The 144,179-nt window shown below is 44.9% G+C and overlaps 2 protein-coding genes and 2 non-coding genes across 8 annotated transcripts; 2 read left to right on the plus strand and 2 right to left on the minus strand.

The window, feature by feature from the left end:
* Nucleotides 1-710: 710 nt before the first annotated feature.
* Nucleotides 711-84,905, minus strand: CX1H3orf20 (chromosome X1 C3orf20 homolog). Of its 5 annotated transcripts, XM_029049877.2 has the most exons (18): nt 84,508-84,905; nt 82,725-82,853; nt 81,357-81,394; nt 76,140-76,590; nt 73,753-73,866; nt 72,084-72,206; nt 71,342-71,495; nt 69,311-69,499; nt 62,784-62,936; nt 59,684-59,804; nt 59,217-59,348; nt 46,158-46,281; nt 44,254-44,467; nt 42,952-43,264; nt 39,781-39,888; nt 25,229-25,371; nt 1,631-1,801; nt 711-999 (listed from the first exon to the last, which is right to left on the minus strand). In XM_029049877.2, exons 4-18 carry the CDS (start codon nt 76,546-76,548, stop codon nt 849-851), a joined length of 2,619 nt encoding a protein of 872 aa, XP_028905710.1. In that variant the 5' UTR covers nt 76,549-76,590; nt 81,357-81,394; nt 82,725-82,853; nt 84,508-84,905; the 3' UTR covers nt 711-848. The 5 variants fall into 5 exon arrangements, with proteins under 5 accessions (XP_028905710.1, XP_028905711.1, XP_039766336.1 ...); XM_029049878.2 differs by lacking the exon at nt 81,357-81,394; XM_039910402.1 differs by lacking the exons at nt 82,725-82,853; nt 84,508-84,905 and adding an exon at nt 82,094-82,428.
* On the plus strand, nt 76,662-76,799 carry LOC114806664. Its single transcript, XR_003754726.1, has one exon. It is a non-coding gene; the product is annotated as a small nucleolar RNA SNORA7 (small nucleolar RNA).
* Nucleotides 84,906-89,482: 4,577 nt separating the features above from the next.
* Nucleotides 89,483-89,625, plus strand: LOC114807246. The gene has a single exon (XR_003755298.1). It is a non-coding gene; the product is annotated as a small nucleolar RNA SNORA7 (small nucleolar RNA).
* A 3,204-nt stretch (nt 89,626-92,829) lies between these two features.
* CCDC174 (coiled-coil domain containing 174) lies at nt 92,830-118,324 on the minus strand. The gene is made up of 11 exons (XM_029051948.2): nt 118,191-118,324; nt 110,878-110,982; nt 110,097-110,197; nt 108,722-108,780; nt 106,227-106,407; nt 98,404-98,499; nt 98,006-98,139; nt 97,479-97,573; nt 96,663-96,795; nt 95,779-95,928; nt 92,830-93,436 (listed from the first exon to the last, which is right to left on the minus strand). Exons 1-11 carry the CDS (start codon nt 118,230-118,232, stop codon nt 93,150-93,152), a joined length of 1,383 nt encoding a protein of 460 aa, XP_028907781.1. The 5' UTR covers nt 118,233-118,324; the 3' UTR covers nt 92,830-93,149.
* Nucleotides 118,325-144,179: the final 25,855 nt, after the last annotated feature.

Below are 144,179 nucleotides of genomic sequence, written 5' to 3' on the forward strand. Positions count from 1 at the left end.
ATTTTGCCTCTTGATTTCTGTGGTTTTTTTGAAGTTTGACAGGAAGGATTTGCATCAATGAAGGGGATTGTTTCATTTCTCCAAATCTGCTTGCTTTGACTGATGTGTTCCTCTTTCCTTTCTCTGCCCTCTCCTCTTCTCTCATCCCCACTGTTCTCCTTCCCCTCTCTTCTACTTTCCTCTCATCCCCTCTCTTCCCCTCTTATCGCCTCTCCTCTCCTTTCTCCCTCCCCTCCCTCCCTCCTCCTCTCTCTTCCCTCATCTTCTCCTCCATTCTCCTCTCCTCCCAGAGAACTGTTCTAGGGCACCACAAAAGCAGTTAGCTTCCTATGTTCATTCCTCTTGGATGGGAGACTTCTCCATAAGCAGAATCCAAATTAGTCCCTTCACTTCTTCCAATAGATCTTTTTCAATGCAGTGTCACTTTTTACCTTGGGCCTTTGTGAGAACATGAAATGAAGCCCTAAGTGACATATTACAACCTTGAAAATTCATTACCAATGAGACTTTCTGCTAATCAATGGGCCTGGTCAGCAGGAAGCCTAGAATTCTCAGGGACTGTAATTTCCCCAATCAAACACTCTGGCTCCTTCAGTGAAATTCTTTCTCTTGGTGGCTGCTGCTAGTCTGAGAACTCTGGGACCCACCCTACAGGAGAATAACCTTGTTGAACCTTAGTGAAAGAGATCAAGATCAACCTAGCAAGGCTATTCATGGTTTTTATAAGCTTGAGTTTATTGCTAACAGCTGTCAGAAATTACAACTGCACAGTTTTGAGTTTCACCCAACCAACACTGATGATATGGATGGGAGAGCTGATGAAACAGCTCTTCCCAGAGGTGGTGGTCTTAAGATCTCTTTGAATGTCCTTTTTTCTTTCGAGCTTTTCCTGACTTTTTATGTTTCTTCTCTTGGAGAACAGGCTGGGTGGAGATCTCTGATGGGAGCTCCAGAGAAGGCTCTGGAAGGCACTTGGGTTCGGCTTCCAGCTCTTTCAGCCTAAAGGTGAAAACTCCAAAAAGTGTGTAATGGTGACTGAAAGAGACCTAGTTACTCTACAATGTAGCAGTACAACTTCCCTGGGGACTCGACACCCAGAAAAGGACAGCTCCAATGTAGCCCAGAACCATGAACAGAGCCCAGGGCCAACCTCACTGATCACCTTAGGCTTAAATGCCTAGGATAATAATAATAATAATAATAATGATGGTATTTGTTAAGCGCTTACTATGTGCCAAGCTCTGGTCTAAGCGCTGGATAGATACAAGGTTATCAGGTTGTTCCACATGGGGCTCACAGTCTTAATCCCCATTTTACAGATGAGGTAACTGAGGCACAGAGAAGTGAAGTGACTTGCCCAAAGTCACATAGCTGACAAATGACGGAGCCGGGATTAGAACTCATGACCTCTGACTCCCAAGCCTGTGCTCTTTCCACTAAGCCACGCTACTTCTCATATGATTGGGTTTTTTTTTTTATGGCTAGATGTATATTTCTTGCTTCCTCTGAAACTACCCCAAGCATGCGTTCCAGGGCTTTGCACACAGTAGGTGCATAATCAATGTTGTTGATTGCCTCTAAAGCCCTGATTTCTCACAACCAGGCTTGTGGGGAAATGGAGGTTACTTACGTGCTCATTCTTTTAAGACTTAAACTCTGTTCTAGAGGTCCCAAGGAAGACTTGCTCCACCCAATGGCTAAAGGCCTTTCTTGGTCAACTGTAGAATGCTGCTCTGAAATTGGTTTGATTCCTCTGAGGCGTTTCCATTTTCCATGGCGCTGGAAAAATGGGGAAAGGGTGCTAGAAAAGCAGCAGAGAACATATTGAGTTTGAGTGTCCTGCCTCCTACTGTGCAAAGCTTAAGGCAGAGGTGCCAGTCCTGGTGGAGAGCAGGTGGAGAGAGAACTTTCAAAATGTGCTAAGGGATTTGGCTACTAGAGGCAGCCTGAGGGAAAATAGGGAAAGTGAGGGAATTCTTGGTTCCTGGAGTATGGGTTAAGGTTATGCTGGAGTTTGCAGCTAGGAGAGTCCAGGGAACTAGACACTGGCTTGGGACTTCATGTTAGAGTCACCACCTCTCTGTACCTCATCTTTTCAATATGTAGACTGAGGAGACCAATATCTTTGATTACTACATTTCTTACAAAGAAGGTGTTTTATAATTCAGAATATTACTTCACTTAATGTGCCTGCCAATGCTGTTATATTGTACTCTCCCAAGCGCTTAGTACAGTGCACTGCACACAGTAAGCACTCAGGAAATACGATTGATTTGATAATAATGGTATTTGTTAAGTGTTTACTATGTGCAAAGCACCATAGGCTTACTAAAAGCTGGGGTAGGTACAAAACAATTAGGTCAGACCCAGTCACTGTCCCACAGTCTAAGAGGGAGGGAGAATAGGTATTTCATCTCCATTTTACAATTGAGGATAATGAGGCACAGAGAAGTCAAGTGACTTGTCCTGGGTCACACAGTGGTACCATGGCAAAGGTTCTCTGACTCTCAGGCCTGTGCGCTTTCCACTAGGTCACACTGCTTCCTTACTAGGCTATGCTTCCATACTGCTTCTCACTCAGTATACTCTCTTTGCCCTAGGGAATGTGCATTTCATGGGGAAAAAAAGGGGAAACAAACCTCTTCTATCCTACTCCCTATAGTTTTTACCAAGCCAAGGGAATAGTGAGCTGGCGGCCTCCAAGAGGCACTTTCCCAGCTCAGCCTTGAAACTGTCAGAGGGGTTCCTTCATCTCCACTGGCCCCATGGCTCTCTGTGGGGCAGCATATCATGCTGGGATAGGGTTGCTCTAAGTATGCCATCCCGAGTATAGGGTTCACATGCCCTCTGACCCTGCCCCCTCCCCCCCGACCTACGCACCCACCCCTCTTTGGCTGTGGGCAGCATGGATACAGAGTGGGTTAACCATTTTTTAAATGGGAACAAAATTTCTAGTGCAAAATATCTTCCCACCTTCAAATCAATTAATCAGTGGTATTTATTGAGCCCTTATGTGCAGAGCTCTATACTAAGCAGTTGGTAGAGTAAGATACAACAGAATTGGCAGACATCTCTCCGTCCATAAAGAATTTACGGCTTAGAGATGAGCTTCAAAGACTTTTTAAAATCACATATCCTCCAAGAGGCCTTCCCCCAACTAAGCCCAGAGGCTTTCCCCCAACTAAGCCCTCATTTCCCCTACTCCCTCTCCCTTCTGTGCAGCCCATGCACTTGGATCAGTACCCTTTCAACACTCGATATTCACCCCACCCTCAGCTCCACAGCTCATATGAACATAGCCATAATTTATTTTAACATCTGTCTCCCCCTCTGGACTGTAAGATCCTTGTGGGCAGGGAATGTGACTACTAGCTCTGTTGCATTGTACTCTCCCAAGTGCTTAGTACAATTCTCTACACACTGTAAGCATCCAATATATACCACCAATGGGTGGTGGTACAATCGGCAGACATCTCTCTGCCCATAAGCATTGACCATAATTGACCATTGACCATAATTGAACATTAATTGGACATACCAGATCACATTTTTTTGCCCCATATTTTACCTCATTATTAGTTGCATAACTATGGTAACCTCAAAGGATTTGGTAAATGGTCACACTGTACTTGGCCTTGAATACAGAACAGAAAGACAGGCACCCTTCATCAGCAAGTTCACATTTAAGAGATAATGGCTGGATTTGAATACTTGCTCTCAATTTTCCACGATCCAACAAGATAATCTTCACCATATGATGTAAAAGGTCTGAGTTGAAAACTAGGCCAAGTTGGACAGATGCTATAAATTGTTCGACTTAGGGAAACAGCTTGTAAGGCTTCTCAGTACACTAATTTTTCAAAGAGCAACTGCGGTTCTCAGAGTCCTTGATCTACAAAGGATGGCATCTGTTACCTGCCACTCCTGGGCTTGGCAGTTTAATTGTGAGGCTGATTCCTACGGACTCACCTAAGCCAAGGTTTGCCCAAAGTATTAAGTATGGGTTGGACCAAATTCAGAAATCCAAAGTGTGCCTAAAATATTAAGTGTGGGTAAGACTGAATTCAGAATTCTCCATGCTCCATGAAGATAGCATGGGTTGTGGTGGTCTGGCTCTGCATGGAGTAGTGGATAGAGCATAGGCCTGGAAGTCAGAAGGACCTGGGTTCTAATCCCGGCTCATACACTTGTCTGCTGTGTGGCCTCAGACAAGTCTCTTCACTTCTCTGTGTCTCAGTTACCTCATCTGTAAAAGGGGGACTAAGACTGTGAGTGCTATTCGGGACAGGGATTGTGTCCAATCTGATTTGGACACCTGCCCCCATAATAATTACAATTATTATTATCCCATATGATCATATGATCAATCTATTCAGGACAGTGTACTGCTTTAGGCATCAGCGTATGCCTGATGAGTTAGGACTCCAAAGAACTGCCAGCTCTCTGGGGGTGATGATAGGTCATGAATGAAAGCACTGATCTCGGATGAGAGAATAACATAACGGAAATTTGTTAGCTAAGCCCATCTGGGTTTGGCTTTCTTGAACAGGTGCACACCAACATCGTTTTATTTCCCATTTTGTTGTTTTCAACTACCCAGGATGGTCTCCAGGCAATACCTGATCCATTTAGATACCTATGCTGGAAGGGACTAAGATGTTCCATGCTGATAGCTCTTCCCCTCATCTTTAGGATAAGGTATCACAGAAGCAGCAACCCTAGTGGAAAAGATCTGCCTAGCAGATCAATGCATCTGCCTAGCTGGTATGACCACTCTGAAAATGAAGCACACACAAAACAAAGTCCACTAACCCCAGAGGCCTCTCAGGGTCACACCTGGAGAATTTCCAGTCACACCTGGAGAATTTCCAGTCCTCTACCAGTCTCAGCTACTGGAGGGAGGGTCAAGCAGAGGCATACCCATTACATTCCTAGCTTGGGCAGTGGCTAGCGAATGGAAGGCAATCTGCTACAAGTCAAAAGTCACCCACACTGGACAGCAGTGGTATGGGAGAGAGTCGAGGGCAGAGACCTGAGTTTACTGCGCGGAAGGCAGAAATGGTAAGCCACTTCTGGATTTTTACCAAGAAAACTCTATTGATACACTACCAGAACGATTGCAGATGGAGAGGGGGGCGTTATGCAAGAGATGTGTCCATGGTGTCGCCATGGGTCGGAAACTCCTCGACGGCATAAGACAACCCCAAGGGGAGCAGAACAATCCAACTTCCCTCCCCACACTGCCAAAGCATTGCCTGTGATTAGCCTCAGCAGCCAGCACTTACGCAGGTTAATTTGGAAATCATACGGCTGCAATGGTCTCACTGGCTTTGGTGGATGACAGGAGAAGGAGCTGCTCCCCTCAGGGCTGATTGTGCTGAAGCAAATGACTCTGACCAGAGACAGTGATAAAACTTAAACTAGAATAAATTGGGGAAGCATTTACTATTTGACCTCTGGGGACAGTTTGCCATTTTCAGAGAGAACAAACATGATCTCTGCTGGAAAAAGTCTAAGCAAACAGCCAGAATAGCAGCTTCAATCCTTCTGGAAAAAAGATTAGTGGCTTCGAGTGTCCTCAGCAAATGACCATCAGCAAAGTCCATTTGGGGTTAATCTGGGGATCTGTCAAAGGCACCACATCCCAGAGCATATATCTTCTCTGCAACTATTTTTATTTGAGGTTCCTTATAACCTCAAGGATAAACCAAATCACTGGGAGAGAAAGGACCACAAGAGGTCAACTAGTCCAATCTCCTGCCTCCAGGGCAGGGGTTGATTTTACGCCATCTCTCCTCTTCTTAAAGACCTCTAGTGAAGAGGATGGCATGATGCATATAGGACCAGTAAGGAAGATAGAGCTTGGAATCACAGCCACAGTCCTTGATTCTTTTTTATTAGGTCTCTTCAGGAAAACAGGGCTGAGTTCCCTGCTTGATTACAGGATTATCTTAGTGCTAAAGCAGTGGCATGTGTGTTGTTTTTTGTGTGTGGAGAGGGAGAGGTGTTCTTCAGATTCATAGAGATATTTTATCCATGTGTGCCCATGTGGCCACAAAGTTGTGGTTGAAAGGGCAAAGTGTCACTGGGGGCCCATTTCACATTGTGCATATGAACTGATTGTGCCTTGCTGTGCTGATGCACTTGTCCCTAGCTGGGCCTGGTATGGCTTTTACTTAAAAATATGTCTTGGTATCACAATCTTTCCAAAGTCTTGGCTTTAAAAGAGCCATTCCACTGCCACTGGCTGATGGCTATGTTTTCTGCTACTGAGGTTTGTTTGGTCACAGTTTTCAAACATTTCTTCTGTTGCTTCTCCTCACGTTTGGGTAGCCATTCTCCTCATAGGACCCTTTTCATGAAGAGGGTTGAACATGTTTTGCCATAAAAGAAACCCTAATGCACTCTTAAGGAACAAATGTCCAGGGGGCAACACAGATTTTTCCATCTTGAGAGGAGAATGGGACAGAGAAGCCATCAGCAACCTATGACTTTTGATTAGAGCTCTTTTTATTTGCAGCACTTGTTGCAGGACCAAACAATCCGGTATAAAAGAAATCCCATCTCCAGAGAGCTTGTTAGGGATGAAGGAAATAGCGGAACCTCATTACACTAAAGCAGGTTGATGGGTTTGGGTAATGGAGTGTCGAGGAGAGTCCATTAAAAAGTCCGGCTTCAGTCAGGCTCTCCTGCATTAGGGAAACTTCATGCACTTGCCTCTCTCCTGGACTACTTAATTAGCCCATCCTGGGTACATTTCCTGAATGAATTAAATCATAAGTGCTATTCCTCTTACAAAATTGTAGGCTGTCCAGTGTGTTATATGAAAATGCTAATGAAACATCACTTTTCTTAGAAAGGCAGAAAAAAACATGTGTAAACAGCATATGCTGCTCCAAGGCCTCATCGGAAAAGGCCCCTTGCCTATTTGTCCACTATTGGAAATACAGATAAAAATAAGGTGACTGGATTTCGGGAAGGTCAAAGTGGGAGGGAGGGCAGGACCAAAAAGGTAGAAAAAGTATAGGGGGGAAGGAGAGACAGAGAGAGATAACGAGAGAAAGAGACCCACGTAGGGACAGAGAGAGAAAGGCATAGACACAGATAGTTTGGGACAATGGTAAGACAAAGAGAGTGGGATGTGGTGGAGGTCAAGGACACCTGAAATAAAAATAATGATGATAATAACAACAACTATAGTGTTTATCAAGTACTTACTACTTAAGTAGTATGTGCCTAGCATCATACTAAATGTTGGGATAGATACAAGATAATCAGGTAGGATATAGTTCCTGCGCCATGTGGGGCATACAGTCTAAGTGGGAGGGAGTACAGCAGCTTAATCCCCATTTTACAGATGAGGAACCTAAGGCACAGAGAAGTAGAAGTGACTTGTCTAAGGTCACACAGCAAAGAAGTGGCAGAGCCAGGATTAGAACCCAGGTCCTCTGACTCCCAGGCCCATGCTCTACCCACTAGACCAAGCTGCTTACCTGAATGGTATTAACTGAGCACCTACTGGGCACAGAGCAATATACTAAGCACTGGGGAGAGTACAATCAAATTAACAGACACAGTCCCTGCCCTTGGGGAGTGAAGCAGGGGAGAAGGACACAAAAATAAAATGCAGGTAGGAGGAAAAAAGCAAAGGGGGCATGAATACAAATGACTGCTTAAGTAATAGGGTATGAACAAAAGTACTCTGGGAAGTTCAGGGTACTTTAATGATTAGATGGTGCAGAACTCATGAAGAGGCAGTTGGGGGGATAGAGCCCCTCCAGGGTTACCAACAGGCTCCTTCTTGACAAATCCAACAGCCTCTACTCCATCCTATTCCTTCTTGACTTCTCAGCTACCTTCGATACCGTGGGCCACCCCCTTCTCCAGGAAACATCTAACCTTGGTTTCACTGACACTATCCACTCCTGTTTCTTCTCCTATCTCTCTGGCTGCTCACTCTCAGTCTCTTTTCCAGGCTCTGCCTCCCACCTCCTAATTGTGGGAGTCACTCAAGGCTGAGTTCTGGGTCACCTTCTATTCTCCATCTACACCCACTCCCTCAGAGTACTCATTGACTCCCATGACTTCAACTACTATCACTATGCAGATGATTCCCAAATCCCCCTCTCCAGCATGATCTGTCTCCTTCTCTGTAGTCTCATATTCCTTCCTGTCTTCAGGACATCTCTACTTGGATATCCCACTGACACTTCAAACTGAACACATCCAAAAGAAAACTCTTCATATTTCCACCCTAACCCTGTCCTCCCCATGAGGACATCCATCACTGTAGACAGCACCACCATCCACCCTGTCTCACAAGCCTGCAACCTTGGCATTTTCCTTGACTCATCTCTTGTTCAACCCACATACTCGGGCTGTCTCCAAATCCCTCACACTGCTGCATGGATCGTTTAAAAAAAAAAGTCCATGTTTCCCCACTCAAGAACCTCCAGTAGTTGCCCATCCACCTCTACATCAACAGAAACTCCTTACCATTGGCTTTAAAGCACTCACTCTCCTTTCATTTTATGATAATAATAATAATGACGGTATTTGTTAAGCACTTACTATGTCCCTGGAATGAGGAATTTGAGGGAGCCAAAGCCAGTCTGGTGCCTGGATTTCCCCCAACGGTGCTTTGCAGCACGAACCCGGCAGTGGAGGAAGTGTACAGGAACACACATAAATACAGAAAAACACACACAAACATACGCACATACAGACAGAACTCACCCAGCAGCTACTTTCTTCTCTAGTAACAGACTGATGCTGCTCAGGCCATGGAAGCAGGCACCAGCAATGGAAAGGGAAAATAATGGCTGAGATGCAACTTTCCCCATTGCTTCCCTGCTGCCCACCATATTCTTTGGAGATCTCGATTCGGAGGCCATTTCCATCATGGTGGAATGACCTCGGCAGTAGAAGTCAATTGCAAATCCGGGGGCCAAGAGGTTGGGAGAAAGGGCCCTCTGCTGCCCTATGGCTTTCTTTTGTGCTGTAGGCACTTGGTTCCCAGGGCTTGAATGGTGATTTTCCAATTTTAAAATATGTCTTCCAGTTTCCTCAACTCACCATCACTTCCAAGCTCTCTTGGGACATGCTGACCCTGAGATTATTCTGATTATAGTGAAATTCATATGTGCAAAGACTTCAATAGTTTTCATGGACAATGTAAAAAGCCAAGTGTGGGTCTAGCAGTATCTGCTCCCGAGGAAGGCATGCAGAATTAACCCCAGCCAACTGTCTCATAATATATACTCTAGGGTGAACAGGCAATAGAATATGAATGGCTCAATGATCTGATCGGGGGGTGGGGTCAGGGTATATTTTAGGGAGGCTTTGAATTTGGAGAGGAATGTGGTTTGGCAGATTTGAGGGGAAGTAACTTCCACACCAAAGGAGCCTGCATAATGGGTTGGAGATGGGAGAGGTGGGAGTGAGGTAGAGCTAAGAGTTTAGTTTGGGATAAGTGATGCATGTGAGATGGCAAATAGTAATAGTAGCATTTTCTGAGCACCCACTTGATGCAGTGTTCTCTATTAGGTGCTTGGTAAGTACAGAATAAAGAAGTGACATATTCCCTCCCTATGAGGAGTGAACACTCTAGCAGGAAAGACAAACGTAAGGTAAGGAGACAGCCAGAAAAATAGGAAATAGGTACGGTAAAAATGTAAGGAGGCAATCAGATACAGGCAAATTGCAAGGGACAGCATCAAGATCTTCATTCAGGGTTCATCAAGACCTTCAGGAAGCATTTGATACCATCAGGGAATGGGGGTTATGGCAACTACTGAAAATGTTTGACTCCTGAAAAGTTTATCAGGATTTGTCTATTTTAGTCTTGTTAAAAGCACATCTCTTCCAAGACGCCTTTACTGACTAAGCCCTCATTTACTCTTCTCTTATTCCCTTTGTTGTCTCCTTTGCACTTGAATTTGTGCCCTTTATTGACCATCACCCCTCAGCCCCACAGCCCCTATGTATATATCCGTAATTTATTTATATCGACACCTCTCTCCCCCCTAGAATGTAAGTTCTTTTTGAGCAAGGAACATGTCTACCAGTTTTGTTATATTCTTCTCTCCCAAGCGCACAGCACAGTGCTCTGCACACAGAAAATGCTTAATAAATACGATTGATTGATTTTTAAGATTACTCCACAATGACATAGCAACCCTTGTCAGAGTTGGAAGAACCTTGTCGGATTCTTTCCCCATCCCCTGTGGAATTAAGTAGGCTCAGTCCTGTGCAATGTATTATAATTATGGTATTTGATAAGTGCTTACTATGTGCCAGGCACTGTACTAAGCGCTGGGGTGGATATAAGCAATTCGGGTTGGACGCAGTCCCTGTCCCACTTGGGGCTCACAGTCTCAACCCCCATTTTACAGATGAAGTAGCTGAGTGACAGAGAAGTGAAGTGAATTGCTCAAGGTCACACAGCAGACATGTGGTAGAGTCAGGATTAGAATTCATGACCTTCTGACTCCCAGGCCCTTGCTCTATCTACTATGCCATGAATGCTTGAGAACACAGTAAGGAATCTGATCCTCTGGGAAACTCAACAGGTGGAGAACATTATCAAAAGTCCTTGAATAACTCATCCTGGAACTTCTAGATGCTGATAACTGCACTTTCAGAGCGTATACCCCAAAACAACATGCAGATGATCACAAACTGCTTCTTAGAATCAGCGAAATGCTATGATCTGAAGAGGAGAACCCATGGACAAGCAAGAGGATCTGGATCAACAAACAGTAATTGAGGCATTTCTTAAGAGTTTACTGTGTTAGATAATAATCAGGTCAGATACAGCCCATGTCCCAGATGGGGTTCACAGCCTTAAGGGGGAAGGAGAACAGGTATCGAGTCCCCATGTTACAGATGAGAAAACTGAGGCCCAGAGAAGGTAAGTGACTTGCCCAAAGTCACACAGCAGACAAGTGGCAGAGCTGGGATTAGAACCCAGGTCTCCTGACTCCCAGACCATGCTCTTTCTACCAGGCCACTCGGGAGCCTGAATGAGGGAGGTGAAGGAAAGAGAAGCATCTGGATGCATCTGGGCAGCTGAAGGATCACAAAGTAAGAGAGATGCTGTTGCTCACTAAGCCATAAGAGCAGAAATAGTGGACAGCTGGTTACTGCTCAACTCCTCCACCCCGGCTGGGCTCAGCCGAGCTCAAATAGCAAATAGTCAAAGGAGGGTGGCTGTGTGACAGCACAATGGGGAGAGATGGAGGCCCCGCATGATACATGTCCCCAGGCCAGGCAAATCAACGGGACAGTGTTTTCATGCAGTAGGGAACCAATAGCTTGCCAGCCAGAAGGCTTGTATCGGGGTTGGTGGGAAGCAATCAACATTTTTGGTTGCGATTGAGATTGTGCCTAATCACACAATGAAAAGTGATAAATTAAAGGGAGACTTGGGAGAAGGATGTGCAACTGCTGCACTGCCTCTTGTCTATTTAGGAGGCACTTCACCTACTAGATTCAGGCCAGTTGGCAGAGGGGGCCAGGAAGAGTTGGAAAGCTGCTTAGCCCACACATCTAGGCTCAATACTTCAGGGTATTGCTCAAGCTCTGCCCAGTGCCATAAAAGGCAGGAAAACTCTTGGGGTGACAGTTGATTACGTGAAGAAAGAGAACTCTGTAAGCAGTCTCAGGTTAAAGAGAATCGCAGAGGCTTTGAGCTGAAAGTGAACTTGGAAGGTCACCTGGATCAAGGGTTTTGAACCAGTGGGTCTAGAACTATGCAGGGTACTTCCCAGGAGTGTTCCGCCTAAGCACAAGACCCCTAAGGAAGCCATAATAATCGATCAATCACATTTGCTTAGCATGTACTGTTTGCAGAGCACTGTAGTACTTGGGCGAGTACCATACAACAGATTTGGTGGCGATGTTCCCTCCCCACAAGGATCACTGTGGCCTTAGTCAGGGAAGGCTTCTTGGAGGAGATGTGATTTAAATAAATAAATAAATAAATAAATGAGCTTGAATCTGCAACCTTGAAATCTGGGCACTGGTCTCCCAGGTAACAGCTGTTAGCATCATCAACAGGCATTTAAGAGCCCAAATGTCCATGATGCTATAATGGGGGCTGAATCAATCAATCACTTGGATTTATTGAGCACTTTCTATGTGCAAAGCACTGTACAATATGACAGCTCTGGTAGACATGCTCTCTGCCCACGAGGAACTTTCAGACTAGAGGGGGAGATGTCTCAAAATAAATTACAGATATTTAGTTTAAGTGCTGTGGGGTTGAGGATGGGGTGAATGTCAAATGTTTTAAAGGGTACAAATTAAAGTGCCAGGGCAATACAGAAGGGACAGGGAGTAGGGGCAATGAGGGCTTAGTCGGGGAAGACCTCTTGGAGGAGTTGTGATTTTATTAAGGCCTTGTATGTGGGGAGAGTGATAGTCTGTCAGATTTGAAGGGTGAGGGGGTCCCAGGCCAGGGGGAGGACATGGATATGGGGTTGGTGGTGAGATAGATGAGACAGGTACAGTGAGTAGGTTGGCACTAGAGGAGCAACGTGAGTAGGCTGGGTTGTAGTAGGAAATCAGTGAGGTAAGATAGGAGCGGGGAAGGTGATTTAGCATTTTAAAGTAAATGGAAAGGAGTTTCTGTTTGATGCAGAGGTGGTTGGTCAACTACTGGAGGTTCTTGAGGAGTGGGGAAATATGGACTGAACAGTTTTGTAGAAAAATGATCTGGGCAGCAGAGTGAAGCATGGACTGGAGTGGGGAGAAACAAGAGGCAGGGAGGTCAGCAAGGTGGCTGATATGGTAGTCAAGGTGGGGATGAAGATAAGTGCTTGGAGCAGGATAGTAACAGTTAGGATGAAGAAGAATGGGCAGATTTTAGTGATGTGGTGAAGGTTGAATTGACAGGACTTGGAGACAGATTGACTATGTGAGTTGAAAGAAAGATAAGTGATGGACAGAGCCAAGGTTATGGGCTTGTGAGGTAGGGAGGAAGGTGGTGCTGTCTCCAGTGGTGGGAAAGTCACAGGGAGAACGGGGTTTGGATGGGAAGATGATGAGTTCTCTTTTGAACATGTTAAGTTTGAGGTGTTTGAAGTTTGAGGGTTAAGTAGAGATGTCCTGAAGGCAGGAAGCAATGCGAGACTGCAGAGAAGGAGAATAATCAGGGCCATGAGGGTGATTTGGGAATCATCCTCATAGAGACTGTTGTTGAAGCCATGTGAGCAAATGAGTTCTCCAAGGGAATGGGTGTAGATGGAGAATAGTATGCACAGTAAGCACTCAGTAAATATGGCTGAATGAATGAATGCCCCAGAACTGAGCCTCAAGAGACTCCCACAGCTAGGGGGTGGGAGGCAGAGGATGAGCCTAAGAAAGAGCCTGAGAATCAGCAATCAAAGAGATAGGAAAACCAGAAGAGGATAGCATCAGTGAAGCTAAGGTTAGATAATTTTTCCTGGCAAAGGGGGTGGTCAACAGTGTTGAAGGCAGCTGAGAGGTCAAGGAGGATTAGGATGGAGTAGAGGCCATCGGATTTGGCAAGGAGGAGGTCATTGGTGATCTTTGAGAGGGCAGTTTCCGTGAAGTGAAGGAGGCGGAAGCCAGATTGGAAGGGGTCAAGGAGAGAATTGGAGGAGAGGAAGTGGAGGCAGCGGATGTAGACAACTTACTCAAGGAATTAATCAACCAGACATGATCCCTGACTTCTAGGGACTTTCAGTGATGAGGAACTAAGAGCGTCTCACCCAGAAAGTGACAAATCTGAGATTAGATCTCAGGTTTCCAGGCCCTATTCTTGCCAACACTAATTATTAGACCTACAGACTGCAGGGTGAAATCCCCTTGGGAATATTTCCAAGTGACCCTTGGGAGTCTGGACCAATTTTCAGTTTGTCCAGAAATAGGCAGGTGTCATGTCTCATCAAAGGCTCGGTTGTTTTCCTAATCCTTCCCTGAGCAGAAAGGGGATACACACCTGTGATTGGGCCATGAGAGTGGGCAGAGGGGCTTTCTGACATTTATTCCCCTACCTACCCTAATAAGACCGCAATTTGACTGTGGCAAAAGCATCAGAAGACTGCAGGACTGACCCTGGCACTAGCATGCTCACCAGTATCATTGCTGTAACAATGAAGGCATGATTTGGAGAAAACTACTTTGGCCAGAGTCTTTTACCTAGCCTTCCTTTGAAGCCAGGCCCAAACACCCCTGTTCTGAAGCAAAACAAAACACGAGGTGAGACTGTACCTATGATTTACCAGGAGACACTTTCCTGCTTCCATTACTTGCCTTAATTCAAAAGCATTTTAACTATTAGCCGAGTTCCTGCCTGTGTCACCACACTCAATTATTCACAGCAATGGGCCCAGACATTGACAGACTACACGGGCATTAATGCAGTTTAAAACTGAGGGCGGCTGGTTCCTTGATAATTTATTGCAGCCGATTATGCAGACCAACAGAAAGTCAGGGACTTGACTTACAATAAATGGACAATACCTAATCCATCACCACCTGAAATATCAACTGGATAACTGAGTTCTCAAGTGTCAGTTGGATTAAAGGTGCCAGATGGGTTTGCCTGAAGAACCCTCTTGCGTGCAGGAAATAAATGTCTTGTTGCTCCTAACCTCGAACTGGAGAATACACCACCAGAGCCAGAGCTGAGGCAAGGGCTGGAAACAACAGGGACTCTGATGGCAGGCGAGTAGCATCTGTGAATGCCTTTGGCACTGTATTCCCCCCACTGAGCAGGGAGCCTTTAAAAAGATTCTGAGGCAGTCATCTTTATTGCATCTTTTTCTGAGGCGCTCAAAGAACTTTGTGGATGTAGGATCACAAAAACAACATGGCTAGGCGATAGCTCCAGGGTATCCAATATGACTACACCTTAGGGAGAAAAAGACAAACTAAACCAATCCCCACGGAAAGGCATCCTCCAGATCAAGGACTAATGATCACCTACTCTACTCTATTAAATTTCCAATGAGGAAAATTTCCAATTCTCTTCAGCTCTGCTGGTCCAGAGATGATCTATGCCATGATCAATCCTCACCATAACCCTGGGAGAAAGGCGGGAAGTCCATCCTGCTATTCCTATTTTAAGGAAAATGGGACTGATGATCAGTATCAATAATATTTATTGAGTGTTGACTCTTTGAAAAGCACTGCACTATAGTGCTTGGGACACATACACAAAAGTGAAAGATGCACTCCCTGCCCTTGAGGATCTAATGGAAATATGGGGAGAGAAATCAGGGAGTTCCTCCTAGAGGATGTGACTTTAAGTGGGTATTGAAGGAGGGGAAGGAAGTGGTTTTGTGAAGCTGAATGGGGAAAATGTTCCAGCCCAGGGTAAAAGGCATGAGCAAAAAGACAGAGGCAAGAGAGTTAAGAGCAAGGTTCATTTAAGAGGTTTGCTCTGGAGGAAGAGAAGAAGAGCGCCCAGGAGATAAAAGGGAGCCAGTTGGTAGAGAGACTTGAAGCTTGATAGTCAGGAGGCTGGTTTTGAAGAGAAGCAATAAGGAGCCATAGGGAAGGGGAACGGTGTGCTCCAATCTGCATTTAAAAAGATAATATGCACAGCTATATTGACTGAAGAAAGGGAAGCTAGAGTCCGGGGGGGCTGTTAGAGTAATCCGGAGGGGTTGATGAGAGCAGGTAGCGGGGTGGTAGTTGTAAGGTCAGAGAGGAAGGGGCAGACAGAGGTGGTCACTAGTACAAAAAGGCATCCATCAAATCAGGGGACTGACCTGGATCTTTATAGCCCCCATCCAGCCCCTTCCACACTACATCCACCTTCATCCTTGGGTAGAATGTGACTTGGGGTCATTTGGACAAAATACAGTGCTCCTCTGTAATGGGCAACTCATCAATGAATCCTCCTGTTTTGCCCTTTCATGAGTTCCCAACTATCAATCAATCAATGGTATTTATTGAGGGCTTAATGTTTGCAGAGTACTGGACTAAGCCCTTGGAAACATACAATAGGGTTGGTAGATGTGATCCCTGTCCACAAGGAGCTGAGAGTCTAGATGGGGAGACTGGCATGAAAATAAATTACATATAAGAGAAATGGCAGAGTATAAGGATTCATACGTAAGTGCTGCAGGGATGAGGGTGGGGTGAACCTCAAGTGCTTCTAAGGGATACAGAGCCGAGTACATAGGCAACTCAGTGGGGAGGGTGGGTATGGGAAATGAGGACTTAGTCAAGGAAGGCCTCTTGGAGGAGATATGATTTTTAGGAGGGCTTTGAAGGTGGGGACAGTGGCGGTCTAACGGATATGATGGGGGAGAATTGTTGCTCCTGGCTGCAACAGAGACCTATGGTACCTTCCCCCACCAGAGAATGTGTAGAGGAGGAGGGGAAAGTCCAGGCTAGGTCCTTGGGGAACAAGGGAACCCCCAAGTTCCTTATCTGCCTCACTAAGCAGGTGGCCTCCTGAGGCATCTGCATCATGCATCACAGGGTCCCACCAGACCCTTCCACAAATCAGAACCCAGTCAGAGGCACAGCCTCACCGATCTGTTCTACAATCCTCAGTCCCGACAAAAAGCCCTCTGCTTCCTAGAATGGTGAGAGGAGCAGGTGTGCACTCATCAGAATCTGCTGCCCACTGAGAGTTCTTCCTGCTCTTTTTGTCCCAGTGTGGAGATAGGACTCAGTCTCTTGATTCTCTTTCATCTCTTAATTTCTTCAATAATCAAATCCTGGCTTCTCATTAGAGGGCCATGGAGCTCTCATCTGTTACACTGGGAAATTTCTTAATTTTGACTTAATTACCTACTCATGTGCACAATGACCATGTACTGACTGATGCCAGTTTCCTCCTACCTACACAACCCCTCCCCCACTACAGAAGGGGTTTGAGGGTGGCTCCGGTCTGTGTTGGTGGCAGTCAGAGACTTAACACAAGGACTGGAAAACCACTTTAAGAAAATGTAGGCCTCAGACTGACCACTGAAGAGATTTTGGTGTAGCGCCAGTGGCAAGAGAGTTTAATTGATTTTTCCTTTGAACCCAGCTTCCTTTCCTTGTCTCTCCATTTCAAACAGTACCCCTGTTCCCTGGGGAGGGTTTGAAACTTGTTTGAAAACTTGTTTTCTTCTTCCCTTATCTCTGAGAGCCATATCCTTCAATCCTAACCTCCCTCAGCAGTGACATCAGCTGCTTCCTTCCCTGCAGAACTCTGACATCACCACCGCTCCTTATCAGTGGTCATGTCTGCATAGGATAAAAACTAAAGCAATGCTTACTCTACCCTCCCGCACCCCCAAAAGAAAATCTCAAACCATGCTTTTTCATAATGGGGCAAATGGGTCCTGGTCTCCTTCTACTCAAATCAAAAGGGGATTTGGAAATGGCATATGTTGTCCTAATATTTCAGAATCGGCCTAAAACCATTTGGTTCTGTCCAAGCAGATTTGTTGGGGGTTTTTCTTCTTTTTTTTTAACCACATAATTGTGTTCTCCTAAGTGCCTCCTGATTGGCCCCAGGAGGCTGCCTGATTGACATTATACACATCTGTCTCTTCTCATCCTCCTTTCCCTCTTAAAAAAGGAAATGCAGCAAAACTTGAAACGTGCTTCTATTATTCTTTCCTTTTTCAGAAGGAAACTGCTTTCATCCGCTTTCCATCTAAGCATGGGGTTTCTCAAACTGGTGTCTGTGTACCATCGCAGACACCAAGCTTATTCAGGCCAACCTGCTGATTTAGAAACCCAAACAGCGAGATGGGTACCTTTAGAGTTACTTTAAAGACTGATTATGCCCTCAGAAATATTAGGCCTTTGTGTTTACAATTCCCTACCTTAGGAAGTTTTCCACCTCTAACTTTACATTCTATTGTCATCTCTGTATTCATTCAGTTGTATCTACTGAGCCTTACTGTGCACAAAGAACTATACTAAGCACTTGGGAGAGTACAATACAATAATTAAGAGACACATTTCCTGTATGTTCCCTTGCACTAAGGAAAATAGCCAAAAACCAAAAACCTCCACATAAATATGAGGCTCAAAGACAAAGCAAGGACCCCCACACCAAGCCAAGTCACGGTTGTCTGTCACCAGCATTCAGTAGGTCAGGGATGATTTTCTCAAAGATTTCTGATGATTTAAATTGTCCATTGAGTTGGAAGAACTTTCTGATTGAAAATATAGTCTGGTTCAGCTTCCAGCTCCCTTGTCACCTCCTCAAGAAGGGCAACATAGATTAGGTTGAATAGAATCGGACCTACCACGTAGCCCTACTTCACTCTGACAGTGACGGGAAAGGTGTCAAACAGGGTGTCTTCAACACTGAATTCTCACTTGACACCTATTAAGCACTTAATAAATTCCATAATAATAATGACAATAATAGCTGACTATTCCACTGTGGAGAAGCCTAAGCATCTTGGTGAACTTCTCAGCGCAGCCAACTGACTTTAGCAATTGCCAGAGGTCACATCTGTTGTTGTTGGTTTTTTTTGATGGTATTTGTTAAGTGCTTACTATGTGTCAAATGCTGTTCTAAGTGGGTTAGACACAGTCTCGTCTCACACAGGGGTCAGTGTCTTAATCCTTATTTTGCAGATAAGGTATCTGTCACCCCCTCCTCAAAAGTCTCCAGTGGTTGTCTATCCACCTCCGTATCAAACAAAAACTCCTCACCACTGGCTTTAAAGCACTCCATCGCATCACCTTGCCCCCTCCTACCTCACCTCACTTTTCTCCTTCTACAACCCAGTTCGCACACTTCGCTCTTCTGGTGTTAACATTCTCACTGTGCCTCGATCTCGCCTGTCTCAACTGCCGACCCCTGGCCCAAGGCCTCTGGCCTGGGACGCCCTCCCTCCTCAAATCCTCCAGACAATTACTCTCCCCATCTTCAAAGCCTTTACTGAAGGTACATCTCCTCCAAGAGGCCTTCCCAGACTAAGCCCCATTTTTCCTCATCTCCCTCTCCCTTTTACGTCACCCTGACATGCCCCCTTTGCTCTTCCCCCCCTCCCCACCCCACAGCTCTTATGTATCTGTAATTTTATTTATTTATATTGTCTGTTTTTATTTGTATTGATGTCTGTCTCCCTCCCTCTAGATTGTGAGCTCATTGTGGGCAGGGATTGTCACTATGTATTGCTGTATCATACTTTCCCAAGTGCTTAGTACAGTGCTCTGCACACAGTAAGTGCTCAATAAATTCGATTGAATGAAATGAATGAAAGTAACTGAAGCACAGAGAAGAAGTGACTTGCCTAAGGTCTCACAGCAAACAAATGGCAGAGCTGGGATTAGAACCCAGGTCCTCTGACTCCCAGGCCCGTGCTCTTTCCACTGTCATGCCGCTTCTCGATGATGAGGTCAGTGGTTTTTTAAGTTCTACAGAAACAACATTCAAGTCTTGGTGTTGCTCCCTATACGTTTCCTGTATCTGATGTGCTGCATTGATCCCATTAGCAATGCTGCATTTTGGTCTGAAGTCACACTGTGATTTAGATAGCGTATAGTTGAGTTGTCTGTTGTCTCAGTTGTCTGTCCAGAAGGATTCTGGCTAGATTCATACTGGTCATGAAAAATAGGGAGATTCCCCCATAGTTTTCATGGGCAGCTCTGTTTCCTTTCTTCCTGAATATGGTAATTACGATGACACCTTTGGAGTCCCATGGCATTTTCTCAGCAATCCATATGTTGAGTAAAAGCTCAGGCAGGTGTCTGAGTATCAAGTCTCCTTCCTGCATGTTGATTTTTGCAGGATCATCTTCATATCTGGGTGTGTTTTCATTTTTTCACGGCTTTGACTGAGGAAGAGTTGGAGTTGAAGCCCCACCTTCACGCTTTGGCCAGTTTTCCATACTTTGAAGGGTCTCCTGCTCACAGTTGGAAGACATGCTCAGGAGTTCACTATGGCATCTTATGATCTGTGTAGGGTTATCTCTTCTAAAGTGTTGAGGGTGGCTCCATCAGTACTTTTTAACCATGCCATATTAATGTGAATGAGGATAGAAAGTGAAGCATGATTAGCACTCTCTATCCCTGCCACTCGTGTTCCTGCTTGGTCACAGAATGCTACAAGTACGTAGGTGGGTAAAGGGGCAGCACAGTGAAAAATGCCCATGAAGATTTTTGGGTTTTTTTTTTTCCATGAGGACCTATTTGTGGCTGAAATGACCTTAGTATAATGCTGATGCTTTGCCATAGCATCATCACCTGGCTGGTAGTTGCCTTGGTTACCACGGTTAGCACTGTGGTCACTGACACGCCTGTAAGCCAGCTGTTTTTCAAGATTCCTGCTGGGCCCGACCACTTGGCAGAACACCTTGGTTTGGTAAAACACCTTCAACACTGATCAAAGAGCCCCTAAAGGCAGAATCTGGCTCCCAGAACAGACCTCTTTCCACTAGACCAGTAACACAGAGGCCTCATGGACTTCAGATTCCCAATGGTAATTGTGCTATTCATTAACCGCTTACTCTGCACCGTGCACTGTACTAAGCACTGGGTCAGACACAAGATAATCAGGTTGGACAGAGTATCCCTGTCCCATAAGGGGCTCACAGTCTAAGTGGGAGGGAGAACAGATATTTAATCCCCATTTTCCAGATGAGGAAACTGAGGCACAGAGAGGTTAAGTGACTTGCCCAAGGTCACCGAGCAGGCAAGTGCCAGAGCCGGACCTAGAACCCAGTCATGGAGGGAGCAACTAAGTCTCCCTGGCCTCACACTGTTTCGACCCTTCCGTCCCTTCTCTACTTCTCAGGGAGGGGATGTCTTTTGACTCTGATTGGCCCTTCCCTACCCTCATACTCTCCCTGGGGCTTGAGGGCAAGAACACTGGGAATCTCTACAAGGAACCCAGAGTCCTTGGCTCTGTGCTGTCTTCATTCCTCCAGGCTCCTTGCTGAGTGGGATTCCCCAAAAAAGGCAGAAAGAATGCAACCCATCCTGGACCTAGGAAGCCTGAACTTGTTTATTCTCAGGGATAAATTGAAACTGGTGTCCTTCAGGAAGACTTTCACCTTCTTGTAGAAAGTGGATTAGTTGTGGGTGGCAGATCTAGAAGATGCACGTATGCACAGACTGCTCCACGCAAGATATAGAGTTGTAATACAGTGGGTTCTTGAAAACTCCAATTTAAGTTTAAGCCTTGTAATAAAAATAATAATAATAATGGTACTTGTTAAGCATTTACTATGTACCAAGCACTGTTCTAAACAATGGGGTAAAAACAAGTTAATCAGGTTGGGCACATTTCCTGCCCCACATGAGGTTCACACTCTTAATCCCCATTTTACAGTTGAGGTAACTGAGGCCTAGAGAAGTTAAGTGACTTGCCCAAGGTCACACACAGACATGTGGCGGAACTGGGTTTAGATCCCTGGTACTTCTGACCCTCAGGTCCGTGTTCTAGACACTAAGTCACACTGCTTCTTCTAAGCAGAACCTAATTTTCTCATAGGAGCAATAATAATTGTGGTATTTGTTAAGTGCTTACTGTGTGCCAGGCCCAGTACTAAGCACTGGGGTGGATACAAGCAAATCAGGTTGGACATAGTCCCTGTTCCGCATAGTGCTCAGAGTCTTAATCCCCATTTTACAGATGAGGTAACTGAGGCACAGAGAAGTGAAGTGACTTGCCCAAGGCCACACAGCAGACAAGTGGCGGAGCCGGGATTAAAATCCATGACCTTCTGACTCCCAGGCCCGTGCCCTATCCGCTTCGCCATGCTGCTTCCCAATGTCATGAACTGGGTACTGGATCCTGAACCCAAGTCATATACACTATTTTTTACCAAAATTACCCAGAATTGTGTACTCAATTGATTATAGATAAGTAATATAGCTCTATTCATGTGTTTCTATAGAGTCAGAGAGGTTCCACAGTAGGGAAGCCAACTTTTACTTCATCTGAAATAAAAGGAGCATGTTGCCCCTCCCTGGTAACTCTGCCTGATGTTCAAGTAACCTCACCCCATCCCTCTTTCCACTCTCCACTGCATGAACTACCAAAGCCATCAATGACGGCAATGTGGTAAAGCTGAAAGCAATGTGTCAAAAGGCAGGGTGTGAATATAAAAACCCAAGTGACATTCATTATACCCTGAAACATCTTAAGTTGAGGACCTACTGTATAAGTGATGCCTACACATTGAGATAGCAGTGTGGCTTGGTGGAAACCTCCATTTGTATGCTGTGTGACCTTGGGTAAGCCACTTAACTTCTCTGTGCCTCACTTACCGCATCTGTAAAATGGGGATTAAGACTGTGAGCCTCACGTGGGACACCCTGATTACCTTGTATCTACCCTAGTGCTTAGAACAGTGCTTGGCACATAGTAAGTGCTTAACAAGTACCATTATTATTATTATTATTACATTTCCCTGACTGCTGGCCTCATTTACCAAACATCCAACAGCTCTGGTTGTGAGACTCCAAAGATCAGGAAGTCCCATAATCCTTCCTATCCTGACCGTACTGCCAGTCACAGTGAGATTCAGGGGACAATTTGAAATCCACGCTTATCCAGTGATTGAATGCTCTGGGTATTATGCATCACTGTGAATCAGCGACTCCAGTCCCTTCCCGCACGATTACTACAAATACCATGGGTATGAATAAGGATTAATCACCAACAGGAAAAGCACCTACAAAGATGAAGTATAAGTTCAGATCATATCTGTACTAGATAGGGAGCTGGAGGTGTTTTCTCTGTCTCAACAGGCTTAAGGGAGAATCTGTAAAGCCTGTCAATATTAACTCCTGGGCTGCCAGGACACTGTAGCCCAGTGTTATAATGGCATGACAAATGAAGAGAAAAAAAGTTGTTGGAGTACTCCAGGTGGTGCTGGGCTGCCAGGACAGCTGACTGCAGGATGTGGCCATCTGTGTATTTAGGTGGTAGAGTTTGAAAGACTGAGTCCTGGCCTTTGGCCTTCTGGTGTTGCCCTAATTACCACTGAAAATTTTGAAGGCTGAAAGGCCTTCACACCCACAAACAGGCATGACGTGCAGGACTATGGGCTGCAAAGGCATTAAGATCTACTCACAAGGACTTTCTATCTAAAAAGTGATGTCACAGGGTTGCCAACCTGATGTCTAGCCTCTCTGAGTTCAGGTCAAGAAGTAAGGTCTGAGTATAAAGTACCTGGAGGTAAACCATGGCTGGGAGCGGAAGGAAACTAAACTTCTCGATAGAGTTGTAGTATGTTCCCAAAGATTGGCTTTCCTTTTTTCATTAGATGGATCCTGTACCAGCTCAGTAGAAGATAACAGCATTATTAAGGAATCCAACATGTTCTTTTCTACACCATTTATTCAGCCATAAGTTTATCTGTCTCCCCCGATTAGACTGTAAGCCCGTCAATGGGCAGGGACTGTCTCTATCTGTTGTCGATTTGTACATTCCAAGTGCTTAGTACAGTGCTCGGCACATAGTAAGCGCTCAATAAATACTATTGAATCTGTCTCAGTAGAACGCCTTCTCCTTGAGGGTTAACAAGGATGATGAATGAAGCGGTATGGCCTAGAGGATAAAGCTTAGGCCTGGAAGTCAGAGGACTTGGGTTCTGATTCCACTCTGCCACTTGCCTGCTGTGTGACCTTGGGTAAGTCACTTCACTTCTCTGTGCCTCAGTTTCCTCAACTGCAAAATGGGGATTCAATGCCTGTTCGCCATCGTCTTTAGACTGTGAGCCCCATGTGGGACAGGGACTCTGGCAGACCTGATTTCCTTGTATCTACCTCAGCACTTAGAACACTGCTTGACACATAGAGTAAGCATTCTACAAATGCTATTAAAAAAAAAGAGAGAGTAACTCCTGAGTTCCCACTCTTTCCCTGCTCTTAGGGCACTTAAATCCTTTTGGTACTGTCCAGGTGATACCTAGCCTCCTGGAAGGAACTCAGTCTCTCTGGACTCAGGCTCAAGATGACAGATGGGTCCTTTCGTCCCTTGCCGGAGAGAGACATCCACCATCAAGGACCCTTCTCTTCTTCCTGGGAGGTCCTGGCTTTGGTCCTCTGGTCTTCAAGGTCTTTTTTCCATTCTGGAAATTGGGGGTAATCTCTTCATCCTATGAAGTCAGGACACTAAGCAAGTCCTTGACTTTGATTCCTAGGGGTGCAGGAGTGGAGCAGTGGATGTGGCTGACAGAAGCCATCCTCCAGCCTCTTTCATTCAGGGCACCGCCTGCTTCCTCTTCTTGTCAACTTTCATTGATCCTTGGTCCAGTCTGCATCCAGCCTATGAATCCAGATACTATGGAGCCGATAAATCTCCTCTGGAGACTCCCTTCCCCAGTTGCACCAGAGAGTGTTTACCAGCAGGGTAAACAGATGGTTCAGATGGTGAGGTAAGAGCTGCACTCTGGGGAATGGTCCTGTGAGATCTTCTGAAGATTGTGGGCCTCTTCCTCTCAAAGATGGCCATGTTTTTACCCTTTTTAAAGACAGTAGCCTGTCCTGCACTGAGACTCCCTGGGATTTGGAAGACTCTTTTATCTAGGTATTTGGGTGACTCAACTCTCCGAGTTTATTATCCCTTTAGGCAGTCTACAAGCTAGTCTACCAGGTAAGGTCCTGTCTTTTAACAACCTGGGTGACTCACTGACCCTATTCTTAAGAAGCCTGGCTCTAGACTCTGGAGATCTAGTCTCTCCCTTCTCCTGCCCCTTCTCTCATTCTTTTTCATCCTTGTTGTGGCACTCTCTACTTTCTACCTTTTCCCTCAAAACTGTTCTCCCGGACTCCCTGTTGAATCTTTCCCTGGGTCACTTCTCAACATAGTTTCAAATCAACTCTCAGTTCATCACAGTTATCCCAACAGATAATGGAAAGGAAAATGAGACCCAGAGATGGAAAATCACTGAGCTACAGAAGGACCTGAGAATCCAGGTCTCTTGTCTCCTTCAAATTGCTTTATCCACTAGCTCACATCATCTTGGGGGTAACTAGTGAGGAATTAGCAGTGTTGTCTTTGAATTAAATGACAGCTTTACCTAGAGAGGAATGGTTCATAAGCATGTGTCTTTACTTCCTGTATTCTCTCAGGCACCAAATACAGTGCTCTGTATGCAGTATGCCCTCAGTGTAGTCTACTGAATGTATGTTTGAAGCCACTTCCCCATCCTCTCTTTAGCACAGGCAACTTCCCTGACAGTGTGGTTCCATTGCAAAGAGAGCTTGGTATGATCTCTGCCTCTATCTCCCCGACACATCCACAGCATTTTCCACCCTGCTGGACTTTCTGTTTTACCTAAAACTGAATCCATCAGGGAGGTAGCGACCCATCTTGCAATCCTGGTGGGACTGGGCGATCTGTTTAAGCAGGTCCCTCTTGCTCCAGCCATATCTGTTCAAAATGTTACTCCCAAAGAGTAGCTTCCCATTACCAAAGATCTGTCGACAGATAGAGAAGAGGTAAGGAAGAGCAGGCATATCATTATGTAACTACTATTATTATTATTATTGTTGATGGTAGTAATGTTGAGGAAAATCCAAGTTTGGCCCAAGCTCTTTCCCTTTCCTGTTTTGCTCAGATTTTGGATCTTTTCACTTTGCAGTTGGTCAAGTTAATAACTGGTTGATTAATGCCTCCTCTGCAGTAGGATCAGTACCACCTGGAACTCAGCTCATTCCAGTGAGTGGGGGATGTTGGCCAAAAAAGATGCCTCAGAACCCTCACTTTATGACTATGATACCCAGGACCAGCAATTCTCCAATCTGCTCCCTGGACTCCCCTGACAACAGGAGGCACTGGATCCCAATCCCTCTTTAATCAATTGTATTTATTCAGCACTTATAGTACCAAGTGCTTGGGAGAATAACAATCTAATAGAATTAGTAGACACATTCCTTGCCCACAATGAGCTTATAGTCTAGAAGGGGCGATAGACATTGATATAAATGAATAAAATGTGAATATGCACATGCCTTATTGAAGGCACATCTCCTCCAAGAGGGCTTCCCAGACTAAGCCCCACTTTTACTCATGCCCCCCTCCCTTCTGCGTCGCTCTGACTTGCTCCCTTTACTCACCCCCCTCCCCCCCGGCCACCTTCCCAGCCCCATAGCACTTACATATTTATCTGTAATTTTATTTATTTGTATTGACGTCCATCTCCCCTCCTCTAGACTGAGCTCATTGTGGGCAGGGAATGTCAGTGTTTGTTACTGTATTTTCCCGAGCACTTAGTACAGTGCTCTGCACACAGTAAGCGCTTAATAAATATGATTGAATGAAGTGTTGTGGAGCTGAAGGTGGGGTGAAAAAAGAGTGCAAATACAAGTGCAAGAGTGACATTAGAGGAACATCCTTTAAAGCACTTACTGTATGCCAAAAACTGTTCTAAGCTTCGGGGTAGATACAAGCTAATCAGGTTGGACACAGTCCATGTCCCACATGGGGCTCACAGTCTTATTCCCCATTTTGCAGATGAGGTAACAGACACAGAGAAGTTAAATGACCTGCCCAAGGTCACACAGCAAACAAGTGGTGGAGCCAGGGTTAGAATTAAGGTCCTCTGACTTCCAGACCTGTGCTCTTTCCACTAGGCCATGCTGTTTCTCTTTTATGCATCCACCCATCCTTAAAGACCCTAAGTCTGAGAAAAACATTGGCAGCTTCAGCTAGTCTTTGGGAGGCCCCCAGTGGAACCAGGTTGAAAAAAAGAAAAGACTTGGCCAAACATTACCACTAAACACACCCCTTCTAAATACTCTGTTCCTTCTAAATGGAGTGAGGGGTACAAAGTGTAGATAAGGTGAGGTCCTGGGACAGAGAGAGGAACATGCAGGTAGAGCCAAGACCATTTGGTTTTGAACACCTTATTGGGAAATCCCAGTAGGAAGGCTTGAGTGCTTGAGGGGATAGGACCTTTTTAAGAAGCAGTGGTCTCTCCTGGCTTATCCCCCGTGGCCACAGACATGACCCAGATCAGATTACACAGGCACCTACCTCCCTGGATCTTCTTGATACCCCAGGATAGAGCTGGAACTATCTTGGGTCCTCTGACGAGAGAGAATGATAACATGGGACCAAAGGGTTTGAAAAAAGGAGGCAATGTGGCATTCCTCTCTCCTTCCTACCTATGTCCAGACACATGCTTGTTTCATTGAAGATGCACCTCTGCTTTGGAGAAACAGTCAACAGGGCCACACCACTTAATCAAACAGCATTTACTGAGTTCCCAGGGAAGGCAGAGCCTTGTAGAGATTTTGCTGAAGGGATTTTGGAAGAACCAGATATAGTCTCGGAGCTTAGCATCAAGCGCAGGGGACCAGCCAGACTAGATTTGCATACCATAAATAACCCAAAGACATGCATAACACATCATATAAAAACCCAGGTGACAAAGCCAGACAAACAATTTGGAGAGATATTCAGTGGAGAGAAATGCTGAGATTACCAGGGTTTAGGTGAACTACTGAAATGAGGAGATCCTGCTCATTGGGTTCTGTGGCCCTTTATATTCTCCATCTACATCCACTCTCTTGGAGAACTCGATCGATCCCATGGTTTCAACTACCATCACTATGTGGATGATTCCCAAATCTCCCTTTCCAGCTCTGGCCTCTATCCTCTGCAGTCTTGCATTTCCTCCTGCCTTCAAGACATCTCCACTTTGATGTCCTCCTGACACCTCAAACTTAACATGCAAAACAGAACACTCATCTTCCCACCCAAACCCTGACCTCCCTGTGACTTTCCCATCACTGCAGACAGCACCATCCTTCTCCCTGTCTCAGAAGCCCATAGCCTGGGCATCAATCTCAACTCATCTCTCTCATTCAACCCACTTATTCAGTCTCTTACCAAATCCTGTCAGTTCAACCTTCACATCGCTAAAATCTGCCCTTTCTTCTCCATCCAAACTGCTATCACATTAATCCAAGCACTTATCCTATCCTGCCTTGATTACTGCATGATCCTCTTTGCTGACCTCCCTGCCTCCTGTAATAAGAATAATGATGGTATTTGTTAAGTGCTTACTACGTGCCAGACACCGTACTAAGTGCTGGGGTGGATACAAGCAAATTGAGTTGGACAGAGTCCCAGTCCCATGGGGGCTCATGGTCTCAATTCCCATTTTATAGATGAGGTAACTGAGGCACAGAGGAGTGAAGTGACTTGTCCAAAATGGCATACTGGATAAGTGGCACAGCTGGGATTAGAACCCATGACCTTCTGACTCCCAAGCCCGTACTCTACCCACTACGTCAGGCTGCTTCTCTCTCCCCCTGCTCCAGTTCATACTTCATTCTTCTGCCTGGATCATTTTTCTACAAAACCATTCAGTCCATGTTTCCCCACTCCTCAAGAACCTCCAGTGGTTGCCCATCCACCTCCACATCCAACAGAAACTCTTTACCATTGGCTTTAAAGCACTTAATTACCCTGCACATTCCAACCTGCTTTCCTACTACAACCCAACCTGCACGCTTCACTCCTGTAATGCTAAGCTACTCACTGTACCTCGACTCATCTATCTCACTGCTGACCTCTCAGCCACATTCTGCCTCTGGCCTGGAATGTTTTCCCCTTTCATATTCGACAGATGTTCACTCCCCCCAACTTCAAAAATTTATTAAATGCACATCTCCTCCAACAGCCCCTGCCCAACTAAGCCCTCGTTTTCTCTTCTCCCACTCCCTTCTGCATTGCCCTTCCACTTGGATCTGTACCTTTTACTCACTCTACCCTCAGTCCCACAGCACTTATGTACATATTCAAAATTTATATATCCATATTAATAATGTTGGTATTTGTTAAGCACTTACTATGTGCAGAGCACTGTTCTAAGCGCTGGGGTAAACACAGGGGAATCAGGTTGTCCCACGTGGGGCTCACAGTCTTAATCCCCATTTTACAGATGAGGGAACTGAGGCACAGAGAAGTTAAGTGACTTGCCCACAGTCACACAGCTGACAAGTGGCAGAGCTGGGATTCGAACTCATGAGCTCGTATATCTCCCCCTCTAGACTGTCAGCTCCTTGTGGGCAGGGAATGTGTCTACAAATTCTGTTATACTGTACTCTTCCAAATGCTTAGTATAGTGCTCTGCCCACAGTAAGTGCTCAATAAACACAACTGATTGACTGATGTCAAGGAGATGAAGTTCGCAACTCTATCTCTATAATTTCTAACCTGACTCCATCTCATCCTACATAGCTCTATGTAAAAAGATGCCTCAGGCTTGAAGCTTGAGGTTCAGCTGAACGAAGGGTCAAGGGTCAACAAAACTGCTGCAGCAGCACTGATCCTGGTGAGTGGTGAGTGGCCACATCCAGAAACCTCCACAAATTGTCCCACTGACCTCAATAGCATCCTTCCTGAGTGTAGCTCTCTGAGTCTGATCATTTGAAGGCTCACTGGCTAAACCCGGCAGATGCATTTGAACAAAATTAGAGCCCCATCGCTAAACTCTATTCAGGAAGACGTTGATGATGGAACTTGGGTGGGGCTTAGTTTTGAGGGGTCACTCCAGAAACCAAATCCAGTGAGGCAGGCTGATTTGGGGAGGCTTTGTGGCATTTTACGATGTTGCCATTTCAGCTGAGTGGAGAGCTTAGATTGGCATCCCAGTGGAAGTGACCCAGGGGCCAGGTTGTATCAGAGTGGGTTCCTATGGCTAAAAAAAAGCTCCTCTATTCAGCTTACCTCTCTTGAGTCTTTGACCATCTCCCTCATTAGGTGCTGAAGTCTGGAGCCTGTTTTGTCCATAACTTTGCACTGCAAATGGGGTTTGGACTGTTCCAAAGGATCTCCGACCCAGGTCTACAAACGTTATGCTTAAGACAGTGCTTAAATGTCTTCCTGGCTCTGTCAATGTGTGGGCCCTGCAGCATCACATGTTTCATTCCTAGCCTTCCCCACCATCATCAATAGATCATCAAAAGAACATTTACAGTACTTCAGTGCTTAGTACAGTGCCTGGCACATAGTAAGCGCTTAACAAATATCATCATTTAGGTGCTACCTATTCCTGAGACAAAGTTCTTGAATTGTTAGGATCATAAACTGCTTTTCTCAAATATATCTCAGAAACATAGGCGGGGGGGGGGGGGGTGTCTAATGAGAAAAAATGATTCAGTCTCTTGGAGGAGGCATAAGGGAAAGAGTTCAGATGGACAAATCCATGCCATTGAAAGGGAAATTATGCCTCAACATCATCACTGGAAGAAATTACAATGTGAAGAGAAGGGCAGGGTGGACAAGGGAGTCTTCTGGGTTATATTATTTTTGTTGAAAACTAAGTCACTGGGACCCCATCCCCAACTTACCTTACTTCTGGGTGAGTGGAAGAGAATGGAAGGGAAAGGAATGGAGGGTAAAAGCCCCCAGGATTCTAGGATGTCTTTATTATAATTTCCAAAATGCTTTGGGATCTAAGATGAGCATATACTGAGCATGCTATAGCCCTGATATAGTAATTGAAGCATTTAAAACAAGTATAAGAAAATGTCTGCTCTCCTTCCTACTTAGATTGGGAGCCCCCTGTGGGGCAGGGTCTGCATCCGGCCTGATTCACTTGTATCCACCCCAGGACTTAGAGAACAGAGCTTGATATATAGTAAGCACTTAACAAAATACCAAAAATACAAAATACCATGGGCAGCTGACTTGGCAGAGAGTAAATCGACCAGTTTAAGCAGAACAATCCCAATTTGGGGGGTATCATACATTTTTCTAAAACTACCTGGGACAGCCTTCTCTCCTGCCGAAACTGAGATATATGGTCAGACTTAGAGGATGGGAAGCAGTGGGAAGGGATGGGTACAATGCTAGCAAGTCCATATGAAGGGGTGGAGTGGGCAAAAGGGAAAGAAAATGGATGTAAAAATCAGAGCGAGTGGGTGGAAATTGAGCAGTTACTCCAGAAGAAGCGTAAGTAGATAGGTGTGGCCAGGGTAGAGGATAAATGAAAAGGGAGACTGAATAAAGGGGAGTATGAGGAACAAATGAATGAAATGGGTAGGTAGGTAGGAGAAAGCAGAGTGTGGTGAGCAGGGGGAAGTAATGGGAGCAACTGGTGAAATGGAGAAAGAACGGATCGTGTCTTAGTGGAAGAGGCCTGGATTCTAATCCCTGCTTGTCTGCTGGATGACTTTGGTCAAGTCACTTAACTTCTCTGAGCTCAGCTGCCTCATTTGTAGAATTTGAATTAAGACAGGAAGCCCCATGTAGGACAGGGACTGTATCCAACCTGACTGTTTTATCTCTACTCCAGCACATAGCACAGCACATACTCAGCCTGCCACACAGAAAGCACTTGACAAATACCATTAAAAAAAGAAAGAGTGGAAAGGCTGCATGGAGATGGGAAGAAATAAGCACAAGACGGAGGCAGAAAAGTCATGAGGGGGGGCAGGGGAGAGGAGTTCAGCGTGTCAGCCTGGGAGAAAATAGGAAAGGCAGGGCAGAAACTCAAGGAGCAAAGAGGAAAGGCAGGGTAGGAGTCAAAGTGAACTGAGTGGGTGGGGAGGAGATAGAGGTGGGGTCAGAGAGTTATCAATTGTCCGAAGTCTCTGGAGAGATTACTCACCTGAAGCCTGATATTTTGACAAGCATGAATGACTAATAGGGGCGTGTCCCACATCCCTGACCAGATAGTAGATTTAGATAATCTCGGAAATTAAAGCTTTTAGTCACATCCCATGGTTAGAAGGTATTGTATTTAGATGGATAGTAGAGCAGCTCCCTCTGGTGTTCGACCTTTCTCACTGGTGTGCAGCTGCAAATCACTGCAGTCAGCATTCAAAATAAGCTGCTTCTGACAGTCGGGCCCCAAATTCCACCAATTTGGGAAACCAGAAAGGGCCCAGCGATCAAAAGTGGAGAAATTCCCTGGTCACGTTTCATCTCAGACCCTCCACTTCATTTCCCAGAAACCCTTCCCCTTCCAAAATGATTCTGGGATATACTTCTGTTGTAGTGTACTCTCCCAAGTGCTTAGTATAATGCTTTGCAGTGCTCAATAAACACCATTGATCGGTTGACTTGTATAATATACATTTCTATAGCCATGATTTATTTTAATGTCTGTCTAAGCCTTCTCAGCTCCTTGTGGGCAGGGGTTATGTCTACCGTCTCTGTTATATTGTACTCTCCCAAGCGCTTAGTACTGTGCTCTGCAAAGTGAAGCACTCAATTAATATGATGGATTGATTTCTAGTTCACCAGCAGGAGGACAATAATGATGGGGGAGACTTCATAGTTGGATGTCCTAGGACTGCTCTTCAAAGATCCACTCCTTGGTTCTCCACAAAAAAGAAAACTAAGATCAGACAGCCTGCCCAACCTGCACAGGCCCAGCAAGAAAATATTTCAGTCCCTGAGCTCCCCTCTCTGTCAATCCATGTTTAATCCCTGTTTCTCCGCTTCTCGAGAACCTCCAGAGGTTGCCCATCCCACCTCCGTATCAGACAGATATGCCTTACCATCGACTTTAAAGCACTCAGTCACCTCGCAACCTCCTATCTTACCCTGCTCATGTCCTACTACAATCCAACATGTTCACTTTCACCTCTAACGCCAACCTACTCACTTATGTACCTCAACCTTGTCTATCTCACTTCCGACTCCTCACCCACATCCTGCCTCTGGCCTGGAACTCACTCTCCCATCATATCCGACAGACCATCGCTCTCCCCACTTTCAAAGTCTCATTAAAATCACATCTCCTCCAAGAGTCTAAGCCCTCATTTCCCCTACTCCCACTCGCTTCTGCATCACCTTGCACTTGGATCTGTACTCTTTATTCATCACCCCCCCCCCCCCACAGCACTTATGTACATATCCATAATATCTCCCCCTTGAGGGCAGGGAACATGTCTAACAGCTCTGGTACATTGTACCCTCCCAAGCTCTAAGTACAGTGTTCTGCACCCAGTAAGTGCTCAATAAATAAGATTAATCGTTGCAAAGTCTTCAAGACCTGCTATACTTCTCATGGGATGCCCTTAACTTCTCAGACTAAGATGGGAGGCCCCCAATGAGAGGATCCTTGAACCTGCATAAGAAGTCCATCAACTCCCCCAATTTTTTCTCATCTAAATCATGGTTATTTAACAATCCCCCCCAGGATTAAATTTATTGGCTGGAGGTAGAAGCATTTGGGAAGAGGGAGGAGAACAATGTGTGAGACTCTCTTCAAGTCTTGCCAGTCAGTCAGTTCAGATAATTAGACCGAAATGCGAGTTAAGGGTGTTCAGCTTTAGTGAGCAACCTGGAGATTAGAGGCCCCTTACCCATACCTTGGGCTGAACAATGACCCAGGAGACCTGGCTAAGTGAGATCATCTCTCAAAGCACACAACTTCAAGCACTGCTCTAGCAACTAATCACTCAATCCATCAATCAACTAATCAAAAGTATTAATTGAGCACTTACTCTACACACAGCCCTGTACTAAGCCCTTGGGAAGTATGCAGTAGAGGTAGAATCAATCAATTGTATTTATTGAGCACTTAGTAAAATACTCTCCTGAGCCCTTAGTATAGTGTTCGGCACACAGTGAGTACGATATAACAGAGTTGATAGACAAGTTCCCTGGCCACAGGGAGCTTACAGTCTAGCGGAGGAGTTTACAGTGTGGCCTAGTGCCACAATGCCCTAGAGCATGGGCCCGGGAGTCAGAAGGACCCGAGTTCTAATCCCTGCTCTGCCACTTGTCTGCTGTGTGACCGTGGGCAAGTCACTTCATTTCTCAGTGCCCAGTTACCTCATCTGTAAAATGGGGATTAAGACTGTGAGCCCCATGTGGGACAGGGACTGTGTCTAACCCAATTACCTTATATCTACCCCAGTGCTTAGTACAGTGTCTGGCACATAGTAAGCATTTAACAAGTACCATAATAATAATAGTAATAATAGAAGACATGATCCCTCTCACAAGGAGCTTCCAGTTTAGCTGGAGAGACAGACACCTAAATAAATGACAAATAAGAGGAATAAGTCCTCAATAGTATATTATCATTCTGTATAAAAGTACAAGAGGTTGTGAGTGCCAAAGGACTTAATCAACTCTTCCCCTCCTACCTTACATCACTTATCCCCTACTACAGTCCAAACTGCTTTGCTCCAACCTACTCACTGTACCTCAGTCTCATCTATCTCACTGCTGATGCCTTGTCCACATCCTCCCCCTGGCCTGGAACTCCCTCCCCATTCATATCCAACACATCACCACTCTCTCAATCTTCAAAGCCATCCTACAATTATATTTCTTACAAGAGGCCTTCCCTAAGCCCTCATTTCTTCTATTTTCCCTCCCTTGTGGGATCCCTGTGCATGTGGATCAGTACTCCTCAAGCTGTTTGATTTTCATCCCACCTTCAGCCCCACAGCACTTAATGGACGTAGCCATCTGAAATTTATTTTAATGCCAGTGATCATGTCTACCACCTCTTTTGTATTGTACTCTCCCAAGATCTTGGTACAGTGCTCTGCACACAGTAAGCACTCTATAAATACCACTGATTGATTGCTGAGGAAATAGTTGGGAGGATGTGATCTGGAAAGAAGAAAAAGTAGTCAGGAAAGTCTTCCTAGAGGAGGTGGGATTTCAGAAGGGCTTTAAAGGAGGAAAGAACTGAAGCATAGCAGATTCGAAGTGGAGGTAGTTCCTGACAGGAGGAAGAACCCGAGCCAGTGATTGGAGACAGGAAAGTCAAGGATGAGGCAGTGTGAGAAGGTGATCTTGGGAGAAATGGAGAGTGCAGGGGTGTAGGAGGAGGAGAGAGCAGGTAAGGTAAGAGGGAGAGAGTTGATTGAGTTACTTAAAGCCAATGGTAACTGTTAGATATGTAAATAAATGGAAAACGATGTTTATAATAATCAGTCATCTTTCCCTAATAATCAATATTAACTGAGTGCCAATGATTCACTAAAGGCTTTACAAACAAAACCAAGCTTTGGCTGCAGACCTTGACCTGGGGTCTTCTCCCCATTAAGCACTTAATACTCACCCTACTCCCAGCCCCACAGCACTTATGTACATCTCCTTATTCTCTCCCATTTCCCCCATCTGTAATTTATTTTAATGTCTGTCTCCCCCTCTAGACTGTAAGCTCCTTGTAGACAGGGATTGTGTCTATCTACTCTGTGGTACTCTCTCTTCCCAAGCACTCTGAAAAGCTTAGTACAGTGCTCTGCACACAGAAAGCACTCAGTAAACACCATTGATTGATTCTATCTTTAAGTAACAATAGGAGGTTTATCCTAGAAAGAAGTGGGAGCCACAGGAAGTTAAATGGGACTGGGACCAGAGTGAACAAGAAGTTTATTCCTTCCATAATCAAGGCAGTAGATGGTGCCACTGCTTCAGAATGGTGGACCCCAGGGCCTACTGTGGAAAGTAAAAATAAAAAATTCCCAGTTTCCCCACTAGCTGAAACACTAACCTCTCCATGGGGCTTACTGTGTGTTCTGCACCACCACACTCTCAGGGCTTTTTTTAAGAAGCCATGCCATGTATATACCCTGGGCATGAGCTGGATTGCTGTTAATAGCCCAAGAGGGAGTGGGATGGGATAGCTGCCAGAAGTTCCAGTAGAATTGGTACCAAGGGGTACTTTGTAATAATAATAATAATAATAAAGGTCATAATAATAATAATCATTATTATTAAGTGCTATGTGCCAAATATTGGGCTAGGTAAAGGACAATTGGATCAGACACTGTTCCTGTCCCACACAGAGCTCACAGTTTAAGAGGGAGAACGTATTTCATCCCCATTTTACAGAGGAGAAAACTGAGACCCAGAAAGGTTAAGTGACCTCCCGAAGGTTACGCAGCAAGCAAGTGGTAGAGTCAGGAGCAGAACACGGGTCTCTTGACCCTCAGTCCTGTTCTCTTTCCACTAATAATAATAATGATTATGGTATTTGTTAAGCGCGTACTATATGCCAAGCACCATAACTAAGCGCTGAGGTAGATACAAGGTAATCAGGATGTCCCATGTGGGGCTCACATTCTTAATTCTCATTTTACAGATGAGGTAATGGAGGTACAGAGAAGTTGAGTGGCTTGGCCAAGGTCACACAGCACTAGGCTATGTTACCACCTTAGATTAAAGAAAGAAACAGAGAATAAAACCCCAAGGCATTAGCATGGTGCTTTGCTTATAGCAAGGGTTTAATAAAACACTACTACTTCAAACTGAAAGGGACTGGAGCGATTTCATCTTTTGTCCCTCAGCCTGTATGAGAGCTTAGAAATGTCTATGAATAAAAATTTGTGTGGATGACTGAGGCTTTTTAAATTGCTTCAAGTTTCTTGGAAGAAAGAAATTTGAAGCATCCCCCTTGAACATCCCCCTTGAACCCGGCAACAAAAAGCCATCCAAAATGGTCTCCCTCAGGTTGCAGATTGGCCTGACCAAGTTCAGTTTCTAATGGCATCCAAAGGCTCCTGCACTTACTTGCATCCAAAGCCAGAGAAGTTCCCTGGATAGAGTAATAATAATAATGATGGTATTTGTTAAGTGCTTACTATGCGCCAAGTACTGTTCTAAGCACTGGATAAAGTTCCAGCCTTCTTTCCCAGTCCTTGCCAACATTGATTCACCCTATAATTTATCAACTTCCCCCACTGGAAATTGCCATCTTCAGAATGTGGAAATGTTTATATACTTGATATTTCCTCATCTTTTGGAGATGCTTTGATTACAGATGCCCCTTGGGACAAAGGATCTTAAACTAAAATACATTCAATTTTGAGTGAATTAATTTTAAAATGTAGCAGCTTAACCTGAAATAGACTTTAAATGACAATGCATTTTTTTATTCTAAGGCAAATTCTTCAGAGTGCAAATTGGCAAACTACATCATGGAGAGCTAAAATATTAATATTTGCAAAACAAAAAAACTTTTTATTTTTTCTGTTTTTTAGCTTTATCTACTGGCATTATATAAATTAACCGTGGAACAATGTATTGAAAGAACAACTGATTTTGCCTCTGAGAAATCTATTTCATGAAGTTCAATTGCTTTTCAATTGACCTCCCCTTTGATTTCAGCGTCTCATTTTGACACCAAGGTTGTAAGTTAACAATGATATTGAATGGTTTGGAGAAGTCGCTTAATAGATTTTGACTTCCCTAAAGACGGGAGCAATCCCATGGCTCCTCAGGCCAGTGAAGCCAGCCTGTTACACTTTTGCCATTCAAGATAAGGTAAGGCTTTGGAACTCAGGCCACCAGACAATAAGAGGAGGCTAAATCTGCCCTTGGCTTTTCAAGTTTAACTTGAATGTGAAGCCAAAGGTATGATCTGGCCTGAGACAATCAAACTCCCAAGATGAATTTGCAGTAAAAAATAATATTGTAGCTCTACTGTCCCTGCTCTACCCTTGGGAGATATGTACACTAAATGGACAGTGCTCTTCATCTAGACCAGCACGAGGCAGGGTCAAATTATTTGTAGGAAATGAACCAGCCTGACCTAATGAAACAAACACAGGCCTTGGAGTTCAGAGTCCTAAAATCTAACCTTCCTACTGGGGGCTTTGGGTATAACTCGCTGTGGGCAGGAAACATATCTACCAATTCTGTTGCTTTGTACTCTCCCAAGCACTTAGCACAGTGCTCTGCATGCAGTAAGCGCTCAATACATACCACTGATGATGATGATGATGAAGTCACAACCTCTCTACAGAGGTTTCTCTTTCTCTGAAAACTGGGGATAGTCATGTGTGCGTCTCCCTACTTCGGAGGGATTTTGTGATGACATTATGAGGTAAGTGATGGGAAAGTGCTTTGGAAACATTAAAGTATTATACCAAATTCAAGATATTGCCGTGACTAAGCAGCACCAAAATTCTCCAGCGGACATTCATGTCTACCAACTCTGTTACATTGTGCTCTCCCAAGTGCCTAGTACAGTGCTCTGCACACTCTAAATACTCAATAAATACGATTGATTGACTTACTGTCACCCATCAGAAGATCGATTTGAGCTATTTTAGAAGCCTTTAAAGTTATGTCTTTGACCACCTTCCAATTTAGCTCTGTGGAGCTAGCCTGCTGTGTGACCTTGGGCAAATCACTTCACTTCGCTTTACCTCAATTTCCTCATCTATAATATGGGGATGAAATACATGTTTTCCCTTCCCTTAGAGGTACTGCGAACCCTATGTGGGACAGAGACTGTGTGTGAGCTGATTATCTTATATCTATCCCAGTGCTTAGTATAACAAATACTATTATTATAAATAAGAAATGTTCTGGAAGGTCACAGAAGTTTGAAAGCTATAGCAAGCAGCAAAAGAATGAGACAGATTCACTTGTAAGTAGTGGAATTCAGTAAATTCTGCAAATAAAGCAGCAGATTTGATTATCAGTGAATATACAGTGTTTGACTCCACCAATGTCTGCGCAGCTAACTTAACCAAACACTGCGTATGTTGAACACTGAGTATCAGGCTGGTCTGAAAAATTAGATTAAGACAACAAATGTCTGCTTCTTGTTGCCACTATATCAAGATTGAAATCCAGTGAACTCTCACAGGATTTTAGATCTAGAATATTTTGGTGGTGGAGGCAGACCGAAAATGACTAGGAAATACGCTCAGCATCATCTTGGAAGGTGAATAGATTGGTTCACCTGAGCAGCATGGGTCAGTGGAAGGAGCATGGGCTTGGGAGTCAGAGGTCATGGGTTCTAATCCCCGCTCTGCCACTTGTCAGCTGTGTGACTTTGGGCAAGTCACTTGACTTCTCTGAGCCTCAGTTACCTATCTGTAAAATGGGAATTATGGCTGTGAGTCCCATGTGGGACAACCTGATTATCTTGTATCTCCCCCCCCGCCCAGTGCTTGGAACAGTGCTTGGCACACTGTAAGCGCTTAACAAATACCATTATTATTATTATTTTATTTGGGTGTTTTTTTTCCTGAGTGTGGGGGGGTTCTTCAGAAGCATTAAACCTTGTACAATGTAGCTCTGAACCATCTACCATTGACCTCCTTGCCTTCTGTCTCTCCCCACTTTAATCCATACTTCATTCTGCTGCCCAGATCATTTTTCTACAAAACTGTCCAGTCCATGTTTTCCCCACTCCTTAAGAACCTCCAGTGGTTGCCTATCTACCTCCACATCACACAAAAATTTCTTAGCATCGGCTTTAAAGTACTCAATCACATTACCTCTCCTTATCTTACCGTGCTGATTTCCTACTAAAACCGAGCATGCTCACTTCACTCCTCTGCTCACTTTACCTTGATCTCATCACTGACCTCTTGCCCCCATCTTCCCTCTGACCTGGAACTCCCTCTCCCTCTATATCTGACAGACCACTATTTTCCCCACCTTCAAAGCGTTATTAAAATCACATCTTCTCCAGGAGGCTTTTCTCGACTAAGCCCTCATTCCTGCTACTCCCTTTCCCTTCTGCGTCACACTTGCACTCAGATTTGTACCCCTTAAGCACTTGATAGCCACCCCACCCATATCTGTAAGCTCCCCGTGGGCAGGAAACATGTCTACCAATTGTGTTATAGTGTACTCTCCCGAGGGCTTAGTACAGTGCTCTGCACACAGTAAGCATTCAATAAATATGATCGATTACCACCACACTATTCAAGGCCAAAAGTGAACAATTCATTATTTTAATAAACTAATGACTCTTTTCCCTTTAGTACTCAGCAGATGCACAACCTAACTTACATCCTGATAATTAGAGTGGCAGGTAGCACTCGGGCTTAGTGATGATTTGGATTTGCCAGGGCCTGTTATACCAAGTATTTCACAGAAAGCCCCAAGGCAAGAACCGAGGGGGCTTCCAAAAGGACACCTGCACTCTGACTTACCACAGTCATCCCAGGGACGACGGCATGCTTCTTTATCAGCAGTGGTGGCTTATCTGACAGTTCGTTGTCCAAGTCATATTTCAACAGGCGGAAAGGGTCATGTTTGCTCTGAGGGAGATAGAGACATATTTTTCAATGGGATAGGCAAATTTCACAGAAAACCCCAAAGTTGTCAGATGTGTTTGTGCTTGGGGCAAGTTTCCTGTTCTGTGTGATCACTTTTTATATAACTGGGGACTAGAACCAGGCCTAGGCTTTCTGAGATCATAGCCTGCCCCCAGTCCTGATCTCCCCATCTACCTGGATGTCATCTTTTACTGCTGTTGCCCAGTTGGCTGTGGTGGGGTCTGGGTCCCCACTGTCTGAGATGTGCTCCCACCTCTGAAAACACATTTTCCTCAACCTCACAACAGTGGAGGGGTGGGGAAAATAGACCACAGCTGTGGCTGGAACTTTGCAACCCATTTTAACCACCTTCTGAACTGCATCTGAGCCACAACCCGGTTCACAGATTCTAGTCAAACAGCTCCTCCCCGGGTTCACAAAACCTAAGCGATACCATTACGGGTCAGACCCATAGCCATTGAACCCAGCATGCTGTCTCGGACTGTACTAACACAGACCTGTTGGATAAAATCATGGAAAATAGGTCTGCGTTAGACAGTACAGCCATTTGAAAGAAAACGCTTGACGTGGTTTAGACCTAATAGTAGCAGTAGTAATAGTATTTATCCGTTTTCTTATGGTATTGGTTTAAGCACTTACTATGTGACAAGCACTGTCTAAGCACTGGGAAAGATAGCAATAATAGTAATCATGGTATTGGTTAAGTGCTTACTATGTGCCAAGCACCATACTAAGCGCTGGAGAAGATGAAAAAGCATTCAGGTTGGAGGACAGTCCCTGCCCCAACCAGGGTTCACATTCTAAGAAGGAAGAATAGGTATTGAATCCCCATTTTACAGATGAGGAAACTCGGGCACAGAGAAGTGAAGGGACTTGCCCATGGTCACACAGCCAGCAAGTGGTGAAGCCAGGGTTAGAACCCAGATCCTCTGATTTCCAGGCCCGTGCTCTCTCCACTAGGCAACATTTTTTCCTCATGTTCCTCATGTGCTTACTATGTGCACAGCACTGTGCTAAGTGGTGGAGAAGAATACACAGATGGGAATTAGACACTGGCTCTTAGTGGGCTCACAATCTGAAAAGATAGTGGGGAGAAGGGACTGGTGACAGACACATAAGGAGAGATGAAACAAAACACTAAGACAACATTAGGACATGGACAGACACCTAAACTAAAAAGAAAAACAACATAAAAGACAAAAACCTAGTAATGAGGCCAATCTCGTTGGACCCCAGAGAAGGTTTTTCCCTCGAGTTAGATCACTGGAACTTTCTGACTCTAACTTGAATCATTTAAAGATAATGCAGTTTCTTCCAGTTTCTTTGGCAGAGGTCTTCAGGCTGAAGCATGGGAATGGTAAGAGGTGAGAGCTTAAACATTCCATCTTTACCGAGCTGTTACTTAAGTCAACATCACTGTGCTACTTTGCGGTAAGGGCTCTGATTTGGATTCTACTGCTAGCTCTAATTGGGCATCAAGGCAGCTAAATGATCTGAGCCCTCACTTCCCCCATCCTGATTTCACTGAAAAGTGATGAAGTTCAAAGACTTGTGAAGGGCTTTGAGCTCACTGGATTTCTTTAACACTACTTTCTTTCCCCCTCAGCCCCAACCTACTACCGCTTTGCCCAAGATTTTATTTAGAACCCAACCTTGAGCCCGATGATTAGGAAAAAAGGGAAGGGGAGAAGAGAAACTAAATGGAGACCGTACATTTTAAAAGACATCTTTAGGCATCCTTACTGCAATCTGGTTTTTTGCATGTGGAGAATGAGACTACATATATGAAAATGTGTCAGAGGCAGTAGAAGGCAGTGTAGCCGAATGTCCGGCACACAGGACTAGGAGTTGAGAGACCTGGGTTCTAATCTTGCCTCTGTCACTTGCCGGCTCTATGACCTTGGGCGAGTCATGTCACTTCTCTGGGTCTCAGTTTCCACCTCTGGAAAATGGGGATTCAATACCTGGGCTCCTGTTCCTTTAGGTTGAGAGCCCCAGGTGGAACAGGGATTGTGTCTGTTCTGACTGCATTGTATCTGCCCCAGCACTTAGCACAATGCTTGGCACATAGTGAGCACATTACAAATGCCACAGTTATTATTAAAAGATGCTCTGAGATTCAATAAGATGAGCCAATGTATAAGCAGCATGGCCTAGATGAAAGAGCACGGGCTTGGGAGTCAGAGGACCTGGGTTCTAATCTCAGTTCTACCACTGGTATGCTGTATGGCCTTGGGCAAATCATTTAACTTCTCTGTACCTTAGTTGCTTCATCTGTAAAACAGGGATTAAATCCTACTCCCTCCTACTTAGACTGTGAGCCCCATGTGGGACAGGTACTGTGTCCAACCTGATTATCTTGTATCCACCCTCATACTTAGAAGAGTGCTTGACTCATAGTATGTGCTGAACAAGTACCATAACTGGCCCTTAACCTGTATTGCTCTTACTGTTCTGAAGCCCCCCCCCCTTTTTTTTTACTGTCACTTAGTGTTGTTGAATTGCTTCTGTTTCTGTCCTCCCTGCCCCCGCTCCATTGTGACATCCCTGAAGACCAGAGATGTGGTTGAATCAGTGTGTTTGTATTTTTCCCCAGCACTTATTGCAATGTTCCATGCTTGCATGTGGTGCACTACTCCTGCTCACGTGTATATTCATCATAGAAGCCAGTCTCAGCCTCGCTCCCAGTTCTCTCTTTTGGGGGCTGAGACCGGAAGGCCCAGGGTTCCTCTCAGAGCAGCTTCTTCCTCCCTCATAGGGGCCAGTCCTGTTCTCTCTTGTTGAACCCGCCTAACCCACCTTAGATTCCCCCTGCCCCCGCTCCCCTACCCCCTTACCCATACAGACCCTAGCTTTCCTCTCTTCGACTTGACAGAAAGACATCCCCCCACCTCCCACTAGTGGGCTGCTAGCTTCCCTCTTAAATGCACCACTGCCATCCAACAAGCAGAGTTCTGGAGGTGTGCTACACCAAGGGATAAAGTAGAATGGGTATGGTTCGCCACTGTTGGACTCAACTACTGGCAACTCTGAACACCAATTTACCTCAGTACAGGGAGAGGAACGCCCATACTGCGTTGAGGCATACAGGTCTTCGAAAATCAACTCCAGTTCTAAAGAATAAGCAGGTTTTTTGGAAGCCAGCACACAGATCACCAAGATTTGGCTGGACACCCTGGGGGCTGAGATAAACTTCTCAAACTCCAAATCAGTGATAGTGGGTATTTTCAGTGAACATTTGCAGCCTGAAGTGATATCCTCTTCACGCATGATCTTCCGGAGCACCACAGGGCAGTCTGAAAAAGACTTTACCCTGGTAGGGGTGGTGCCCTTTTCCAAGATGGGCAAGATGTTTGATCTGTGAAACGGAAGTAAAGAAACAGTACACATAAAAGACCAAACCCACTGAGAGGGATTTTTTTTTTAATTAGCAGGGAGCAGGCCTAGCTTTCTCTTTTGTAACCTGCTCTGCATGTAATGGGTGCTCACCAAATACTGTAAAGTGCATGCGTGAATGAAAATGGAAGTCCCTGTGTCAATTTAAAAACTACTGCGAGAAATAATAAAGATATATGGGAGAAAAAGATAAGCCAAGTCAAAAAACTTGAAAAAAACACAAGAAAAAAGAAGTCTAATCCACAGCCTTTAGAGGGACAGGTAGAATCTTGAACCCTGCAGATATGCTAACAATGTGTTTGCCAAGAGTTTGGACATATCAACAGCTTTTGTCCTACAGCCTTTCTTTCCGCCATATTAACCATCAATCTACTACTTTCTACTTAGCTATGAGACAAAGGCTCTTTTCAAGATAATTTTCCAACCCTCTTAATGGGCCTCTCATGAGCTGGAAAATATGCTGACAGAAATCATGAAAATCTCAATCCTTAAAATGTTTACATGCTTTCAAACAGGACTATTAAAAAATGAATAATTTTACTACTTCCTGTTCGGTGACCCATTGTCATTTTAGGGCATGGCCCATTAAGAGACAGTAGAGAAGTCCTAATTATAATTGCAGCTTCCAGTTATTTCAGCCATCTACTCTGTGGAAAGCACTTGTGACATTCCCCAGAGCTGATCAAGGAGAGTGTGGGCATAATTTGAGGATAAAGGTGAATGGGAAATAGGAAACCGAGTGTTAAAGGTTAATGACAGCAGATCGTCAAAATGATGGTCAGATGTACCTGAATGCTGAGCATTTCTAAAACAAAAGGTGACGTTTTACCATTTGACATTAAGGGAGAGGGATATTAAGTTGATCTCCTTGCCCTCAACATTATAGAGCTAAGATTCAGGATTTGAACAAGTTTGGGCCCATTTGAACAATGAATGTGTCATTACTCCCACCTGGCTCTGAGCTGGGCCCGGGCCAAGAGGGTCTTCTGCCTGACAGGGCTTTGGAGAGCTGAGGGCTTGACAGGGGATTCGGTCCTTGACAATGAAAACCCTAGGTTGCAGCTCTTCTTTGGGATCCTATGGGTCCATTCCAGACTTGACACATTCTTCTGGAACTTGCTTTGGTCAATTACATCCATCAACTGGTATTTCATGGGGAGGAGACCTGATAACGAAAGGATGCCCTGAGTCATTTGAAGATTCTCTTGCTCTTCCTCTCCAGGGTTCTGTCTCCAGCTCAACATGTCCCAAACTGAATGCTTCCTCTTCCCTCCCAAATCCTCTTCTCCCTCTAATTTTCCCATCACTGTTGACAACATCCCCATTGCTCCAGCCTGCCACCTCTCTTTCAACCACTACCTTCACTCAAAAATGGAGAAATGGGGGGAAAAAAAACAAACTACTTTCACCAAATCCTGTCGATTTAATCTTCATAAGATCTCTAGAAGATACCCCTTCCTCTCCATCCAAACTGTCCTCTGCATTGGTCCAAGCACTTGTTATATCCTGACTCAACTACTACATCAGCCTCCTTGCTGACACTCCCTGCCTCTCCAATCCATACTTCACTCTGCTTCCTGCATCATTTTTCTAAACCACTGTTTTTACACACCTCTACGCAATACTTAAAATCTTCCAGTGGCTTCCCATTCATTTCCACATCAAAACTCCTGACCACTGACATTAAGGCACTCTATTAGCTCTCTCTCCCCCACCCACCGAACGTATCCTTGCTCCTCCCCCACTACAACCCAGATTGCACACTTCACTTCTCTCAAGCCATCCTATGCATGGTGCCTCGTTCTCATCTCTCTTGCCATCGACCACTTGCTCACACTCTCCTTCCTGCCTGGACCTGTCTCTTTCTTCATATCTGGCAGACTGTACCTCTCTCCATTTTCTAAGCCTTTCTGAAATCACATCTCCAGAAGGCCTTCCCTGATTAACATTTTTATTATTATTGTATCGGCCCATGTCTGGTGTGTGCTTGGCTTGGAACTGGCATGTAAATGATGTGTATATGGCATGGGGTATAATAATAATAATTTTGGTATTTGTTAAGCGCTTACTATGTGCTAAGCAACTGTTCTAAGCACTGGGGTAGATACAAGGTAATCAGGTTGTCCCACCTGGGGCTCACAATCTTAATCCCCATTTTACAGATGAGGTAACTGAGGCACAGAGAAGTTAAGTGAGTTGCCCAAGGTCTCACAGCAGACAAGTGGCGGAGCTGGGATTAGAACACACGTCCTCTGACTCCCAAGCCCATGTTCTTGCCATCAGGCCAGGTATGTGGGTTCTAATCCTGACTCTGCCAATTGTTTGCTGTGTGTGACCTTGGACAAGTCATTTAACTTCTCGCTGCCTCAGTTTCCTCAACTGTAAAATGGGGATTCAATACCTGATCTCTTTCCTACTAAGAATGTGAGCCCCCAAGAAGGAAAGGGACCGAGTCTGACCTGATTTACTTGTATCTACCCTAGCACTTAGAACAGTGCTTGACAAATAGTAAGTGCTTAACAAATACCATAATAATCTCTCACCTCCTTACCCCATTTTCCCTCCAACCCTGCCACTCCAGCACTTCAGTCCTCACCCCCTCCCCAACCCTGTAGCACTTATGTTCATCTCTATTGCTTCTCCCTACTGGTAATTTATTTTAGTGTCTTTCTCCCCCACTAGATTTGGGAGCTCTAAGGGCAGGGACCATGTCTATTCATTCTATTGTAACTGTCCCTAGAAGCTAGTACAGTGGTCTTCACAGAATAAGTGCTCAGTCAATCATATTGATTGACTGATTAACCGTCATGCTGAGGGAAAGCCCCATTCATTGCTTTAGCCCCTCTACATTTTACCTGTACCCTTCAAAATAACACTTATAAATTGCTTCATTGTCGTCTGAAACTGCTTCTTAATTCCTGCCAGTGTTCGGTTCAGTACTTGGCTTTTTATTTCAAATATGTTGTTTCTTGTAAGGATCTGGAAAGAGGAAAAGGAAAAATTCAGGGACTGTGGGTTGATAGGGAACAGCACCAGGTACCGCCTGTTAGAACTTCCAGATTGATTGCTTGGTAGCTGAAAGTAGAAGAATATAGTCACACTGATAATACACTTCTAGTAGTGAATCATGTCTCAGGTCAGGGTCTCAGTGACTAATTCTCCCACGATACTGGGGTAATTCAGTGCTGCTTTAAAGGCCCTCGGAGCAGTAGCTTGACTTCTCAAAAGTCACTCTATGATTGAGAACCCAATCTGGGTTAAGAATTGGGAAATTTTCACTCCAGGTCCTCATACAGTGGTTCCGTCCTGCGACAGCAACAGTGGGGACTAGTTACCCTCATCTCACTCCAGGATAAGGATTCAACTTAGTGGTTTCAGGTCCTGCACCACATCTGGACCTGCTAATACCCAACTACCACTCCGTCAGTAAAACAGAAGCCATCAGGCATGAATTTCCCAATGTTTCTCCCTCACCTTCTCATCACTCAACCAGCTGGTTCTTCGTTTTTCTCTTCCTTCCTGCCAGCTCTGTAACACTTCATCCCCTCTGTCCTTATTCCCTGTACCTCTGACCCCATCCCCTAGCATCTTTTAAAAACATGGTCTCCCACCCTCTTCTCCTCCTTTACAGCTATCTTCAACTTATCTTTCTCTTGATTGGCTTCTTCCCCTTTGCCCATCTCCTTGCCATTGGCTTCAAGGCTCTCCCCAATTCAATAGTATTTATTGAGCGCTTACTACATGCAGAGCACTGTACTAAGCGTTTGGAATGAACAAGTCGGCAACAGATAGAGACAGTCCCTGCCGTTTGATGGGCTTACAGTCTAATCGGGGGAGATGGACAGACAAGAACAATGGCAATAAATAGAGTCAAGGGGAAGAACATCTCATAAAAACAATGGCAACTAAATAGAATCGAGGCAATGTACAATTCATTAACAAAATAAATAGGGTAATGGAAATATATACAGTTGAGCGGACGAGTACAGTGCTGAGGGGATGGGAAGGGAGAGGGGGAGGAGCAGAGGGAAAGGGGGAAAAGAGGGTTTAGCTGCGGAGAGGTGAAGGGGGGGTGGTAGAGGGAGTAGAGGGAGAAGAGGAGCTCAGTCTGGGAAGGCCTCTTGGAAGAGGTGAGTTTTAAGTAGGGTTTTGAAGAGGGGAAGAGAATCAGTTTGGCGGAGGTGAGGAGGGAGGGCATTCCAGGACCGCGGGAGGACATGGCCCAGGGGTCGACAGCGGGATAGGCGAGACCGAGGGACGGTGAGGAGGTGGGCGGCAGAGGAGCGGAGCGTGCGGGGTGGGTGGTAGAAAGAGAGAAGGGAGGAGAGGTAGGAAGGGGCAAGGTGATGTAGAGCCTTGAAGCCTAGAGTGAGGAGTTTTTGTTTGAAGAGAAGGTTGATAGGCAACCACTGGAGTTGTTTAAGAAGGGGAGTGACATGCCCAGATCGTTTCTGCAGGAAGATGAGCCGGGCAGCGGAGTGAAGAATAGACTGGAGCGGGGCGAGAGAGGAGGAAGGGAGGTGAGAGAGAAGGTTGACACAGTAGTCTAGCCGGGATATAACGAGAGCCTATAATCAGTTCTCCTCATCTGCTGCTGCTCTGCTCAAACTCACTGCTCCTCGCAAGTCCACCTCCTGGCTACTGACCCCTTGCTCGCCTCCTCTGCTGGGCCTGTAACTCCCTTCCCCTGACAAAAAACCTGACAGACCTCAGTCCTCCTAACCTCTCTTAAAATTCCACCTCTTCCCACAAGTCTTCTCTGACTAGTTATCAGCATCCTTAAGTGCTTGGGAGAGTACAATAGAGTCAGTAGTCATGATTCCTCCCCTCAAGGAGTTTATAATCTAGAGGAGGGGAAGATGGGTACTGAAATGATTTACAGATCAGTGGGAGGAGAAATGTATGAGTTAATGCTTAAATAGTAGGCCAAGTCAATATGTACACAGGTGCTGCTGGTGGTTAGGAATAATAATAATGTTGGTATTTGTTAAGCACTTACTATGTGCAGAGCACTGTTCTAAACGCTGGGGGAGATACAGGGTAATCATGTCGTCCCACGTGAGGCTCACAGTTAATCCCCATTTTGCATATGAGGTAACTGAGGCACAGAGAAGTTAAGTGACTTGTCCACAGTCACACAGCTGACAACTGGCAGAGCTGGGAGTCGAACCCATGAACCTCTGACTCTGAAGCCCAGGCTCTTTCCACTGAGCCACGCTGCTTCTCAATATACAAGTGTGTAGTTGGTGCAGAGGTAGAGCAGTGGTAGGTGGAGGGATATAGTCTACTGGAAGAGAAATTAATCAGAGCGGATTTTTACAGTACAAGGAGATGTCATTTCAGAAGGGCTATGAAGATGGTGGATTCAAAGGGGAAGGAGTCGCAGTTCTGGAGAAGGGCATGAGAAGACATCAATAATGGAGAGATGCGAACAAGGGACAATGAGTAGATTATCTTGACAGGAACAAAGAGGGCAAGCTGGGTGTAGTGGGTGAAAGAGTGGAAAGGAGTGAGAGAGAGCTGAGTATTTTAAAAATCACGTCAGGGATTTCTGTTTGATGCAGAGAGGAATGGGCATCCATTGGTGGGTTTTGAGGACTGGGGAGATAGGCACAGAATGTCATTTAAGAAAAATGAAGAAAAATGACCCTGGCAGCAGAGTGAGGTGTGGATTGAAGAGGGGAAAGACTGGAGGCATGAAGACCAGTGAAGAGGATTAAACATCAATCAACAGCATCTATTGAGTGATGACTGTTTGCAGAGCATTGTACTAAGTAGTTCTGCAGCAGCAAGGCCTAGTGGATAGAGCACGGGCCTGGGAGCCAGAAGGACCTGGGTTCTGATCCAGGCTCCACCATTTGTCTGCTGTGTGACCTTGAGCAAGTCATTTCACTTCTCTGGACAGCAGTTACCTCATCTGTAAACTGGGGATTAAAACTGTGAGCTCCTTTGTGGGACATTCATTCATTCATCCAATCGCACTTATTAAGCACTTACTGTGTGCTGAGCACTGTCCTAAGCACTTGGGAAAGAATACAACAATAAACAGTGGCAATCCCTGCCCATAACGAGTTCTCAGTTTAGAGGAAGGGAGACAGATATCAATACAAATAAATAAAATTACAGATATGTACATAAGCATTGTGGGGCTGGGGGGGCAGGGGAGAGAGCAAAGGGAGCAAGTTAGGGTGACACAGAAGGGAGTGGGAGCTGAGGAAAAGTGGGGCTTAGTCTGGGAAGGCGTCTTGGAGGAGATGTGCCTTCCATAAGGTTTTGAAGTGGGGGGAAAGTAATTGTCTGGCAGATTTGAGGACGGAGGGCATTCCAGGCCAGAGGAGGGACGTGGGCTAGGGTTTGGCGGCGAGACAGGCGAGATCGAGGCACAGTGAAAAGGTTAGCACTATCAATCAATCATAGTGACTTCTTACTGTGTGCAGTGCACTGTACTAAGCATTTGAGAGACTATAATATAACAGAGTTGGTGGACCAATATACATTAGGGTGTACATATGTGTACTTCTGTTGATCATTCAATTTTATTTATTCTAAGTCCTCTGCTTGTGAATATTTCTGTCAGTCTTGCCCATCAGAGGCAGGGAATGTATTCTGTGCTTTTGTTATGCTTTCCAAGTACTTATTTCAGGGCAGTGCACAGAGGAGGAGCTCAACAAATACCGAGAGCGCAAATTTCTTGTGGTCAGGGAATGAATCTTCAATCAATTAATCGGTTGTATTTATTGAGCACTTACTGTGTGCAGAGCACTATATAAAGCACTTGGGAGAGAGTATACTGCAAGGAACTGGTAGACATATTTCCTGCCTACAAGATTACAGTCTGTGCTTTTGTTGAATTTCTTAAGCACTTAGTATAGGGCAATGTACACAGTAAGCATTCAATGAATACCATTACCATGAGTACTAGCACTACTGAAATAGGTGACAGCAGGATATGATGTTGGAATCTCTCATTGGGAATGCCGGATGAATCTCAATCCTGAGACTTCACGACAGAGCCTGAGAGGAGAAATTGATTTTAGGGCTAGTGGTTTTCATGGTACAACTCACTCTCTTGTCCCGGCCAGTCATGGTTCCGCCGGGGCACAGAGTAGGTAGACAGGGGTACAATGTGAAGTGCACAAATTTTTTTTTTTACATGTAGGACCCATTTTAAACCAAAGTAACCACAGCATAGTGCCAATGTGGTGTGGCACCATGACCTTGAAGTCAGTGACCTCAGGAGCCGCTGCAGTCTTCACTGCCTGTGTTGGGTAGCTATTTTTCAGGATTCCCACTAGGCCTACCCTCCTTGTGGAACATCCAAGGTGGTTCTTTGGTCTAAAATCTTGACCACCAAAGGCAGAGCCCCAGCAGGCAGAGCCGGGACTCCCGATTCCCAGAGCAGACCTCTTTCCACTGGACTAATAGCCTGTCCTATGAATGATCATGATTCATATTTCTCTTCTTTATTTTCCCATGCTCTCGGGATGGCCTTCTGGGGTTCATTGTTAGTATTAGGCCAGAAAAAGAACCATTCTCTGTTATTCCTCTTCAGAATATCCATCAGAATAAAAAATTGAATCCTCACCCTTCTTCTCTATTAACCCTCTAGACTGTAAGCTCACTGTGGGCAGGGAATGTGTCTACCAACTCTTATAGTGTACTCTCCCAAGCGCTTAGCACAGTGCTCTGTGCACAGTGAGCACTTAATAATAATAATGATGGCATTTATTAAACGCTTACTATGTGCCAAGCACTCTTCTCATAGCTGGGGTAGATACAAGGTAATCAGGTTGTCCCAGGTGGAGCTCAGAGTCAATCTTCATTTTACAGATGAGGTAACTGAGGTACAGAGAAGTTAAGCCAACATTGTCCACATAATGGTTAGTGCTCTGTAAATGTTACTGAATGATTGGTTGGTTGAATTTCACAGCTCCCCTCATCCTCCTCCAAAAATAAAACCCGGCTGCACTTTATCAGTTTCAGTAATGCCAGAGGGAGGGCAAGAAAATAGTCTGTTCAGTAGACAGGGTGAGAAGATGGCCATGATCTAAAAAGAACTATTGTCCAGACACTGAGGCTGACAAACACCTACTTATGTGGAAGCTGTGTGGTGACCAAGACTGAGTCCTTGTTTATCATCTGGCTGGAATGATCCATTTCCCAGCTCTATGGCAAACTGGGCTTTTCTCAGGGCCCCTGGGGCATGCCAGTGGCTTACAATCTCTCAGCATGATCATCATATCTGTAAATGAGGATGGCTCAACCCAGGTTATGGCACATTAGTTCAGCCTTGTTGGAAAGTGACAAACAACTGATAAAGTTGTAAAACTGTGGCCCAGACTCTCGAATGAATCACCACCCCTTGGCATTTGTTAGATCCAGTCAAGGAGAATCTTAGTGCCAATTCAAATTGAATAGGGCACCCCAATTTTGCCTTCCACTATACCCTCCAGTGTTTCCGAGCATCTAGGAAATAGAAAACCCAGGGACTGAGAGGTCCATTCCCATCTCCTACCCTTACTGAGGGTAAGGTACTAAGAGGGGGATTCTTTCCCTGGGGCATTAAACCCATTGACTGCTGTGAAATTCAACCAATCACTTCGTAGCATTTATAGAGCACTAACTATGCAGAGCACTGTGCCAAGCATTTGGAAGGGTACAATGGTGTAAATAGACAAGATGCATGCCAAAAGGAGCTTACGATCTAGTGGGTGAAACAGACCCTAAAATAAATTACAGTTAGAGGGAAGTACTTATACAGTACTAAAGTGTTACAGGTCTGGGGAAGGGTAGTGGGAGTAACCAGTTTTTCCATGATGCGGAAGTTTTGGAAGCAATGAAGCCCTATGTCTCTCCAGTTCCACCCTCCTTCTGCCCCTTCATCTACTCTTTCATCCTTCCCAGCAATATCTCAAGAGATCTCCCACCTCCTTTCAAAATCTAGCCCCTCCACCTGCACCTCTGACCCCATCCCTTCTTAACTTATTAAAGTACTTGCTCCCTTCCCTCCCAGATAGCCATCTTCAACTACTTACTCTCCAGTGGTCTCTTCCCCACTGATGCCCACGCATCCCATCCTAAAATAATCCCTTGACCCCAAAGCTCCCTCCAGTTATTGTCCATGCCCCTCCTACCTTTCCTTTCCAAGCTCCTTAAAAGAGTGGTTTAAGCCCACTGCTTTTACTTCCTCTCCTCCAATGCTCTCCTGGATGCCCTGCATTCTGGCCTCCACATACTCCACTCCACAGAAACTGCCCTCTCTAAGGTCACCAATGATCTTCTTCTTGACAAATTCAATGGCCTCTAATAATAATAATAATAATAATAATAATAATAATAATAATAATATTTGTTAAGTGCTTACTATGTGCCAATCACCATTCTAAGCGCTGAGGTAGATACGAGGTAATCAGGTTGTCCCAGGTGGGGCTCACAGTCTTAATCCCCATTATATAGATGAGGGAACTGAGGCACAGAAAAGTGAAATGACTTGCCCAAAGTCAGACTCCTGACAAGTGGCGGGGCCGGGAATAGAACCCATGAACTCTAACTCCCAAGCCTGTGCTTTTTCCACTAAGCCATTCTACTTCATCATATCAGCCTAGACCTCTCAGCTGCCTTCAGTACTGTGGACTACCCCTGCTCCCTGAAACATTATCCAACATTTGCTTCAATGAAACTGTCCTCTCCCGGTCCTCTTTCTCCTCTTATCTCTCTGGGCACTCCTTCTCAGTCTCTTTCATAGGCTTCTCCTCTGCCTTCCATCTTTCCAGACAATCACTCTCCCCATCTTCAAAGCCTTATTGAAAGCATATCCCCTTCCAGAGGACCATCTCCTCCAAGAGGCCTTCCTCTATTAGGCCCACATTTCCTTTTCTCCCAATCTCTTCTGCACTGCCCTTCTACTTGGATTTGCACCCTTTATTAATCGCTCCTTCAGCCCCACAGAATTTATGTATGTAGCTAATTTATTTATATTAATGTCTGTCTCCCCCTCTGGGCTCTAAGCTCAATGTGGGCAGGGAAGTTGTCTACTAACTCTGCTATAGTGTACCTTTTCAAGAACTTAGTACAATGCTCTGAACACAATAAGCACTCAAGAAATACAATTGCTTGATTGATCATCTGACTCCAAGCCCATGCTCTTTCCAGTTGACAACACTGCACTCAGTAAACACTCATTGATTGTTTATTGATTGATAGAAAGGGAGTAAATGGGGTGGTTTGATGAAAGATTAATCAGAGGAGGCTCCCTGGAGGAGAGGTGATTTTAGAAGGGTGCTGAGACCCCCAGATGCTGCAGAAAGTTGCAGGGGCACACAATAGATGATGACCTGTGGGGCTCAAACTCTGAACACTTGAAAACTTCGCAACCAAAGTTTTACAGATTGGACCTGTTGTTCAAATATTTACTAAGCCCTCACACTATCACTTCCTCCCAATATCTCCTGGAAGGTCTAGGGCAGAAGGAAATAAAATTGAGGATTTTTGCCTATTTTCTCACCATAGATTGCGATTTGCCCCCGATGTTTTATGAATAAGGAATTACATTCCTGAAGGAGATCAACCAAATAGCCCCATTGCTGAACTAGATATTCTGAAGGAAGAGTGTATCCTTAAACCTGCTCCACAGTGACAGGAAAGTAAAGGAGACATCAAAGCAAAGTTTTCCTTCAAAAAAAAAAAAGGACATGCCAACAGAAAGGAAATATTCTCCTCACATAGAGGAATGCCTGGAATTTAATTATCTACCAGAAAGCAGAGGGCTTTGCAGGGGAGGGGGGAAATGTATATTTATTTAGCACAGGCATACTTCAGTTGAAATGCTTTCTAAGCAGTTTTGAAGTGCATTAAATTATACAAAGGGTCTTCTCAGTTGAAACAGATTGATTTTATAACATGGTACCTGTTGTGTGTCTTTAAAAAATTGAAAGCAGAGAAAAAAATGCCAATGGGACAATGACTAATTCTAAATTGTAAAGGATGAGCCAATTAATACCAAAACGTGGAGAAATCTGCCATTCAACCAGCCTACCCAGCCAGGCTCTAGACTAATAAAGAATTTTAATTGAGAAGTGCCCTTGTTTCAAAAGTACATCTGCAATATAAATATTTAGCAAAGAACCAGGAAACCATATCTTAAAAGACTAGGTTGTTTTAAGGCAGTTTTCCTTTTTTCCCTATGAGCTCCTCTTCAAAGGTTAATGGGAATCTTGGGAGATAATTTAACAAGGTTCACCATTCCATATATGTTTAAAGGGGGGGGGATTTTCACTGCTTTACTTACATCTAATCTTTCTTTTGCTGACAAGCAAACACCAGATAGGCAGAAATTCAGGGGCATGGCCGATTGAGAAGGGTATGTCTGAAGAATGGGAAAACACAAGGGACCTTGATCTAGATTTCTTTACCAGATTGATTTTTCAATTAATAAAGTTGAAACCTGTAGTTGAGTGGGTGAGGACCTTATCTCCCCTGATGGGCTACCTTGGTGCTCAATATGCTAAGTGGCAGGTGCCACTGATAACTGAGACATCTGAAAACGGGCCCAAAAAGTGTCAGAATGGACTCTGGCCCCAGACCTGGACACTCCTCAGTTTGGTTTTCTCCATCCCGTCCTCTTGGGTTGGCTCAGATCAGGTCTTGAGGAAAGAAGAAGCAATCAATCCATCAATCAATTGTATTTATTAAGTGCTTACTGTGTGCAGAGCCCTGTATTATGTGCTTGGTAGAGTAGGCTATAACAGAGTTGGTAGACACGTTCCCTGCCTACAATGAGCTTACAGTCTAGAAGGGGAGACAGACATTAATAGACATAAATAAATTATGGATATGTACCTAAGTGCTGGGGGGTGAGGATGGGGGTGAATCTAGAGAGCAAATCCAAGTGAAAGGCCAAAATAGAAGGGAGTGGGAGAAGAGGGTATGAAGGCTTGGTCAGGGAAACCCTCAGAGGAGATGGAGGACTTCGAAGGTGGGGAGAGTGATCATCTGTCAGATATGAAGAGGGAGGGCATTCCAGGCCAGAGGCAGGATGTGGGCGAGAGGTTGGCAGCAACGTATATGAGATCAACGCACAGTGAGTAGAGGAGAGAAGTGTGCGGGCTGGGTTGTAGTAGGAGAGCAGCTAGGTAAGGTAGGAGGGGGCAAGGTGACAGTGTTTTAAAGCCTATGGTAAGGAGTTTCTATCTGATACAGAGGCAACCACTAGAGATTCTTGAGGAGTGGGGAAACAAGAACTAAATTCTTCTGTGGAAAAATGATTCAGGCAGTAGAGTGAAGTATGGTCTTGAGTGGGGAGAGACAGGAGGCAGGAAGGTCAGCAAGGAGGAGTAGGGCAAATGCTTGGATTAACGTGATAGCAGTTTGAATGGAAAGAAAAGGGCAGATTTTAGCAACGTTGTGAAAGTTGAACTGACAGGATTTAGTGACAGATTGAATATGTGGGTTGAATGAGAGAGATGAGTCAAGGATAATGCCAAGGTTATGGGCTTGTGAGACAGGCCTACTAGAAAGACCTGGGGCCAGGGAGTCAGGGGACGTGGGTTTTAATCCAGGCTCTACCACTTGCCTGCTGTGTATGCTTGGCCAAGTCACTTACTTTCTTCGGTCCTTAGTTGTCTCATCTACAAAAGGGGGATAAATATCTGTTCTCCTTCCCTTTTAGACTGAGCTCCATGTGGGATAGGGGCTGTGATCAGTCTGCTTATACAGCATGGCCTAGTGGATAGAGCATAGGCCTGGGAGTCAGAAGAACCTGGGTTCTAATTTCGGGTCTGCCACTTGACTGCTGTGTAACTTTGGGCAAGTCCCTTAACTTCTCTATGCCTTAGTTACCTCATCTGTAAAATGGGGATTAAGACTGTGAGCCTCATGTGGAACAGGGACTGTGTCCAACCCAGTTACCTTGTATCTACTCCAGGGCTTAGTACAGTGCCTGGCACATAGTAAATGCTTAACAAATAGCACAATTATTATTATTATTATTATTGTCATTATCGTCACCCCGCCACTTAGTACAGTGCTTGGCAAATAATCTGTGCTTAAAGATACCATTATCATTATTAATAAGTTTTGGCATCCACAAGGTGACAAAAGGCAAACCACTGGGCACATTTTGCTCAGTTTCCCTCCCTTCTTGACAACACACCCCAATTCCTGAAAAGTGGTTCAGTTCTGGCCCAGTCTCAGAATCCTGAGGGGTTTTGAGGTAGGTCTGGAGTCTTCCCTCAGTTCTAGTACAAGGTCCCAGGTTGTCTCTAGCTTGAAGGACCACAGAAGGTCAAAGAAGTCCTGTGGCTGATTTGGGAATTTGGATCCCTTCATGATCAAATTTGGCCCAGGATCTCCAGGACCACCCTGAGCTCAACCCACAGCTGAATCCCAAAACTAACCATGCCTGCTAGGAGGCCCATCAAAAGCAGCAAGAGATGCCACTCCAAAACAAGATGTCTCTGGAAAGAATTGTGTCTACTGACCTGCCTTGGTTTGGACTCTCGGCCCAGGGGTTGAGCCAGCACTGAGTTGATCTACCTTCATGATATCTCCGGAACCTGCTCTTTCCTCTCCATCCAACCTGCTACCACAATGATCCAAGTGTTCATCATTTCCCCCTTTGGCTGCTGCATCAGCCTCCTCGTGGACTTCCCCGCCTTCAGTCTATACTTCACTCTGCTGCCTGGATCATTGTGCTTAAAAAACATTCAATCCATGTCTTCCCACTCCTCGAGAGAACCTTCAGTGATTGCACATCCAGCTCCGCATCCAACGGAAACTCCTTACCACAGGGAAGCAGCATGGCACCATGGAAAGAGCACTGGTCTGGGAGACAAAGGACCTGGGTTCTAGTGCCGACTCTTCCAGTTGCCTGCTGTGGGACCTTGGCAAAGTCACAACTTCTCTGTGCCTCAGTTTCCTCATCTGTAAAGTGGGGATTCGATATCTGTTCTTCCCCCTACATAGACTGTGAACCCCTTAAGGGACAGGAACTGAGTCCAATCTGATTATCTTGTACATACCCCAGCACTTAGTACAGTGCTTAGCACATAGTAAACACTTAAATACCAATACTATCTTCATCATTAGCTTTAAAGCACTCAGTCAGCTGAATGACTCAGCTCACTGATTTCCTACTCCAATTCAGCCTGCACACTTTACTCTTTTAATACCAACCTGCTCTGTCCCTCAAAAGGCATCTATCCTGTCACTGGTCCCTCTCCCACATCCTCCCTCTAGCCTAGAACTATTTCTCCCTTCACACCCAACAGACCATCACTACCCCCATCTTCAGAATCTTATTAAAATCTCATCTCCTCCAAGAGGCGTTTCCCAACTAAGCCCTCATTTCCCTTACTCCCTCTCCCTTCTGCATCACCTATGCGCTTGGATCTGTACCCTTTTTAAGTACTTGATGTTCACCCCACCCTCAGCCCCACAGCACTTATGTACCAAGCTGTCATTTATTTTAATGTATCCCCCTGTAGACTGTAAGGTCCTTGTGGGCTGGGAATGTGTCTACCAACGTTGTTGTGTTGCACTCTCCCAAGTATTTAGTACAGTGTCCTGCACACAAATACCACTGATTGATTGACTTATCTCTGAGAGCCAAATAGAGGGCCGAGGTGCTGTTCATCTTTGTGCTTTGGGCTTGATGTTGAATGGTCCCTTCCACTTGGGTTCACCTGGAGTATGCCGTGTTCATTGCTAAGCACTGTAGTGACCCTCTTCCATCGGTACAAGGCATTATGGAGGGCCCTGAGAATCTCCCAAGCACAGCAGCATAGGCCTACAGGCCCAGGACCCAAAAGGTCAAACCCAACCTAACACACTAGCATTGTACTTCTTCAGATCCCGGCTGTCAGTGTTTGTCATCTCTCTGATACTGTGAAAGGCTTGGGGACATTTGTGGACCCAAAGAATCTATGGAAAAATGCTTTTGGGCCTCTGATTTTATGACCTGTACCCAAGCCTGATGATCAAAATAATGAAGTAAAATAAAGGTGATATAACATGGTAATAAAAATAAATCTACCAGGAAGGACAATGATGGGAACAACAAAAATATAATTTTCTGCTTGACCAATTGAAATCCTAGAACAGATTTAGCTTTTTTCTTCTTTGTATTTCAATTTTTACTTGGTCTAGTTGACGATAGTAACTGTGTAGCTGGAAATCATTGAAAAAATTAATTGGACAAAAGACAACAGGATTAATTTGTACCACATCTCTGAATCAGAATGAACAGAATCTATGTGCAGGGCACAGGGACACTTCGGCAACATTCAAAAGATGTGAAAGTCATGACCTCTGCCCTCGAGGACTTTGTAATCTAATGGGAGAAGATTGTAGGTACACATTGAAGAATATTCCACAGAGGGAAGAAGAAAAGCAGAGTGGAGAAGCAGCGTGGCCTTGTGGAGTCACGAGGGTCCTTCTGGGAGTCAGAAGGACCTGGGTTCTAATCCCAGCTCCACCACTTGTCTGCTGTGTGACTTTGGGCAAGTCACTTTTACTTCTTTGCCTCAGTTACCTCATCTGTAAAATGGGGATTAAGAGACTGTGAGCCCTATGTGCGACAGGGACTTTGTCCAACCTTATTAACTTTACTCCAGTGTTTAGTACAGTGCCTGGTACAAAGTAAATGCTCAACAAATATCACTAAAAAAAAGGAAAGCAATACACATAAATTGGCCAAAGTGAATAGATAAAATAAACAGATACATATATCAGTACTAAAAGATCAGATGAGATGGCATGAGTGGGATGGTTAGGGCTTAGTCATGGAATGGTAATCTCTGTTTCTGTTTCCTCTTCTTTCCCTGGGCATAAGGCACTTTGGCCGATAACTGGATTTCAAATTATGCATAGCTAACACAAGGGCCACTCAGTAACCTATTAGGAAGATAATGCCTTACCTGCTTTTCCAGAGGGATTTTGTGAGGGCAATCCGTTGCGGATACAGACAGAGTCACAGACTCTCCCAAACACTGAAAGGTCAGAAACACGCTTTTTTGATTGAGGACTCTCAGCAGCAGCTGTTCATTCAACTACAGAAAAACATTCACAGAATTAAGGCCCTCCACCCTCCTTCCCATTTTACTGCCCAGCAAGAATCTCCCATTGCTCCAGTCAGGTGCACACTGCCCTTTGAGCTATTCTTACCCTCCTGACTGCCTCCAAGCCCCAGATCCATTTAGAGCTGCGGGGCCCGGAAAGTTGTGAAATAGTCTGGGACAGGAACGAGGACAGCTGGGGATAACTCTTCAATGGCAACTTCCACGCCCAATCCCGTACCCTTGATTGACTAAGAAAAACCTCCCAGGACCAGACAAAAAACACCTCGGCACTATTTCCAGGGAGCAGGGACTCTTAGCCCTCATACCTGAAACTTCAAAGACTGCAAAGTGTTTGTTTTGGAAGCCCATTTCCATGAGTGAGTCTCTTGTCCATAAGGATCTCTTGCAATCCCTCCTTTGAGATCCATCATCACTGCAAATGAAACACTGGGCGAAAAACAGGAATTAACAAGCTCTTACTACATGGGCTGAGGGAGGAAGGTCGTTTGGTCAGACTCCAGGCCTTACTCAAGTATGGCACCCCTAAGCTTTAGCAGTGATCCCTTTCTTTCTCTGACTTGGCTCCCTTGGAACTTTTGGCAAAAATCACTTTCCAGGAGGCCTAATCCCAAAGCAAGAGCCTCGAACCAACTCTGCTGTCATTCTTCAAATTGTGTTTGAGAATTGTGTTTTGCATTCCTAAGTATCCTGTCATGCATTTGCCTTTGACTAATTTATTTTATCAACCAATGGTATATATTGAGCACTTAATGTGTGTGGAGCACTGTATTAAGTGCTTGGGAGCATACAACAGTATTGGTAGACACGGTTCCCTGCCCACACTGAGCTTTCAGAATGAGTCTGCTAATTAACGAAATTAATAAATAGTCTGGGACAGGCATGGGGAGAGCTGGGGGATAACTCTTCAATGCCAACTTCCATGCCCAATCCTATACCCTTGACTGATTTATTGATGGATTGATTTAAATAAATCCCATTTATTGATAGAGTCTGCCGCCATCGACTCACTTTTTAAATTTACTGAAGTCACTGGCAACCCTGATCCCGAATCTGCTTCCAACATCCAGAATGAAATGAGCCTAATTCCCAGCATTTCATGGCCACACCATTTAAGTTCCTTGAGAGCAGGTATTATGTCTAACTCGATTTTACTCTCCCATGTGCTTAGTACAAGGCTCTACACCCAATAAGTCTCAATAAATACCACTGATTGATCGATTTACTATGCAGCCACATGATTGAAGGCTCATTTTCATAACCTCAACTTTTATTGGTTATCCCAGTTTCCAAAGCTGGCTCCAGTCGTGAGGCCAGAAGATGGGCTGCTTGATGCTGTTGATTTCTTTTTTTTTTTTTTAACAAAAAGATTCCCAAAGTTAAACTTCTCTATAAAGTTACTAGTGATCTTGACATCAGATATTCAGCTCTAGCGTAGCAATCCTCCCCTATATGGGAAGGTGGAAGAGAATGCTCTTGTGTTCTCTCAAGCACTTAGTACAGTGTCCTGCACACAGTGAACGTTCAATGAATAAGATCTATTAAATGATTGGTCTCCTTTTTCATTTTCCTGCTTGGAGACTTGCCCAGGCTTCCCTTTCTTTACATGGGTGGGCAGGGAAAGTGTTTGATGTTATATTGTACTTTCCCAGGCGCTTAGTTCAATGTTTTGCATACAATAAGTGCTTAATAAATGATTAATAATAATGGGCTCTTTCAACACACAGTTGCAGTTTGGGGTCCCACATTCATAGAGTATGAGAATGATTCAGGGGTTCCATCACTTCAAGCACACATTTAGGAGGAGGCCCTGCTCAGATTTCAGGTGGTTCAGCTGTGGAACGACCTTGGGTTGGGCTTCATTACGCTCGGGCCCAGTTTGGCCATGAGAGGCCCCTCTAGTCTAGATCCCTGTTCAATATCTTTTGCTTGGTGTTATGATTTTTGTAAGTTTTTCCTTTTTGTTGATACCTTCCCTCACAGTAGCTTCTGAGCAGTAGTAGTGTTCCAGTGTGTGAGTAGCCTGACTTAGGGCGTGGGGAGGCCTCATAGAATTGCCTGGCCTGAAGGTATTTGGAGCTTACTTTGCTTTTTCTGTGTAAACCTGGATTCTCTTGACATGGGTATGTGTACCCAGACTGGAAGCACTTTTTGAAGCCAGAATTGTCCCCTAGCAAATTCTGGTTTTGACCCAAATCTGCATGGGGCAAACCTAATGTCAAACTCAAACCTGTCGGTGGTGGGGATGGAGCCAGGGGTCATGAGAAGCAGTGGACCTTGAGAAGCAGTATTGTCTAGTGGATAGAGAATGGGGCTGGGAGTCGGAAGGAAATTATAATAATAATTGTGGTATTAAGTGATTACTATGTGCCAGGCACTGTTCTAAGCGCTTGGGGTAGATACAGGGTAGACTGGTTGGACACAGTGCCTGTCCCACATAGGACTCACAGTCCTAGTCCCCATTTTACAGATGAGATAACTGAGGCACAGAGAAGTGAAGTGACTGGCCCAAGTTCACACAGCAGGCAGGTGGCAGACGCCGGATTAAAACCCAGGAGCTTCTGACTCCCAGGCCCATGCTCTATCCATTAGGCTGCACTGCTTCTCAATGGGTTCTAATCCTGACTCCGCTGCTTATCTGTTGTGTGACCTTGGGCAAGTCACTTCACTTCTCTGGGCCTCAGTTACCTCATCTGTAAAATGGGGATTAAGACTGTCAGCCCCATGTGAAACATGGACTGTCTTCAAATTTACTATCTTGTAGCTACCTCAGCACTTAGTACAGTACCTGGCACATAGTAAGTACTTAATAAATACCATGAAAAGAAAAAATCTTGCCTTTAAGACCACCCGTAGGATCTATGAGAAGCAGCATGCCTTAGTGGAAAGAGCCCGGGCCTAGGAGTCAGAAGGACCTGGGTTCTAATCCCCCTTCTGCCACTTGTCTGCTGCTTGATTTGGGGCAAGTCACTTAACTTCTCTGTGCCTCAGTTACCTCATCTGTAAAATGTGGATTAAGACTGTGAGCCCCATGTGGGACAACCTGATTACCCTGTATCTACCCCAGTGCTCAGAACAGTGCTTGGCACATAGTAAGAGCTTAACAAATACTTTAATTATTATTATTATGCCTGGCAGATGTGGATTTTCCATTTTCTCCACCCTGCCTTCCCCCACCTGCTGTCATCCCTTGGTGCTCCAAGGCAGTTTTCTAGGGCCAGGCAGACTGCTGGTGGGATAAGATAGCAAACACAGTACAGTACCACCAAGCACCTCACACATCCGTGCTCAGTTCCTGCTGGAACCTACAAAGCTCTGAGTAGAGCTAGGCTACCTAGCCTTCAGAGGCTAAGGATACATTCAACCTGAAGTTTTCCTCACTTCCAGAACTACAGATAGCTCACTCACTCATCTGTGAAACTGTACTGGACATGTGCCAGGCCTTCTGACGTGAAGATGGCTAAAAGAGCAAAGCTTGGAGCATCTTCGTATACAAAGGTGATCAATCTCCCTGAGCAGCAGGTAGGAATTTGACTCACAGCCACGTTTCCTGAAGGATAACTAATAGGTAGTTAAGGATGATGAACATAAAATGTATGATCTTCATACAAGTCCCATAATATGCCTTGTTTCTAACAATAATAATAATATCAATAAAAACAACAATAATTGCATTTGTTAAGTGCTTACTATGTGCCAAGCATTCCACTAAGCCCTGGAATATAAATCAATATATGCAGGTCAGACACAGTCACTGTCCCTGTCCCACCTAGGGCTCACAGCCTAAGTAGGTGGGGCCTACTAGTAATTAGTATTTAGACTGCAAACTTCTTGAAGGCTGGCCGTATTCCTTGCCTTCGAGCTTTCATAATTTCCCTCAGCACCCAGTATAATACAACTGCACAAAGTAGATAATAAATACTATGATGATGGCGATGATGAAGTGAACATAATTTAAATCTTAAACCTTTTGCTTTCCCACACTTTCCTCTCCATGCAGGCTCACATCCTCCTTTTCATTTCGACTTCTACAAAGCTAACCAGGCAGAAGCAGTGTTTGTAAAACACCTTCCTACTCTGAGGATCACCAGGAGCATTTGAAATCAGGTAGCAGGATCTTGGGATGTTATCTCTGGCATTTTCAGGATCAGCAAGGTACAGAGAAACAAACTACTGTCTATCGTCCGAGTTTTAGGGCCTGAGATATTTAGAGCAGGACTGAACTTGTCTGAGCACATTCAAAAATGCTTGCTGCTGTAGTCAGAGCCTATTTCAAGCTTTCAATAAATCTCTCACCCCAAAACTATCTCAGATCCCTCAGAAAAACTTGGACTTACCTCATAGTGCTTTTGGGGTGTGGGATTTATGAAAACCGGAAATAGGATATGACTACAGAGGCCAGGATTTTTAAATATGCCCAAACAAGTGGAACTTTTTGTGCTCTAAAAGTTTACTTTATAGTTTCCTCACAAATTAAATTATTTTCACCTAAAAATCTCTCTGTAGACCTTTACTGACTGAAACTGTCGGTTGCAACAAATGTCTACTGGGACTGTCAAGATAGCCAAGTGTTTTCAAAACTATTTTCACTCTTTGAGGAGAGTCCTCCTGATGGAAACACACAAAATCAATTTGAGTGTTGAGCCAGTGAAAATATTTTGAAAAAAAAAATGTCAAAATATATACAAAATTGAAAACCCAAGAATCCCAGAAATGGAAGGACCCTCAAAAAGTCAGTTAGGTTAACTCCTCCCATCAGACAGGTGAATGACTAAACCATCCAGGACAGATGGTGAGTACGTTTTTCTTAAAGCTCTCCAGGGATGCAGACTCCACAGCCTCATCTGGTGTTTTATCACCCTGATAGTTAAAGCAGGAGTGATTTTGATCAGACATAAGAATTAGGTTCATTTTCTCACATTTGGTCTTCTGTGGACTTGAAGAAAGATAACCAGCATCCTTCTCATGGTCATTCGTTAGCCTTTTCTTTTCCAGGTCGAGCAACCCTAATTCCTTTCCTTTCCCTTTATAAAATCTATTTTCCATCCTGTGAATCACTTTCTTCTCTGGACCCTCATCCAGTTTTTCCACAGGACATCTAGTTCTTCTCAGCCTGGCTTATTATACTTTCCTAGAGAAAAACTGAAATGGCTTGGCATTATTCACTTTTCCCAAAGCCATTTGTACATCCATCTCTGCCAGGCTTTATCAACATAATTAGCTCTCTGTTACTGAAGCAAACTAGCAAGCTTGTTGCAGTTCTGGGGTGGCCCCTCCCCTTGAAGCTCTACAGTCACAGAGGGGGCACACGCTTTTCCCCCCACAGATGGAAAACTGAGATGTTACAGGATCTCAAAGATGCCACTGTCATCACCATCTTCAAGAAGAAGGATGAAAGATCAGGCTGTGGCAATTATTGGGGCAATTGACTGCTCTCCGATGGCTTCTTTCCCACTGCCTTCAAATGTGCTCATGTCTCCCTTATCCTAAAAACCCTTTCCTTGACCCCACGGTTCCCTCCAGTTATCACTCCATCTCCCTTCTACCATTCCTCTCCAAACTTCGTGAACAAGTTGTCATCGTCTGCCATCACTTCCTCTCCTCCAAATTTCTCCTTGACGCCTTCCAATCTGGCTTCTGCCCCCTTCACTCCACCAAAACTGCCCCCTCAAAGGTCACCAATGATCTCCTTTTTCCCAAATCCAGTGGTGTCTACTCCATCTGAATCCTCCTCGAATTCTCAACTGCCTCCAACACTGTCAACCACCCCCTTCTCCTGGAAATATTATCTAAGCTTGTCTTCACTGACACTGCCCTATCCTGATTCTCCTCCTATCTCACTGGCCTCTCGTTCTCAATTTCTTTCATGAGCTCCTCCTCTGGCTCCCACGCCCTAACTGTAGGACTCCCTCAAGGTTCAGTTCTCCGTCCCCTTCTACTCTCCATCTACATTCACTCCCTTGGAGAACTCATTCACTCCAATGGTTTCAACTACCATCTCTATGTAGATGATTTCCAAATGTAAATCTCCATCCCTGGTCTCTCTGCTCCACTGCAATCTCACATTTCCTCCTACCTTCAGGACATCTCTATTTGGATGTCAAGCTTACCCCTCAAACTTAACATGTCCAAAACAGAACTCCTCTTCCCACCCAAGCCCTGTCCTCCCCCAACTTTCCTGTCACTGTAGTCTGCACCACCATCCTCGCTCACAACCCCATACCCTTAGCATTATCCTCGACTCATCTCTACTAACTCTGTTATATTGTAAGTACTTAGTACATTGCTCTGCACACAGTAAGTGCTCAATAAATACCATTGATTGATTACCGACTGGGAAGAACCTAGCCGGAGTCCTTCTGGATTGATTGGTGAAGAATATCATTGTTTGCATGGTCCTGGAATTGTGATGTGGCTTCAGTACTCAACATGGCACAGCAGACATGACCTCACAGCACGTCAGATACAGAAGTGCAGGGATCAGCCATGAAACCTCTATACAGTTTCTACTGTAGTAGAGCCAGGCTTTGGCAATTAGCATATTAAACTGCCGGAAGATGCTCATTAAGATTCTGACACTGCTCCTTGACGGTATGGCTGATCGTGTCGGAGTTGAGAGTGCTCTGTCTGATCCATCCTTGATCACCAGTAAAGGTGGGCTAAGTAGTAGACCCCGTCCTCTTCAATTTCCTCTATGCAGTCACATTGGATGCTACAACAATGGGCACACAGAGTGTGGGAGCCATGTGACATTAAGTGTCAATCCAAACTGAAGGTCTACAAAACTCTAGTGTTGTCCAACCTCCTCTGTACCTATGGGACCTGGACTCCCCATGGATGCTACATCTGACTCCTGAAGCAATTCCATCAATTCCATTTCCTTCTATGGAACCTAATGTTCTCAACACAGCTGTGCAGGGTGGAAGGTGTACGGAGAATGGAGGGCAGAAGGATTCCTAAACAGTTGCTCTATGGTCAGCTGAAAAGGGGCAACTGGAAACAAGAGAAGGACAAATGCTTTAAAGATGCACTGAATCAATCAAGCAAGCTAACAAAGCTTCAGACAATTGCGCATGTTGGGTGTAAGCTGGGTGACTTTCATGGAAAGAGCATGGACTTGGGAGTCAGAGGTTGTGGGTTCTAATCCCGGCTCTGCCACTTGTCAGCTGTGTGACTTTGGGCAAGTCACTTAACTTCTCTGTGCCTCAGTTACCGCATCTGTAGAATGGGGATTACGACTGAGCGCCCCACGTGGGACACCCTGATTACCTTGTATCGACCCCAGTGCTTAGAACAGTGCTTGGCACATAGTAAGCACTTAAATACCATAATGATTTATTATTATTATTATTATTATTATGGCAAATAAACCAGTATGGTATGCTGACATCCAGAAAGGAGGGGGTTTTGTTGAGCAGAAACTTTGAGAGAATCATGAGGCAACTGCACCAGGTGTGGCAAACCAACACGATACCATAACAAAGGGTAATATTTTTTGTGTTCACTGTGTCATTGGGACTGTGGGTCCGGCATTGGCCTTGCCATCCACCACCAGAGAGATAAACTTCACCATCAATGGCATCATCTTTGAATACAAAGGAAAACTACAATATGGGATGGTTCTCCAGAAGCTCCCTCCCCTGTCTACAGAAGTGTGGCTATTCTGCAAGAGAGAAAAGTGAACAAAGATGTCTCATGGACTGGGAGTCTCTCTCTCCCAGCCAGTTTATCTTATTTAATAAGACACAGACCTGGAAAAGATAAGGCAAAAAAAAAAGGCCCCTGAATGATGCTTCTGTGTTTAATATCCTGTGTTGGGAAACCAAGGATGAATAAAGCATGATGAATGGATTCATTTAAGGTAGAGAAATAATATGACATATTTGACAAGGAGCTTAAATTCTTATTCCCAGTTCAGTCAAAAGGCCAAATTGAACACAAGCTTCTGGGAGTTGCCACAAACGAAAGCTGGCAGAACTCTTTTTGAGGCAAGGGGTTTCAGGGAGCTCTTTAGAAGGAGAGCAGAGGGTCCTGAGACAGCCCAGGCTTGCTCTTTCACTCCCCCCTCTCTGAGATTGATCCATGAGCTCCCCAAAGGAATGGAAAGCATAATTTAAAAATTCCAATTCCCCAACTCCAAAAGAAGGCACACTGGTTGCTTTGCTTTCACTGACGCTGCCAAAAAAACCCCAACAAACCCCAAACTGCATACAATGATTTGCAATGATAAGAGCATGAGAGTAGTCATGGGATCCCTTGACTCCCTGGTGTGGGGACAGCAGGGAATGATATGGCATAGGACAGTGCCAACCCTGGGGAGGAACAGGGCACAGATAATCCTACAACATAGTCCAGCAAAATGCCACACATCCCTCATCAGTCACATTTATTGAGTGCTTACTGTGTGCAGGGCACTGTACTAAGCACTTGGGAGAGAACACAACAACAATATAACAGACACATTCCAAACAAAACACATTAGTGAGTCCTGCTCTTTCTATACTTTACATCAAGGGCATCTCCTAATGTTCATGTTTAAGACCAATGGATATTGCTGTAGCTCATGTTCTCTTGCAAAGTCCAAAGAGATGAAAAAACATCCTCACTACCCTTCTGTGAAAGGGTCAGGATTTACCAATGGGCTATTAAATAATAAATGATCTAAAGATGATCTTCCTGAACTAAACACTGGACATGACCAAGGAAAGCCACCAAGACCAGTTTCATGTAAATGACCCGGGGACCTACCTACTCGCCTACTCGCAGCAAGCCAATCACTGCAGCAACAACACGTTGCAGCAGCCATGGACTCAGACAAAAGTGAGGCTTCACGGAACCTGCGTCAAAATACGCAAATCAAGTTACGGAACACATGCCACAGGTGGCAAGATGTTAAAGCAGAAGAGATCCAAGGCTAGGCAGACCGCCATGAAACCGAGAACTTCTCCATCACTAGAGATGTTATATGGTCTTGTTTATGCCATCATAACATCTCTGAAGAACGAAGATGCCTGCAGCCTCATCACAGACAAGGAAAGAATTTCAAAGAGATAGCAACAATTTTTCAGTAGTCTCTTCAATACACCTTCTCTGTTGAACAGGAGGCCCTTCCAAACGGAAAATCTCCCAATATGTAAAGACATGGTACTTGTCCCAGATACTGAGGAAGTCACCACAGCAGTCAGAGCCAAGAAAAATGGCAAAGCACCTGGTCTTGATGGCAGACCTGCAGAGATCTACAGGCATGGAGGGGATATCCTGCTAAAGCATTTACGCATGCTCTTCCTCGACATAAGGACCACTGAGAAAATACCACAGGTTCTCAAATATGCCATCATCATCACCCCTTTGAAGAAGAAAAGTGAATGATCAGATTGTGGCAACTATTGAGGCAGCTCAATACTCTCCATTGCCAGCAAGATCTGGTATTCCTGGAATGGCTACTGAAGAACAACACTGAGCAAATGCTCCCAGAATCACAACGTGGCTTCACATCATAGCATAATAATAGTGGCGCCACTTGCCTGCTGTGTGACCTTGGGCAAGTCACTTAGCTTCTCTGTGCCTCAGTTTCCTCAACTGTAAAAATGGGGATTCATTGCCATTTTGTTCTCTCTCCTAATTAGACTGTGAACCCCATGCAGGACAAGGACTGTGTCCAACCTGATTGATATGCATCTAGTCCAGCGCTTAGAACCATGCATGACATGTAGTAAAGTGCTTAACAAATACCATTAAAAAATAATAAAAATGACATTATACAGAATGTGAGAAAAAATTTTCCCCACCTCAGAACAGACAAATATCTGACTCTGGCCTTGTCCCCACTCCTCCCATTCCCCTGACTTGGAATTACCTTAGAAAGCTCCAACAACAACAACAAAAACCTTGCTCTTCCTGAAAGAGCAGGCCAGGTGACCTCAGAACAAGGATACTAAACAAACTTGGTTCCATCAGAGAAGCTATAATAGAACCTGAGGGTCCTTAATCCCTTCAGGGCCATAGGTAGGCTACGTTCCTCTTTGGCAACTGAATGTTTCTTCCGAGACATCCGTTGAAAATAGTTTTGCAGAATCACAGGCTTAGGAGCGCTCTTTTGTTTTAATGAAGCCTTTTCTTTCTCTCTACAGGGAACAAGAAGACAGTGTTGTATTCACTCCTTTTTATTATCCCTCCCTTGGGAGGGATGCTGTGCCCCACTCCCAAGCTCCCATCAGCCCCTGCTTTCCCCCTTCTGTCATTCTTGGATTGTGAAACTTCTGGGGGCCAAGGTCTGAGTCTATACCTCATCCATGGATTTCTCTCAGTGTTTTACACATAGTATGCACTAAATAAATGTGATTTCTACCACTTCAGTAGCTTCTTCTGTTCCTGTCCTCACTTCTATTCCCCTACACCCCACTAGTCAGATCAGATATGACATCTCAGATGGGATTGTTGTGGGTTTGAAATGAGTCTACCAACTCTGCTATACTGTACTCGCTCAAGCACTTAGTACAGTGCTCTGCACACAGTAAGCACTCAATACATACGATTGATCGACTGATTGATGTATTTCCACTACCCTACCACTTGAAAAGTCTAAGGTGATAAGGTAACCCTGAAGATTGATAGCTGTAGTGAGGAAGGAAGCCCTGGTGATTTGGAAAGTCTAGTGAGTTTCAAATCAAGCATTATAAATAAAACGGAATCCTAAACTTGGTAAAACTCCAATTTGAGAATTCAGCTTTCCTCATTTAATGTATTTTTTTCCTCAATCAATGATATTTATTGAGCACTTACTGTGTGCAGGACACTGAACTAAATGCTAGGGAGAGTACATCACAACAGAATTAGCAGAGATGTTCTTGTAACACTATTATGCTATTGATGCCTGTTTACTTGTTTTGTTTTGTCATCTGTCTCCCTCCTTCTAGACTGTGAGCCCGTTGTTGGGTAGGGACGGTCTCTGTTGTGGAACTGTACTTTCCAAGCGCTCAGTACAGTGCTCTGCGCATAGTAAGCGCTCCAAAAATACGATTGAATGAATGAATGAATGAAAGGAAGAAGCGGCCTAGTCTAGGCTGTAAGCTCATTGTGGGCAAGGAACAGGGCTACCAACCCCGTTGCAGTGTACTCTCCCAAGCATTTAGTACAGTGCTCTGCAGAGAGCAAACGCTCAGTAAATACAGTTGATTGCTAGCCATTCTCTTCCTCTTTGGCAGGAGCAGCAGTGGATGGTGCCATCGCTCAAGCTATCGGGACCCATCCTGGGGCCAGGTATGGTGGGGAAAAAACCCTTCTAACAGCAACCCTAAGGCAGGTCCCAATGGCCGTAAGCAACTGAGGCCACTGCTGCCTCTCCCCAGATGACAGTGCTGGAAATCCCTGGTCAACTGGCTCTGCCCAGGCTGGGCTGCCAAGGCCACTATTGCTTCAGTGGGAGCTGAAGATGGTGGCATAGGGTAAGTACACTCTTCTCTCTTTCCTTTTCCCTCTCCGCCTCCCTCCCTGCCATTCCCACTGCCCTCTTTCCCCTCTTCTCCTTTTCTTCCTCTCTTGGGATCCATAGGCTAGGTCCAGTCCCTGCCAAGCTCTACTCCCTACCTTTGCAGCCCAGAACGAGGCCGGAGTGGTGCTAGAAAAGAGCCAGACAACCCTAAATTGTCTCTAATTTTGGCTTGCTCTCTCCCTGGCTTTTCCTCTCGCTCTCCCACCACGTCAGTCAATCAGACATTTTTCTTTCTGTCTCTATGTCTCCTGGATTGATTTCTCTTGCCCACCTTGTCCAGTTAGGGCACTACTTGGCAGTTCAGGTTGGGATCCAAGGGGGGAAATTCCAGCCAGGCAGCTCCTGGAGCAAAAGGGGGGATGGGGAGTGGTGATCCAACAGGCAACTCTTTCCCTTCCCTATGTATGCTCCCTGACTGCACATGGGCCCTCCACTTCCAGAAATTTCAGGGAATGGTGCTCCCATCGTGGCTTACATTTGCTGACACATCTCCCGCAGCATTTTCCGGGCCTCGGGGCAAGGATCGGGATACTGAACGTTTTCGGTATTGTGTAGGTTAATTGGAGGCTTAAGCGAAATGGAAGAAAGGTGCCAGATTTCTCCCAAGTTGGATGCCCAGGCAGAGTCACCTATGGATGTGGAGGGAGGAAAGAAAAAAGATTTTCAGGGCAACAGAATCAAACACTTATTGTGTTCCAAGCCCTGTACTAAGCATTAGGGTGGATATCAGGTTGGACACGGTCCCTGTCCCACATGGAGCTCGCAGTCTAAGTAGGAGGGAGAACAGGCATTGAATCTCCACTTTACAGATGAGGAAACTGAGGCACAGAGAAGGTAAAAGACTTGCCCCAGCAGGCAAGTAGAGGAGCCTGGAATAGAAGAACTCTGATTCCCAGGCCCATGCTCTTTCCACTGGGCCACAGTGGCACCTCCTACTGTTTCGCAGCAAATCACTTGGCCCTTCAGAGTCTAGATTTCCTCCTCTGCCACAGGAAAGTGATCTTCCTTGCTGCCATCACATGAGACAATGAGGCGATGAATTGGGTATCAGGTTAATAATAGTGCTCTGAGATCCCAGCCCTAAGAGATGCAATATCAGTATTTCGCATCATTACAATACCCCATCTTATCAGCATATCTTCTGCCCTATATAGGGCAATAGTTTGAGGGGGTTATAAGGTGGATAAGACTAAATTCTCAATGGGGTTTTTATTTACCAACTGATTTCTTCTTCCTTCCCTTCGAGGAGATGGTAACGCTCAAGCAGGCTGATGAGGTCTGATAGATGAGGCGAGATGGACCATGAGGCAGTGGGGAAGAGAGAATACTATAATGGGACCCTACAATGAGTGAGAAATGAAATCACAGATTTGTTGTTCCCATGAACAAAAACAGCACAACCAGCATCAGGTAAGAATTTTCCTGAAACATATAGCTCTCAATTACCTCCCACCCCTCAAATCTCCTCCTGGGGAGTTAAAGCCTCGGATTTGTCACTACAACGCATCCTCTTAGTCATCATTTCCTACCATACACACCCTGGTATTCCTACTCCTGGGTGAGTTCAGATTAATGGTTCAACTCAAGGTGCTCCCCAGGGCCACCCAAACCCATAGCTCTTGTTATTATGGTTATTATTACTATGGTACTTCTTACTATGTGTCACACATTGTTCTAAGCTCTTGGGTAGATAGAAGTTAGGATACAGTCCCTGCCCCAACGGGGCTCACAGTCTAGGTAGGTGGGAGAACAGGTACTTAATCCCTATTTTATAGATGAAGAACCTGAGGCTTAGAGAAGTCAAGTGACTTGCCCAAGGTCACAGCAGAGAACTGGCAGAGTCGGGGTGAGAACCCAGGTCTTCTGGCTCCCAGGGCCGTGGTCTTTTCACTAGGCTTCACTGCTTCTCACCTTCCCATCAGTTGCATGGGAAAATGACCGGTGAACAGCAGTGTCTGCCAGCCCAGCATGTCCAGGACTGGCTCCCGTTTCCTCTAAGGTACATTGCCAGCAAACACAAGTAAACTCCACCTGACACCCAGATTCAGCTGGGGCAGGAGAAAGTGGCCCTTGAGACAACCCTGCTCCGAGCTATCTTCCCCTCTCTATGAACTCTGTGGGAAATGACATGGCAGCAAGGGGTTGCTGTTGACTGATGGAGGCCTTGGCTTACTGCTTCCAACTGGCCTGGGTAACCCAGATAACTCTTAAGGCTTGCATATTAACCGAGCCAAGGTGTCTTGGCAGAACTGGCTGGGGTAGGTAAGTCTTGGTGACCAGCTCTTGAGCGGGAGAGGATGAACACTCTTATGCTCTTTAGCTGTAATCATCATCAATGGTATTTTCTGAATGCCTTCTGTGTGCACTTTATTGGGTATTCGGGGGCATCCAAAAGAAATAAAAGATGCAGTTTCTTTCCTCAAGGAGCTTACCATCTAATGGGGAACACTAAATAGCAGTTATTAGAGTTAACAAACCCTCTTTTACCAGAGATTTTCCTCTCCCTCCCCTTGATCCCTGTGTCCCCTTCTTCTACCTCCCATCCTCAAAGGGGTGGGGGGACAGAACACTTCACCCTTTCACAGCCAACCATAGCTCCCCATATCCTAAGGGGATTGCTCAACCTTTCCCTTATCCCAAATAGAGTATAAGGCACTGGGAGGAGGTGTGCAGGGTTTAGGGCTGGAAGGGCAGAATTAGCCAGACTTTCATTCATTCAATAGTATTTATTGAGCGCTTACTATGTGCAGAGCACTGCCAGACTTCAGTTTGTATGTCAGAACACATACACCAACCTCAGTTTGAGGGAGACCAAGAATGGATTTCAGCCCTAAAAAGGATGCAGCTCTTAATTCCCCTTGTTCTATGACTGATTTCTTGCCACACCTCTTTTTCTGACTGTAGGCAGGAGTTGGTGTTCCGCTGCCTCCTCCTTCTTCCTCAAATTCAGGATCTGAGTCGCCTGAATAAACTGTCTGGTGATATCCTTGGCACTAGGACCTGATAAATAAACATCCAAGAACAAAACATGTTTTCTCTGTACCAAATGCTGATGCTGGAAGCGGGGTTGGGCTAGAGCTAGGCTCGGTGGGGAAGGGGAGCCACTCTGAGAGGATCCTTTCTCCCCCATGACTTCTGGAGGAAAGGGCCACCAGCCCAGAGAAAGAGTTTGCAAGGAGAAAGAGTTTCCAAGGTCGGGCAGAGTCCAACTGGCCGATGCGATCCAGATAACTCTTAGAGCTCGTTCGTCCACGAGCCACAGCATCTCAGCAGAATGGACTGGGGTAGGTAGGACTTGGCGATAGAGGGCAAATCCAGAGTAATATGGTGTCTCCTCCTCTCCCTAAGCTCCAGGGGGCCCTGGGAACTCCTGCCAGCCCCCAACCACAGCTTGAGAGACTAGAAGAAGGGGGGGAAGCCAAGCTCCTGCCGCTACAGGTTTCCAGCAGAGGGGGTTGATAAAGCTGCCAGGGGAAAGCCCAGAACCCACTAGAGCTACAATACTCTACAAGCCCAGAACCCACGAGAATCTACAATACTGCCTCAGCTGCTCTAAACCATCACAACTCAAGCTCTAATGCTTGCTATGAATCCAGGGTCTCCCTGAGCATTTGGGGACTACTCTCTGGTAAGGTGGTCGCTCAGCCTGTTTCAGACAGGTCTGTCCCTTGTCTGGTATGGATTTGACTGGGGAGGCTTTTATGTCCACTTTTTTTTTTTCCATTTTCAGCTCCCAGCCTTCCTTGGCCACAGTTCCCACTGCAGAGTTCTGGGGTTTGGACGAAGCATCCAAGTTCACCTGGACCCAAGCAGAGGGCACAAAGGCTCCAGAGCAATTGGATACCCTGGAGAAGTGGTCTAGGTTTGGGTCAATTCCGACCAAATCGGGCGGACTTCCACAGAGATGGCGGCCACATGGCATGGTCACATCGCTCGGCGTGCCGGCGTAACGCGTGCCAGGGTCACTTGCATCTCTTCATGTGGTGTTTTGGAGTGCCACTGCTGGCCACCCTAGTCTCCAGGCACACAGTCAACGGGGGACACAGCGTCATCAGTGTGTTTCCTTGTCATCGATAATATTGCCTGACTTTAGATTCTGCACAACACAAAATGGTCCCTTAGTTTAGAATGTCAATGCCATTGATCACAGAACTGAGAATGGGTAGTTTGGGGAGGTATGTGTCAGATACAGCAGAATAGAAATGATCATCTCAGCCCTGGTTTAGAAAAACAGGGAAGGGAGAAAACTGTGGCTCCCATAGGAGAGGCACTTTGTAGCTCTTTGCTTGGTAGCTGGTGGCACCTGACTCTTACCGACTACCTCCAAAAGTGGCCTTCCTGATTCACTCTCTTACCCACCCATCCGATCACTTCAAACTTAGCTCTGCTACCAAACTGCCTTTATAAAATGGAGTATTAAGCAATAAAAATACTGTGAAGTTTGGCACCAGCCGCCAGCAAGTAGAGAGGAGGGGAGCCTGTGTGTTAGAATAAAAATAATAATCATGGTACCTGTTAAGTGTTTACTATGTGTCTAGCAGTGTACTAAGCACTGGGATAGATTTAAGATAGTCAGGATGGACATGTTCCCTGTCCTGCATGAGATTCACAGTCTATGCGGAAGGATTTAATCCCCATTTTACAGATGAGGAAACTGAGGCACAGAAAAGTTAAGTGACTTCCCCATTGTCACACAGCAGACAAGTGGCGGAGTCAGGATTAGAACCCAGGTCCTCTGACTCCCAGCCTTGTGGTCTTTCCACGATGCCTTGCTGCTTCTCAAGAAGATTGTACCAAAAAGGTTGTGAGTCTCATCGTCATCATCATCACCATCAATATCTATTGAGTGCTTACTGTGTACAGAGCACTGTACTAAGCACTTGGGAGAATACAATATAACAGAGTTGGAAGATACGTTCTCTGACAACAGTGAGCTTACAGAGGCACAGGATGGTAGAAGCAAACTACTGGGGCAATTTCAGGGTGCACTAACATGGAAACCCAAGACAGTCCCTAGAACTCCTGCAAGAGCCTGTGGACACTAAATCCCTGGTGTTAGAACTGGACATCCACACATCCACCTGCCTGTCAACCTGACTGGAGTCATCAACTTATTTCCCAGTGTTGCTCTGAACAAGGGTGGGAACAGGGGCAAATAGCAAAAAGAGGGTCAGAATAAGAGGAGGAAATGAAAGGGAAATGTAGTCATCGAAAGAGATTGCTTCCAGACTATTGCATCACCACCCAGTTTGGGTCCCACGGACATTCCTTACTAGCTTCAGGTTCAACCAAGGCCTTCAGTTTCAACGTGAGGAGCTCGGTCAGCAAGTTGATAGCTCCCTGTTGGAATTTAAACAGGAACTCTTGATTTTCATCATAGGGAGTGGAATTGGGAGGACTGGATGGACTCATGGATTCCTCTTTTTTGACAGGGCCAAACGAAGAAAGCAAGGGTGGGCACCGTAAGGCAGGTCCCGTCTTGACGACTGGGGTGAAGAAGTCTGAAGGTGGGGTTCTAGGAGGCAGCATAGTGAGCTCCTCCCATGTAGCCTCGAAGAGATTTTTGATGCCCTGCGGCAAAGGCTGGTCATCTCTTCGGCGCATTGCCAGCAGGCGGGAGATCTCTTCCAGCAGTTTAGGTGCCATTGCTTTGTATTGCTCATACAACTCGGGGTTATTCATATCGTAAGTCAGGTTTGCTGATTCCAGCTTTGATGGGTGCACCTTGGAAAAGAGAGGGCCAAGAATAAGGGAAAGTTCAAAGAGCTAATTTTTTCAAAGGTACTTTTAATGATCCCCTCTCAGGGTCGCACCCGGAGAGCTTCCAGTACTTTACCAGTCTCGACTACGGGAGGGAGAGTCAAGCAGAGGCATATCCGTTCCATTCCTAGCTTGGGCAGTGGCTAGCAAGTGGAGGGCAATCTGCTACAAGTCAAAACTCACCTGTGCTGCGCAACAATGGCATGGGAGAGAGTCGAGGGCAGACACTCACGCGAAAGTAAACCGCTTCTGTATTTTTACCAAGAATACTCTATGGATCCACTCCCAGAATGATTGCAGATGGAGGTGGGGCATTCTGGGAGAGATATGTCCTCGGCGTCGTTAGGGGTCGGAGACGGCTCGACAGCCCAAGACAACACTTAATGAACTTTCATATATCACCTCTGAGCAGGTCATTGGACTTCAGTACTCTGGTGGGATTGTCTACTGCAATGGTATTTATGGAGCATTTACTGCATGCAGAGCACTGTACTAAGCACTTGGAAGAGTACAATGCAATAGGGTTGGTAGACACAACCCCTGCAAGGACTTACAGTCTAGAAGAGTGGAAGGCCAACATTAAAATAAATAACAGATGGGTATGTACATGAGTGCGGTAGGGTGAAAATCAAAATGAAAGATGAAGAGGAAAGAAACTCATGACAAAAAAAAAAAAAGCAGTTAATGGTGGATACAAAACTTGTGCTCCACTGAGCATAAATCTACTCTGTCTGAGCCTCCTCCTAAGGATAGTATCCAAGCTGGGAAAGGATCAATTAGTCAATAGGCCAATTTTTCCTCTCCTTTCCAGAAGAAAGTCTCGGGAGTATGACTGGTCAAGCAACAACCACTTTAGGAACCCCATTTTGGGAAGGTGCTTACTCAACAGATGAGAGTGCTACAAAAGTTTAAGAAAACTGGTGATGTTGAATCAAGCCTAAAATTAAAGGTAGGCTAATCTGGAACTGTAGCAGGTTGTAACAGAGCAGCAGAGAAGCAGTGTGGCTTAGTGGAAAGAGCATGGGCTTGGGAGTCAGAGGTCATGGGTTCTAATCCCGGCTCTGCCACTTGTCAGCTGTGTGACTTTGGGCAAGTCACTTAATTTCTCTGTGCCTCAGTTACCTCATCTGTAAAATGGGGATTAAGACTGTGAGCCCCATGTGGGACAACCTGATAACCTTGTACCTACCCCAGTGCTTAAAACACTGCTTGGCACTTAGTAAGCACTTAACAAATACCACCATTATTATTAACTCGGCATGGTGTGGGGTGCTAATCTTTCACTGCAACTTTTGTAGACCAAAGTTTTGGTCCCCAGACCAAACACTAATACACTAAAAAACAATTACAAAATAATTTGGAAGCTTCAAAACAATTTGGAAGATTCTGATTAAATAAAGAGAATGGACAGCCCCTCTCCAAGGCAGAAAGGACTACTTTTCTTTGCTACAGCTCAGGATAACCCAGAAAAATCTATAGTAGATTTATCCAACCAAGCGTCTTTGCTATTGCTCATATCTCAGGTCTCCATCTCTTGTCTCCGGTCCTCTGTCCAAGTTGTCCCCTAGGTATGGACTTAAAGAAGTTGAACATGGCAATTGTCCGATATACCTTGAGTTTGTTCTGAGTCTTGAGGCCATGGTGGTACAAACATTCTTTCAGCCTCCTAAAGCCTTCTTAATAAAAATAATGGTATTCATTAAGCAACAATGGCATTTAAGTACTTACTGTGTGCCAAGCACTGTTCTAAGCGCTGAGGTAGATACACAATAATCATGTTGGACACAGTCCATGTCCCCATGGGGCTCACAGTCTTAAGTAGATGGGAGAACTAGTATTGAATCCTCATTTTACAGATGAGGGAACTGAGGTACTGAGAAGTTAAGTGACTTGCCCAAGGTCATCCAGCAGACAGGTGGCAGAGCCAAAATTAGAACCCAGGTCCTCTGACACCCAGGGGCTCTTTCCACTAGGCCACAGAGAAGGGAGATTTTTTTGTTGTTGTAATGGTGTTTGTTAAGTCATCTGTAAAATGGGGATGAAGACTGTGAGCCCCACGTGGGACAACCTGATTCCCCTATGTCTACTCCAGCGCTTAGAACAGTGCTCGGCACATAGTAAGCGCTTAACAAATACCAACATTATTATTATTATTATTAAGTGCTTACTATGTTCCAGGTATTGTACTAAGCACTGGGGTAGATACAAGATAATCAGGTTGGACACAGTTCATGTCCCACATGTCAATCATATTTTTTATTAATAATAATAATAATAATAATGGTATTTACTAAGCACTTACTATGTGCAAGGCATTGTACCAAGCGCTGAGGTAGATAGAAGGTAATTGTCGCACAAAGTCCCTGTCCCACATGGGGCTCACAATCTTAATCCCCACTTTACAGATGCGGTAACTGAGGCACAGAGAGGTTAACTGACTTGCCCAAGGTCACAAAAGCAGACGTGAGGCAGAGCCGGAATTAGAACCCATGACCTTCTGACTCCCAGGTCCATGCTCTATCCACTATGCTATGCTGCTTCTGCAAACTTGAGTGCTTCTTCCGTGCAGAGCACTGTATGAAGTGCTCGGGAGAGTACAATGTGATAACAGACACATTCCTTGCTCACATCGAGCTTACAGTTGAGAGTGGCTCACATGAGGCTTGCAGTCTTAATCCCCATTTTACAGACGAAGTAACTGAAGCACAAAGTGAAGCAACTTGCCCAAGGTCACAGCAGACAATTGGCAGAGCCAGGATTAGAACCCAAGTCCTTCTGACTCCCAGCCCTGTGCTCTATAAGTGGGTGGAGAACCTTGAGGTTAGTGGTAAGGAGTTTTGTTTGATGCAAAGGGAGATGGGCAACCTTGGAGGGTTTTGAGTAGAGGTGATGTTTTAGAACTATGATCCGGGCAGTAGCATGGAGTATGGGCTAAATGAGAGAGAGGCTAGAGGCAGGAAGACTGTAAAGAGGTTGATTCAGTGAGTTAGTGTAAGCATCATATGACAAGGGCTTGAATCAGGGTGGTGGTTGTTTCGGGGGAGAGGAAGGAACAGATTTGAGAAGTGTTTTGGAGGAAGAATTGGCAGGATTTAGCAGTTTACTGAAAGTGAGAGTTGAAAGGCAGTGAGGAGTTAAGGATGGCTATAAAATTGTGGGCTTCTGGGACAGAGATGGGAAAGTTAGGAAGAGGATTGGGATTAGGAGAGAAGATAAGAAATTCAGTGTGAAACATATTAAACTGAAGGTCCCGAGGGAACAGTCCAACATTCCATTTTATAGATGAGGAAACTGAGGCTCAGAAATTAAGTGACTTGCTCAAGGTGTCACAGCCAGCAGGAAGAGGCAGAGCTGGGATCAGAACCCAAGTCTCCCGACTTCAAGGCCGTGCTCTTTTCAATAGGTCTTGCTGCTCTATCATTCTCAATGAGTGAAAGGGTATGAAAAACATCATCGAAGAGTTCTGGAATCTCTAAGATTCCGTCTTTGTGATGAGGATGGAGCCATCTCTACTTTTCAGTGGTAATGTGGTAGTGCGTGGGGGCTATACTCTTATACTCTTCAGGGATGCATAAACATCTTTGCCTTGATTTCTGACACCTTTGGCATTCTACCACATTACCCATCCTTCTTAAGTAAGCTCACTGTGGGCAGGGAACGTGCCTGTTTATTGCTATATTGTACTCTCCCAAGCACTCAATACAGTGCTTTGCAAACAGTAACTGCTCAATAAATACGACTGAATGAACTGGTTCTCTGTTGCCCGACAAACAAGGAGAAGCATCCCTCGTGTCAGGGTTGCAAGGATCTGAAAGGTATTGATATATTGCTTATGGCTGAAAGGAAAACTACATAGGTCGCTTGCCTTCAGTAAGGCAGCCCCTATATTATCCTGGATAAAATTCTTAAAGATCTCACAAGAGAGGACATTCTTCATGGGGTTCTTGCCTCACCATTCAAGATGAGAAAGTTCTTTATTATGCCTTCCGGCTTCCATTTAAATTCTCACTTTATACAACCCACAATAGAGTTGGGAGACCGGCTAGAAAGGGTCTTTTAAGTGACAAGCCTTAACCCTTTTCAAAATCTGAGGGTGAAATCTCCCCTTAAATTTCTTCTTCCCTGGGTTAAAATAATCCCTATTCCTTCAGCCTTTTCTCATACATTCCATTTTCTAGACATAGAATATCTTTTATTGCTCTCATGGTTCATGCCCAGTTCTCTACAGCTCTTCAGTTTTAGCTGAAGCAATCTCCAAAACAGAGGACACCTAGCTCTGGAAGCCTGTTTTGAAGCATGAGTATCCTCATCACTACCATTCCTCACTGCCTATTACTGCCTTTAGGGCTTTGGGGGGTTTCTTTAATGGTATTTGCTAAGTGCTTACTATGAGTCAAACACTGTCCTAAGACCTAAGCTCTCAGGTTCCTTCCCTGCATGGGACTCACAATCTAAATCGGAGGGGGAACGAGTAATTAGTCCCCTTTTTACAGTTGTGGAAACTGAGGCCTAGAAGTGAAGTGACTTGTCCAAGTTCACACAGCAAGCAATTGGCAGAACCAGGAATAGAACCCAGGACCTCTGACTTCCAGGCCTGTGCTCTTTCCACTAGGCCATGCCACTTCATGTGCGGGTAGTGATCTCTCATTTTAAAAAGGATAAAGTGCTTTGAGGAAAGGAGGGACGTTTCAGATCTCCCAGTCCTGTGCAGATAGCCTGAGGAATCTGACCTTGGCTGCATGAAAGACTTGCTCCTCTTCACATCACACTGTAGATGACCAAAAAAAGAAAAAATACTAATCAGCATCAAGTGGAGCTGTGTGTAGTTGGAGTGAACCTAGCAGAAAGGTGTGAAATCAAAGTCTTGTTACTAGCCAGAGGATGAAAGTTTTTTTTTTTTAAAAAAAATTTTTCAGACCAAATTGGCAAAGTACATAAGTACTAAAGGTCAAAAGAAACAGAATCTAAATCTAGTCTGATAGAAATAGACATATCCAGTTGGTGGATCATTTACTCAAGTTCAGGGTTCAAAGGAAAGTCTCTAAGAAGCTAGTCCCCAAATGCTATACTAATCAGGTATGTGAAGTGTTGCTATTACTTACTTAGGTGACTGCACTGTAGGAGGAAGCAGCGTAGGAAGGTATAGAGATGACTGACCAAGAAATGAAGACCCCCCTACCCTGAGGGTCATTCTGTTGTGGGTTGGTTACCCACAGGCCAAAGGCCGGTTCAGGCTCCCATCCAACCTTGAGTGTGGGAGGGGGGTCAGTTGTGGAGGGGACCCCACCAGTTAGATTGATTTTTGGCTGCTGTTTCCTGAGTTTTCAGGCCTCTGTTTTCCAGACTCAGGGACCCAGTTCGATTCAGGACCCACCCTCCCTTCTCCCCGAAATGCTTCCCTGGGTCTGCAAAATGGGAGACCTAACCTCTAGGGTGGGGATTTGGGGGGAAGGGGAGTAGGACCCACCTGGTCGCCCCAAGGTCCTTTCGGTCAGTTCCAAGAGAATCCTGGGTCAGATTAGTCCTATCACAAACCGAGGGGGTTCAGGCAGAACCAGTTCTTCCCTAGGACTGCAGAGATGCTAAACAGTAGGGCAGTGATATTTCGCTTGTCTCCCCTCTGATACTGCTAGGCATCTCATCAAAATGCGATCCTTTGAAAGGCTGAAACTCAGAAGTTGGGAGGTCAAGTCACTTGACTAGTCGAGGTAGCAGTGGTGGGCCGTGGGGTGGGGTAGGCTGAATAGGATAGTGGGAGACAAATGCAAAGAGAGGATGGAGGCCACAAAGAGCAGAGTCTGCCTCATCTCTCCCCTCCACCAGTGTCTTTGTGACGTCAGTAATTCAATAGGAGGGGCTTGTTGCTTGGTGACATTCACCTGCCCCCATTAGTCAACTGATATTAATAGGACCAGATTTAGCACTTCCTTTAGAGATAACGGTCAAGGGCTTCCTGCAAAGAAACCAACAAACAACAGTCAAGCGTGTTTGTTACTGTGGCTGCAAATCCTAAAAAGTACTTTGGAGATAGCGGGTGGAAACCCTCTAGGTAAACTATAGGTTCAAAATTGGAATTAGGTTGAACATCCTAGGATTACCTGGTTGTTCTCGGGCTCTGGATTTTCTTTCTCTTCTTGGGCTCTGGATTTTCTCTCAGTAAAGATTTTCAGAGTTTTAGCCTGTCTTCCTTAGGGTGGAATTTCTAAAGCCAGGAGTGTGCGATGTAACTGAACGGAAATACATTATTTTTAAAAAAATTCAATAAAATGATCACCTAAATAGAATACCAAAGGTCAGAGTCCCCCAAACCAGGGATTTTGGGTAGCTTCTTTCCCCCCCCAGCCTCGGATAGTCGGTCAGTAACAAAAGCAGAAAGAGACCCTACTGAGACTCCACACTCAGGCCTGGCCAAATCCGGGTTCTAACTAATCCAGATTTTGTCATTTGTCTGCTGTGGGGCCTTAGACAACTTCTCCGAGCCTGTTTCAGTACCTGCTCTCCCTCCCCTTTAGACGGCAAGCCTCATGGGGCTAGGATCTGACTGTATTTTATCTACCCTAGTGTTTAGCATGGTGCTTGGCACACGGACAGCACTTAACAAATAGGACAATTATTATAAGCAGGGAAGAGGAGTCTGAGGAGGGTATGACCAGGAGAAAGGAGAGGGAGGCATTTGTAGAGGTGGGTGGGACAATGCAAATTACAGAGCTGAATATAATTTTTGTGCTTAATAGTATTCGTTTGCAATTTCAAGGCTATCTTGAGTGCAATACATTCCCCTCTCATTGGATATCAGGACTTTATTCCAGTTTGTGAAGTTACACTATAAACACAACTTCCTTCCTTAACTAGAAACACAACCAGGCACCTCCCTTAAAGTACAGGTTCAACTGCAGTCACTGATCAAGGCATGGTAGTTTGGGAGCAGGCTTAGGACAAACAAAAAGTTCAGATTCAGGAAAGACAGAAGACTTTAAAGCTTAAGCCAGTGCCCAGAGATGAAACACCATGGGATATACTCCAAAAGGAAACTGGTCTAAACAGTAAAATTAAAGAAAAAAAATCAATGGCATTTATTGAGTGCTTATTGTGTGCAGAGCACCTCACTAAGTGTTTGGGAGAGAACAACACAACAGTTGGTGAACACGATCTCTGCTCACAAGGAACTGAGTACAGTGCTCTGCACATAGTGAGTGCTCAATAAATACCATCGATTGAACGAAAAAAGCAACTTACAGACTAGAGGGGAAGACAGAAATTAAAATAAATCACAGATGGCTAAGTACTAAGTAAAGCAAACATCGAAGTGCTTTAAAAACCAGTCAAGGAAGAGTTCAGCATTTTGACAGAATACGATAGTCATTTAAAGGCTACAGCATTTAAATACAGTCATTTAAAGGGAAGGAGTCTGCTGAGATTGAAAGCAAACTTTGGTTAAACCATTTTACTGTAGAGAATAACTGCAGGAATGCTACCCTACATTTACATATATTGTAACCCAGCACATGGCCCAAATCTGCCTCGAGGTCAAAGATTCAGCCGTTTTTCCCAGCTGTCCACATAGATCAGCAAAATATTTCGAGGTACTCTACAGTACTATACTGAGGGAAAAGGAGGAAAAGGACTCCAGGCCAGTAGGGTACATGGCTGAATACATTTTTATGTTTGGATTCACAAATGCAATCTGGTCTCAGAAGCAGAAGGATCATTAGCTAATTTCCCTGATCTGATGGGTTACCCATTTGAAACCTATTTCAGATTTCAAAGCTGTTGAATAGTCATTTGAAAGCCTATGTGAATTTCACTTTGTAAATACTTCATTCCAATTTGCATTACACTAGGGAATTCTTAGATAGTAAACGATCCCCCATCATCACTTACCTTAGTCGTATCACACTTCTCACCTAGAATGCTGTTTTATACTTTACCAAGAGGACGACAGCACAAGCTTAGGTGAAAACTCCAGCGCTATGACGGAATCACTGAAAATAACCAACACTCACTATCATTCTGAATTCTAAATTCCATTCTACCATATATCATAACTGTATTGGACTATCATCAGCCAATGGAAAGAGACTAGTAAAAAATATCCATGCTTGTCATTAGCATATTTATGGACCAATTTCACTTGCGAATTTTAAAGTTAGTGCCTTGAAAATTGCGAGGAAGCTATAACAAGAACTATATTAATAACTTCTCAGAGTCTTTTTAAACAAAGTCATGGATTTATCCAAACCAAATCTGGGGAAGGGGATTCACCGTGAAACTAAGGCACTAATACACAGCTATTTTTTACTAGAACCTCTTCACTGCAAAGATTCACTCACTAGGCCAGACAGGCCATCGTTACCATCATTCTTACAATCTCTCATGAGTATTAGAACATTTAGGGAGACCCAGAGTGTTTAATCCTTTCATGAAAACAACTTTTTCCTGTTGATGGTGGGCTCTCCAAATGAGACCAATGGATGAACCTGTCCTGAGAATTTGGGATCAAGAACCTGAGTGGAGAAACTGATTCCAATGCTAATGGTTTGCTGCAGGGTGCCATTTGCACTGTCATCCCTGCCAGTCAGTGAAGTGCTCACCGAGGCATTTTTAGGGCCTGGATACACAGTGTCAATGAGAAGCAGCAGAGCCTAGGGGATATAGCGTGGGCCTGGGATCCGGAAGGACCTGGGTTAGAATCCCAAACTCTGCCACTTGTCAACTGTGTGACCTTGGGCAAGTCACTTCACTTCTCCGTGCCTCAGTTACCTCATCTGTAAAATAGTGATTAAGACTGTGAGCCCCATTTAGGACATGGACTGTGTCCAACTTGACGATCTTATCTACTCCAGAGCATAGTACAGTGTCTGGCACATAGAAAGCGCTTAAATACCATTAAAAAAAAAATGCTGTGCTGTGGTGCCGAGACCTGAAAGGTGACTGCCTCGGAAGCCATTATGGGTTTTGCCATTAGCCTATTTTTCAGGATACCTGCTCGACTTGCCTAGCTGATTCTTTGGTCAGAGACCTTCATCACTGATGATACAGCCGCAGTGAGCAGAACCGGAGACTCGAACCCAGCTCTCTCAATTCCCAGAGCTGTGAACTTTCCACTAGATCCATAAGAGGACAAGCCATTTTGTTACTGAAAAAGGCAGCATGATTTCAAGCCTTAAACAATGTGTAACCCAGCTGAAAACTAGGAATCAATTGCCAGAGACCTGCATGATGCACTGTAAGGAGAGGAGTAACTGTTTTCAAGCTGAAGCTTCATAAGGATTGTGAGACAAATCAATGGTATTTACTGAGCACTTACTGTATGCAGAGCACCATACCAAGTGCTTGGGAAAATACATTAGAAAAGAAAATTCCTGCCCACGAGGAATTTAAATCTACAGGGGGAGACAGCTGCAAGAAATAGTAGAGTATAAGGATATATACATAAGTGCTGTGGGGCTGGGCTACCAAAATGGTTAAGGAATACACAGCCAAGAACATAAGTAATGTAGAGGGAAGGGTGGATGGGGAAATCAGGATTTTGTCATGGAAGGCTCTTGGACATGTGTTCTTAGGAGAGTTTTGAAGGTAGGGAGAGAAATGGTTTGTCAGATATGGAGCAGGAGGGAGATCCAAGCCAGAGAGAGAACTTGGACAAGGGGGCGATGGTGAGGTAGATGAGATCGAGGTAGAGAGTAGGTTGGCGTTAGTGGAGTGAAGTGTGAGGATTAGGTTATAGTAGGAGATTAAAAAGGTACGATAGGAGGGGATGAGCTGATTGAATGTTTTAAAGGTGATGGTAACAGTTTTCTGTTTGATGTGGAGGTGGATGGGCAACTACTGGAGTTTTGATAAGTGGGGATATGTGAACTGAACAGTTTTTTTTGGTTTTTTTTTTTTTTTTTAGAAAACTGACCTGAGCAGGCAAGTGAAGGTTTGGGCTGGTGAGGAGACAGGAGATGGGGAGGTCAGCGAGGAGGCTGTGGACAGAACAGTCAGAGCCATGGGTCTCACATTGGCCTTTATAGCTACACATGTACCCATAGGTCAATTTCACCATCAACAGTATCTCCTTCAAGTACAATGGACAACTATATAAGCATATATATATATATATATATATATATATATATATAAAATACCCTTGAAAGAAAAAAGTTACACAAATGCAAATGTACGCATAATCTGACAACAAAAGTATGTAATCATAGAGCTTCAGGTGCTTGGATGGACAATGTGAAAACTCGAATGCCATCTACTGGACATCTATATTAAGACCAAATTTACATGCCAGCAAAACACGGACAACAATCTCCCTTTGTAAATGATAAGCCTAAGCCCAAACATGAAGATTTTGGGAAAAAAAACCTGCTCCAAAAAATTGATTAAAGTGCAGTGTCACTTGCACCCTCATCCCTGTCACTTTCCAGAAAGAGGAATGAGCAAGTAGGCAAGTAGAGTAGCAACACACAGAGATGGGCCTACTAGATTCTTGGTTTTGACCTACAAAATGTCCAAAGTGACTGCAAGATAGGACCAAAGTTGAACCTTTAGTTTTGTTTCCAATCATTGGTATTTATTGAGAGTTACTACGTGTAGAAATAGTGTTTGGGAGAGAACAACAGAATTGGTATACATGATTTCTACTCTCAAGTATTCTCTCTCTACTCTCTCTTACCATTTTCAATCCTCTTTCTGATGGTGCCCGGCCTTTACTTGGGCTATTTAGCTTAAAATAATTGGACCAATTATTTTAAAGAACAGTAAACAATAACTATTGTATTGTACTTTCCCAAGTGCTTAGTACAGTGCTCGGTGCACAATAATAATATTTGCAGTATTTGTGAAGCACTTACTATGTGCTAGGCACTCTAAGTGCTGAGGTAGATATGAGATAGAGTTGAACACAGTCTTTATCCTAACATAGGACTCACAATCTTAATCCCCATTTTACAGATGAGGTAAGTGAGGGCCAGTGAAGTGACTTGCCCAGGGTCACACTGGAGACAAGTGATGGAGCTGGGATTAGAACCCTGGTCCTCTGCTTCTAGTGCTTGGAACAGTGCTTGGCACATAGTAAGCGCTTAACAATTACGGTCATTATTCTTCTTCTTCCCATTCATTCATTCAATAGTATTTATTGAGCGCTTACTACGTGCAGAGCACTGTACTAAGCACTTGGAATGAACAAGTCGGCAACAGATAGAGACGGTCCCTGCCGTTTGACGGGCTTACAGTCTAATCGGGGGAGACGGACAGACGAGAACAATGGCAATAAATAGAGTCGAGGGGAAGAACATCTCGTAAAAACAATGGCAACTAAATAGAATCAAGGTGATGTACATTTCATTAACAAAATAAATAGGGTAATGGAAATATATACAGTTGAGCGGACGAGTACAGTGCTGAGCGGATGGGAAGGGAGAGGGGGAAGAGCAGAGGGAAAGGGGTAAAAGAGGGTTTAGCTGCGGAGAGGTGAATGGGGGGTGGTAGAGGGAGTAGAGGGAGAAGAGGAGCTCAGTCTGGGAACACCTCTTGGAGGAGGTGAGTTTTAAGTAGGGTTTTGAAGAGGGGAAGAGAATCAGTTTGGCGGAGGTGAGGAGGGAGGGCGTTCCAGGACCGCGGGAGGACGTGGCCCGGGGGTCGACGGCGGGATAGGCGAGACCGAGGGATGGTGAGGAGGTGGGCAGCAGAGGAGCGGAGCGTGCGGGGTGGGCGGTAGAAAGAGAGAAGGGAGGAGAGGTAGGAAGGGGCAAGGTGATGTAGAGCCTTGAAGCTAGAGTGAGGAGTTTTTGTTTGGAGCGGAGGTTGATAGGCAACCACTGGAGTTAAGAAGGGGAGTGACATGCCCAGATCGTTTCTGCAGGAAGATGAGCCGGGCAGAGGAGTGAAGAATAGACTGGAGCGGGGTGAGAGAGGAGGAAGGGAGGTGAGAGAGAAGGCTGACACAGTAGTCTAGCCGGGATATAACGAGAGCCCGTAGCAGTAAGGTAGCCGTTTGGGTGGAGAGGAAAGGGCGGATCTTGGCGATATTGTAAAGGTGAAACCGGCAGGTCTCGGTAACGGATAGGATGTGTGGGGTGAATGAGAGAGACGAGTCAAGGATGACACCGAGATCGCGGGCCTGAGAGACGGGAAGGATGGTCGTGCCATCCACGGTGATAGAGAAGTCTGGGAGAGGACCGGGTTTGGGAGGGAAGATGAGGAGCTCAGTCTTGCTCATATTGAGTTTTAGGTGGCGAGCCGACATCCAGGTGGAGATGTCCTGGAGGCAGGAGGAGATGCGAGCCTGAAGGGAGGGGGAGAGGACAGGGGCGGAGATGTAGATCTGCGTGTCATCTGCGTAAAGATGGTAGTCAAAGCCGTGAGAGTGAATGAGTTCACCGAGGGAGTGAGTGTAAATGGAGAACAGAAGAGGGCCAAGAACTGACCCTTGAGGAACTCCAACAGTTAAAGGATGGGAGGGGGAGGAGGCGCCAGCGAAGGAGACCGAGAATGACTGGCCCCATGCTTTTTCCACTAGGCCACTCTACTTCTTAAGTGCTAAATAAATGCTACTGATTGACTCCAAGATCTCTTTCCTAAATTGAAAATAATACATCAGAAACCATCATGTAGTTATTTGGATTTTAATAGCTGATGCTGTGCAAAGCACTATAATAGAGCAGGCAGTTGGGTTTTTCTATGGTATTTAAGCGCTTACTATGTGTCAAATACTGTTCTAAGTGCTGAGGTAGGATCAAGTTAATCAGGTGGGACATAGTCCCTGCTCTGCATGGGGCTCACAGCCTACAGTGGAATTGCATTGAGAGTTGCTTTAGTTTTGACCACTCTGTCAGCTACGTTTTGGGACTCCTACCTCCTGGGTCACCTCTCAAGGTCGCATCTAGAGAGTTACCAGTATTCTACCAGTCTCGGCTACAGGAGGGAGAGTCAAGCAGAGGCCTATCCATTCTATTCCACTCCTAGCTTGGCAAATGGCTAGTGAGTGGAAGGCAGTCTGCCACAAGTCAAAACTCACCTGTGCTGGGGAGCAGCGGCAGGGGAGAGACTTATTCATTCACTCAATAGTATTTATAGTATTATAAATTTAGTATTTACTGTACTAAGCGCTTGGAATGTACAAATCGGCAACAGATACAGTCCCTGCCCATTGATGGGCTTACAGTCTAATCGGGGGAGACAGACAAAAACAATAGCAAATGTATTGCTAATTATTATTATTAAATTCTATTTAAGAATCAAGGGGATGTACATCTCATTAAAACAATAGCAATAGAATCAAGGTGATGTACATCTCATTAACAAAATAAATAGGGTAATAAAAAATAAATATAATTGAGCAGTGGAGCACAGTGCTGAGGGGAGGGGGAGAGGGGGAGGAGCAGAGGGAAAGTGGGGGAAAAGGAGGCTTAGCTGAGGGGAGGTGAAGGGGGGTAGAGGGGCAGCAGAGGGAGCAGAGGGAAAAGGGGAAGCTCAGTCTGGGAAGGCCTCTTGGAGGAGGTGACTCTAAGTAGGGCTTTGAAGAGGGGAAGAGAATTAGTTTGGCGGAGGTGAGGAGGGAGGGCATTCCAGGACAGCGGGAGGACGTGGGCCAGGGGTCCGATGGCGGGATAGGCGAGAACAGGGGACGGTGGGGAGGTGGGCTGCAGAGGAGCAGAGTGTGCGGGGTGGGGAGTAGATAGGAGGGGGCAAGGTGATGGAGAGCCTTGAAGCCTAGAGTGAGAAGTTTTTGTTTCATGCGGAGATTGACAGGCATAAAAACTGGAGGTTTTTATGAAGGGGCGTGACATGCCCAGAGCGTTTTTGCAGGAAGATGAGCCGGGCAGCAGAATGAAGAATAGACTGGAGCGGGGAAAGACAGGAGGAAGGGAAGATTGGAGAGAAGGCTGACAATCCAGCCAGGATATTATGAGAACCTGTACCAGTAAGACAGCCGTTTGGGTGGAGAGGAAAGGGCGGATCTTGGCAATATTATAAAGGTGAGACCGGCAGGTCTTGGTGACGGGTTTGATGTGTGGGGTGAATGAGAGAGCCGAGTCAAAGATGACACCGAGGTTGCGGGCTTGAGAGACGGGAAGGGTGGTGGTACCATCCCAGTGATAGGAAAGTCAGGAAGAGGACAGGGCTTGGGAGGGAAGGAGAAGGGCGAAGACTCAAGTTTACTGTGCGGAAGGAGGCCATGGTAAACCACTTGACTATTTTTACCATGAAAACTCTATGGATACACTACCAGAACGATTGCAGATGGAGAGCGGGGCGTTCTGGCAGAGATGTGTCCATGGTGTCGTTATGGGTCGGAAACAACTCGACAGCGTAAGACAAGACCTACTGGGTCTCTCCACCTAGCCAAACAACCCAGATGGTTCTTCAGTCAGAAACCATAACTTCATAGCATAGCTCCAATTGGCATTTCTCTCCTTGCAGAGCTAGAACTAGGAACCAATTAACTTGATTAATGTTCGTCTCCCCTTCTAGACCATAAGCTCATTATGTGCAGGGAATGCACCTGCTAATTCTGTTGTACTCTCCAAGTGCTTACTACAGTGCTCTGCACATAGAAAGTGCTCAATAAATACCACTGATTGATCAAGTCCCAGGGCCATGCTCTTTCCAATGGACCAACAACAGGGTAACACCCATAAGTACCTCGTTCACACACACACACACACACACACTTTCATAAGTGATCTCACCCAGAACCTTTGGTGGTTGTGGCCAGGGTGGGAACGCCAGCTTTTTTGGCCTCCTAAAGCCACAGGCTAACACCCAAGGGCTGTGGTGCTCAGTGCAGCAAAGTAAATAGAGAAGGAGCAATCTCACTGAGCACTTACTGTGTTCAGAGCACTGACACATGCTTGGGCTGCACAATCCAGTAAAGTTGTTAGACACAATCCCTGCCCTTTCCCCCTCACTCCCCTTTTATTTACCTCTTCCCTGATGTAGTAATAATTATAATAATGATAACAGTGATATTTGTTAAGTGCTGAGCACCAAGCACCAGGATAGATACAAGATAATTAGGTTGGGCAGTCCCCATCCCACATGGGGCTCCCCTAAGAGGGAGAACAGGTATCAAATTCCCACTTTACAGAGAGGTCACTGAGGCGCAGAGAAGTGACCTGCCCAAGTTCACACAGCAGCTACGTGGCCTTCCTGCCTTCCTGAATAAAACATGTCCCCCTCCTGCCTTGTTCTGCCTTTTGCCCTCTCCCTATCCTTCCCAATTCTCAGTCAAACAGCAGACTCCTTGCCTCTGTGCCCCCACTCTGCCTCATCCCCTACGGAGTCTTGAGAGGAACATCAATCTTAAGATAATGATCTTAATCTTTGCCCATCAATGCGTTTGGGGCTGTAGTGCCCCGGATGACAAATGCCCGCTTCCCACTTTATCATTTCAGTCACCACAGTGACAGGGTTTGTGAGTGAAGGTGAAGCAGAGAGAGGGCAAAACCCAAGGTTTAAGGTGAAAGCACAATGGTGAATGACCCTGTCCACCAATGATAAATTAGCTTGCTCATCAAAACTTGGAATTCTAATTTTCTGCACTTCAAAGGGTTCCCTAACGTAATCCGGACTTACTGATCTTCTCTGGTTTGAAATTATACCACCAGGCTCAGTGTTTGGATACTGACCTGTATTTACCACTGCAACAGAAGCGAATAATCTTCCCTAACATAAACAAAGACAAATGGCTTCAAACCTGAAGAAACTCACATAAAATCTTCTACTTTGACAAGAAACTCAAAGTAATTAAAAGGGCAGCACTCACCTACATATCCATTTTTCTTTTCTTTTTCTTCTACATTTAGTATCTGTCTCCCATGTTAGACTCTAAGCTCCTTAAGGGCAGGGATTGTCTTTATTGTCCTCTACCAAGTACTTAGTACAGTACTCTGAAAATGGAAGGTACCCAATAAATACTGATTGATGGGAGGACGGGAGGAAGGGGAGGGACGGAATACAGGGGAGAGGTTTCCTTTCAAGCTTCTCCACTCATCAATCCTGAAAAAGTTAGGACTCTATTCTGGAAAGATGCAGGATGAGAGGGGTGTGATTGCAGTCTACAAAATCATTTCAGGTGCATACAGGGTGAAAAATAATGATCACTTGCCAAAATCCACACCAGTATGAGGGGACATCTAAGGAAGCTTAAAGGAGGTAGGTTCCAAACGAACAAACAAACAAAAAATAAAACATCTCTCCACACAGCAGGAAGTTAGCATCTGGCACTCTTTATCACATCAAGTTGTGCACACTGAAATTACCTGGGGTTCCAAGAGAGCTTTGGATACATTCATAGGTGTGAGATTTAGAATAGGTTACTCAGTGGACAATTAGTGACGTTGATGGCACACCTACAATCAATTTGGATTGCTGCTCAGGCAGGTAATCATATTCAAACTCTTCCCTCAAGCACTGCCTGTCAGAGAGCAAAATCTAGGATGGAATTCAACTTCCATTATTGAAGTGAAACTATTTTTTGGAAATTCTCTGCACAATACAAATTTGGGAATGAAGAGTTGTTTCTCGGCTCATGTTACTTGTTTGTAATATGATAAGAGAGCATCTAGGCTTTCATACGCTGGTTCCGGGGCTTGTGGGGGACTGCTGGTGGAGGGCTGCGAGGAGAGGAACTCTTGGTCCTGGTTAAGGCCTTGCCCCAAACCATTAAATGATGATCCAGCTCGGTTCCAAGCTTGGCTGCTCAGGTTTCCGATTCTCATCTGACCCACAAAGTAATCAGAAGGTGGGCCAAATTCAGGATGTCTTTCAGCCCTGAGAACTGACTGCCTCTTCGACCACTGTCCGAAAGAAAACTCTATTGGGAAACAAGAAAGAAAGATCTTGTAAGGCTTTTTTGGATCTGTGACCTTTGGACATTTGATATTCACCCCACTGTCAACCCCACAGCATTTGTGTACAGATCTATAAATTATAGGTTACAAATTATTTGTTCATATTAATGTCTCCCCTCTCTAGACTGTTATGGGCAGGGAAAGTGTCTGCTAATTGTTGTATTGTCCTCTCCCAAGCGCTCAGTACAGTGCTCTGCACATAGGAAGCACTTGGTACAATACCACTCATTGATTTTCCACCCCCCAAACCCAAAGGATCCCCGAAATCTTAACTAGAAAGTTTATTTTGTTTTTTCATCACACTTGACCCTCCAATATCAGATCCAGTCATATTAGCTGCTTCCGATGTAAAAATTCTAATATCCTAGTAAAGAAGGATTCTGACGGCAATGCAAGGAAAAATACAAAATCGAATTTCACTATTTGTACCGCTAAAGTTGAACTAAAAGACTTTGTCCTTTGTAGAATTCGTATTTAGAAGTCTTGGGACTCTCAAAAGAGGGCTGCAGTGGTGAGCTCACTATGAGCTAAGATTAGAGGGCCTGGACTAAGGATATCTTTATTCTAGCTGATTTGCAGCTTTTGGGGTTTGCTGTAATTCCAGATAAGGCAGGACTTGTGTGATACTTCACAGTTGTCCCAGTGGGTGCACATGAATTGCCACAGGCCAGAAGTACTGCATGTGAGGAATTTCCTAGTGGCATCACAGCTGCCATGCTTGCTAGGTGGGTGAGGGTCCTCTGTGGCCCAATTAATACCAGCAGGCTATCCAAACCTGCCCAACCCAACTTACTGGAGCTTGCCTGACATATATCACAGAACTGGCACAGATCAAGAGGAGATTTGTGCAAATCCTAAAGCCCTAGCGCTCCTTTCTGGCACCTGACACCTGCCAAAGGTGACTTAGAAAGAGGCTATCCCTCTTTGTGACCACTCCTCTAAATCACAGCTGTTACCCTGAGCCCTGGACAGTTTAGTTGAGTCCCCAAGCTGGTTATGGCAAGGGGCCACTAAACTACAACCAGGAATCAGCTTGGCCGAGAGAAGAAGTTTGGACTAGTGGATAGAGCACAGGCCTGAGAGTCAGGAGGACCTGGGTTCTAATCCCTGCTCCGTTAGATGTCTGCTGTGGGACCTCAGGCAAGTCACTTCACTGGGCCTCAGTTCTCTCATCTGGAAAATGGGGATTAAGACTGTGAGCTCCATGTGGGACTGGGACTGTGTCCAACCCAATTTGCTTGCATCCACTTCAGTGCTTAGTACAGTGCCTGGCACATAGCAAGCTCTTACCAAATACCTCAATTATTATTATTACTCTTATAAATCACTCCCAGCAGAGAGCTGGTTGATGCTCCAGTCTGTAATCCCTCTTTTTGTCACGTAGGGCCCACTGTAGGCTCAATTAGTACCTCTTTTCTCACATCTCCTTGCTGGGGAGATTAGGCCTCAGCGTGGCTGGGTTAGACCTGTCAAGATAGCCAACAGCTGCATTGCTGCTGCAATTCCCTCTTCCCCAACTATACTGGCATTTCTCATTCCAGGCTGGGTTCTACTTAGTCTGAGCCAGTGGCTGCACACTTTGGGAGAAGTTGGAATGCTCCTTTCAATATTTTAATCTAGGAGAAGGAAATATTGAGTTTAAGCTAGGGTTTGGATAAGTATGCAGTTATGGAAATACTAGCAGGCAACCAATGTAAAGCCATCCAAACACAGTTTAACCAGGACGGCTGAGACCTTATGTTGCATATGATTTTAAAAAGGCTTTCCTAAATGGTTTGATGAATTCAGACGGTCATGGCACCAATATCGAAGAGCAACTGTTAAAGCTTTGTAACTTGGGTTACCCAATGACTGGTTTTCAAGTCATTTCCACAAAGGATTCTTGAAAATTGATCAGTTTGGTAGGCTTCCCACCCCCCCTACAATGGGAAAGTTTACCCCACCCCCCCACAACTCTTAAGTCAGTTTCTAGACACTGAAACGCATCACGTTCAAGGATCACAGGGAATCTTAAGAGACCCACAAATATAAACCATGAAGTGCTTGCAGCACAAAAGCACCTTCTCACACCCCCATTCAGGTTTCTTGCTGCACCCTCCCACAGTCAAACTTGGTGTCAGAGTAGTACACCTAGAATTTACACACAAAAGGACAGAAAGCTTTCAAATGATATGGTCGGATGACACACAAAAGGACAGAAAGCTTTCAAATGATATGGTCGGATGACACCAAATACACTTACCTTTGCCTCTGTCCCACTCTCGGCTTTCAAATGATATGGTCGGATGACACCAAATACACTTACCTTTGCCTCTGTCCCACTCTCGGACGTAAGGTACACCAGGCTTTGTATCTTTTCTCTCCTCAATTAAGACTTCCACCTTATTACTTTGGGATGGAGCAGATATCATTGGAGCATGTTTTGGCTCCGAGAGCCCGATAAGCTCTTCCCCCCCTGGTTATTTTGAGAGGAAACAAAACATTGTTGTGATAAATGGTTCCAAAGTTTCTTTGTAGGTTAAATATATGTCTGAAAGAAGAACATCTGAACGATCAACCAAAATCTGAAATTTAAAGAAGGCACAAACCAGCCCTCCTTCCTAATTTTTCTCCCCAATCCCCAACACACTACCCATTTGGGCCAGGCATTTGCTGCCCCCTCACTTTTCATTGCCAAAACTATGTGGGGGAGACTGGCTTGTGGAACTTTAGGGCAGTCAGCTTGCAGAATTTGATTGCGGAATGGAGGGGCTGTCATTTTTGTAAAGTGTAAACACCCTTTTCAAATTCTTGGAATTTAGCACTTGTCAAATTTGTACTACATTTCAAATTTGTATTATATGTCTTAGTTAATACAGGCATCCATATAGAGCTATTGTGAAGACTGAAATGAAACAAGTCTGTAGACTGTAAATACAAATTTAAAGTGACTTCACTGAATTGTTGAACTTCTATATCCCTCTCACACTGAGGTTTACTTTGTGTCATTTCTCTAATGATCACCTTAAAAATACATTTTGGACAGTGTTTCATTCGCATCAGTTGCTCAAAGACAACATGCCCCAAGTTGCCCTGTGTGCTTTGAGGCTCAAATCAAAAGACATAGTAATAATAATACAGTGATCGTTAAGCACATATGCACCAATTACTGTTGGGGTGGAATCCCCCGCCCCCCAAAAAGTGACATACTTTCAATTTCTTCTACTGTTCCATCTTTGTTCAATTTCTTCAGCTTCCTCTGTCGGAGTTTCATAAGCCTAGCATCCAATACAGCCTTTCGCTTTTCCTTTATATTTTCCCGTTTGGTTCTCTGGTCTGTAGTCTAGATAGCAAGTATGAAAATATCAGAGAATGAAATTTTACCTTGAAAATAAGGGCAAATACTATTTCCTTACTACTGCCTTCCTCTGAAATGATAAGTGTCAGTCCCTGAGTGACACTTCAAATAAGTGCAAATCGGGCACCTTTAAAAATAAAGCAAGCATATCAAAGAACTGATTTTCCTAGCTCTCAGAAGCCCAAAATACAAATGGGCTCCTATTTTGATATTTTCAACTCATAGGTGAGCCTTTCTATTACAGGCTGGAAATTCAGGGAGAGATGATAGATTAATTAGCCCTCCCAGTGAGAAGGAAAGATTATTCCTCAATCACTTTGCAGTCCTCATATCTAAACTCATCCCCAAAGGAGGACTGAGTCATTATCACTTACAAGATATGACCTCAAAAGGGACTGCTTTGAAGTATTTTAATTTTTTTTTAAAAAAACCATCAAGCATTTACAAGGAAGCAGTAGGCCTAAAACAGAGCAGCACTTGACTCTAAATTGTGTGCCTCAACTTTTGAACCAATACAGGCATTTGCAGAGCTGCCCTCTTCATTGCCTACATTTTTAGAAAAAATCAGTTTGATTTTTGCTCTGCTCCCAGACAGCTAATGCTTTACAGTGACAAGGAGAGACTCCACCTCCCTTTCAGGCTTTGGATACCTACTATGAACTTCATACCTGTTCTCGCAGCATTTCCAGAGTCTCCATTTGCTTGTTTCTCAGGGATTTATCCCGGGCAAAGGCAAAATACCCAACACCAAGTTGCCGAGCCTCTGAAATAATCAAGTGTATCCAGAATGTTAGAGTTCCCTGATTCACAAACTACAGCCAGGCCCAATTATTACTAGGGCATGAAAGGGAAAGAGAACTAATTGGGATGTTGAAGAAAGGACCTGAACAAAAACCTCACAACTAACTGTACCCTCTTGTTTCCCAACTCACAGAAGAAATGTTTACTAAGTAGCTTTGGAGCTCTGCAACTTCTCTTAAAATTTAAGGGCTAACTGACCTCATTCATGGGAAGGTTTTTTTCCCCCTCAATGTTTAATAAGTGATTTTAAAAACCAGTTATGAAGTAAAAAAGTGGACTATCATGCTAGACCCCAGCATTTCTGTATTACAGCTGCTGATACCAGCAATTAATTATCCCTTTGTCTTTATACGAAGATCATAAATAAGAGAATCCCAGTCAACACAAAAGGTACCATTTTCCCGAAGGTCCTCATAATGTATGGGTCCCATGGGTCTGCTCAGCGCCTCCTTTTCTTCCTCTTCCCACTGCTGCCGCTGAAGTTCTCTCTTCATGTCTTCGGATAAAAGGGTTTGTTTAGCACCAAGCCTAGTTTAACAACAACAACAAAAAAAAATTGGTAAAATCTCAATTAAGTGCCTTGTTAGGCATCTAGGATACAGGTATTAATGGAAATGTGGGATATGACCAATTCCATAAAGAAAAAAAGATGAGGATATGATTTCATATCCCCCTGTGGAAAAAAAAATTCAGAAAATCAGAAACATGTACTTTTGAAGATGTTTAATGAGTGAGTTATATTTAACAACAGTAGGAACAGTTGTATTGGTATATTTTTTCACCATTTCGTACCGTTTCACCTGAAGATTTTCATCCATTTTCAGAAGATTTGGTAGATCCTTTCTCATACAGCGTCTGGATCGACCGAGGCAATCCACATAATCAACCCTGAAATGAAACAAAAGCTGTATCAGCAAAGATTTGTATTCTCACACTCAAAAGGTTTCTCAAACAGAAAAACTGGGCCAAGTGAGAATGAAGTGGACATTTTCCCAAAGACAGTGAGCCCATCTGGGCAAGGGACTGATATCTACCCCAGCGCTTTGCACATTGTAAGCACTCCATAACAATAACTGTATTATTCTTGCATTCTATTTTGTAGAGTTAGCCAAAAGAACTTGCTCACCCCATAATGCCCGCATCTGTTAAGAACAAGTTTACAAACTTTAAGTCGATCTACTAGGCATATCTCCCCAAGGTATTTATAAAGTCTTTTTGGCTACTTTATAAAATAAATCACAACTCTCGCCACACTCTATGTAGTAACTCAGACACTTGCTTCCAGTAAGGATCGTGGCTACAGCCCAACTACAAAAACAGGATCAAAGCCCACGAGAGTTGAACTGGGGAGTAAGGAAGGGAAGAAGGTATGAAGGAAGCAGGAAAATGTGGTCTGCACAATGGACTACTGACACTGTTCAATGGACTTTGTAAACCTGGCTTCCAGGGTTCTGGAGAAAAGCCAATGAAATAGTCATCTCTGCCATGCCCTCCTCTCACAACTTGGGCCTATGGAGCTTTCCTATTAAGCCACCAATCGGTGTTTTCTCAGCAGCAAAACCAGTGGGGCTGGAAGCAACCCAAAAGGCCCTTTGATCACCCCTTTACAAGCCAGAGTGGGATAACGAAAAGGTCCAAGTTTGGTCTGTTTCGTTTTAGGTGTTTCTGTCAGTGATTATGTCCACAGCTCCTTTGTAAAGTTACTCCATGAACTCAGTACACCAGAACACCAGACTCAACCCAAAAAAGAGGGAATTATATTTGGTATTCTCTTCCATTGCTTTGTGGCAGTTTACCTCACAATGCTAGTGGCCCATTCCTGCTATTCCTTTTATTCCCCTCTTTTTCCAAGCTTCTTAAAAAATCTTTAAGTATCCCCCTTGGCCACACCCTACCTCCCTTTTCCTTTGAGTATTCATTCATTCAACTGTATTTATTGAGCACTTACTGTGTGCAAAGTACTATACTAAGCACTTGGGAGAGTACAATACAACAAAAGATACATTCCCTGCCCACAAAGAGCTCACAGTCTGGAGGGGGAGATGGCTACCTTCCTGTTCTATTCTGTTACACAATCCTTTTGCTGCCATAGGTAATGGTTAGTATTTTATCTGAGTTGTATAATTGCACTACAGGGTAATTTCTCTTTTACCTAAAAGTGCTCTGTTGATGTAATTTTCTGCAGTTGATATAGAAGTACTTTTTTTTTTTTTTTTTTACTTCAGTGCCTTCTGCTAGGACAAAATATCCTGTTCCTTCTTTTCAAAGGTTTGTTGTGATATTACCTATAAATCTGTTGCAAAACATTCAACTCTTCAAAATGCATCATCCTGAATTAGTCTGGTTCCTCTGCTTTAACCTGTCCAGTTTGGGTGGGATCCAACTGCCACCCTACCTCAACTTCAATGAAGTACGCAACCCAATCCCAAAATGTTTTTCCCCATTACTGCTACACATGAAATACTAGTCTGCATTACACGAAAGCTTTCAGTCTGCCAATATTTTGCTATTTTCCCCTTTTAACTGGTACACAGCCAAGTACACTCCTATAACAGAGTGGGGGTAGGATGTGTGAAGAATGTCGTGTTTTGGAAAAACTGTGTTAAAGTAACTATTGGTCAATGGAAATTAGGGTTAGTAGGTAAGTGATCCTCTTCCCCCTCCCCCTACTCTTCCCCCCACCAAACCCCCTCTTCACCCCCTCCCCCCTTCTCTCTTCCCCACCCATGCCCCATCCCAGTCCTCTTGTCCCACCGCCACCCCTCATCCCCCTCTCCTCGTCCAGGGCCCCGCCACCTCCTTCCCATCCAAACCCTCCCCTCCCCCCGCCCTTCCCCCCCTCCTCCCCTTGCACCCACAGCTACTTTCAAGTGTGGCCTCTGGAACCCCCGCTCTATTACAGGCAAGCTACCTTTCATCCATGACCTTTTCCTCTCCCGCTCTCTCCTCCTCCTCGCCCTTTCGGAAACGTGGCTCTCTCCCGAAGACACGGTCTCCGCCGCCGCTCTCTCCGGCGGAGGCCTCTCCTTCTCCCACTCCCCCAGACTCACCGGTAAGGGAGGAGGCGTCGGCTTCCTCCTCTCGCCCCGATGCCGCTTCCGCACTATCCCTCCTCCCCCCTCCCTCTCCTTCCCCTCCTTCGAAGCCCATATCATTCGCCTCTACCACCCACTCCAGTTATTTGTCGCCGTCATCTACCGCCCTCCCGGTCCCACCTCCGACTTCTTCAACCACCTTGACCCCTTTCTCACCTTCCTTCTCTCCTTCTCTCTGCCCACTCTGATCCTTGGAGACTTCAACATTCATACGGATGTACCCGACGACTCCTCTGCCGCCCGCCTGCTATCCCTCCTCGACTCTGCCGACCTCCTCCTCCACCATACCGCGCCCACTCACTGACTCGGTCACACCCTCGATCTTGTCATCTCCTACCGCTGCACTATCTCCTCACTCACCAACTCTGAAATCCCTCTCTCGGACCATAACCTTCTCACCTGCCTCATCTCTCACACTCCCTCCCCCTGCAAATCTTCGCTACTGCCCCACAGAGACCTCCGCTCTCTCGATCCCATCCGTCTTTCCAATAGCATCTCGCCTCACCTTGCCGCCCTGTCCTCTCTTCCCACTCTCGACGATCAGGTCTCCGCTCTCAACTCCACCCTCTCTACTCATCTCGACTCTCTCTCCCCCCTTTCCCTCCGCCGCTCTCGCGCCACTAACCCACAGCCCTGGATCACCTCCTCCGTCCGCCTCCTACGCTCCTATGCTCGAGCTGCTGAGCGCTGCTGGCGAAAGTCCAAGCACCAAGCCGACCTCACACACTTCAAATTTATCCTTTCCTGCCTTAACTCTGCCCTCTCCTCCGCCAGGCAAAGCTTCTTCTCCTCCCTCATCGACACCCATGCCCGTCACCCCCGCCGATTGTTCCGGACCTTTAACTCTCTCCTTAGGCCCCCTGTTCCTCCCCCTCCCCCATCTCTCACCCCTAATGATCTGGCCACCTATTTCCCCACGAAAATCAACACGATCAGGTCTGAGCTCCCCAAAGTCACCCCTCCGCCTCTCCCCTCCCCCCCAACAACCCCCTCCCCTACTTTCCCATCCTTCCCTGCAGTATCCTCAGAGGAGATCTCCTCCCTCCTCGCAAGTGCCACCCCCTCCACCTGCGCCTCGGACCCCAATCCCTCTCACCTTCTTAAAACCATCGCCCCTGCCCTCCTCCCTTCCTTAACTTCTATTTTTAACCACTCAATCTCCAAGGGCTCCTTCCCCTCTGCCTTCAAACACGCCCACGTCTCCCCCATCCTAAAAAAACCCGCTCTTGACCCCACTTCCCCCTCCAGTTATCGTCCTATCTCCCTACTACCCTTCCTTTCCAAAATCTTAGAACGAGTCGTCTACAATCGATGCCTAGAATTCCTTAACTCCCATTCTCTCCTAGACCCCCTCCAATCTGGCTTCCGTCCCCTCCACTCTACCGAGACTGCTCTCTCTAAGGTCACCCATGACCTCCTTTTTGCCAAATCCAATGGCTCCTACTCCATTCTGATCCTCCTTGACCTCTCTGCTGCCTTTGACACTGTCGACCATCCCCTCCTCCTCCATACCTTATCTCACCTTGGCTTCACGGACTCTGTCCTCTCCTGGTTCTCCTCTTACCTCTCTGGCCGATCATTCTCGGTCTCCTACGCTGGAGCCTCCTCCCCCTCCCATCCTTTAACTGTTGGAGTTCCTCAAGGGTCAGTTCTTGGCCCTCTTCTGTTCTCCATTTACACTCACTCCCTCGGTGAACTCATCCGCTCTCACGGCTTTGACTACCATCTCTACGCAGATGACACGCAGATCTACATCTCCGCCCCTGTCCTCTCCCCCTCCCTTCAGGCTCGCATCTCCTCCTGCCTCCGGGACGTCTCCACCTGGATGTCGGCCCGCCACCTAAAACTCAACATGAGCAAGACTGAGCTCCTCATCTTCCCTCCCAAGCCCGGTCCGCTCCCAGACTTCTCCATCACCGTGGATGGCACGACCATCCTTCCCGTCCCGCAGGCCCGCAATCTCGGTGTCATCCTTGACTCGTCCCTCTCCTTCACCCCACACATCCTATCCGTTACCAAGACCTGCCGGTTTCACCTCTACAATATCGCCAAGATCCGCCCTTTCCTCTCCACCCAAACGGCTACCTTACTATTACGGGCTCTCGTTATATCCCGGCTAGACTACTGTGTCAGCCTTCTCTCTGACCTCCCTTCCTCCTCTCTCGCCCCGCTCCGGTCTATTCTTCACTCCACTGCCCGGCTCATCTTCCTGCAGAAACGATCTGGGCATGTCACTCCCCTTCTTAAACAACTCCAGTGGTTGCCTATCGACCTCCGCTCCAAACAAAAACTCCTCACTCTAGGCTTCAAGGCTCTCCATCACCTTGCCCCTTCCTACCTCTCCTCCCTTCTCTCTTTCTACCGCCCACCCCGCACGCTCCGCTCCTCTGCCGCCCACCTCCTCGCCGTCCCTCGGTCTCGCCTATCCCGCCGTCGACCCCTGGGTCACGTCCTCCCGCGGTCCTGGAACGCCCTCCCTCCTCACCTCCGCCAAACTGATTCTCTTTCCCTCTTCAAAACCTTACTTAAAAATCACCTCCTCCAAGAGGCCTTCCCAGACTGAGCTCCTCTTCCCCCTCTACTCCCTCTGCCATCCCCCCTTTACCTCTCCGCAGCTAAAGCCTCATTTTCCCCTTTTCCCTCTGCTCCTCCACCTCTCCCTTCCCATCCCCACAGCACTGTACCCGTCCGCTCAACTGTATATATTTTCGTTACCCTATTTATTTTGTTAATGAATTGTACATCGCCTTGATTCTATTTAGTTGCCATTGTTTTTATGAGATGTTCTTCCCCTTGACGCTGTTTAGTGCCATTGTTCTTGTCTGTCCGTCTCCCCCGATTAGACTGTAAGCCCGTCAAACGGCAGGGACTGTCTCTATCTGTTGCCGACTTGTTCATCCCAAGCGCTTAGTACAGTGCTCTGCACATAGTAAGCGCTCAATAAATACTATTGAATGAATGAATGAATCTTAAGATACTACCATGACTGACATTTTCTGGTACAAATTCCTATATTAAAGTCCCATCCAAGAGTAGAATGTTTTGCACCTTTACAGTACTTATTACAGGAAAATGAAGAGTGGCAAAGTTTCAGAAACACAAATGCACAAAGGGAAATAAAGCTGGAAAGTGTAGATACATCAGCTCTTGAACATGAAGCAGTAAAAAGGATACATGGGTTCCAGGCCCAACTGTGTGACCTTGGGCAAGTAATTTAAGCTGTTGGGACCTCAGCTTCCTCATCTGTAAAATGAGGATAAAATAGATTGTGAGCTCTGTATAAGGTCCCCCTATGTCTAATCTGTTATCTACCATGGTGCTTAATACATAGTAAATACTTAACACCTAAATAATTATATGTATTTTTAGGTTTGTCTCCACCATTATAATGTAAACTCTTCATGGCCAGCAAACATTCACTTCATTATTCTGTATTTCCCAAGCACCTGGGGGTGGGGTGGGGGAGAGAAGAGAGAGAGCGAAAGAGACAGAGACAGAGACAAAGAAAGAGAAAGAGCGTGAAAAGAGAGAAGAGACAAAGAGAGAGAAAAGAGAAGTTCTAGCCAAATGGATTTTATTCCTTGAATGATTATTTGTCACCTGGGATTTAACTACCAAAGAGTTTTTACACTTAGAATGCTGGAGTTTATTTTAAAAGAAAAATGTCAGAAGTGATGGACAAGCATCTTCTTTCTCCATACTGTGGCATGTGGCACGTCCTATAATCTTGTGAGCCACTTAACTCCAGATAACTTAAAAGCAGTTTGTGGTGATGTGGCTATCATTATCATCAAGTAAATTCTTTCACTAACCCCTTCAAAGGAGGTAATATTTCTGATATGTATATATTTATTCTCTCTCTCAAAAATCCATCCAGGAGAGGAAAAGTACACTTTGTATATTATTAAAGCTGCCTGAACTGCATCAGTTAAGTGATAACTATTATATTCTCTGATTACAATTCCTTTGCAATACATAGTCCTCATCAGCAATACATCTCCAAACATTAAAAGGTTGGAGTTTCAAGTGCTTCCATATGTAGGTTACTTTTCTTTCCTCCATTTTGGTTTCCCTATTTGCATATGTGTGTGTGTGTCTGTGTGTGTGTGTGTGGTGGGGGGGGCTCCTCGTTTTTGTATCACTTTCTTCTTGGTATTTGCAAGAATATTGGAAAAAAACTCCCCACCCTTATTAGTGTCAAAGTGTCATGTTTAATAATGGCTTATGCAAAATGGGCAATGATAGAGCAGCGCTTGAAGCCCAAGTCCTTCCAAAGGTTCTTTGACTGAAGATTGCACTTTTTAACCAAGCTGACCATCTAGCTATGTGTGCTGCTGGCCACAGGGGGACTGTGAGAGAGTGTGGAAACTCTCTTGATGCAAACCCTCGTTATTATTGCAAAAAACAAGAACATGATCTGGCAGAGATATTTCCCCTTCCCTTTTCCCCAATCCTAAATCAAAGTCCTATGAAACACAGGGAATCTTATTCTGGTTGTTAGTTGAGGGAGCCAGCTGTACCAATTGACAGCAGCTTTGGTGTCTGAACAACCCTAGGTTAGGATGTGTTGGATTTACTCTGAAAGCAAGGAACCAGAAAAGATGCCTTCCTACTTTTTCACGGTCAAACTGTGAAATGTTTTCAACAGGACCCTCAAACTATGCAAGGCTTTTTTTTTTTTAAAAAAAAAAAAAAAGAGACAGGATGGATCCATCTTATCCCTTTCAGTTTATTTTTTTTTATTTTAGGGAAAGAACGATCTACATTATCTGACTATTTACTAAAGAATATGGATTGCAAATTGCAATCCATCTGTTTTAGCTCTGCATAATGGTCAGTACCACCTGAATATGAAAACTGATGTGCAAAAGAAGTAGGTGGTGGTGCAGGCACCTATTTTAACAAATAAGAAAAAGGGTCAGATTAGATTCTGTCCAGATGACCTTATTTTGGGGCACCTTTTGATGTGTATTAGCTCCTACAAAATGTTAAACTACAAGTTTATCTGACTTAATGACCAAAGAGCCACATTTGCACCCAATGATCTTAAACCACACCTAGAATAACCTACTCTATTCCAAACATACTAACTCCCAAAGAAACATTAATATAAAGTAAGATTGAATGTGAAAAAGTTGAGTAATTGTTGGAATAGTAGCTAAAAAGAAAGCTTAAGTCAGTCGATGCAGATTGCAAATGAGCTATGTCTGTTTTTACGGTATTTGTTAAACGTTTACTATGTGTCAAGCACTGTTTTAAGTGCTGGATTAGATACAAATTCATCAGGTTGGACACAGTCCCTGTTCCACATGGAGTTCACAGATTAAGAAAGGCAGAACAGCTACTAGATCCCCATTTTACAGTTGAGGACACTGAGGCACAGAGAAGTGAAATGACTTTCCCAAGGTCACATTGCATGCAAGTGGCAGAACCGGGATTAGAGACCAGGTACCCTGACTCCCAGGCCTGTGCTTTTCCACTAAGCCATGCTATTTCACAACAGAATATAATTTTACAAACCATTCTTCCCCAGGTTCCCGTGGAAGAGGAATGTCTAGATCAGAAACACTCTCCTCTTCATTTTCCATCCTTTCTGGTTTCTTAGTAGGTATGCAACTCTCACAAGACGTCCACTTCTCTTTGCGTTCATTTATGATCTTCTGAGTGAAATCCACGAGATAGAGATTCTCAGTTTCTTCATCTGAAGTAGAAGAATCAAATATCACCACAGATCAAGAAATCAATATAAAATAGCCTCATACCTCCACAGCACTTCAAGGCATACACTGACTATGAGATGAAGAGTTACAAAAACTAAAAAAATACCCCTGAACTCAATTTACATAAAAACATTGAGATTCCAAAATTTTCTCCTGCCCTATCACTATGGAAAAGTTTAATTCTTTGAATGTTATATACTAATGATAGTCAGTGAAATTCAAGATAAATACATTATAAATTACTGAAACCTCTCAGTATAAAGAACTAATATTTTCTGAAAAAATTGCCTGTAAAGACAAAATGCCATATAGTTGAGTCATAATTTTCTGTGAATTGAAGACTATGTAACTGGAGATGTATTATGGAAAATAATTTAGTTCTAATACAATTAGTTAATTGGCTCATCTAGTCTTCTTTTTGTACCTCTCTCACCCATGTAATGCTAGGGGGAAAAATTCTCTCTTTCCCTAAGCCTCACAAGGGACTGAAGGAGTAGCAAACAATTATCAATCAATCTCTGAAATTTCCTGAGCACTTACTGCAGGCAGAGCACTTTACTAAGCACTTAGTACAATAAGTTAGTAGACACGATCCTTGCCCACAATCTGGATAAATTTCAATGCATGAGAGAAGTTCCCAGAGCAGCCACTCAAATACCTTCTCCCCAGAGAGGGTCCATCACCAGCATTTGAGTGCTTACTGTGTGCAGGGCACTGTACTAAGCACTTGGGAAAGTTAAACAGAAGCAGGAGATGTATTTCCTGCCCTTCTAGTAGGCTCCTTTTGATTTTTTCCACTCTGTAACAATAGTTCTGATGCACCTCTTTCTTCTTCAGCAGATCACAAGAGAGTGTGCAAGAACAAAAGACCTTAAGCTTACGATGCTGAAGACTCACTCTGAAGATTTTGGCATGTTGTCAATGAGAATCTAAGTATCGTTCACTGATTTTCTGAATATGGGGTTGTGATTCCAAGGATGCTTGTCCCAGAGTTGCAGAGATGAAAATCTATTTGAATTTTTTTCCACTAAGAACAGATCATGGAGCTCTATAGATTTAAAAGGAAGACACTCCCTCTTCCTCTCTCCCTTTGGTACGAGAATGAAGAAATGATTTCAATCTAGTCTGTTCCACTACTGCAGATGCTGTACACTAGAAATAGCTGGTAGGAAAAGAAAAAAAATTCTTAGAATTAAAAGTTATCGGGGTTAAATTTCTGTGTTGAGAAAGAGCACAAACATAATTTTTTTAAGCACTTACTATGTGCCAGGCACTGTAGTATGCTTTGGGGTAGATAGTTGTTGGGCAGGGATCATGTCAACCAACTCTGCTGCACTGTGCTCTCCCAAGTACTTAGTACAGTGTTCTGCCCCAAGCAAGCACTCAAATACCACTGACGGATGAATGGATACAAGCTACTCAGGTTGGACACAGTCCCTGCCCCACATGGGGCTCACAGTCTAAATCCCCATTTTACAGATGAAGTAACTGAGGCCCAAAGGAGTGAAGTGACTTGCCCAGAGTCACACAGCAGACAAGTGGTGGAGCCGGGATTAGAAGCCAGGTCCTTCTGACTCCCAGGTTCAAGCTCTATCCACTAGGTCATGCTGTTTCTCTAAGTATAACTGGAAAATACGTGTGCCACTTTGCTCTTACTGAGTTTGGCTAAAGAAACAGAATATCCCTTTCTCTTAAGACAATTCGATGACTGGGCAACATGGTGGAGGATCACCAACTGGGTCCCACAGTTTTGCTGGAACAGAGGTTGGCAACTCACGGCAGTCAAGACACATCTGGCTCTTCTTGGACCTAACTTTGGCTCAAGAACGGGGCTTTGGCTAAGTGTTGGCTGTGGGTGGGGGGAGGGGGAGGCGGCAGAAGGTTATTGTCAGTTCAGGTCCATCACACCACCCCTTCCCTTCCTTGTCCTCCCCTACACTTTCCCAACTTGCAGCCATTCAACTGTATTTGAGCACCTACTGTGTGCAGAACACTGTACTAAGTGCTTGGGAGAGTACAACACAACAATAAACAAACACATTCCCTGCCCACAACAGATTAGGTACTTTTTATAGCACTGGGGTTGTCAATTTATAAATAGTTCAGCTGACCGGTTTCTCACACAGGGTGGGATTCTCTCTCTACATGCAATGCAAATGGAGTGAAGGTGACTAAACGAAGTATACTTAATTTCTGAAGTAGCAGGCACTTAATTTGTATCTGACTGCCTGCAGTGCTCTATGCAATGTACAAAATCCTGAAATAGACACAACTATGGTCCCGAATTTTGTTCACCTGGAAAGTCTCCTTTTGTCATATTTTCATATAGTTTGGCTTTCTCTTCTAACTTCTCCCTAAAAGAAGAAACACAGCATTAGAAATAGTTTGTACATATGGAATTCCTTTGCCAGGATCCCCAACTGCAGTTTGTATTAGGTGCCAAAAATATGATTTCATCAGATTACAAAAAGTGAAAATCTGTAATCACCTCAAAAAACAAACCCAAAAAAAAGGGGAAAAGGGGGGAGGGGGTGCCTTGCGTATAAAATAGAGAATACTTTGTATTCCTCATATAGTGTTAGCATAACAATGACCACTAGTTTGATTGCAAGAGTTGCATAACTCTGGAATATCTTTCTTGGAAAATCTCCTTTAAAAGCAGGTGATACAATCCCAACAGCGAAACTACTTAAAATGCAGTTTGGCCTGAAGGCAGGGGGATGGACTAGATGATAGCTGGAAAACTTTTCCAATCCTACAATAACCAGCTGCAATGGAGTCAGGGGCCAAAGGGAACTTGACAGATTATCTCCTACATTCCTCTGGAAAAACAAAACAAAAAAAAACCCCACTAAATACATTTTTCAAAAACTCTAGAAGGGACACTCCAGAATTCATCAGGTGTAGAAACCTCATAAAATTGATGGAACACTAATAAATTAGCAAATAACTTCTCATCGGGACATTCCTGCAGTTTGGATTTTCCAGAAAAAAAAAATGAAGACACAAAGTTTTAAGTCATCTGCCCAAGAAGACGAGAGACTGTGGAGTCAGAGGTGAGTTCTAATTTTATACCCACCTCAGTCCTCCACACCAGAGGACACTTAATACCTGTGATGACAACTATCCTGATTTTGCCATTTACCCAGAGTGTGACCTTTCATAAACCACTTAATCTCCAAGGGCTTCAATTTCCTCATAATAATAATAATAATAATGTTGGTATTTGTTAAGCGCTTACTATGTGCCGAGCACTGTTCTAAGCGCTGGGGTAGACAAAGGGGAATCAGGTTGTCCCACGTGGGGCTCACAGTCTTAATCCCCATTTTACAGATGAGGGAACTGAGGCACAGAGAAGTGAAGTGACTCGCCCACAGTCACACAGCCGACAAGTGGCAGAGCTGGGATTCGAACTCATGAGCCCTGACTCCAAAGCCCGTGCTCTTTCCACTGAGCCACGCTGCTTCTCCAATCTAATACACTAGGAAAATATTAACCTGGTGTTTAGGATTACAGAAAATGATTATGGTGATCCTGGGCAAACACAAAAAAGACATCAAACCAAGCCCAGAACTGGAATTTCTAATTTACAGTTCCATAGGAAGTCCACTCAACCATACTACTCCTCATTTCCACCCTTAAACTCTAAACCAAGCTTGTCTCATCACACCTTGCTTTGTCAAGTGTTTTTTGCTCCTCAATCTTCTGTTCAGCATCTTTTTCAGCACGGTCTGAAACTCCAGCATTTTGTTTATTCCAGATACTTGGTTTCTGAAAAATAATGCATAATACAGAACTCCAAATGACAAAAATCTCTATCTGTTTTTAAGCAAATATTGCTAATTTCAAGCCAGGGTCAGGATACAGAATGCAGAACTCCACTGTAATGTACAAACCTCTAATACAGTACAAGAATTTGAAGCATATATTACCACTTATAACATTTATCTACTCCCTAGTTATGGCTTCAGTCAATTCTCTAGTCTTATAAAATGTGTATATCTTGAAAATGATAGTTTTATATCATGCTAACACAGATATTAAACACCATTAACACAATAAAAGTTATACAGCTCTTTATATTGTGTTTACATCATTTAATCGTTCCTCTCCAAAGCCTGCAACTCCAGCTGATAAATACATCTAGTGTTTTTTTTGTTGGTTTTTTTTATACTAACTCAGCTGAATAGAATGGTAGCTTTTGACTAATGCACTGTGTAACTGCATTCATGGTACTAATCGAACAGCAATGATTTCTGCTACATGTTGAAAACCTTCATTAAAAATGTCCAATTTTTCAAAACCTCAAATTGTATAGGTGACTGAGCAAACCACTCGGATAGAGTTTTTTAGTTTCTGGAATGCTTATGCAATAGGTAGCATTTATACCTTTGAAAATACTAATAGTAAATCCCCTGGGTTCAAATAAAAAGAGATGTTAAAGTTTATACCTTGTTAGTTGTTTTCTTCTCTCTTGGAACACCAGCATTTTTCAGAAGCTTTTCTTGTTTGAATTGTTCCTGCTTTCGGTAAAGTTCAGCCTTCAGGTCTACTAACTACATAAAATATACAGAAAATTAGTTCTAGTTTATGGATTTTTAAGCTGACACTGTGATAAACAAAAAAAGTAATATTCCATAGCTCCACAAAAATACCTGACTAGAGAACCTAGAATGGCTCCAAATTTTTAAATTTGGAAATCAGTACAGAAGAAAAAAAACAACAAAAAACCCCCCCACATCTTGCCTCCTTCCAATTGCTCATATCTCACACCTTCCCCAACCTCTTTTAATAGCCACCTGCAAATGAAAGACTTCTTTATCCCCCTTAAGCCCCTCCTGCTCTTCCCCCCTCTTGCTCCAAATGACCATGCCAACTATTTCATCAATAAAATTGAAGCCATCAGGTGTGATCTCCCAAAAATCTCCCCCGCTCCCTTCCAGTAACACCCACCTCCTGTTCCTTCTTTGGCTCTCTCTTCCTTAGCAACAGTTTCTCAAGAGGCACTCTCTTGTCTCCTTAAAATCAACTCACTCCACCTGCACCTCCAAGATCTCATTTAAAACACTTGCTCCCCCTTTTCTTCCCTCCATGACTGCCATCTTCAACTGTTCATTCCCCAGTGGCACAGAGAAGCAGCATGGCCTAGTGGAGAGAGCACAGGCCTGAGATTCAGAAGGACCTGGGTTCTAATTTCCAATCTGCTAATTGCTTGCTCTGTGACTTTGGGCAAGTCACAAATAATCAATCATTTATTTCAGCACTTGCTATGTGTACAGCACTTTACTAAGCACTTGGGAGACTACAATATAACAGTCAATAGACATGTTCCCTGCTCACAGCAGTCTAGAGGAAGTCTCCCACTCACCAACTTGGACACACACTTGATCTCATCATCTCTAGTCACTGTACAATCTCTACCTTCAACTCTGAAATCCCTCTGACCACAACCTTTTCACCTGCCTTCTCTCCCACACACCTCCTCCCTGCAAATCCATCCTGTAATAATGTTGGTATTTGTTAAGCGCTTACTATGTGCCGAGCACTGTTCTAAGCGCTGGGGTGGATACAGGGTCATCAGGTTGTCCCACATGAGGCTTACAGTTAATCCCCATTTTACAGATGAGGTAACTGAGGCCCAGAGAAGTGAAGTGACTTGCCCACAGTCACACAGCTGACCAGTGGCAGAGCCGGGAGTTGAACTCATGACCTCTGACTCCGAAGCCCAGGCTCTTTCCACTGAGCTACACTGCTGTAACCCCCCAGAGACCTCCAATCTTTTAACCCCATCCAATTTTCTCAACTCATCATGCCCCATTAGCCTCCATACCCAAACTACCTCCCTTAATGATGCAATTGATGTCCTCAACACTACCCTCTCCACTGAACTCAAAGCAGCCACTCCCCTATCCCTTCCATCTCATACCACTAACACTCAGCCCTGGATCACTGCAGTCCACTTCCTCTGCACACAATAAGCGCTCAATAAATATGACTGATTTGGAGCCAGACATTAATACAACTAAATAATTTCAATTGCAGATATGTACGTGAGTTCTATGGGGCCGAGGGAAAGGTGAATAAAGGGTGCAAACAATGATGATAATAACAATCTGGTATTTGTTAAATGCTCGCTGTGTGCCAGGCACTGTACTAAGTGCTGGGGTAGATACCAAAAAAAAAAAAAAATTGGGTTGGACAGTCCCAGTCCCACTTGGGGCTCACAGTCTTAGGAAAAGCAATGTAGCGAAGCGGCAGCACGCCAGTCTAGAAGGCTGCCGTGTGATTGTGGGCAAGTCACTTAACTTCTCTGTACCTCAGTTTCCCCATCTGTAAAATGGGAATAATAATATCTGCCTTGTCTCCCTACCTCACAGGGTTGTTGTGAGGGTTAAAATGAACTAACTAATGTGAGACCACTTTGGTAATAAAAGCACTATAGCAAATTAAAGTATTATTATTGAGAAGCGACATGGCGTAGTGGATAGAGCACAGGCCTGGGAATCAGGTCATGGTTCGAATCCCCGCTCTGCCAGGTGTCCGCTGTATGACCTTGGGCAAGTCACTTCATATTTCTGGGCCCCAGTTCCCTCATTTGTAAAATTTGTAAACTATCTTGTACCTACCCCAGCACTTAATACAGTGCCTGGCATATAGTAAGCACTCAACAGTCCTCTAGATTGTAAGGTCATTGTGTGCAGAGAACATGTCTGTTAATTCTGTTGTAGTTTACTCTCCCGCACACTTAGTACAGTGCTTTGCACATAGTACACCCTCAAATATCACTGATTAACAAATACCATTAAAAAAAATACTACAGTGCTGAGGATACATATAGTTAAGTCCTTAAGTGCTAACAAATAGTTGACAGGTTTACAACTGATGGAGGCAGGAGAGCTGAGAGAGAGGTTCAGTAAGAAGGCGGGCTTGGGAGCAATGAAGAGAGTGAGCTGGGGAAGAGCATTCGTTTGTTCGCTCAATCGTATTTATTGAGCGCTTACTGTTTGCAAAAGACTGGACTAAGCAGATGGAGAGTAGAATGGTATGATGGGGCAAGTTGGTGAAGACGCTTGAAACCCATGTGGGGTGCTCTGCACATAGTAAGCGCTCAATAAATACTACTGAATGAATGAGTTTAAGGTTGGTGTGGAGGGACACAAGCAACCAGTGAGTGTTTTGAGGAGAGATGTGAGCTGAGTGATGTTTCAAGAAGACGATCCATGCAACAGTGTGTAGTATACATTGAAGGGGAAATAGGAGCTAGAGAGACCAGTAAGGAGGTGGATACAACAGTGCAGCCAACAGTCAATCATATTTAAGCACTTACTATGTGCAGGGCACTGTACTAAACGCTTGGGAGAATACAAACAACAGTATAACAGACACATTCCCTGCCCACAATGCTATTACAGTCGGGGGGGAGGGGGGCGCGGGAGAGACAGACATTAATATAAGTAAATTATAGATATGTATATAAGTGCTCTGGAGGTTGGGAAGAGGTGGCAAATAAAGGGAGCAAGTCAGGGCAACTCAGAAGGAAGTGGGAAAAGATGAAATGAGAGCTTAGTCTGTCACATATGAAGAGGGAGGAAATTCCAGGCCAGAGGCAGGACGTGGGTGAGAGGTGTGCAAAACAGATGAGATCGAAGAAATCGAAGAACCACGAGAAGGTTGGCATTAGAGGAGCAAAGTGTGAGGGCTGGGTTATAATAGGTGTGGTGAGGTTGGAGGGGGCAAGGTGATCAAGTGATTTAAAGATGATGGAAAGGAATTTCTGTTTGATATGGAGGTTGATGGGCAGCCACTGGAGGTTCTTGAGGAGTGGGGAGACACGGCCTGAACATTTTTGTGGAAAAATGATCCAGGCAGCAGAGTGAAGTCTGGACTGGAGAGGGAAGAGACAGGAGCCAAGGAGGTCAGCAAAGAGGCTGATGCAGTAATCAAGGTGGGATAGGTAGGATAAGTGCTTGCATTAACAAGGTAGTGGTTTGGGTGGAGAGGAAAGGAGGGATTTAATAATAATAATGTTGGTATTTGTTAAGCACTTACTATGTGCCGAGCACTGTTCTAAGCGCTGGGGTAGACACAGGGGAATCAGGTTGTCCCACGTGGGGCTCACAGTCTTCATCCCCATTTTACAGATGAGGGAACTGAGGCACAGAGAAGTTAAGTGACTTGCCCACAGTCACACAGCTGACAAGTGGCAGAGCTGGGATTCGAACTCGTGAGCCCTGACTCCAAAGCCCGTGCTCTTTCCAATGAGCCACGCTGCTTCTTAGTGATGTTGTGAAGGTTGAACCGACAGGATTTAGTGACAGATTGAATATGTGGTTGAATGAGAGAGGAGTCAAGGATAACGCCAAGGTTACGGATTTGTGACGCAAGAATGGAGGTGCTGTCTACAGTAATGGGGAAGTCAGGGGGAGGGCAGGGTTTGGGTGGGAAGATAAGCCAGTCGTTACTTATTGAACGTTTACTGAGCGCAGAGCACTGTACTGACCACTTGGGAGAGTACAATATAACAGATAAGAAGTTCTGTTTCGGACACGTTATGTTTGAGGTGATAGCAAGACATCCAAGTAAAGAGGTTTTGAAGGCAGGTGGAAAAGCAGGACTGCAGAGAGGGAGAGAGATCAGGGCTGAAGATGTTGATTTGGGAATTATTCACACAGAGGTGGTAGTTGAATCCATGAAAGCAAATGAGTTCTCCAAAAGAGTGGGTGTAAATAGAGAATAGAAGGGGACCCAGAACTGAACTTGAGGTACACCTACAGTTCAGGAGTGGGAAACAGAGGAGAAACCCGTGAAAGAGCCTAAGAATGAGTGGCCAGAGAGATAAGAGGAGAACCAGGAGAGGACAGTGTCAGTGAATCCGAGGTTGGATAATGTTTCCAAGAAAAGGGGGTGGTTGACAATATTGAAGGCAGTTGAGAGGTCAAGAAGAATCTGGATGGAGTAGAGGCTGTTGGATTTGGCGAGGAGGTCATGGTTGGTGACCTTTGAGGGTGGTTTCTGTGGCATGAAGGGGCTCAAGGAGAGAACTGGAGGAGAGGAATTTGAGACAGCGGGTATAGAAAACTCGCTCAAGGAGTTTGGAGAGGAATGGTAGGCGGGAGATAGGGCGATGAGTGGAAGGAGCTGTGGGGTCAAGGGAGAGTTTGGTTTTTTTTAGGATGGGGAGACATGAGCAAATCTGAAAGCAATTGGGAAGAAGCCATTGGAAAGCAAACAGTTGAAGATGGCAGTCAGGGTGGGAAGAAGGGAGGGGGCAAGTGTTTAGATAAGGTGTAAAGGGATGGGGTCAGATGCGCAAGTAGAGGAGACAGATTTTGAGAGAAGGCAGAAGGTCTCCTCTTGAGATACTGCTGGGGAGGATGGAAGAGTTGAGGAAGGGGCTGGAGAGAACAGGGGAGATTTTAGTGAGATCGAGTCTGATAGTTTCAATTTTTCAAAGGAAGGTAGTTTGGGTATGGAGGCTAAATGGGGTCTGACGAGTTGAGAAAATTGGATGGGCTTAAAAGATCAAAGGTCTCTGTAGGGGAAGAGGACAGATTTGTGGGGAGGAAGTGTGTGGGAGAGGAGACAGGTGGCAAGGCAGTGGTTGGATAGAGGGATTTCAGTTGGTGAGGGTAATTAATGATGGTATTTGTTAAGCGCTTACTATGTGCCAAGCACTGTTCTAAACACTAGGGTACATGCAAGGTAATCAAGGTGTCCCATGAGGGGCTCACAATCTTACTCCCCATTTTATGGATGAGGTAACTGAGGCACAGAGAAGTTAAGTGACTTGCCCAAAGTCACACAGTTAAGTGGTGGAGTCAGAATTAGAACCCACGACCTCTGACTCCCAAGTCCATGCTCCTTCCAACTAAGCCACGCTGCTTCTTTGCGGTTAGAGACTGTATAGTGATTAGAGATGGTGAGAATAAGTGTGCATCCAAGTTAGTGAGTGGGAGAGCTGGAGTGGAGCCATGATATAACCATAGCCATAATATATAATAATCATAATAAGAATAATGATATAGCCATGATATAACCACGTTTGTCCCAGTGTGGTGGTAGTTTGGGTGGAAAATAAGGGGTGGATTTGAGAGTTCAAGAACACACAGGATCTGGCAGCAATGTGAAAGTTGAAAAACAAAAGGTAGCCAAAAATGAGATGGGCCTGCCCCAAAACACAAAGCTTGGCCCAATCTCTGCATCACCAGTTTCTAGTTCATTCATTCAATCATATTTTTTGAGCGCTTCCTGTGTGCAGAGCACTGTACTAAGCGCTTGGAATGTACAAGTCGGCCACAGATAGAGACAATCCTTACCCAACAACGGGCTCACAGTCTGAAAAGGGGAGACAGTGAAACAAAAGTAGTCAGGCACCAGTACCATCAAAATAATAATAATAATGATAATGTTGGTATCTGTTAAGTGCTTACTATTTGCAGAGCACTGTTCTAAGCGCTGGGGTAGATACAGGGTAATCAGGTTGTCCCACATGAGGCTCACAGTTAATCTCCATTTTACAGATGAGGTAGCTGTGGCCCAGAGAAGTTAAGTGACTTGCCCACAGTCACACTGCTGACAAGAGGCAGAGCCGGAATTCGAACCCATGACCTCTGACTCCCAAGCCCAAGCTCCTTCCACTGAGCCACGCTGCTTCTCTGATAAATAGGATCAAAGATGTATACACATCATTAATAAAACAGAACAATAATATATACAAATATACACAAGCGCTATGGAGAAGGGAATGGGGTAGAACAGAGGGAGGGAGTAGGGGTAATGGGCAGAAGGAAAGGAAGGGCTCAGTCTGGGAAGGCCTCCTGGAGGAAGTGGGCTCTCAGTAGGGCTTTGAAGAGGGAAAGAGTGTTAGTGAGTGACCTCCAACGCATGGCACGGTACTAAAGGGCTTGGAAGGTTACCCTAGGGAGTCGTTGCCACGATCCCGGCCCACAACTCGCTTAAAGAAGTTGCCAAAAAGAAAATGGAAATTATGTACAGAAGTGCAAAGCGAGATGGTGGCTGGTGGCTACGATCAACTTAGTACAGTGCTCTGCACATAGTAAGCGCTCAATAAATACTATTGAATGAATCAGATGCAAAAAAAAGGGCTCATACAAGCCAGAGCAAGGGCAGCTCAGTGCCTAATTTTTTGGGAAGTGGGGGGAGGGGAAGAAACGGACAAAGGAAGGTGATTCGGGTGCTGTGCAAGGAGAAGCAGGAACCGAATGCGAAAAAGACAAGCTTCCCTGGAGCCCAGGGCGATGGTGTAGTGGATAGAGCACGGCCTGAGAGTCAGAAGGTCATGGGTTCTAATCCCGCTTCCACCACTTGTCTGCTGTGTGCCCACAGGCAAGTCACAACTTCTCTGTGCTTCACTTCCCTCATCTGTAAAATGGGGAGGAAGACTGTGAGCCCTATGCGGGACAAGGAGTGTGTCCAGCCCGATTAGCCTGTATCTACCCCAACGCTTAGAACAGTGCCTGGCATCTAGTAAGCTCTTTATTACTCGGGGTGGAGGGAGGGCGGGTCTCATTTCCCCCATAGGACAGGGTGTCTCTGGTCGCCGACTACTGTGTACATCTTTAATCCCTGGCCCGTTAAAGTTCGCGATTTGAGGAGAGGAAAGAAAAAAGGGGGGAGAGGGCGAGGCGGGCTGGAGGATGAAAGTGCCAGGAGGGAGCTCCTTTTGCCTTCTAGGCCTCGCCGAGAGGACAGGGTCTCGAGGTCAACAGCTCGCCCGATCCCGCAAAAAGGGGAACCAACTCACCGAGCTGGATGGCACGTCCAGAGGCTTTTTCCTGCGATCCATAACGGGCTATTCTGCGAGGAGATCGAAAGCCCCGACGAAGAAACTACTATCGGAAACGTCGCTACCACCGTTTAACCGTTCCGGGACGCCGTAAAGCAATTTCCGCCAGAGCCGTAAAGGGATTTCCGCCAGAGTCGTAAGGCGGGGGTGCGACGGTGGACGTCTTTCGCCGCCATCTTAAGGAGGTCGGAAGGTCGTCCTTCCCGTTCTGCGCAGTGTTTCTCTGAAGCGCTCTGCTCGTCTCCTGCCTTATTGTTTCTATTCAATTGCTATGTTTAATGATAGCTAAGGTCTTCGTTCCACATTTGCCGGGTCCTTTTTTTTTTTTTGTCGGCGCCGATATGCTACATAACACTCTTAGATTCGCCAAATAGGAAGGATACCTGTGTTGGTAGTTTAAAGATCCGTGAGTTTTCTGTTTTAAAAAATGGTTTCAAACAACAATCCAGTTTAGTTAGAGCATTAGAAGTCGTGCTGCCCCCCAGGTGACAAGCTCTGGGGGCAGTGGAGTGCAGATCACCTTTCCTGGTAGTAGTTAGCCCCTAAGGGAGGAGAGGTAGGAAGGGGCAAGGTGATGGAGAGCCTTGAAGCCTAGAGTGAGGAGTTTTTGTTTGGAGCGGAGGTCGATAGGCAACCACTGGAGTTGTTTAAGAAGGGGAGTGACATGCCCAAATCGTTTCTGCAGGAAGATGAGCCGGGCAGCGGAGTGAAGAATAGACTGGAGCGGGGCGAGAGAGGAGGAAGGGAGGTCAGAGAGAAGGCTGACACAGTAGTCTAGCCGGGATATAACGAGAGCCCGTAACAGTAAGGTAGCCGTTTGGGTGGAGAGGAAAGGGCGGATCTTGGCGATATTGTAGAGGTGAAACCGGCAGGTCTTGGTAACGGATAGGATGCGTGGGGTGAACGAGAGGGACGAGTCAAGGATGACACCGAGATTGCGGGCCCGAGAGACGGGAAGGATGGTCGTGCCATCCACGGTGATAGAGAAGTCTGGGAGCGGACCGGGTTTGGGAGGGAAGATGAGGAGCTCAGTCTTGCTTATGTTGAGTTTTAGGTGGCGGGCCGACATCCAGGTGGAGACATCCCGGAGGCAGGAGGAGATGCGAGTCTGAAGGGAGGGGGAGAGGACAGGGGCGGAGATGTAGATCTGCGTGTCATCTGCGTAGAGATGGTAGTCAAAGCCGTGAGAGCGAATGAGTTCACCGAGGGAGTGAGTGTAAATGGAGAACAGAAGAGGGCCAAGAACCGACCCTTGAGGAACTCCAACAGTTAAAGTATGGGAAGGGGAGGAGGCTCCAGCGTAGGAGACCGAGAATGATCGGCCAGAGAGGTAAGAGGAGAACCAGGAGAGGACAGAGTCCGTGAAGCCAAGGTGAGATAAGGTATGGAGGAGGAGGGGATGGTCGACAGTGTCAAAGGCAGCAGAGAGGTCAAGGAGGATCAGAATGGAGTAGGAGCCATTGGATTTGGCAAGAAGGAGGTCACGGGTGACCTTAGAGAGAGCAGTCTCGGTAGAGTGGAGGGGACGGAAGCCAGATTGGAGGGGGTCTAGGAGAGAATGGGAGTTAAGGAATTCTAGGCATCGATTGTAGACGACTCGTTCTAGGATTTTGGAAAGGAAGGGTAGTAGGGAGATAGGACGATAACTGGAGGGGGAAGTGGGGTCAAGAGCGGGTTTTTTTAGGATGGGGGAGACGTGGGCATGTTTGAAGGCAGAGGGGAAGGAGCCCTTGGAGATTGAGTGGTTAAAAATAGAAGTTAAGGAAGGGAGGAGGGCAGGGGCGATGGTTTTAATAAGGTGAGAGGGAATGGGGTCCGAGGCGCAGGTGGAGGGGGTGGCACTTGCCCCTTCCTACCTCTCCTCCCTTCTCTCTTTCTACCGCCCACCCCGCACGCTCCGCTCCTCTGCCGCCCACCTCCTCACCGTCCCTCGGTCTCGCCTATCCCGCCGTCGACCCCTGGGTCACGTCCTCCCGCGGTCCTGGAACGCCCTCCCTCCTCACCTCCGCCAAACTGATTCTCTTTCCCTCTTCAAAACCTTACTTAAAAATCACCTCCTCCAAGAGGCGTTCCCAGACCGAGCTCCTCTTCCCCCTCTACTCCCTCTGCCATCCCCCCTTTACCTCTCCGCAGCTAAAGCCTCATTTTCCCCTTTTCCCTCTGCTCCTCCACCTCTCCCTTCCCATCCCCACAGCACTGTACTCGTCCGCTCAACTGTATATATTTTCGTTACCCTATTTATTTTGTTAATGAATTGTACATCGCCTTGATTCTATTTAGTTGCCATTGTTTTTACGAGATGTTCTTCCTCTTGACGCTGTTTAGTGCCATTGTTCTCGTCTGTTCGTCTCCCCCGATTAGACTGTAAGCCCGTCAAACGGCAGGGACTGTCTCTATCTGTTGCCGACTTGTTCATCCCAAGCGCTTAGTACAGTGCTCTGCACATAGTAAGCGCTCAATAAATACTATTGAATGAATGAATACTTTGGCCAAATCGCATCCCCCCCTCTTAAAAACGTTACTAAAACCCCACCTCCTTCCAGATTGATGTTGATGCTCCTTTCTGCAAAACCTTCAACCATTTCCCCCAATTTATATTACTTTTCTTGTCATGTTTTATTCTCCAGTTTGCTCCCTTTATTGCCAGCGAGCTAATTACTAGACAGAACATTTTATCCATTCCTGTGCCAAGTTCCATGACATCTCCCTTACTGTAGCTAGCATTTCAAAATTACAGTCTGTCTTTCTTCAGAATCTACCTATTACTATTTCTTGATTCCTTGGAGATGAGGCCCACATTCCCTACCTCTGTAAACACAATCATTATCTTGCTTCTGAAAGAGGGTAAGAAAAGGATAAGCACTCATACGAAGGGATGATCCCTATTTGCTCATGGCATCTTTATTCATTCAATCGTATTTATTGAGAGCATGGGCTTGGGAGTCAGAGGTCAGGAGTTCTAATCCCTGCTCTGCCACTTGTCAGCTGTGTGACCTTGGGCAAATCACTTAACTTCTCTGGGCCTCAGTTACCTCATCTGTAAAATGGGGATGAAGACTGTGAGCCCCATGTGGGACAACCTGATCACCTTGAATCCCCCCCCCAGTGCTTAGAACAGTGCTTTGCACATAGCGCTTAATAAATGTCATTATTATTATTATTATTGTTATTGAGTGCTTACTGTATGCAGAACACTGTATGAAGCGCTTTGAAAAGGACAATACAACAGTAAAGACAGTTTCCCTGCCCATAATGAATTTACAGAACGGGGTGGGGGGGGGGTGTGTGGGGGAAGCAGACCTTATAAAAAAATAAAATTACACATAATGTACATAAGTGCTGTGGGGCTGGGAGGGGGGAATGAGCAAAGGAAGCAAGTCAGGCTGATGCAGAAAAAGTGGGAGAAGAGGAAAGCGGGGCTTAGGGAAGGCTTCTTGGAGGAAATGTGCCCTTAACAAGGCTTTGAAGGGAGGGGAGCGGGATTGTCTATCGGATTTGAGGGGGAGAGAGTTACAGGCCAGAGGCAGGTCATGGGCTAGGGGTTGATAGCAAGGCAGGAGAGATTGAGACCCAGTGAGAAGGTTAGTTAGCACTAGAGGAGCAAAGTGTGTGGGCTGGGTTGTAGAAGGAGAGAAGCGAGGTGAGTAGGAGGGGACAAAGCGTTGGAGTGCTTTAAAGCCAATGGTGAGGTGTTACTGTTTGATGTAGAGGTGGATGGGAAACCACTGGAGGTTTTTGAGCAGAGGGGAAACATGTCCTGAATGTTTTTGTAGAAAAATGATCCAGGCAGCAGGGTGAAGTATGGACTGGAGTGGGGGAAGACAGGAGGCAGGGAGGTCAGCAAGGAGGCTGATGCAGGAATCCGGGTGGAATAGGATGAGTGATTGTATTAATATGGTAGCAGTTTGGATGGAAAGGAAAGGGCAGATTCTAGCGATGTAGTAAAGTTGGGACCAACAGGATTTAGTGATAGATTGAATATGTGGGTTGAATGAGAGAGAGGAGTCAAGAATAATGCCAAGGTTAAGGGCTTGTGAGACAGGAAGGATGGTGGTGCTGTCTACAGTGATGGGAGAGTCACAGGGAGGACAGGGTTTGGGTGGCCAGAGGAGAAGTTCTGTTTTGGACATATTATGTTTGAGGAGATGGGAGGACATTCAAGTAGAGATGTTTTGAAGGCAGGTGGAAAAGCAAGACTGCAGAAAGGGAGAGAGATCAGGAGATGTAGATTGGGGTGGCATCTGCACAGAGGTGGTAGTTGAAGCCTTTGGAGCAAATGAGTTCTCCAAGGGAGTGGGTGTAGATGAAGAATAGAAGGGGACCCCAACAGTTACTGGAGGGGGAGGCAGAGGAGGAGCCCCTGAAGGAGACTGAGAATGATCAGCCATAGAGATAAGAGGAGAACCAGGAGAGGACAGTTTCAGTGAAGCCAAGGTTGGATAATGGTTCTGTTTTCAAGAACAGGGGATGTCAAAGGCAGCTGAGAGATCAAGGAGGATTAGGATGGAGTAGAGGCCATTGGATTTGGCAAGAGGGAGATCACTGGTGACCTTTGAGAGGGTGGTTTCTGTGGAGTGAAGGGGATGGAAGGCAGATTGGAGGGGGTCAAGGAGAGAAATGGAGGAGAGGAATTTGAGACAGCGGGTGTAGACAACTCGCTCAAAGAGTTTGGAGAGGAATGGTAGGAGGGAGATAGGGCAATAACTGGAGGCAACTTTGGGGTCAAGGGACAGTTTTTTAGGATAGAGGAGTCATGGGCATATTTTAAAACAGTGGGGAAGAAGCCACTGGAGAGCAAACAGTTGAAGATGGCTGTTAGGGAGGGAAGAGGGCAGGGGGCAAGGGATTTGATAAAGTGCAAAGGAATGGGGTCAGGTGCGCAGATGGATTTTGAGACGAGGCAGGAGATCTCCTCTAGAGATAGTGCTGGGAAAGATGGAGGAATTGAAAAGGCAGGAGCGAGGAGGGACTGAGGTGGGGCAGGGGAGATTTTAGGGAGCACAAGCCTTATAGTGTCAATTTTCTTAATAAAGTAGGTGGCCAGGTCACTGGGGCAAGGGATGGAGGAATTGGGTGGGGAGGGACAGGGGGCTGAGGAGCGAGCTAAATGTCTTAAAGAACTAGCGAGGGTGATGAGCATGGATGTCAATAAGGGTGGAAAAATCATTTTGCCTGGCAGAGGAGAGGGCAGAGTTAAAGCACGAAAGGATAAACTTGAAGTGGACAAAGTGGGCCTGGTAGTTAGATTTCTGCCCGTAGTGCCCTGCGGCTCATGTACAAAAGCAAAGGGGGTAGACTGTGCAGATGATCCAGGGTTGTGGGTTAGTGATATGAGATGGATGAAAGGATAGGGGAACGAGGGAGTTGAGTTCAGTGGAGGGGGTGGTGTTGAGAGCATCAATTTGGTCATCAAGGGGAGGTAGTTTAGGTATGGAGGCTGAATGGGGCATGATGAATTGAGAAAATTGGATGGGACCTAAAAATTGGAGGTCTCTGTGGGCGAACAGTACAGATTTACGGGGAGGAGGTGTGTGGGAGAGAAGGCAAGAGAGGAGGTTGGGATCAGGTAGAGGGAATTCAGAGTTAGTGAGGGTAGAGATTGAGCAGTGACTAGAGATGATGAGATAGAGTGTGTGCCCAAGTTGGTGAGTGGGCGAGGTGGGGTGGAGCAGGAGGTCAGTGGAGTTAAGGAGTGATAGGAGGCAGCATTTGTTAACTGTTTACTAAGTGTCAACCTCTGTACAAATCAAGTTGGACACTGTCCATGTTCCACTTGGGGCTCACAGTCTTAATACCCATTTTACAGATGAGGTAACTGAGGCATAGAGAAGTGAAGTGACTTACCCAAGGTCACACAACAGGCATGTGGCAGAGATGGTTTTAGAACCCAGGTCCTATGACTCCTAAACCTGAACTCCTTCCATGAGGCCCAGCTGCTTCTGCTCTTCTGAATTTTTTATGCTGATAGTGTAAGAGATACCTTTGGTTCAAAGATGGTGCTGCTGACTGTTGTGTCCATGGATACAAGTGTCACACTGACAGTCTCACACCCATGTTCACTGTACCCATGAAAATATAGTACAGCACCTTTCCTGGCCCCATGCCTTTTGGGGTGAGCCTTGCTTAAGCGCGAGTGGTTGAGGGGAAAGGTATATCATTCATGCTTTCAATCATTCATTTAATTGTATTTATTGAGCACTTACTGGGGTCAAAGCACTTCATTTGATTCTTTCAATGGTATTTATTGAGAGCTTACTGAGTGCATAGCACCATACTAAGCGCTTAGGAAAGCACAGTACAACCTAAAGCCAGCGGGGCATAGGCTTGAGTTGTCTGTAACCCACTCGTGGGCAGGGAACGTGTCAACCAACTCTGTTGTATTTTACTCTCCCAGGTGCTTAGTACAGTACTCTGCACTCAGTAAGTTCTCAATAAATACCATCAATTGAAGTAGTGGTTGATGGCTTGTGCTCACCCAGTCTCCCTCTGCCCAGCAATATACATTGTCAGTTGTTCCCTACCTGTAATTTATTTTAATGTCTGTCTCCTGATCTAGTCTGTAAACTCCTTATAGGCAGGGATCATGTCTACCGACTCCTATAAGTGCTTAGTTCAGTGTTCTGCCCACAATAAGTGCTCAGTAAATACCAGTGATTGATTAACAGGGAGAACAGTGGCAGTAGGAGAACAGTGGCAGCCTGGGAACCCAGAACAGAATATCTCTTGAGACCTCAACAGCAGCAATAGCATGCCCTCATCCAATTCATAAACTATCTCTGAGTCTGATAATCAATCAATAGTATTTATTGAGTGCTTAGTGTGTGCAGAGCACTGTACTAAGTGATTTAATAAGATCTAGGGCACTCTTTCCCACTACACTGCGAAAAAGGGAAAAGTAAAAACAAGAATTGAAAAATAAAATAAATGACAGAAACAAAATACCTTTGACCTCCCAACCATAAGATCAGAGCTGGAAAATAGCAGGAGCATGAGTAGGGTCTATGCAGGCAAAAGTGGTTGTTTCAGAGAGTTTTGCGGTGTCTCTTTACAGGCCCAATTACCTTTAGACTGATTTAGAAGGGCTGTTCCCAGCAATTGTCTAGCTGGGAAACCACCAAAAGATCTCCTATGTCATTATTTTTACTATCAATCGATCAATCTGTGGTACTTATTGAACACTTCCTATGGGCAGAGCATTGTACTAAGCATTTGGGAGCATACAGTACAACAAAATAGCAGACGTGGTCCCTACCCACAATGAACTTACAGTCTAGAGTGGGAGGCAGACATGAATGAATATGAACAAACAAGTAATTTATGATATATAATTTAAAGATATGTACATAAGTGCTGTGGGGTCGAGGGTAGGGCAAGTATCAACTGTCCAAAGGTCACAGATCCAAATGCAAAGTTGACGCAGAAGGGAGAGCTAGCTGGGTGAAGCAGCGTGGCATAGTGGATAGAGTATGGGCCTGGGCATCAGAAGGTCATGGGTTGTAATGCCGTCCATGCCACTTGTCTGCTGGGTGACCTGGGGCCAGTCACTTACTTCTCTGTGGCCCAGTTACCTCATCTGTAAAATGGGGATTGAGACTGTGAGCCCCATGTGGGACAGGGACTGTGTCCAACCCAATTTGCTTGCACCCATTCCAGCACTTAGTACAGTACCTGGCACACAGTAAGCACTGAACAAATACCATCATAATAATAATTATTATTGTTATTATTATGGGGTAAAGAGGACTTAATCAGGAAAAGTCTTTTGGAAATGTGACCTAGACTATCACTCTAGTCACAGTATTATTTTTCTTACTATAATAGGATTTTCACAATAATACTTGCCTTGATCTCCATCACTCTACCATTCTGAGTCTCCTTTTCTTTTTTGACAGACTTTTTGCTTGCATCTCTAACATTTTTTTCTTTTTTGATTCCCTTGTGCCTGTCTCTCAGTGAACACTCCTTGCTTTGGAGCTCTACTTATCATCTCTGCCAAACAGGTGTCAGTCTTGAGAATGAGTATAAGGAATAATGTTAAAAGCAACCATCGCCTCAAATCCTCGAGAAGAATATTATCTTCCCTTAAATTGAGCCCCCAGAAGAGAGACTGCCCAAGGCTCAATCTAAAAAGGAGTAGAACAAAACACAATGCCATTACTGGATCAGAGCAAAGGTCCAGTGTTCTGGAAAACTTGGAGGTAGCTCTCTTCCCATCACACCAGTCAGGACACTCACTGCAGATATGTTCCTTGCTTGCTGAGCTGTGAGGGATTTAAACTGTACTCATTTTAGAATATTGGGAAGCTCTGGGTGCAACCAGACTCTAGATGACCTGGATGACAGCATCCTGAAACCCCTACTGGTCTCCTTTTCCACCAGACCTTTTGGACTCTGGGCTTTGTCTTCTATGCTGTTTGCATATTTGTATTATTTCATCTTCCCTATTGTTTCTGTTGCCAAGGGTCTCCACACCTTAGTATCAACCAATCAATGATATTTAGTGAGTGCTTATCATGTGCAGAGCAGAGCACTGTTCTAAGCGCTTGGCAGAGTACAACAGAATTCTTAGATTGTGAATCCCTGGAGGACCACAATCTAATTCTCACTTGTGTATTTTTTTCCCCAAAGCATACTACAGTGCTCTGCTCACAATAGGCTTTTAATACGACCATCAGCACCACCACCAATAATGAATTTTGCGATGTAACATAGCCTGGATATATGGATATAGCACAGGCCCTGGAGTCAGAAGGACCTGGATGCTAATCGCAGCTCCGCCTCTTGTCTGCTGGGTGACCTTGGGCAAATCCTTTCACTTCTCTGAGCCTCAGGTACCTCATCTGTAAAATGGGGATTAGAACCGAGAGCCCCATATAGGATGTGGACTGTGTTCAACCTGGTTAGTTTGTATCTACCCCAGCACTCAGTTTGGTGCCTGACACATAGTAAGTGCTTAACAAATACCATAAAGAAACCTTTACCACTACTAGTAAAGAGGAGTAGCACGGTCTAGTGGAAAAAGCACAGGCCTAGGAGTCAGAGGACCTGGGTTCTAATCCCTGCTGTGTAACCTTGAGTGAGTCACTTTTCTTCTCTGTGCTTCCTTTTTCTCATCTGTAAAATGGGGATTCAACATCTCCTCTCCTTCCTCTTCAGACTGTGAGTCCCTTGAGGGGCAGGGGATGATGTCTGACCTGATTATCTTGTATCTACCCCAGTGCTTAGAACAGTGCGTAGTAAGTTCTTAACAAGTACCTTAATTATTATTACGACTCCTATTTTCACATTTCATGACTGAATGACATAGAAAATACACTCCGAAGGGCAGGCGTGCAGTAACAAAATTGCAGAACCTTGGGAATACCATCAGATGCAGTTCTATTGGAGGTGGACTATGCTTACAGTCATGTCTTGTAGTCACTTCAGCCACAGAACCTGCTCGCAGATCAGACGCCCCAGGACCTTTGGTAATGTTTGCACCATTCAAGTGTCTTATAATCGGAACAGACAGTGTAAGTGCAAAATTGGAAACTTTTGTTTGTCTGGAAGCACATTAGCCAGAACATCCGCCATGTGCCAACGTTTGAAATTCCAAGTGAATTACCTGAGAAGTGAAAGCCTTAAATGAAAAGTTTAGGAAGAACTGAAGGCCCACGCTGTTCATGGCATCAATAGCAATCAACTTTCCAGCAGCAAAAGGCTCAATTGTTAGGACCCATTGAGTCAGGAAAATGATCACCCAGGGAGATTTTGTGTAGCACTGGTAAGCACCAAAAAAATATTTTTAGATTTGCACTATAGATGAAGAATAAAAATATTGTAATGAGACAGATTTTTATCAAGCTACAAATATTCGCGCTAAGTACAGTAGATTATAAAACACGGAAGTACTAAATGTACTGTTTGCAAGAGTATGTCCCTTAATACACCATTTTTCTGGTATATTTCTCTAGGCCATAAACTTGTCTCTAGACTATAAGCTCATTATGGACAGGGAGGCAGAGAGCATGTCTGCTAATTCTGTTGCATTGTACTCTGCACATAGTAAGCACTCGATAAATACCATTGATTGACTGATTGATTGATTCACACCGTTTTAATCATGAGAAGATCAGGGACTTGAGTTTCTTCTACTGTACTGGCTGTCAAGTAGGGTGGACTGGATGATTCAGCAAATTGTTTTTCTTCCCACCTCTAGTGTCTATGATATGCTTTATTATTATATTGCATTTTAATTGTTTTTGAAATTCCCCACGTGCCTTTACATTGCTGAAAGTAGGGGAGGAGAGTTGCATAAATAAAATTAAAATCATTTTCCTCTCAGACCACTACCACCAAGCTGTGCTCTTATTTAAAAAATACAGTATGCTGCAGCAAATGTTCCAAAACATGGCTGCTCATAGTATTATAATGGTACTTCATCTTTACTACAGATTTCTCTAAATTATACTGTAATTTTAAATTTTTAAATTTAAATTTCTAATTTCCATCCAGGACCTCATTTTTCAGGTGTGGCTAAAGGTGGGGGGGGGGAAAGAGTGGGAGAGGAAAGTGTGGCCCACAGTCTTAGCCCAGAGAACCTCTGCTCCACCCTTTTGCCATGCTCCAGTAGAACGAACATAAAAGGGGATACACTTCTGAAAACTTACGCAGGCTTTTCCTCAGCACTCGGGAACACTGAGGAGACACCACAGGATCTCAAAGAGGCCACCGTTATCACATCTTCAAATCAAAAAGTCTCTGGCAACTCTCCAAGCATCTCACTACTCCACTGCAGACAAGATCTTAGCCAGAGTCCTTGAGGATCGCCTCTTGGAGAAAATCATCTACCATATGCTCCCAGAATCACCATGTTGCTCCTAACCGCAGCACAGCAGTTTTTATTTTTGTTGTGCATCCAATAAAAGAGAAGCGCAGAGAGAAGCACCAAGGTCTCTATTCAGTTTGCATAGATCTTATTAAACCATTTGAACCACATCCTGACTCTGGAAATAGCTTAGTAAATTTGGCTGCCCTGGAAGTTCCTATAGCTGCTGAGGTGACTGCTTCACAATGGCCTGAACGGTTGTATCAGAGCTGAGGATAACCTGTCTTATATATTCATCACTGGCAATAGTGTATAAGAGTAGACCCAGTGCTGTTTATTTTATCCTACACGGTCACGCCCACGTCCTACCTCTGGCCTGGAATGCCCTCCCTCTTCAAATCAGTCAGAATATTACTCTCTGCACCTTCAAGGCCTTATTGAAGGCACATCTCCTCCAAGAGGCCTTCCCAGACTAAGCCTCACTTTTCCTCATCTCCCTCTCCCTTCTGCATCACCCTGACTTGCTCCCTTTGCTCTTCCCCTCTTCCAGCCCCACAGCATTTGGGTACATATCTATTATTTTATTTGTATTGCTCTCTGCCTCCCCCACTCTAGACTGTAAGCCCATTGTGGGCAGGGAATGTGAGTGTTTATTGCTGTATCGTACTCTCCCAAGTGCTTAGTAGAGTGTTCTGCATACAGTAAACGCTCAATGAATGCGATTGAGTGAATGAATGAATGAATGGACCTGGGCTCCGGCATTAAAACGCACTTGGCCTTCAAGAATTGCTCTACACGCGTGACTACTGCTAGAGGCCAACACCCAAGAAGACATGCAAACAATTGTAGATCTCTGCCAAATCCACCAGTTGCTACAGACCAACAGTATGATTAACATGAACAGAAGGAATGTCTCAGGCTGCACTAGCAAGTAACCAAAGATCTACATTATCCACGCGGACCTAAGCACTTTCACAGGATCGTTACCTGTGCAACAGATTGGCCAATGTTGCACTAATGGACAGGGAAGTAGAAAACAGAGTCCAGAAGGCCAGCACATTCTTTGAAAGATTATCAAACCAAATGAGAAGCAGCATGGCCTAGTGGCTAGAGCACGGGCCTGGGAGTCAGAAGACCTGGGTTCTAATTCATTCATTCATCCAATCATATTTATTGAGCGCTTACTGTGTGCAGAGCACTGTACTAAGCACTTGGAAAGTACAATTCAGCAACAAAAAGAGACAATCCCTGCCCACAGCGGGCTCACAGACTAGAAGGGGTGAGACAAACATCAAAAACAAGTAAACAGGCATCAATAGCATCAATATAAACAAATAAAATTAGCTATATATATATACACACATCAAAACAAGTGAAGCAGGCATTAATATAAATCCGGCTCGGTTGTCTGCTGGGTGACCCTGGGCAGGTCACATAACTTCTTTGTACCTCAGTTACCTCATCTGTAAAATGGGGATTAAGACTGTGAGCTCCGTGTGGAACAGGGACTGTGTCCAATCTGTTTAGCTTCTATCTACCCCAGCGCTTAGTACGGTGCCCGGCACATAGTAAACACTTAAATACCATAAAAATAAATGAGGCGGCAGTGTGGTATTTGGGCTTCAGAACAAACTGAAGGTCCACAAAGTGTACAACCTTCACTATGCTTGAGAGACCTGGGTGTCCCATAGGCACCACATCCATGTACAGTTCCACAGGCATCACTTAGTGGTTATGCTCTATTATTACTCTTATTATGGTGTTTGGTTAGCACTTACTCTATGTCAAGCCCTGTTCTAAGCACTGGGCTGGATACAAGTTAATCAGGTCAGTCACAGTCTCTGTCCCCCATGGAGCTCACAGTGTATGAAGAAGGGAGAACAAGTACTGAATCCACATTTTACAGATGAGGAGATTGAGGCATGGAGACATTAAGTGACTTGCCAAAGGTCACACTGTAGGCAGCTGACAGATCCAGGAATAGAACCCAGGCCCTCTGACTCCCAGGTCCAAGCTCTTTCTACTAGGCCATGCTGCTCCTCAATGCTCAATACCATATGGCAAGACAAGATGACAAACAGTGAAGCCCTGGGATGAAGTCACTTTCCTAGTATTGAAACTATTCTCATCTCAACACAGCTTCACGGGGGTGGGTCATATGAGGAGAATGGATGATAGCAGAGAACCCATACAGCTGCTATAAGGTGAGCTAAAATTGGGCAGCAGAAAATAAAGGGGGACAGAGGAAATTGTGTAAGGATGCGGTTCATTCATTCAATAGTATTTATTGAGCGCTTACTATGTGCAGAGCACTGTACTAAGCGCTTGGAATGAACAAGTCGGCAACAGTTAGAGACAGTCCCTGCCCTTTGACGGGCTTACAATCTAATCGGGGGAGGCAGACAGACAAGAACAATGGCAATAAATAGAGTCAAGGGGAAGAACATCTCGTAAAAACAATGGCAACTAAATATAATCAAGGCGATGTACATTTCATTAACAAAATAAATAGGGTAATGTAAATATATACAGTTGAGCGGACGAGTACAGTGCTGAGGGGATGGGAAGGGAGAGGGGGAGGAGCAGAGGGAGATGGGGGGAAAAGAGGGTTAAGTTGCGGAGAGGTGAAGGGGGGGTGGTAGAGCGAGTAGAGGGAGAAGGGGAGCTCAGTCTGCGAAGGCCTTTTGGAGGAGGTGAGTTTTAAGTAGGGTTTTGAAGAGGGGAAGAGAATTAGCCTGGCCGAGGTGAGGAGGGAGGGCATTCCAGGACCGCGGGAGGACGTGGCCCAGGGGTTGACGGCGGGATAGGCGAGACCGAGGGACGGTGAGGAGGTGGGCGGCAGAGGAGCGGAGCATGTGGGGTGGGCAGTAGAAAGAGAGAAGGGAGGAGAGCTAGGAAGGGGCAAGGTGATGTAGAGAGGAGTTTTTGTTTGGAGCGGAGGTTGATAGGCAACCACTGGAGGTGTTTAAGAAGGGGAGTGACATACCCAGAGCTGAACCTCAGACAGTATTAAATCTCAGCTGAAAATGGGGAAAAGAGTATGACAAACTGCAATCAAGAAAGGAGGGGCTCTTTTGGAGCAGAATCTGAAAAAGTTCCATGAGACACAGAGCGAAGCTTGGAAAGAAGGCCGGGCACTGCAAACAATAGTGTAGTCTTTGTGTGTGCTAGGTATGGTCAGGACTATGCATTACCTTCATCAGTATGTATTTCATGCAAAGCAGTGTACTTGGGAGTAAACAATGAAAGCAGAATTCATGGTCCCTGCTCTCAAGGAGGTTATTAGTATTATGAAATGCCTCCCATAATAATAATAATAATGATAATAGTAATTGAGTTATTTGTTAAGCGCTTCCTATGTGCCAAACACTGTACTGAGCTCTGGGCTCGATACGAGATGATCAAGTTGGACATGGTCCCTGTCCCACATAGGACTCACAGTCTAAGAAACATGAAGAACAGGTATCCCCAATTTGCAGATGAGGAAATTGAGGCACAGAGAAGTTAAGTGACTTATCCAAGGTCGCACAGCGAGCAACTGGCAGAGCCGGGATCAGAACCCAGGTCCTCTGATGCCCAGGCCCAGGCTCTTTCCAGGAGGTCACACTGCTCACCACAGGTTACGACCTAAATAGGGAAAGACACGCATATACAGAGAGTACACATCTGGAGCTGTTCTTCATTTTTGATCCTATCGCTGAGGATGAATGAAGCTGAAAAGACTGATTCAAGATTGACTCACCCTGCTGCACTGTTTACACTTAATGAGTAATTTCACCAGCATCACTTATGAATCATTTTCAACATCAAATGGCAGAACAGAATTACCAACATTGAGACCTTGGAATGCAGACCGCTCACCAGCACTGAAACAATATTCATAACAACACAACCCTCTGCTGCTCAAGGACCTCCTAATACAGAACCAGAAAGACAAAATCTCAAAGAGGAATTCTAAGCTCAAAAAGCAGGAAATCAAATAGGAACAAGCAATCAACCATTCAATAATATTTAGAGAAACAGCATGACGTAGTGGATAGAGCAGAGGCCTGGGAGTCAGGAGGACCTGGGTTCTAATCTCAGCTCTACCACCTGTCTCCTGTGTGACCTTGGGCAAGTCACTTAACTTCTCCAGGCCTCAGTTACCTCATCTACAAAATGGGGATTAAGACTCTGAGCCCTATGTGGGACGTGGACTGTGTCTAACTTGATTAGCTTGTCTCTACCACGGTGCTTAGAACAATGCCTGACACATAGCACTTAACAAAGACCATAAAAAAAGTACTGAGCACTTACTGTGTGCAAAGTCCTGCACTAAGAGCTTGAGAAAGTACAGTGCAACAGAGATGGTAGACATGTTCTCTGACTACAACAAGCTTAAGCATTTACAACTCCAGTGAGTCTCTATTTTCCCAAGGATCCTCAGGGTAGACAAAATGCTTAATTTCTGGGGTGATGAGAGAGTCGACCATTGGGAACGATGATGTTGCTCATTGCTTGCTGAAGTGAAAGAATAGATTGCATAAGATTTGACCTATTACATAGCCTGGGTTCACTCTCTGGGGATGCTGAAAGCCATACCCTTATGGGGTACCAGTAAACAGTTATACTGTTCTGAAAAATGACAGTTTAAATTTTCCATAAAATTCCTACTGAGCCACAGCCTGATTTGGGGTCCTGGGCTATTTTTCTTTTCAGTTCCAAACTAGGGATCTGAACTAATTTATATGACTGACTTGGATGTTTTAGAACAGCGTTCCAAAATCAAAATGCATTTTAAAAGAACTAGCAAGATGAATTGCATTCAGTCCATAGTTGCTATAAAGCAGTGCTTTTCAGAGTGGGGTTAAAAGGGAAGTCTGAATAACTGTCCGATAGTGGCTGCAGGGTGGTTCTTGTGAAAAGTCTCTTCACTGCACTCTTTTCCAAGCAGAGTGTCTACACCCCTGCTCCTTCTTCAATCTACAACATTTAAAGAGCATTCCCTGTGTCCCTGATGGGAAGCAGTGTGGTCTGCTGGAAAGAGCAGGGGCCTGGGCTTCAGGGACGCTGAGTTCTAATCCCAGGTCCACCACTTGCCCACTGTGTGATGTTGGCCAAGTCACTTACCTTCTCTGTATCTCAGTTTCCTCATCTGTAAAATGGGGATTCAGTATCTGTTCTCCCTCCTAATTAGACTGTGAGCCCTGTGCGGGACAGGGACTTGGTCCAACCTTGGGTCCATCACAGTGCTTGGTACATCATAAGTCCTTATCAAATACCACCCTTATAGGTATATCCCTTAGATGCATCATTATCATACTTTCACCCCTCACTCCAGCCTGCCAGTGAATAGTTATCCTTCCCCTCAGCCTCTCCTGACTTATAGGAAATGTGTTATCACAGTTCTTGACAAACTGGAATTTCTACCCCAAGTTCTTGTGGAGGGCCATAAGGCAATCACAGAAGCAGCAGGGTATAATTTATCCCCAGAGATTGAGAATATCTCACTCATATTTTACCCCTGCCTGTAAGGCCTGAGGTGAGGAAGGACTATGAGGGAGATTTTCAGGAAAAGTATCTCCTCTACTTCTGGGATCCTAAACTGTGGGCTTAGACTTTGCAGCTGAAGTGAAGCTGAATGGTGTAAAATGAAATCAGCTGCTTTTAATGATTCCATAGATGGGGCTTTAAATTGCTCCCTTGCTTTTTGTCAATTTGCAACTTGGAGGTCTCAAGCTTCCACCCAAGAGTCCCCTAGGCACAAATAGAAACACTGACAAGCCTTTAGAAGGTCACAGAATAAAAGAGGTATTGAACGGTTGCTAATAAGAGAACATTGGCTGGCCAGAAAAGGAATCACATCTTGGCCTCAAAGACTAGTTCCTTTGGGCTCTGTTGAAGAACCATTTGTGTTTGTTTCAGTGACATATAATCATCATCATAGTAATGATAGTATTTGTTAAACACTTACTATACACCAAGCACTGTGGTAGATATAAGGTAATCAGCTTGACCCACGTGGGGCTCACAGCTTTAATTCCCATTTTACAGATGAAGTAACTGAGGCACAGAGAAGTGAAGTGATTTGCCCAAACTCACACAGCTGACAAGTGGCAGAGGCAGAATTAGAACCCTGTCTCTGACTCCCAAGCCCATATTCTTTCCTCTAAGCCATGCTGCTTCTCTGGCATAAATGATGCCAGAAGCCAATTTGGCTTAACAAACACCCAAGAGGTCAGTCCCAGGTACACATGATCCCCATCATCCATAAACACAAGTGCTTCCTCAGAGGCAGGCCATCATTAATTTCAGCATCTTCACCCCTTAGAATAATATAAAGGATTCTCAGTCTTCTGGTATTAGAACATGCAGGGGTCAGTTTTCAGTTGCCAAGAAAAATTCCAGCCACAGTGAACCCCTAAATCTCCTGGTTTACTAGGCTTTGGTAGGATAAAGTGAGCCTGTCATTGGGCAGGGATTGTCTCTATCTGTTGCTGAATTGTACATTCCAAGAGCTTAGTACAGTGCTCTGCACATAGTAAGTACTCAATAAATACTATTGAATGAATGAATGAAAGGATAAAGTACACAGTGTGCTAAATTCTCCCTTCTGGGACTGGCAATACACATTCCATCCATAACATCCTCCATCCATTTTCTGCATTGTTCCCTTAGCTTCTGCTTGGGTGGCAGGAAGAATGAGCCAGCTGTCACCAGGAACCAGCTCTATGCAGTAGCCAGCAACAGTGCTACCCACCATGAACACACTTTTCGAACACCGAAAAGCAACCCACCCAAGGAGGGAGGGGAACTGGAATAACCATGGCTCCCCAACCACCCCCCCAAAAATGTACTCCTTTGAACATGCTGTGGGGAAGCAGCAGGGCCTAGTGGATAGAGCACAGGCCTGGAAGTCAGAAGGTCATGGGTTCCAATCCCACATTTGCCATTTGTCTCCTGTGTGACCTTGAACAAGTTGCTTCACTTCTCCGTGCCTCAATTCCCTCATCTATAGGGATTGGGAATTAAGACTGTGAGCCCTGTGTATGGGAGAGGGACTGGGTCCAACCTGATTAGTTTGTATATACCCCAGTGCTTAGAAATGTGCCTGGAACATAGTAAACACTTAATAAATACTATAATTATTATTATTACAGGAAGCACTCTCCATGTTGGGGGTGGGGGGAGGGGAATTGGTCTCAACATAGACATTGTACATATCTAAGTAGGTGCTGAGCATGCATCATCATCTTCCAGTATTCATCTTCCCACCCCCTACTCTAGGTATATGATGCATGACCTTGTAACGTGGGTTAATCTATCAATCAACCAAGCAATCGTATTTATTGAGTGCCTAATGTGTGCAGTGCACTATACTAAGCACTTGGCAGAGTACAATGTAACAGAGTTGGTAGACACGTTCCCTGCCCACAATGACCCTATTGTGTAGAGGGGGGAGACAGACATTAAAAAAATAGATAAATTATGGATATGTACAGTACAGTTGAGACTGAACATAGAAAAATCACTTTGTAAATAGCAATATGACATTCTCACACATCTTGTCTAACAATAATAACAGTGATGGTCTTTATTAAGGGCTTATTATGCACTGAGCACTGGGATAGATACAAGCTGCTGGTCTAAGAACTAAGAATCATTTGCATATGTTGTCCTATATATGGAATGAAAACAATTAAAGCACCATTTTAAGGGTGACTGAGGAGATTGAGGAAACAACAGCACAAATTAAGAACTGCCCTGCCAATTCATGCTAAGTAAAATAGAATGCACCAGCTTAACATAGAAGGCTGTGGGGGGTGGGGGGGAGCGGGGGGAATCTCAGCAGCAGTATTATTTTACAGATTCAGTGGGGCTCTCATGCTTAAAGAAGCATTTCTTATCAGGAGTCTAAGAAGGGCAAATAAACTGGCTTCTAATCTAAGACTCCTTGAGGATAACTGATTCAACAGTTCTCATTAGTATGTTGTTCATTTTAGCATAAAAGAGGTCTAATCATGTTTACGCCCTATTAACTGCATCAACACAGAAGCTTGTTTATTATTTTCCTTCTACTGAAGATAATGAACAAAGAAAATCATATTAAAAGACTTTGTTTTCATTTTCTGATCCCTTAGTAGTGCTACCACATGGAATATGAACATTAGATCACATTTACCGTCTCCAAATAGGCAATTTTTCTTCCAAAGTTGAAAGTGAAACATTCTTTTCTCGTGTTTCTCCATAACCAGTGGACTGTCAAAAACGTCATTGGATTGAACATGACACCAATGTTATAACACCTGCTGTGAGACCGGGGGGTACTAGAGAAATCTGGCAGGAGAAAGCAGAATAGAGAGGATTTATTCCCATCAGCCACCTCAACACTCACACATTTATCTGTTTATATATTTGCTATTAACTATTTTCACTTGCGGCTATCATTTATAAATATTTTCTTACTCTTTGCTGTGATATACTGTTTCATTTATATATAGTGTCTCTCCCATTTTATAAGTTGTGAGAGAAGCAGTGTGGCCTAGTAGAAAATGCCAGGCCCTGGAAGTCAGGCCCTAGGCCTATCCCTAACCCTAATCCCGGCTCTGACACTTGTCTGCTATTGGGCCTTGGGCAAAGTTACTTAAATTCTCTGGGTTTCAGTTTCCTCATCTGAAAATGGGGATTCAGTGGCTCTACTCCCTCCTAGTTAGGCAATGAGCCCCATAATAATGTTGGTATTTGTTAAGCGCTTACTATGTGCAGAGCACTGTCCTAAGCGCTGGGGTAGATACAGGGTAATCAGGTTGTAATAATAATAATAATGTTGGTATTTGTTAAGCGCTTACTATGTGCAGAGCACTGTTCTAAGCACTGGGGTAGACACAGGGGAATCAGGTTGTCCCACGTGAGGCTCACAGTCTTCATCCCCATTTTACAGATGAGGTAACTGAGGCACAGAGAAGTAAAGTGCCTTGCCCACAGTCACACAGCTGACAAGTGGCAGAGCCAGGATTTGAACTCATGACCTCTGACTCCCAAGCCCAGGCTCTTTCCACTGAGCCATGCTGCTTCTCTACTGTGTCTGACTGGATCATCTTGTATCTGCCCCATTGCTTAATGCAGGGCTTAGCACACAGTAAGCACTTAACAAAATACAATATTATTAAGTTCCTTAAGGTCAGGGTTGCCATCCTTAATTTTTTTGTACATTCCTCAACCTCATAGTACAGTGCTTTGCACACAGTAGGTACTTAAAAAATAAATACAGATACCAGTATGCACAAATACAGTGAGAAGTTCTGACATGTAAAATGGTAGTAAGGAAGCTTTTCAAGCAGTATTTATTTAACAGCTAACATGACAGTTTGAATCACAAGATAATGAACTAATAATAATAATTGTGGTAATAATAATTTGTTAAGCATTTACTATATGCCAGGCACTGTATTAAGCACTGGGGTAGATACACATTCCCTGTCCCACGTGGGGCTGACAGTCTTAATCCTCATTTTACAGATGAGGGAATTGCGGCACAGAGAAGGGAAGTGATTTGCCCAAGGTCACACAGCAAACAAGTTGATGGAGCAGGGGTTAGAACCCATTAGTTCTTTTATTGTGGTACTGTACTTTCCCAAGTGCTTAGTACAGTGCTCTGCACACAGTAAGCAGTCAATAAATACGAACTGAATGAATGAGAACTGACAGGTTCCTAGGCATAGTTAACTGACAGAGCTCAGGACAACAGGTCCAGTCAAATGCTTTGGTAAAGTCTAAAAGTACAGAGCTACATAATGGCAATAGCACGGGCCTGGGAGCCAGAGGACATGAGTTCTATGTGGCTCCACCACTTGTCTGCTGTGTGACCTTGAACAAGTCACTTCTCTGGGCCTCAGTTACCTCATTGTAAAATGGAGATTAAGACTTTGAGCCCCATTTGGGACAGGGACTGTATCTAACCTGATTATCTTTTATCTACTCCAGTGTTTAGAACAGTGCTTGGCACATGGTAAGTCCTTAACAGATTCTATAATAATAATAATGATAATTATTGTTATTATTACATAGAGACCTCAGTGTACATTCCAAGCACTTAGTACAGTGCTCTGCACATAGTAAGCGCTCAATAAATACTATTGAATGAATGAATGAATGAATGTTACTGGCACCTCTGCTACAGTTAACATCCAGCAATGATCATGTCTGCTGGGCTGCTTTCAGGAGCTTGGGGGGCGAGAGGTTGGGAGAAACCAGTGACTGAAGCAGAGACTCAGAATCAGAATTGACTTACATAGTCAGATGAGCAGAGGTCCAGGCAGGTTGCAGACAAAGCAGGTTGGTCTAACAGATCAATCAGTTGATCATATTTCCTGAACGCTTACTGTGTGCAGCATGGCCTGGTGGATAGAGCATGGGCCTGGGAGTCAGAAGGACCTGGGTTCTAATCCTGGGTCTGCCCCGTATCTGCTGTGTGACCTTGGACAAGTCACCTAGCTTCTCTGTGCCTCAGTTCCCTACTCTGTAAAATGAGGATTAAGACTGTGAGCCCCATGTGGAACAGGGGTTCTGTCCAACCTGATTAGCTTGTGTCTACTCCAGCGCTTACTACAGTGCCCGGCACATAGCAAGCGCTTAACAAATGCCATAAAGAAATAGCGATGTAGAGAAATAGAGAAGCAGCGTGGCTCAGTGGAAAGAGCACGGGCTTTGGAGTCAGAGGTCATGGGTTCAAATCCCGGCTCGGCCATTTGTCAGCTGTGTGACTTTGGGCAAGTCACTTAACTTCTCGGTGCCTCAGTTACCTCATCTGTAAAATGGGGATTAAGAAGGCGAGCCCCACGTGGGACAACCTGATTCCCTTGTGTCTACCCCAGCGCTTAGAACAGTGCTCGGCACATAGTAAGCGCTTAACAAATACCAACATTATTATTATGTACTAAGCCCTTGGCAACACAACAGAGTTGGTCAACTCATCCCCTGCCCACAACAAGCATACAGTCTAGAGGGGGAGACAGACATGCATACAAATAAATACGTTATGGCCATGTATATAAAGTGCTGTGGGTCTCAATAAAGGGTGCAAATTCAAGTACAAGATAGAAGTCGGGCCAGAGGGAATACAAAACAGGGTTAATACAAAACAGGGTTATCACCAGGTAGAAATCAGGGCAGGTGGCGAAGATGGTCAAGAAGTAGAAGTCAGGACCAGGGACAGAAAAACAGGAATAAGCAGAATCAATTAACGATATTTATTGAGCACTTCCTCGGTGCAGAGCACTGTAATAAACGGGAGGATTAGGTTTAGAAGAGATTCTCAATTACCTGCCCCTAAGAGCTGAGGAGGCTGAGGGAGTAGTCAACACAGAATATGACAACTGTCTAACTGAACAAGGTGGGCATTTGGATGGTGCAGAAGGGGAGGATCCCGCAAATGTTGTGTAGGAAAAACTGACAGGATTCAGTGACTGACTCAATGTGGGGATGAAAGAGAGGGAAGAGTAAAGGATAATGCCAAGGTTTCAGGTTTCAGTGTTTCTGAAGTGTTTTTCCTGAAGTGTTTCTTTATTTGGGTATTAAATGAATTCAGCCTTAAATTTACATAACTTAAAGGTGAACACACTGTGTTCTTATTCCAGTTTACTTTTCTGCCATTTCCCTCTACAATTACTCTTTCTTGATAACTAGTTAATATTCTGCCTTTCCCCTGGCAACTCCCTTTTCTACTTTCCACCAAAATACTGATAGTAATTGGGAGGTATATTTTTGTGTAGTCCACCCGAACTTCTGTCACATGACTTGCAACTCATCTCCCTCCACCTTCCTAAGTAACTTTTTATGAAATTCAGTAATTAGAATCAGGACTTCTCTCCTTCCTCTTATAATTTGCCCATACTTGTCTTTAAGCATGACCACCCACCCCCTTCTTTCCTCATCTATCCACCTGCCCCTCCCTCTCTGCACTTAGCCTACACTCACCCACCTCATTCTTTTCTTGAGGGAGGCAGCCTGGCCTAGTGGAAAGAGCACATACTTGGAAGTCAGAGGACCTAGGTTCTAGTCCCAGCTCTGCCACTGGACTGCTGAATAACTTCGTGCAAGTCACTTAATTTACCTGGGCCTCGGTTTCCTCATCTGTAAAATGGGGATATTAATATGTGCCTACTTCATAGGGATATTGTGAGGACAAAATTAAATAAATAATGTGAAAGCCCTTCAGAAAAATAAAGGGCCTCTAGAGATTCAAGGTATAGTGTTTTTTTCTGATCTTGATCTTCCTTGAAATGCCAGCCTAGTACTTGCAGCAACTTTTTCTGTTGTGTGACCTCGGGCAAGTCACTTCACTTCTCTGTGCCTCAGTTACCTCATCTGCAAAATGGGGATTAAGACTGTGAACCCCATGTGGGGAATGGTCTGTATCCAACCACATTAGCTTATCTCTACCCCACCACTTAGTACAGTGCCTGGCACACAGTAAGCACTTAACAAATACCATAAAAAACAAAACAGAACAAATCAAAAAACCTTTTCCCATAACACACATTTTCTCCTTTCTTTAAACCTTCTAGTGTCATTCCTCCCCTAATCACTTTCTGGATTTCTTTATTTAAAATTGATCACCACTCTGTGGCCTTCTGATGTTTTGATAACATCATTCCCCATTTTATTGATTCTTGTATGGCCTCACTGGTTCTTTTATCCTTCATAGTCTCTTTCACCAGCTCCCCCTCTGCTTCTTAGCCTCCCTCTGTGGATATCCCTCAGGGCTCTGTTCTGGCTTCTCCACTCTTTGAAGTACACACTCAACTCCCCTGGGGAGTTCATCAGCTCCTGTGAATTCAACTATCATCCCTATGCCGATGACTCCCACCTTTCCTCTTGCCTCCAGAGTAGTTCTCTATGGATGTAGGGCAGGTACCTCAAGCTCTACATGTGAACTCCTCATCATCCCTCCAAAATCCTCTCCTCCACCTAACTTTTCCAAGACATTTGATAACTCCTTGTCATATCCCTTTGTTCTTCCCCACTTCCGGCCCCACTGCACTTAATAACACACCTGTAATTTACTTATTATATTAATATCTGTGTCCCGCACCCGGACTGTAAACTCGCTGTGGGAAGGGAATGTGTCTGTTGATTGTTATATTGTAATCTCCTAAGCGCTTAATAAAGCACTCTGCACACAATGAGCACTCAATAAATACGATCAAATGAATGAACGAATCTCTGAAACCGGCAACCTTGGCATTCTCCTACGTTCTACCCTCACTTTCATCTCTGCATTCAGTCTTTCACTAAACCCTGTCAGTTTTTCCACCACAACATTTGCAGGATCCTCCCCTTCTGCACCATCCAAATGCCCACCATGTTAATTTAGGCAGTTGTTATATTCTGTGTTGACTACTCCCTCAGTCTCCTCAATGAACTCCCTGCCTCCAGTCTCTCCCCATTCCAGCCCACATTTCCCTCCGCTGTTGGGTCAATTTTCCTAAAATGGTGTTCTGAGCATATCTCTCCTATCCTCAGAAGTCTCCAGTGATTACCTCTTCCTCTGCATCAAGCAGAAACTCCTGACCATTGGCCCTCAGACAGGCAATCAGCTGCTTCCTTCCTATTAATCCACTCTCCTCTCCCACATCAGCCCAGCTAGCAATCTTCGTTTCCCTCAAATTAACCACTTTTCTTGCTGGGAAAAGCCACTCAGGCTCTGGGACAGGGCGGGGATGGGACGGTGCCCAAGTAAGCTTCCCACTTTCCCCCTCAGTGCAGCCAGGTCCTCCCTGCTCATGCTGCCCAGGCTGGAAGGCAACTTCCGGGGCCTCACTTCCGGGGCCACCTGCATCTCATGGCCTCACTGAGGCAACCTAGCTGACTCTACACTGCTGCTGACCTGCCCCTGACCCCACAGCATTAAGCTCCTCAACCATGGAGGTCCCAGGAAGTGGGAAAGGAGGGGGCCTGAAGGGAAGGAAATCTAGGAAGGTTCTATCTATCAATCAATCAATTGGTCAGTATGGACTTACTCACTGTACTAAGAGCACTGTACTAAATCCTTGAGGGAGAACAGTGTAATGGAGTTGGTACCCATGTTTCCTGCCCATAGTGAGCTTTCTGTCTAGAGGGGGAGATGGACATTAAAATGGATTACAGATGTACCAGTAGGGACCAGTACAGTACAGATGTCTGACAATTACTCTCCCCCATTTCAAAATCTTACTGAAGGCACATCTCCTCCAAGAGGCCTTTCCTGAATAAGCCCCCTTTCTTCTTCTCCCACTTCCTTACACATTGCCCTGGCTTGCTCCCTTTGTTCATCCCCCTTCTCTATCCCACAGAACTTGTGTACATATCTGTAATTCATTTATATTAATGTCGGCTTCTCCCTCTCTAGACTGTAAGCTTGTCATGGGCAGGGAATGTGTCTGTTTATTCTTGTATGGTATTCTCCCAAGCACAGTAATCTGCTTGCAGTAAGTGCTCAGTAAATTCGATTGAATGAATGAATGCTAAATATTAATGCTAAAACTAGAACTGCATACTGGACAGTGCCTTGTGGAACTCATTTTTTGCCAGGGGTAACAGTGGCTTGCTTGATAAAGCACTGCCCAAGAGGCAGGTGAAGAATTAATACACTAACAAAAGTACTCACCTTACTCTACAGGGAGAGTTATTTGATAAAAGGGGGGTTTTGAAGATTGTGTAGTTAATTAAAGGCCTTTATCAGAGGCCATTTTATCATGTTTTCCCTTAAATTCACCTTGGGAGCAAGAACAAACATGGACATTTTCAGCTCTAGTAGATTATTTCCTCAAAAGGATGAAAGCTGAGAGAGCTGATGGAAAAGCAGTTTATAACAGAAACTTCGAGGTAGCACATCTTAAAATGTGTTAGTGAAATTTAGAGAGGGAAAATTGAAAACAGAAACAGGTTCTGTGGAATTCCTTGGAATCTGGGATCTTCACTACTCTTATATTGAATTTGTTTTGGAGCTGGAAAAGGTGGGCAGGATTCCAGATCTTTTATTTTTGTGCTTTTCTTCTGCATGATAATGGCAGACAGTGATACAATCCTGCTTAGTCTTGCCCAGGCTTCAGAGTTCAAAGCCAACTGGAGATTGCACTGGCAAATGCGTGAGTCTCCATTTATAAAAGTGAACCCGCTGT

The sequence above is a fragment of the Ornithorhynchus anatinus genome, chromosome X1 (assembly GCF_004115215.2).
Source record: "Ornithorhynchus anatinus isolate Pmale09 chromosome X1, mOrnAna1.pri.v4, whole genome shotgun sequence".
In the NCBI taxonomy this organism is placed as follows: domain Eukaryota; kingdom Metazoa; phylum Chordata; class Mammalia; order Monotremata; family Ornithorhynchidae; genus Ornithorhynchus; species Ornithorhynchus anatinus.

Excerpts from the sequence above, each read along its gene's own strand:
- CX1H3orf20 (XM_029049878.2), bottom strand. The coding sequence starts at position 76,548 with ATGAATAACCCCGAGTTGTATGAGCAATACAAAGCAATGGCACCTAAA. Across the intron at positions 59,805-62,783 it reads CAGTACAGTTTCACAGATGA|TGTTTCATTTGCAGTGATGA; the intron begins GTGAGTGAGCTA and ends TTTTTCGCCCAG. Across the intron at positions 59,349-59,683 it reads TGCAGTCTTTGAAGTTTCAG|TTGAATGAACAGCTGCTGCT; the intron begins GTATGAGGGCTA and ends GTTTTTCTGTAG.
- CCDC174 (XM_029051948.2), bottom strand. The coding sequence starts at position 118,232 with ATGGATCGCAGGAAAAAGCCTCTGGACGTGCCATCCAGCTCG. Across the intron at positions 110,198-110,877 it reads AGAAGAAAACAACTAACAAG|AAACCAAGTATCTGGAATAA; the intron begins GTATAAACTTTA and ends ATTATTTTTCAG. Across the intron at positions 96,796-97,478 it reads TGGAAATGCTGCGAGAACAG|ACTACAGACCAGAGAACCAA; the intron begins GTATGAAGTTCA and ends CTTGCTATCTAG.